This window comes from Antechinus flavipes, chromosome 5 (genome assembly GCF_016432865.1).
Source record: "Antechinus flavipes isolate AdamAnt ecotype Samford, QLD, Australia chromosome 5, AdamAnt_v2, whole genome shotgun sequence".
NCBI lineage: Eukaryota > Metazoa > Chordata > Mammalia > Dasyuromorphia > Dasyuridae > Antechinus > Antechinus flavipes.
Window position 1 is genome coordinate 92,864,398 of NC_067402.1, and position 123,111 is coordinate 92,987,508.

The 123,111-nt window shown below is 34.0% G+C and overlaps 1 protein-coding gene across 8 annotated transcripts; it reads left to right on the forward strand.

Annotated features, from left to right (window-relative positions):
* Positions 1–10,646: 10,646 nt before the first annotated feature.
* EZH2 (enhancer of zeste 2 polycomb repressive complex 2 subunit) lies at positions 10,647–119,651 on the forward strand. 8 transcript variants are annotated; one of them, XM_052001721.1, is made up of 23 exons: positions 10,651–10,915; positions 41,314–41,408; positions 47,072–47,266; positions 48,334–48,438; positions 64,496–64,618; positions 69,621–69,749; positions 92,493–92,609; positions 96,737–96,857; positions 98,326–98,466; positions 99,131–99,233; positions 103,730–103,908; positions 111,241–111,332; positions 112,326–112,566; positions 113,278–113,447; positions 113,762–113,856; positions 115,115–115,155; positions 115,682–115,807; positions 116,344–116,522; positions 117,548–117,643; positions 117,948–118,029; positions 118,511–118,591; positions 118,726–118,810; positions 119,334–119,651. In XM_052001721.1, the coding sequence occupies exons 5-23, from the start codon at positions 64,502–64,504 to the stop codon at positions 119,392–119,394; spliced, it is 2,256 nt and encodes a 751-aa protein (XP_051857681.1). In that variant the 5' UTR covers positions 10,651–10,915; positions 41,314–41,408; positions 47,072–47,266; positions 48,334–48,438; positions 64,496–64,501; the 3' UTR covers positions 119,395–119,651. The 8 variants fall into 8 exon arrangements, with proteins under 8 accessions (XP_051857685.1, XP_051857681.1, XP_051857679.1 ...); XM_052001719.1 differs by lacking the exon at positions 47,072–47,266; XM_052001723.1 differs by lacking the exon at positions 47,072–47,266 and having other exon boundaries at positions 10,652–10,915; positions 69,621–69,722.
* The last annotated feature ends 3,460 nt before the right edge of the window (positions 119,652–123,111 follow it).

Below are 123,111 nucleotides of genomic sequence, written 5' to 3' on the forward strand. Positions count from 1 at the left end.
CAAGCTTCTGAGCATATGAATTTATTAAGCAATATATGCCAATTGCCCAACTGATCAGGACTAGAACCCTCAGCTCTGGCATTCAACCCTGAGTACAGAGGAAGACAGATTTTTACATACTAAAAACAATCAAATAAGTCTTATTAATTGAAGAAAACAATTAATTGGGATACAAAATTTGATTTCTAATTGGAGGAAATATCAGGGACTTTCCCAGTTGTGGGGGAGGAACAATAGGAGTAATTCCCTGAAATTAGAAAAAAAGGTGTCCCCTCCCCTCAAGTGTCTATAAACAATTAAAGGAAACCTGGAAATAATAATGGACGGATGGGTCCAGTTTTCAGATAAGACCTATGGGTTGCTTGAGATGTCTAATTGTGAAAAAATTCTTTGCATCAATCTTCAGTTCTGACTTGGTTTCTGCTCAGCATAACCTAGTTCCTTGTTAACCCTAACCTAGTTAAGGGTCTCTAAGCAGCAGGTACAAGTGGTCCAGCTTCCCTGCCCCAGAGTTAGGTTCAAATAATGCAATAAAGTTTTCTCTCAATATTTACGATTGAATAGTTTTCTCATTAGACAGAAATATGACTAGATCCATCCTTGGATAAAAAGGGAACAGAACTAGTCCTAGAATTGAATCACAAGATAGAGACAATGTGGTTCATTCAATTTCTACTGCCACCTGTTCTAATCCCTTTGGTATTTTGTTATACTTAACCTTAATTCCAGTGTCTTCCTTAGTTTTCTGCATCTTAGACTGTGAGATCTTCTTGAAAGGAAGGACTATTTTTTGTCTTTCCTTGCATCCCTAGTATTTATCAACAGTTCCTGGCATCTAGTAATTATTTAATAATTTTTTGTTGTTGACTGTTTTCTATCATGTTATTTCTATTTCCTTTTATTCTCCATGTTATCTTTTTTCAGTGGTACAATATTCCATTACGTTAATATGCCATAATCAACACATCCATTATCGGATTGTGGAAGTTATAGGTTATTTCCAGCTTCTTGCCTTTATGAAAGAGTTATGGGTTTTTCCTACAGATGATTCCTTTTTGAAAAATTTGTTCATGCCTCTAAAGGTATGAAAGGGGTAAAAGTTTCAACAGTAGGATTTTTAAACATTATGAACAATTTTGTGATATTTTAATGTAAAGGAGAGATATTTACTAGGATGCCTTGCAAAGAACAGTACCTACAAAATGCCCTCCCTCCCCACCAAAACCCTAGATTGTGCTCTCTTACAAATATGCATAGCATCAATGGGAAGAAAATATGCTGTCAGGTATTTATGTAGGGGATACAAATGACCAAGGTATTTCTCTTGGGTGCATCAAAGCCTCACCTTTCTCTTCCTGTGTTTTCTTGCTGTTCCCCCATAGACACAGTATTACTACTCAGCAGGTCGATGAACTAGCTGACTTGGACTCAATTGCCAAGAATAGCTTTGAATTTATAGTCAGTTTTCTTTAATACCAGAGATCACAGTTCTGGAAGCTGCTTCCAGTCTCTAGCGGATGTAATATCTCTTACCAATCAAGCAACTCCAATGAGAGATACTAGTGGTAATGGGAGGGGCCAAGGGAAGATGGTGATATGAGAGAACATTTCCTCTTCTTATAGTTTCATTCTGCTAATGGCTAAACCTCTCATTTCATAGTTCCAAAGGGTTCATTCAAACAGCCCAGCTTTCTTTCTTTTTTTGTTTTAATGTATGTACTACTTTTCTATAAAAAAAAAAAAAGGAAAACACAAAAACATTTTTTATTATGAACCTAATATGATCATTTTCCACATATACATGTGTGGATACATACACATATATGTGTATATATACACAAAGATATATAGATATAGATATAGATATATATACATACACACACACACACACATACAGATTATAAAACTGTGAAACTTGATTTTGTAATTTTTTTGAAAGAAAAAAAAACAAATTCAACACAGTAGTTCTAGCTGTTCTGCTTTTGTGTTTCAACTTTTATTTTCTTTTGTATGGTTTATTGATTTTTTCTTTCTTTTTTTGCGGGGGGTGGGGGGGCACCACTATTACTTTTCCCTCCTTCCTTCTGTTGTAAATTCCCATCAAAGGGAGAAAATTATCTTCCCCTTGTGATAGTATAACTCAAAACAAATCCACCCATTGAATATATTGAAAAAAAAATTTTTTTTAGTTCATTGTCTCTGTTAAGAAGTGGGGAGCATGATTTAACATGGTCTTGAGGAACCATTCTTTGTCCATGTAATGATCAGAGTTCTTGTATTTAGAACTGTTTTCTTTTCAATATGTTTATCATTATATAAATTGCTTTCCTGGATCTAGTTATTTCACACTGCAACAGTGAGAAAAATGGAATTTCCTTGGTAGTAACAGCAACATAAAGAGAAACCATTAAATTCTAGTATTCCTTGAAGCCTAGGGATCAATTTTGTTTTTGCTATTATCTGGAAATATTTGGACAGTGTGAGTCCATTGTAAAGGGGTGTTTTCTAGTAATAGAGTCCACTTTTTTGGGATAGTACAATAAAGCCTGTATGAGTTTATGTAGTGAAATTCCTGGACAATTGAAAAGTTGTTCTTGCTAGTACGTTTTCTTTCTGAGAAGAATCTAAACCAAAGTATGATACTATGGTCCTGGGAGATGGCTTAAGTCCGTGTAGATAAAAGTTGATACACTGAAGAGAGAGCAGATTGACAACAATGTCAACAATGATTTAAAAATAGTATTTTAGTGTTTTTGCAATTTCTTTGCATGAGGAATATTCTGTTCCATATATATATTTTTTACCTTTTACTCTTATTTGAAGAGATCTAGCTACCAACTATATTCTGAGATTTTCAAGAGGCAATTCTTGGTAGAGGCAACATTAGAGAATAATGTTGAGGGGTAGCCCCTGAGATTAGATCCACTAGTTCATACACACCTAAACCCTGCCATGTTGATTTACTAGTTTGGTTTTTTGTTTTTTGTGCTTCATTACTTCATACAGTTTCTATTACATTCATATACATTCTCTAATAATGCATAAAGTATTTCCAGTTTTTATTGTTGCTATTATAGAGAAGTTATTTAAATTTGTGTGTAGACAGGTCCTTTTGATATTCTTAGGATTAAATCCAAAGCAATGGAAAACTTGGATCAAAAATATAATTACTTTTATGTACTTGTTAGCTATATGTTGGTTTGTCTCTAAATATTTGTACCAACCTAGTGCCACGTGTCAGGTTCCCATTTTCCATAATTTGGAATTCAATCATTTCAGTGTGCTGTTTAAAAATTTTTTTAATAGTAGTTTTTTTTTAATTTTCAAAATGCATGCAAAGATAGTTTTCAATATTTACCCATGCAAAACTTTGTATTCCAAAATTTTCTCCCTCCTTTCTCTCCCTGCCCTCCCCTACACAGCAAGTAATCCAAAATGGGTTAAAAACATGTGCAATTCTTCTAAACATATTTCTACATTTATCATGCTGCAAATAAAAATCAGATCAAAAAGAAAAAAAAATGAGAAGAAAAAAAAGCAAGCAAACAACAAAAAAGGTAAAAAAATACTATGTTGTGATTCACATTCAGTCCCCACAGTCCTCTTTCTGGATGCAGATGGCTCTCTCCATCAATGGTCTATTGGAATTGGCTTGAATCACCTCATTGTTGAAAAGAGCCACCTCCATCAGAATTGATCATTGCATAATCTTATTGCTGCTGTGTACAATAGTACAATATTCTCTTGGTTCAGGAGATCATTATATACTTCAACAACGATACTGTATGAAGATGTATTCTGACGGAAGTGGATATCTTTGACAAAGAGACCTAACTCAGTTTCAATTGATCAATGATGGACAGAAGCAGCTACACGCAAAGAAAGAACACTGGGAAACGAATGTGAACTGTTTGCATTTTTGTTTTTCTTCCCGGGTTATTTTTACCTTCTGAATCCAATTCCCCCTGTGCAACAAGAGAAACTGTTCGGTTCTGCACACATATATTGTATCTAGGATATACTGCAACATATTTAACATATATAGGACTGCTTGCCATCTAGGGGAGAGGGTGGAGGGAGGGAGGGGAAAAATCGGAACAGAAGTGAGTGCAAGGGATAATGTTGTAAAAAATTACCCTGGCATTGGTTCTGTCAATAAAAAGTTATTATAAAAAATATATATATATTCTCTTGGTTCTACTCACTTCACTTAGCATCAGTTCCTGTAAGTCTCTCCAGGCCTTTGTGAAATCATCCTGCTGATCATTTCTTAAAGAGCAATAATATTTTATTACCTTTATATACCACAACTTATTCAGTCATTCCCCAACTGATGGGCATCCATTCAGTTTCTAGTTCCTTGCCTCTACAAAAAATCCTTTATGATCTCTTTGGAATACAGGCCCAGGAGAGACACTGCTAGATCAAAGGGTATGTATAGTTTGATAAACCTTTGGGCATAGTTCCAAATTGCTCTCCAGAAGTGTTGGATCAATTCACATCTCCCCAACAATGCATTAGTGTACCAGTTTTCCCACATCCCCTCCAACATTTATCATTATCTTTTCCTGTCATCTTAGTCTGTGGGCTATTTGTGCCATATTTGGTATGTGGCAGTATAGTTTGTCTTTTTTTTTTTTTTCCACATTCTTCTTATTAGGAAAACTATTGCAAGTCCCTTGACCATTCTATTGGGAAGTACATATTATTAGCATTATAGATATCAGTTCTGTGTAGATTTTTTGAGGGGGAAGGCAGTTGGATTTGACTTGTTTATGGTCACACAGCTAATGAAGTGTCTGAAAATGTATTTGAACTCAGGTTCTCCTGACTTTAGTGTCAATGCTCTATCCACTGTCTAGCTCTATCTAGCTGTCCTTTGTTCTATGTTTTACCAGACGTGTTTGCCAAAATATTTTTTACTAATTTTCATTTGAGCTTATGAAATGTTTTACTGTGCAAAAATCCTTTTAATTATATAAACATACTCATTGTCTTCATTTAACTTCTATTTGATCAAAAAAACCTTTTCATAATTGTGGCTAACATTTTTTGTTCATGATTTTTAAAGAATTCAGACTAATGATTGGGCTAGTTAATTTTAGTATATTATATGAAGTATTCACTTAAATCCATTTTTTAATCATACAATTTAATATTTCTAGGAGTTTGCTTTTAATTGAATACTAATTTATGACAGTATATATAAAGAAGATCTATATTGGAGGTAATATGATTGTGTGGGAGTTGAGGAATTAATTTACAAGGCATCCTAAAAATATCAAAAATATGAAAAAAATTTGGACTTTAGTACCAAAAAATATTACTGAGATATCAATGATCACTGGTCTGTCTATACTCTCAATACAAAATTTTTATATATAAATCAAAAACATCCCTGTTAAGTAGGGAACAAGAAGAATTTTTGCAAGCAAAATTCTATAATGGACCACTTCTTTATCATTTTACAATTTACAGAAAGACTCAGAAAATATTCTATTGTTATCTGGTTACAAAAAAGGAAAAAAAAGATAACTATGAATTTGATAAAAACAAAATGCTTCCTTACAACCTCTGTTTTAGCAAAGTTTCTTACACATAAACAAAGGTCATTTAAGATTTCTTAGAAGACATAATAGTAGAAATAACTCTCTTTAAAGAGCTTCTGATAAGAAATTGCAGGTGAGGTATGAACCAGAGAAACATGAGAGCCAAATGTTATTTGCCATTGTGGTGGATGCTTTTCAATATAGATTCCAAGTTGAAGAGGAATTCTCTGGGGAAGGTGAAATCTTCTGGGTACTCCTGTCTGGATATGATGTTGTATTGATTTTAAATTCTAGAACATTTTAATGCATCCTAAAAGATTTCTATGATTCTTCAAAATGAGCTTGACCTCTCTAAAAAAGGAAAAAACAAGTGGATGATTACTTATTGCCCACATTTCAACATGAATTTAGGTGGAAACCCTAAAAAGTATGTACAAGAGACTACAGACAAATAATGCTGATGGACAAAACTTGGTTCAGAGTTGTATTTTAGGAGTTGCTTTTAGGAGTTAGAAAGCTCTTTTACTGACAACTTCCCATGAAAGCAAGGCTCATTTTTTTCTACACGAACAGTTTTATTAAAGCTTTTTATTTTCAAAACGTATGCATGGATAATTTTCAATATTTACTCTCGTAAACCTTGTGTTTCAATTTTTTCCCTTCTTTCCCCCCACCCTCTCTCCTAGACGGCAAGTAAAATCAGATCAAAAAAAGAAAAAAATGAGAATGAAAACAAAATGTAAGCAAAAAAACAACAAAAAGAGTGAAAATCTTATGTTGTGATTCTCACTTAGTTCCCACAGTCTTCTCTCTGAGTATAGATGGCTCTCATCACAAAATCATTGGAACTGGTCTGAATCATTTCATTGTTGTTACCAGTGTTGTTTTTAAAACTTCACTTTGAATCAGTTTATACTAGTATTTCCAGGTTTCTCTGAAACCATTTCTTTTATAATTTCTTACTGAACAATAGTAGTCTCATTCATTTGACCTAACTTGTTTAGTCATTCTCTAAATGGTAAGTACCTCTCTTAGTTTCCAGTTCTTTGCTACAACAAAGGAGCTGCTAAACTTTTGGACATGAGTCTATTTCCATTTTCTTTGATTTCTTTATGATATAGGCCTAGAAGGCGTGATCTTGCTAGATCACAGGGTAAGCAAAATATAGTATATTTTAGGCCTACTTTCTGGAATACCTGGACCAATTCATAACTCCACAACAGTGCGTTAAATATCCCTTGTTTCACAGCTCCATCATTTGTCGTTTTCCCTTTTTAAAATCCACTTTGCCAAACTGATGGGATCTAAGGTAGAACCTTAGGGTTGCCTTAATTTGCATTTCTCCAATTATTAATAATTTGGAGCCTTTTCATTATAGTATTGATATTTTTGGTTACTTATTGATTGGGGAAATAGCTTATATTCATATAAGTTGAATTCACTTCTTTATGTAGCTCAGAAATGAGTTCTTTATGAGTCCAAGCAACTTGACACCAAGATTTTTAATTTCAGCTCCATTAAAAAAAAAAAAAGTAAGCCCCTCACCTGATAAATGCTCATTCCTATATACTCTCATTTTCCCACCATGAGGAAGACTCTACTTCCCTTCCGCCAATCAAGCCATTTTTTATTTCCTTCAAGTATTTCTAAAAAAACCTAATTGTTATAAGGGATAGCTCTTTGGGAAAGGCTTGGGGGAGGGGAAGAAGTTTTGAGAAATAGAGATACAAAAACAAATGATATACACAAAAATTGAAACCCCTTCTGCTACATTTCAACCCCACAAAGATCTTATTCTATGTAAAATTTTAAGGGAAGAGATGCCTTCTCCTGTCTATTCACAGCACTAATATCCTACTCCATGTCCTCACCATTTCTTATTTGAACTGTTTATTCTAAAAGCCTAATTGGCCTCCTAGCTTTGGCTCCCCATTTCTCTCTACTCTCCAAACAGCTGCCAAATTGAATTCTAAAACACAAATCTGACCATGTCATTTCCAAGGCTTTAATGCAGCTGAAATTTAAAGCTCTTCCTAATGTGATTCTGCTCTATTTCACCTCTCACCTTTATGATTTTGTACAGGCTGACCCCCATGTTGGGGATGCTCTTCCTCTGAAAAACCTTTCTCTTGAAACATCTAGCTACTTTCAAGGTCTTTCTAGATACTCCCTTCCTTTACCCTGAGTATTGTGCCTATAATCTTAAATTTATCTGTGAACATGTTGTATCTCCCCAGGATAATACAAGCTCCTCGAAAAGACAATTTTACCATTGTCTCTTTATTCCCAGCATGGTAGCTGGCATAAAGAAGGTGCTTCATATGTGCTTGCTGACTGATGAATAGTTTTTGTTAACTTCCTAGCCAAGAAAGGAATTGTAAATTGCTGCCAGCAATAGAAAATAGAAATGTTTTGCTTTGGGAAATGAAAGAAAAATAATTAGGCCTCAGACACACTAGCTGTGTGATCCTAGGTAAATCACTTAACCTCTCAGTGCTCTAGCTAACAAAAACTTTTCAGTTTTAGAAGAGTTAGAAATAGAAGGAATTTCCAGATCAGGAGTGCTCTATATGAATATTACAAATCTTTTAAAGATAAATCACAAGGAGACTCATCATCTATGTTGACCTTATGTAGTCTTAAAAGTTATATCTCTGATGTGAGCAAAGCTTGATTACAACCCTCCTCCCATACTGTTGTCTTTGCAATACTGCTTTTTTGACTTTCCCTTTGTTTGGAGAGTTGGACAACGGAGGGGAAAAGATATCCTCCCAAAGTCCCCATTTGAAGAGGGCTCAGAAGTCCAGTCAACATTTCATTTCCTACCAGCTGCATTGCTTGGATCATCATTTCCATTCTTCTTCCCCTCCCCAACTGATCATGGAGATTGCATTAGTTTTGGTATTCATAACTCATATTCTTAAATTGCTTTTGCCACTCTGATTGAGGGCTAAGTACACAACACACACATTCCTTCTCTAAAGCCTAACTCTTCATTTTCCATCAGCTGCACTGCTTGAATTCTGCTTCACCATCATGTTCCCACACTGAACCTTCTCCCAATTTCCCCACAGCTTCCTTTTCTCAGATAAATTAAACTGTTAAGTTCCTTGAGGGAAGGGACTGTTTGGCACATGGTGGATGCTTAATATTTATTGATACTTGTTAACATTTACTGTATTTTATTGTTTGTATATTTCAATGATCTCACATTTTCAGATCTCCTGCATATAGGAGTCTATAAATGGGAATTACACCGACAAGTCCCATAGAAATTACAGAGAAAGTCACCAAAGGGTTCTGATTTTAATTTTCTAGTATTATCTTTGAACAAAGAGGCAATGGAAAAGATATTAGAAGCGTAAGACATGAAAAAGTCCACTAGAAAAGGTGGGCTGGTAATGACAAAAGAAGGATAACTGATGGGTAACCACTAACCCCTGCTGGCATCCAGATCATAAGATCTAGAGGAAGCCTATAACTTTGGGTGGAACCCTGTGTTGGCCATAGATTTATCTGTGATGCAAAGGACATATAACTGTTTCATTGGAGTGGGGTAGGTGGATATCCATATTCACGTTATCTTTACAAACTGAAAAATTATATATAATTCCTGTAGTTCTTTATCCCCCAATCTATTGATAATTGGAATTTACAGTATATAATTGTGTATTTGGACGAGGGAACAATTTGAAGTCCCAGTGCAAATGGGCAATTCCGATCGAGTTAAACGTATCCACATGTAATAAGTGTGTAATAAATGTGTATGTACATATATATGTATATGTGTTGTTTTTTTTTTTTTAATTAAATGCCTGTATCCCTTTAGGAATTTAATTCAAACTATTTCAAGGCAGATTAATGTTGGTTAAAAAAAATCCAACCAAACGCAAACCCCCCGAACCAAAACAAGTGGAAATTTATACTCTGAATCTCCACTCATGTTCCTGTGTCTGGAGCTGACTTTTAAGGTCACTCGCCTCGTGGAAGCCAACCTCTCCTTCCCTTCAATAAGGGGTTAGCGTGAGATCGCTAACCTCCGCCCGCCCTGCACATGAGGATGCTTCAGGAGCTGACACGTGCATTCAAGCTTGCAGCCCCGACACTGCTAAGGCTTTAAAAAAAGATTGAATAGAAATGCCACTAATGACAGCCTTTCACTTATTTTTTTTACACATAGCCCAGAAGCCAGGGCCACGTCTGGGGCGGGCGGAGGCCCGGACGATCCAGCCAAAATAACGGCGGCATCCTAGCTTCCCGTCTGGGCTGGCGGGAGGACTCCTGAGCTCCTCCCGGGCGCCTAACGGCCGAGCGCCCCAGCGCGACTCCCCGCCCAGAGCGAGCGCGCTGATTAGCCCGGGCAGCTCCCGCCAGGACTGGCGGGGAGCTGCGCGCCTCGCATGCAAATCAGCCGCGGAACCCCAGGCGTCGAGCCCCGCGCGCGCTGCGCCGCCCCTAGCGGCCGTCAAGGGCAGTCGTCAGCCCGACAGTCGGAGGCTACCCCGGCAGCCGCTGTGTGCTCTGGAGGCCCCGGGACACCGAGGTTCGCCCCCACCTTCGGGGTCTCCTGGGGTCACTTCCCCTTCCCTCCGCCCGCCCGGAGCCCCGCCTGGCCCAACCCACTATTCGGAAGAGAAAGAGCGCGGCCGTTAAAACCGTTACCACGCCTTGAGTTTCGAACTGATTCAAACTTGGCCGCCAAGGCCCCTTGAACTACCTCTCCTTCCGACGCCCCTCCTCCATTCCCCTCCCCAGCTTCGTCGGGACTCGTAGGTGGCTATTCCCGCCAAGATTAGAGCTACATCTTCGTCCTTCCCTACCCGCCACCCAGATCTTTCCCCTTTCCTCCCCTCCCCACATCCAGCCTGGCTCGTCCAGCCGCCCCTCCTCCCATCCAGCCGTGTTTGTCCAGCGGCCCACTAGCCTTCCCGATCCATACCCTGTGTGTAAAACGAGAGAACAAAGGGACGGCGGTGGTGGTTCCGCACGTAAAAACCCCCAGCGTCTCTATGTGTGTGTGTGTGTGTGTGTGTGTCTGCGAGCACGAGTACAAGAGAATATGTGTATGTGTGTGTACAGTCCGGAGATAAGTATATGCGTGGGGCTGTGGGTCTTCCCGGCGCTTGGGAGCTCGGCGGGCCCCTTGATTGGGTGGAAGCCTGTCTCTCGTCCCTCCAATCGGGGCGGCGCTTGATTGTAGTGGGGGGGCCAATGAGAGCGATGGCGATTGGGCTGTCAGGTTTGGCGCTCGGTCCGGTAGCATCCGACACCCACAGGGACAGAGAAAGCAGCGGAGAACCGGCGGCGGCGGCGGCGCGCGGGAGCAGCGCGCGGGGAGCGGCACGGGCTGGGGAGAGGGAAAGAAGGTAAAGCTACCAAGCCGGCCTGGGCTAGCGGGACGGGCTCAGGAACCCGTGGAGTTACGGGCGGCGGCGATATTGCCTGTCTCCGGGTATCGCCCCGGAGCGGGGTTCACCCGACGCCTTCTTTGTATGACCGGGGGGGAAGGGAGCCCGAAGCTGGGGGACGGGGGTCGGCGGCCCTCACTTGGGATGACCACTGACTGGGGGGATTGAGTGGCTGATGGGGGAGGAACGGCCCAGAGAGTGCTGGGTCGCTGTGGTCGGGGTGTTTTGTTTTGTTCCCGCCTCCTATCACCCGCTTTCCTTTTTCCTTTTCCGCCTGATCCAGCGGGTTCGGGGCTCGGAGCCCCTTCCCGGCCGCCCCAAGAGTGGCCTTTGTGTGCCGGGCGTCGGGAGAGCTCCGGGCGTGACGGGACAGACGGGACAGACACAACTTGGTGGGACCTTGCACTCAGACAAAGGAGAGACTGTGTCTGACGAAAAGAGCTCGGGCATGTGGGAGGGGGCTACACAACTTGTGTCCCCGGCTGCGGGCTGGGGGTGGGGGTCGGCGGCGCCGGCCTCTATTTAGGAGAAAGACCGCCCCTCCTCCCCTTCCCCTTTCCCTACTCCCGTCCCTACCCCGTCCCCCCCTCCCCTCCCCCCTTCAGAGCTTATAGACCATGCAGCTCTGACCGCACTTAGCGTGGGACAGCGTGCACGAGGGAAATCTTGAACTCCCGAGTCCCCCGAAATCAATCATTTCCCAGAAGAAACAACTTTAAATGCCGTTTCAGAAGTATTCTCCAGCTTTAGGATAGCCTTGGCCCTCCCTGAGACTGGAAAGAATTTGGGCCGTTTTTAGGTTTCTTTCCCCTGTTCTTTCTAGGCTTCAGGAAGCTGGTCTGTTCCTTATGCTTAGTTTGTAGAAGAGTTGAGTTTTTCCTTTTCTCTCTTTTGTTCTTGAGTGCTTGCGGTTGAAGTTCATTTCGTTTTGTTTCGGAAAATTGATTCCCTGGGGTAGACTTTTGCGACGGGACGGGGTGACTGAAGCTTTTGGAAACTCTGTAAACACCTAAGACTCTCAGAATTGAAAGCACCTTTTAATCCGTTTACAAATTTCTAGTCGTTTGTCCAATTTCACTATCTGATTTGAGAATGGAGACAGGTGCTATATATATATATATATATATACATACATATATACACATATACATATATATGTGTGTATATATATATATATGTATCCCATATGCCTAGTAGTTGAAGATAATAGTGTTGGCAAATTTATTTGAGCTCTTCGACTAGAATATGCCTCGGTAAATGTGACTTTAGAACATAGTAACATTCTTGTGTTAATTGAATTTGTTTGCCATGAAAAAATAATCTTTAGTGATTTAGAAATGATTGGGAATGAAAATGCCTCTATAATTGAATGAATAGTGATGCTTCATAGTTAAACTAAAAACTTCATTTGAGTAACTAGAATGAAACCTTGTGTGTTAAAGAGTTTGTTAATGAAACTAATGAAATAAACATTTTAATTATATTTTTGAATCGTTTACTTAACTGTGTTTTAAAGATTGTCCTCACTAATTTTTGTGTGTATGTCTAACGGTGAGTGGTTTAATACTTGAATGCATTATCCACCCTTAAGATGCCAACATTTAGTTCATAAAATTCACCTAATGTAACATTATTAATGTACAAACGAGGAAGTTGAGGCTAAGACAATTTGATTTAAGTCACACAAAATTAGTAAGTGGCTGAGTCAAATTCAGAACTTAGATCTTCTGACTACAAATTGAAAACCCTTTGCATTGTACCATACATACTTCCATATTCTGTAGCATTAAAATTTTCATTCCCTACAAGAATGGAAAGCAAATCCAAATCCTTTGTGTGTAGTCAGCAAGCATTAATACCTGCTGCCAGGAACTGTGCTAAGTTTGGAACAAATATGTAGCTTTTAGCCATTTTCATTGCTAATTTATTAACAAGTAAAGTATTTATTTTGATCTAAATACTCATTGCTCCTATAGCTTGATTTCTAGATACAGTTATCAGGATACTTCCCATCTGTGTGTGATGATGTGCTTTGGGATGTAATGTGAAAAAGTAATGTATCTGAAGGCATAGTATGCTCTTGAAACAAATTTCTGTGTCCAAGAAAAAGAAGTTAAATTAAAAGTAAGGGTTTTTAAACTATTCTGCAATATGATAGAAGTTTAAAAAAAAAGACGACAAATTACTCTCAAAATTGAGATAGATTTTAAATGAATACTGCTTACATTTGTGTAATAAAACATTTTAAATTAAAGTTTTTTTTTCCTTGAGAAAAAAATCCCCTAATACTTTTGGTAATAAATTTGCCCGGGTGAATCTGTTATTTTTAGAAAAATTCCAATTAACAAATAAACTCAAGCATTAAGGACTAGTGCCTGGTAATGTGGTAAGCTCTGGGGATATAAAGTCAAAAAGCATTATCCTTGTTCTCAAGGAAATCACATTTTAATGGGAAGACAACATGCAAACTGTACATACACTCATATACACTCATATACAGTGTAAATGGGAAGTAATTTTGCAAAGTACAAGCAATTGAATATGACTGGCAAGGGGACACTGGATAAGGCTTCTTGTAGAAGGTGGGATTTGAGTTAAGTCTTGAAGGAAGTCTGCAAAAATCACTTTACATATACTATCTCAATTGATATCATTTACTCTGAATAGATTCACACTTCTGGTTAGGTGGGATTTGAACTCAAATTTTCCTGGCTTCAAGATCTGTGCTATGGTAGCCAATGCACTGTTTAAAAGTCTGGCATTCATTTGGCAAAATTAGAAAAGTATTCCTAAGATTATTTTCATGGTTTCAGTATCAGTGAGTTAAAGGAAAAAACCCCCAAACCATTTGTTGATAGTACAAGTTTAAGTATTTATTAGGTTCCTACTGTGCAAAACTCTCAATATTGGGAATGTAAATGAAAAACCAACTTTTGTATGCTCAAGCAGCACATCCTAATAAAATGGGAGAACATGTTACATGTATATACATTAAATATAACATTTAGAATATGAGAGAAATTTGAGGGGGAGCAATCACTTTCATCTAGAGAGGCGTCCAAGGTGGCTTCATGAAGAAAGCTGAATTTAAGGTGAAGAGAGAGAACTTAAACATCTTGGGAGGATGGTAAAAGGAGCCTTTTGAGAATGAAGGACTAACAGTGTGAACAAATGAATGGAAATGGGAGAGGACAATATGAAAACAGTAGTCTGGTTTGACTAGACAACATAATCAGGATGGGGAATAAATGTGGCACGAGACAAATTGGGTTGGAGCCAGATTGTGGAGGGCTTTGAATTCCAGAGTTTTGAGTCCAAATTTTAAGGTCACAAAGACCTGGAAGGTATTTTAGCTCTTTCTAAACCCCTCATTTTACCCATCAGGAAATTCAAGCCATGGAGAGTTTTAAATAACTTGCCAATGTCACAAAGAGGCAGAAAGTCATTGAAGGTTTTTTAATGGTAGATTGACATGATAACATAATTACATTACTACATATTATAGAATATGTACATAATTATAAATTAATCTATAGCCAAGATAATAGGTAAGTTGGAGAGGGAATCAGACTGGAGAGAGAAGGAAGATCAGGACTAGTACAATTGCTTTAGACATGGAGGAGTCAGATGCTTTCCGACTTAGAAACAATAGGATAGGGTATATAGGGTAAGAGATAGGGAATAGTCAGAGATGACTCTGAAGTTAAGAACACTGATATATCACAATACATTTTACATTTAAATATGGATGTCAATTCTTGATTGACTTGGAACTAAATCAATAAAGACTAGTCTTAGACCAACTTTTTCTTACTGTCAGGGTACCTCATGCTACCTTTAGAAATGAATTGGTGTGCTTAGGGAATGCAAATTAATTTCAATACTATCTAAACAAAATAAATTTAGAGACCTAAATCTGTTGTTGATGTCCAGAAAAAACCCATTTCTAGTAATAGATGTGATATTCCAGAGTGAAATAGAAATGGTTTTTAGATTCTGTTGCAAAACTTGTAGGTATTGATGATGAAAAATTGACTAAATTATGTAGGATCTACTGTGACATGATGATTTGTTTTAACTTGTGAAAAGACAGACATTTTAAAAAAATTATGGCAAAATAGAAATTGAGTAGAAAGAATTTTATTGGATAGTGAAGTTTTTTTTTAATCTGAGATCATTTTCTTAAAAGCTAGTGAATTTTAAAGGTAGTGAAAGAATATATTTGACAAGTTCCTGGTATGAAGACAACTTCAATGAAACTATGAAGTCATATTTGCTATTTTAGCAAAGATGAGATGGTAATATATTTTCCCTTTTTTGGTGCTGGGAGAGGGGGGGGAGGCTGGGATATAAATTCACAACTTTGTAAAATGTTGGGCTCAGTGTTTGAGTGTTTGATGTAACTAAAAGATGGTATTAAGGAGAGAGTGCCTTGGCTGGTCAGTTAGGACTTTTAGTAGTAGCAAGTTTCTGGAGTCACTGAAGGCCAAGAGTTTGTTCCTTAACTGTTTGCTGTACTTCAGACTAAATAATCAAGACTTTTGGGGAGTCTCTGTAACTGACTCTTATCTCCTTTGATCCTCACATGTAGGTGCTATTATCTTACTTCAGAACAGATAAGGAAACTAGGATTCTCCTGAGTTAAAACAACTTGCCCAGGGTTTGGCTAGTTAAGTGTGAATCCAGGTCTTTTATACTTTAAAGTCCAGCCCTCAGTCTTCTGTGTCACACTGTCTTTGAGTTGAGTTTCATTAAGCTAAACAATTTCATGAGAAATTAAAAACCAATGCTTATTTTATTAATTTAGACTCAGATACATTTGGAAAGAACTGTTATTGTTCCTTTGCTCAGAAAATCAATTTATTAATTTATAATGGCAAGAGGACTAGTAATAGTCATCTGTACAGAAGATTCCTATTGAGAAGGTCAAAGTCCATTTAGAAGACCAAATTACAAAATAATCTGAAGATTGTAGTGAGCTTAGTGTCAGAAAAAAGGGGAAGAGTTAGATGTTAAAGGATATTCCTATAAAACTAAGACAATTTGGTAAATTTTTTTTAGTCATTCTAGGGATATTTCTATCTCTAAATGATTGTTTTGAGAATCAAGACACCCTTTCCACTAATGCTAAATTAACTTTGATAAATTATTTGGCTATCCTGAATCAATGCATTTGCTTCAAAGTGGTGAATACTTTGAATACTGTACCACCATAATAAGTTACATAGAGTTTTCCTTACAGCTGTTGTATTCTAGGTTTCCCATTCTGAAGTCCTAAGTGGTAACCTTTCTTGACTGGATTTTGGGAATTGGAATTACTAAACAAATAGATTCCAGGTTGTCAGTCATTCTAAACAATGTGATTTCATAATACAATACATTTGAGTAGATCACATCTTAATTTATTTTAGTTATTTAGGAAGTGGTGTAACCCTAGTTTTAAATTTTGAGTAACAGGCTTAGTAAAAGTTAGTAAGTAAAGGCTTACTAACATTCCTTAGTAAATCATCTTGATGATGATGATAATTGTTCCCATTTAAAAAAAATTTGTTAATACCTTTGTTTTTATGCCCCAATAATTTTTTGCTTTATGCTTGAAGTCCCATGAAACTCTTTTTAAAAAATTTGTAACAAAAATATTGAAACAAAACCACCTTGGCTGACAGTTTAATATTCTGCACTCAAGACTGCTTTCCCTTTGAGGGGAGGGCATTATTTTTTATCTTCTGTTTTCCTTCATGAAGATTGATCATTGCATTTAATCTTCATTACTCTGCTTTTTAAATGTTATTGTTTTCACTTATCCTCTTGGTTTTGTTTCTATTCTATCAGTCCATATAAGATTTTTAATGTTTCATCAAATTCCTTAATTTTGTTATTTCTTGTTGTGTAATGATATTCTGTTACATATGCCAAAATTTGTTCTGTCATTCTCCAATTGTTGGGCTTTTATTTTGTTTCCTGTTTTTTTTTTTTTCCTAATCACAAAAAGTTCTAGGAACATTTTTTTTTTTATTATAGCTTTTTATTTACCAGATATATACGTGAGTAATTTTTCAGCATTGACAATTGATTGCAAAACCTTTTGTTCCAATTTTCTTCTCCTTCCCACCCCCTCCCTCAGATGGCAGGTAGATTAATACATGTTAAATATGTTAAAGTATATATTAAATACAATATATGTATACATGTCCATACAGTTATTTTGCTGTACAAAAAGAATCGGACTTTGAAATAGTGTACAATTAACCTGTGAAGGAAATCAAAAATGCAGGCGGACAAAAATAGAGGAGTTGGGAATTCTATGTAGTGGTTCATACTCATTTCCCAGACTTCTTTCACTGGGTATATTGGAACTGATTTGATTCGTCACATTATTGAAGAGGAACATGTCCATCAGAATTGATCATCATATAGTATTGTTGTTGAAGTATATAATGATCTCCTGGTCCTGCTCATTTCACTCGGCATCAGTTCATCTAAGTCTCTCCAGGCTTTTCTGAAATCATCTCTAGGAATATTTTTATATGGAAGCTTTGTGACAGATTTTGACTTTTTTGAGGTAGTAGGATCAGAGACCGACTGAGTTAGTAATTTTTCTTACGTAATTTCAAATTTGTTTCCAGAATGGTTGGAATGATTTATAGTGTCACCAACAGAATGTTATTGTAACAGCTCACATTTACATGATATTTTTTGGCTTCAATTTCTTCACAATTTGGAAAAGGTTGGTAAAGCATATATCATTTTTACAGATGAAGGAAAATAAGTCCAAGAAGAAATAAAGTGACTTGTCCAGGTTCACAAAGCTTTTAGATATTGAAGCTACAGTGTGAACACAGAATTTAAATTTTGAGCTGTTTCCTGGGCTCATTGCAATATGCTGCCACTGAAGTTGGATTATTTTGGCAACTGACCAACATTATTTTATATCAATTATATTTGAGAGAGTGATGTTTTTTAGCTAGCCCTTATTTCTGAATTCTCTGAATTGGAGACTTACATTTTGGTAGCCCCAAATACATTGATAATGTTTATAATGATAATGGAATGGTGAAATAGTTTATATTTCCATTGAAAATGATCTGGGTGTTTTAGTGAACTGCATGCTCAGTATGAGTTAACAGTTAACATAGCTTGAAAAGCTAATGCTATTGTAGATTACATTATGGATGGATTTGAGGGAGGTAAGACTTCTACAATGATATTCACTGGTCAGATCCCTGTATTCAGTGCTTGTTATTTCATTGTAGGAAAGCCATCAGAAAGCTGGAGCATGTAATCCAGAGAATTTTCTAGTAAGAGTAGTAGAGAACAAGTCATATGCAGATTATTGGAAGAAAGTAATGATTAACTTGGAGAATGGAATAGTTGAGAAAGGCCCTGAAAGTCAATTAAGTATTTAGAAGATTGTCCTTGGAAGAGGGTTTAGATTTGTGATCCCACAGGGTAGAATGAGTAACGATATGGAAATATAAAAGGAGAATGATATAAAGAAAAGATTCCTAAAAATTAAAACATCTCCAAAGTGGAATGAGGTAGTAATTCTTCTATAGGTCTTCAAGCCAGAGCTTAGATGGTTACTTGTTGAGCTTGTCTTTGAAGGGATTCTTAATTAACTGTGGTTTAAACTAAATGAAATCTGAATACTTCAAGATAATGTGATCTTTGAACATGTGAAGATGAGGAATGAAACAATTGGATAGAATTAGAAGATTTAATAGTCAAAGGTTTCTTGTTATAATTAATGACTACCTTTTTGGGGTCATATAAATGAGTTTGGATATTAAAGAACAGAAATAATATGGGATGTATTTTTATTAGGAACTGATCAGAATAATATCCCACACAGAATTTTAAGAAGCATAGTCTAAAAATGAAAAAGGTAGACCATTGGATTGTTAGTCTATAGATCTGTATCTTTAGATCTCAGAAGCTGTGTTAGATCCACCCAGTATTTCAATAGATTTCAAAACTGATAGCTTGTGCTATCTCTCGTTCTTCTTTTCTTCATGATTTCTAGCTGGTACAACTCTATCCTGGATTTTCATTTTTGGGATTTTCTCCTTAATTGAGAGATGATTTCTTCATTCCTTTGAAAGGAATTGTAATAAAAATAATTAACATTTTATAATACCTACTAACATTATGCTATAGGTTTGCAAACAACCTTGTGATGCAGGTGCTTTTATTATTCCCATTTTAAGACATTAAGTGATTTTAAGCCTTTCTAGTTCCAAATTCAGTGCTCTATCCATTAGACTACTTAACTAGCTTTTCCTCACACAAAGTTGTTTTCATTTTATAGGTAAAATGATTTATAGTAACAATTAAGTTGTATGAGTTAATGGAGAAGACTTAGATGTTTTAGAAATATCTGCTCTAACAGAGAGATTGAACTAATTGGGATGTTACATTGACAAATTCAGGTACATTTTAAAAGATATCTACAATTTAAAAAACTAATTTAAAAATTAAGGATATGGAAAGCAACATGAAACAAATTGGACATAGACCAATATTTTATGTCATTTACCAAGATAAGATCAAGATGGATACATGTCTTAGCTATAAAGAGAGATAGTATAAAAAAATTAAGACTATGGAACATATTATCCAACTTCTGGATAGATGAACAATTTATCAATTAAAATAACATGTTGAGCAGAGTGAGGTATAAAGTGCATAATTTTGATAACATTAAATTAAAAATTAAAAAAAAATCATAGACAAAATTTAGCCATGATCAGAAATTTGGGGTAAGAAAGCAAAAAATTGAGGAAAATTTTTATAGACAGCTTCTTAGATGAAGATCTCATATCTTAAATATATAAAGCACTTTATAAAAATCTATAAGAATATAAATGGTCAAAAAATGTTTTTGATTTTTGGATTTCTGATGAAGAAATCAAATATAGTCAATAAAAAAGTTCCAAATCATTATTGATTAAAGAAATGAAAATCAAAACAACCTTGATATGTCATTTTTCACCTATCAGATTGACTAAAATGATTGAAGGAAAAAGCTACAAATGTTGAAGGGGATGTGGAAAAATTTGGATACTAATTCATTGTAGAATTCTGAACTGATCCAATCATTTTGGAAAGCAACCTGAAATTCTGTCCACAGGAATTTTTAAACTTCCCTATACCCTTTGACCCAAAGATGAGTAGAGAAAAAGGAAAAGAATCTATATGTTCTAAAATATTTATATCACCTATATGTTGACAAAGAACTGGAAATTATGAGGATTCCCATCAATTGAGAAATGGTTGAACAAATTTTGGTATGTAATTGTAATGGAATATTACTGTGCTCTAAAAATGAGGAGCAGGATGATCTTAGAAAACTATGGATAGACTTGCATGAAATAATGAGCAGAATCAAGGGAACATTGCATATATAATTACTGCATATTGTTTTAAGAATAACTTTGAGTGACTAAGTCATTTTGACCACCTAAATTTATTACAAAGGTCATATGATGGATGATGCTGTTTGCATCCAGAGCAAGAACTGATAAATAGAAGTATTTGTAAAATGATCTTTCATAGATATATGTGTGTGTGTGTTTGTTTCCATCCATTTATTAATAGATATACATATGCACATACATTTATGTCTAATGGCAACCATCTGTAAGGTGGGGACCTAAGAGGGGAAGGAAAAAAAGGAAAAAAAAATAACACAATAAATTATTGTCTATTTAAAAGGAATAGCAAGTAGTACATAATAGATCATGTACATTTTTCTTATTTTATTCTGTAAATTTAAAATAAATAAATAAAAGTTAAAAGAAACAAATTAGTTACTTTTGAAAATGAGGATTAATTGGAAAAACTTCAGTAACCCACAAAACTTTTATCTTTCCTTCCAATCTAGTTGGTTTTGCTTCTAATTTCCCTTTCTCTTATAATAGTACCCTGCAAAACATTTGGTGTTATCTTTGATTGTGAATTCACAAAGTTACAAAGTTGGAATCTTTACAAACTTTTGATATTCTTCCTGTCCTGTCCCCTAGTTACCCATAACAAAGTTAGTCATTAAATTCCATTTATTCCTCTCCCTTCCATATCTTTCTCCCATCTAAGAGTTCCTGTTAATTCCCCCTCCTATCATCTTTATAGATTTTTATGATCTCTCCCTGAACTCCTAACATTACTCTTCTCATTCATAGAATTACCTCACTGATATTTCTTAAATAGTAATAATTTGTTTCATACCACTAAAAAACCTATCTTGGCCACCTGTGACCTACTGAATTAAATTCATACTTGACTTTCTTTGAAATAATTTCATAATTTAGAATTGAGTACTATCCTGCCTTTCTAGACTGTTTTATTACTTTCCCAGGCAGTTTTTTCCTGATAACTACTACAGCAAACACCCTTGTATTTCTTTATCTTTTTACTTTTCTAAGTCTTATTTTCCTCATCTGTAAAAAAGGATATAATAGTATAACCTGCTTGAAGGGCTGTTGTGAGACTCTGCTGGGATAACGGATAGGGCTAGGTAGCTTTATGTATAGAGTGCCCAATCTGAAGTCAGGAAAACCCGAGTTAAAATGTTGCTTTACACACTTATTAGCTGAGTGACAACTGGGCAAGTCACTTAATTTTGCTTTGCATTAATTTCCTCATCTATAAAATGAGTTGGAGAAATGACAAACTAGTCTCTTTGCCACAGAAACCCTAAAAATGATTATGAAGAGTTGAACCCAACAAAAAAAGACTGAATATTTTTATTAGTCTTATATGTAAATATAGAGTTTAAATAACTTCTTTGGTGAGAAAAAGTGTGTAAATGTTTCTTATCAATTAACTTATTTTAAAAGTTTAATTTAACAGTATTTAATAAGTTTTTGCAATATCATGCTTGGGAAATTCTTAGTTTAAATTTGATGGCAGCCCAAGAGTTTATTATTATAATTATATTAATAATATTATTGCTGCTTGTTTTTGAATGTGGGGGGGGTTGAGGGGGAGTGGTGGGCTATGTTTTAACAGTAAGATAATTGAAAGTATTTAGAGATTCTTAGATACTTTGTTTTTATGGTTCACCAAGCTACAAGTTACTGACAATGGGCAATAACTTAATTCTTCAAAAGATACTTGGTAACCAGACATCCTATTATAGCTTAAAAGAAAACTATAACAAAAAGATTTCTAAGATTGGGTAACTTTTTTCAGATTTAATAGTTGAAGTCATTTAAATTTTATAGCATTTAATTAAATACACTCTACAATGTAAATTGTTTAACATAATTTACTCTTTTCTCTTAATTTTCTTAAGTCCCATTGAGAACCTGGACTTTGTTTAATTTTTCTTTTTTTTTTGGACTACTGTTTTCATTTATATTGGAAACTCCTCTCAATACAGGTTGCTATCTTCTCTGTAGTCTTAGTTGCCTACAGCAAAGAGAGGTTTAGTGACTTGCTGAAGGTTACGGAGCAAGTACATGTCAAAGTCAGGATCAGATTTTAAATTGAACTTTTCATCCACTGCTGCCTCTGTTGTGTCTGCTCTATCATCCAAAACATCTGAGATATAACAGGTACTCAGTATTTGTGATGGACTGACTAGAAATATATTAAGTTAGGAATGGAATAATTTGGCTGAAAGGATATCTAAAAGTAAAGATGCCTGCTAGTAAAGAAAAGGGACTTTCAAATTTCCAAAGACCTATCATGAGCCATATAGATTACTTCTAATAGAGTTCCAGATATAGGAACAAATGTTATTTATAGAAATGAAATGAATGTATGGCTATTAAAAAGGAGTGCTACATGCCTAATTTTCTTCAATAAACAATTGTACAGTCTCAAATTTACCCATTTAAATATTGACGTTTGACTTCCTCCCTGGATTTCCTTGTCCACTTCTCAGAGAGAACAATGTCTTAATAACATTTAGGGGAAGCTATGGTGCTATGTTTTTAAGATGTTTTAGCTTTTAAATTTTATGTATTTTAAATTTAGAGATGTTTTGATTTCCCTTATCATACATTAAGAGATTTAGCCAATAAATTTCATACAACCTAATATTTTAACATTTGGAAACTCTAAATCCAATCCTGTCCTGCCTCTTTTTGAAGACTTTTGAGGACAACTGCCTATTACTTCCTGAAGCAGTGTATTCTAGTTTTGCACTGCTCTATACCATACAAAATTTAAGCTGGTCTCTTTGTAATTTCTACCTTTAGCTCCTGGTCTTGTTTTTTAGGGCAAAGTAGAATAAATATGATCCCTCCTATATTGAAACCCCTTCAAATACTTGAAGACAGCTATTATATCCCTTGGAGTCTTCTCTTCTCGAGGCAAAGTTCGTTTAAATGATTCTTTAGTACGTGATCTGATCTCAAAGCCCTTTATGATCCTGGTTTTCCTTCTTTGCACACTTTTTAAATTATTAGTACCCTTAAACCAGAACTGAACATAAGACTCCACATGAAGTCTGAGAGTACAGTGGGACCATTACTTTTTGACTTATATATTATGCTTCTTCTCAATAAAGCCCCAAATCTATTTATCAATTATCTATTTTTGACTGCTGTATTACACCCACATTAGTTACTTACTGTCTGTCCATTGAAATAGCTAGACCAGAACAATTGCTAGGCCTAGCAGATAGTTGTTGTATTTAAGAAGTTGAGTTTACCTAAGTGTAGGACTGCATTTGTCCATATTGGATTTTATATCTTAATAGATTGAGTCCAGTGCTCTAAACTGGCAAGATCCTTTTGTTACGCAGCATGTTAGCTATCTCTCAGTTTTGTTTTATTTGTAGATTTGTTGCGCATACTCTGTATTTGTTCGATATAGTATATATTTTTCTCATTTAGGGAAAATGCTGTTCCATCCAATCCAGCAGACACTTTTTTAGCACCTACTGTCTACAGTATCTTCAGAGGCATTGTGCTCGATTCTGGGGATATTCTTTCTCTGCCTGCCATATGTGACATATAAACATAAAAACTATATACATGATTATTTGAGGAAAGAACACTAAAGAGGCCCTCCATATTTTGGGCTCTGACTTAACCTTTTTTTATCTCATCCCTATATTATTTCCTTAGTCACATTCCACACTCAATTAAAAGTAGATTTTTTAATTTTTATTTTTGTACAATGCACAAATCTATTTTTGTTTCTTGTGTACCTTTTTTTTAGTTTTTTCTCTTAGAATAGGTGTTTTAAATTCCATCTAATATCTCCCCCCTCTCCCGTGTTGTTTTATGTCTCTAATGTGAGTAAGGTTTTTTTGTTAATTGTGGTTGTCATTGTAGCTTGACATATTCACTAATTAGAATATATTCTTTGAGTGCATATCTTTTGTAAACTTTGTATCCAATAGTGTTTTACCCACAGTTAAGTGATAAATTTGAATTGTTATATTGGATTTAAGGAATACTGGATTGGCAGTTTTATTAGATTTCATGTTACACACACACACACACACACACTCACACACACACACATACACACACACATAGTATTTATTTCAATTTTTTCCCAATTACATGAAAACATTTTGACATTTGTTTTAAAAACAGTTGAACTCCCTATTCTTTCTATCTCACTTCATTGAGAAAATAAGCAGTTAGAAATAGGTTATACATGAGTAGTCATGCAAAACATTTCCATATTATGTTGTAAAATAAAACCCAGACTAAAAAATAAAAAGAAGCCTTAAGAAAAAGTTAAAAAAAAAAAGTGCTTGATTTGTAGTCGGATTTTATTCTTTTTCTGGAAGTGAATAGCATCATCACAGGTCCTTCAGAATTGTCTTAAGTTATTTTATTGCTGAGAATAGCTAAGTCATTCACATTTGAGCATCCTTATAGTATTGATGTTAGTGTGTACAGTGTTCTCCTGTTTCTGCTTATAAGTAAGTTTTGCATCAGTTTGTGTGAGTTTTTCTAAGAGCATTCTGCTCATCATTTCTTAAGGCATGAAAATATTGTATTGCAATTATAACCATAGCTTATTCATTCCTTCCCCAATTGATGAACATCCCATCAATTCTTTGCCACCAAAAAGAACTGCTATAAATATTTTTGTACAAATAGATCCTCTCCCCTTTTTTTTGCTCTCTGAGATACAGATCTAATAGTGGTATTGTTGGATCAGAGTGTGTCACTTTTATACCCCTTTTTGGGCATAGTTCTAAATTACTCTCTAGAATGTTTAGATCATTTTTTAACAGTGTATTAGTGTCCCAATTTTTCCCTATCTGCTCTAATATTTATCATTTTTCTTTTCTGTCATGTTGGCCAATTTGATAGCTGTGAGGTGGTACAGCAGGAATTTTAATTTGCAATTCTCTAATAATGATTTAGAACATTTTTAATGGATTTTAGATAGCTTTGATTTCTTCTGAAAACCTCCTGTTCATATCCTTTTATCATTTATCAATTGAGGGATAACTTGTATTCTTATAAATTTAACTCATTTTTCTGTATACTTGATAAATGAGATCTTTTCAGAGAAATTTTCTGGAAAAATTTCCCCCCAGTTTTCTGCTTTCTTTCTAACCTTAGCTAAATACATTTGTGCAAAATTTGTTTGATTTGATGTAATCAAAATGACCTGTTTTATATCTCAAAAGGCTTTTGTTTCTTGTGTGGGCATAAATTCTTACCTTATCCATAAATCTGACAGCAAAATATTCCATGATCTCCTAAGTATTTCATCTTTTATATCTAAATCATGCATCCATTTTGGCCTTATTGTGATAAATCCCTTTTAATTCCAAAGCGCTATTTTATTTATTTATTTATTTTTGTTGTTGTTGAGACAGTTAGGGTTAAGTAACTTGCCTAGGATCACACAGGTAGGCAGTGATAAGTGTTTGAGGCTGGCTTTAAACTCAGATCTTCCTAAATTCAGGGCTGGTGCTCTTATCTACTCTGCCATTTCACTGCTCCAGAGTTCTCATTCTTTAAGTTTCAGAAGTTAATAAATCATCCCCATCCTCTAATTTCTTCTTTATTTCCCATCATGGTGCTACAAATAGGACACCTTGAAGAAGAGATTTTTGGAGAGAGAAATCAATAGAAATCTGAGAATTCTAGGGAAGAGATGCCTAGTGCCATCTTATTTACATCGGCATTTTGGTATTATAAAAATAAAGGTAGTATTTTTTGAAATATATATGTATGTGTGTATATTATATATGTGCATATATATTACATGTGTGTGCGTTTCTCTTTTAATGATCATTTCTTTGATTTCGTTGATATAAGGGACCCTGTGAGAAAATTTCCTCTATCAAAGTAGATTTGTACTTACTTTGCAATTTATATATTAGAAATTGACTGGGACCCCTATAGATTGAATTACCTAGGGTTGTATAACCTAATATATTAGAGATAGGACTTGAATCCAGTTCTTTCCGAGTCAGAAATCTGTTTCTTTCCATTATGACAAACTGCTTTTATGTTTAATTAATTTACTTTGATAATGGTTGACATTTGGGAAAGTAATAAAGCAATTACCAGTTTAAAGGAGTTGGTAGTTATCTGTTATTTCCAGTTAACTTTAATTTTAATATAGTAGGGCAGTGGTTCTCAAAGTGTGGTGCAGTGAATCCTGGAAGGTCTCTGAAATTCTTTCAGAGGGTCTACAAATTCAAAATTAGTTTTTTTTCTATTTATGATAAATATCTATTATGTAACCCATATAAACAAAAACTCTTTGGACATATTCTCAATAGTTGTTAATACCGTAAAGATATTGAGAAAAAGAGTTTGAGAACTACTGTAGTAGGGCCTTCAACAGTCCTGCTATTTTGAGTAAGACAACAGCAGTCCAAACTTCTAGCCTCAACAAATGATCCCACCAAATGATGCACAGAAAATTGCATTTCCATTTTTTCTTCATATGCTCTGGTCTCTCTGTAGGAACCTACTAGTTGGGTCAGGGCAATAGTAAATCATTTTAATAATTTGGTTGTACAAGAATGCTATTATAGTTTGATAGTAGGGATTCATTCTACCTCTCCCACTCCTATCATTCTGTACTTTCCTTAGGAGAAGGGGATGATTTATATGTAGGGCCTGAAAATCTGTAATAGCATTTATAGGAGTAGATGTAGTATTACAAGAATCTCATTAACTTCAGTCTTATGAGTGGGAATGACATGGGGCAGTTCAAAATTTATATCTTACTTTAGTTTGAACATCATTTTTAAAAATTTATTTTCATTTCAATAGCTATCAAAATAGGATATATACCAAAGTATGAAGATATAGCTGAGATAGTTTGTAATATACCTTAGAAAGTCTATCTCTCCATTTAGAAATTAATTTTTGATTTGTGATTCTTTACTATCTCAAGGTACAGTGTCCTTTAAAACAAAATCCCAGCGAATTCAGCTATCTTATTGGTTCAAATTTATGCAAATATTTTATTTTCAAGGCGTGCCTCTGCATTCAGTACTGGTTTTCTAATAAAGAGTAGAATTGCTGTCTATGTTGAAAGTATTATGTGAGATTACTTTGTTGTGGTGCAGGAGGAAGATGATTTTACATTGATGGGAAAAAATGTTGTTGAGAATTTTGCTCATTTTTGGTGCATGGGCTGATGTTATTTACTTAACATCAAGGAGTTATTTTCTCTCATGAGGGCTATGTTTAATTTGTAAATTTTTATGAATTTATTATTGATGTTATTTGACACAGATTCCTAGAGCAGCAAATGTAATTCACTATTTCTGGCCTTATAATTATTCCATGATTTTCTTTCTCTTTCTTCATTTAAACTTTACCTTCTTCATTACTCACTTTTTAGTCACATATGCTTTCTTTAATGTAATATTTGTCATAGATTACTAATACATACTTTCTGCACACTGTTTTGGAGATATATATATATATATACATATATATATATATATATATAATTGAATATACAATTTCTCATTTGCAAAGACATATGTGTATTGCACATACACACACAGACACAGACACTCCCCCCCCCCCCAAAAAAAAAATACAGGTAGAGAAATATCAATTTTTTATACTTCTTTTGCTTCTCCCATAGGGTCTAGCACAGTTCTGGGCTCATACATACTACATGCTCAATAAATTATTTTTGTTTGATTGACACACAATACTTTTCTTCATGCCTGACCTATAATTCCTTCAGATCTAGTGGTTTTAGAGATTGTTTTCACCATTACCTCTTGCATTATTAAAGGGAGGAATGTTTGCATTCTTTACTTTTCTCCAAACTAGATGCTAAACTATGCTTTTCTGAAGTACATTAAATTCCTGAGATAAACTTAACTGGGATTTAAAAAAAAGAAAACTGTGTGTGTGTGTGTGTATTGAAAATGGAAGGAAAACAAATTTAAAAATTGAGAAGTTCTCCAAAGATTTCATTTTAACAAGCTGTTCATTAGTGACAGTGGAATTGTCACTGGATGTCATTGTCATTCGGATTTTTAATGTCACAACCTTCATGCATTATATGAAGGAATAGAAATATAAAGTATAAAGAAAATAATTGGGAAGAGCAGCTGCATTAGAACAGGTATTAAGTATTCATAAATGTTTGCTGGAAATGATACTATTGAGATTGATTCTTAAGGTATGGAACAATGGCAAATACTTGGAACTCAGGAACCTTATTACCAAAACAATGAGTGAGTGAGAATATCACTAATTACTGAATCATGTGCTGATTTTTCCATCTCTATGAATCTTCATGAGAATAATCTGTACATAAATTCAACCTATCCTTGATGAAGGATAGGCATCAAATGGTTTTTGTAGCAGATCACTTATTTGTTGTAAAAATAAGGTATAGAGATATAGAAAATAGAAGATCCCACTGTGCTTATTATTATTACTTTTTTTCTTTAAGGTTCCCCCCCTCCCTCCTCCAGGGTTTTTTTTTTTTTAATTAAAGCTATTTTATTTTCAAAATATATACATAGATAATTTTCAACATTCATCTTTATAAAACCTTGTGTTTTAATTTTTTCCCCTTCTTCCTCTTACCTCCTCCCCTAGACAGCAAATGATCCAATATATGTTAAAAATATGCAATTCTTCTATATATGTTCCCACAAATATCATGCTGCACAAGAAAAATCATATCAAAAAGGAAAAAAATGAGAAAGAAAAAATGTAAGTAAACAATAGCAAAAAGAGTGAAAATATTATGTTGTGGTCTACATTAAGTTCCTACTGTCCTTTCTCTGGGTGCAAATGACTTTCTTCATCACAAGGCCATTGGTATTGGCTTGAACCACCTCATTGTTTATGAGAGCCCTGTCTATCAGAATTGATCATCGTATAATCTTGCTGTTGCTGTGTATGGTGTTCTCCTGATTTTGCTAATTTTACTTAGCATCAGTTCATAGAAATCTCTCCAGGCCTCTCTGAAATCATTCTGTTGATCATTTCTTATAGAACAATAGTATTCCATAACATTCATATGCCACAACTTATTCAACCATTCTTCAACTGATGGACCTCCATTCAGTTTCCAGTTTCTTGCCACTACAAAAAATGGCTGTCACAAACATTTTTTATATTTAAAGAATTAAAATTTTAACTTACCTAAGAATTATGTTCTTAACTAATACCAAATAATATGAGCATTTCCACATAAAAAATTCAGTAAACAGTATTGTGTGTGAATTTGTGTTTCAGACCGTTTTTCTTTTCTTTTTTTATATAACAAATTCAGCATGTTATTTTCAAAGTTGTCTTGCTTATATTTCCTACTGATCTTCCTCATTTTTTCAGTGCATCTAAAGAAAGTGCTTCAATGACTTAAAAATATACATATTTAAAAAATTGGTAATTCTTTCTAGCCATTCCTCACTCAAAATCTCTCCTCAAAAGAAAAAAAAATCCTTTTATTAAATATATAGAGCTCAACAAAACAAATTTCCATCGTGACCATGTCTGAAAGTATAGTTCATTTTGCATCTTGAGTACATCATTTCTCTGTCAAGAATTTCATGTTTCATTGATAGATCTTTGGTTAGACATTGTATTAATCTCGTGGTTATTTTTTCCCCATAGTTTTTCTGTATGGTATTTTATAAACTTTTTTGAGTTCTCTTTACTTTGCATCAATTAGTTTTCATACAGGTCTCCCAGCTTTATCTGAAACCATACTTTCTTATGATATAATAACATTACATGAAATTAGCATACCATAATTTGTTCAATATATCTCATATTGATGTAAACTCCCTTAGATTCCATTTCTTTGCCATTATAACAGGAATTACTATTAATATTTTTGTATATATGAATCTTTTCCCTCTTTTTGGGGTGGTGGTGGTGATCAGTCCAATAATGGTATTATTAGGAGAAAGGTTATGCATAGTTTAGGTTTTTGTTTTTGCTTTTGTTTTTTTTTTTGCACGGCAAATATCTTTCCAGAATGGCTGGACCAAATGACATCTTCAGTAACAGTTTATTAGTATGCTTGTTTTCCTGTATTCCCTCTAAAAATAATCATTTTTCTTTTTCTTTTTTTTTTCAATCTAAGTGAAATTAGCTACTTTAACTTATATTTCTCTGATTATTAGTGATTTGCAGTATTTAAATATATATATATATATATATATATATATATATATATATATATATATATATTGATAGCTTGGATTTCTTTAAAAATTTGATATATTTAAATCCTTTGATCTTTACTTATTGGGTAATTTGCTGTTCTTATATAATTGAATCACATTTGTGTTAGTCTGAAAAGGGCCACATTGAAGTTCTTAACTTTTATAATTTTATGACTTTATCCTCTGTAAATGCCCTTGTATCTGTAGTGATTATAGTAATATATGTTACCACAATTCCACTTTTCAGTTCTGTATGTGAATCTTTGTTTCAAGTATATTTCTTGTAAAATGGCATATGGTTGGTGTCTGCTTTCTGATCTATTTTGCTATCCCCTTCCATTTTGGGCATGAGTTCATTGATTGGTGTACGTTGTTGTGATTCATAATTGTATATTTTACTGTCTCTCAACCTCTTATACTTTTTCTTTTCTTTGCCCAGCTGCTGATTGTCTCCTTTCCTCTTCCCCAATTTACTAAGAAAAAGGAAGTCCTAAGAAAAAAGGGATATGCTTAACACTTGAAGCACTTGGCTTTTGCTCTCTTGTAGTCTTCTCTTCCTTTTTCTCAAATCCAGATCACAGGTTCTTTTCTTTTGTTTATTTTTACATTTCCTTTCATGATTTTCCTCTGGAGGTTGGAATTTGTTTTGCTTATGACTAATCCCTATGTTCTCATTTCTTTCCTAGTTATCTTCTTTTCTTTAATGGGAGTTAAATGTATTTCTATATCTATACATATAGATGTAATTGTTAACATAAATAAATCATTTATTTCAGTTTTTAAAAATGGTATCTCAGAGATTCCCATACCAAAAAGATAGAGAACTTTCTTTGACCTTCTGATTAAGTCAGGGCTAAATTGGGTAGGAGATATGTTTCTCAGATGTGTTGACCATTGTCTTTGAGATATCAAGTTCAAATCCCTAAATGAAGAGAATTCCCTATAATTGATCAAGGTCATATAGATTAGAAGTGTTATGCCTAAAACTAATAAAAAATTAAAAATACAATAGACTACATATAATGCTAATATAGGTTTTTCTAAGTCATTATGCTGCCTGCAGGAATCCTTATGCAAAGTTTGGTAGCCCCTGTTCTATTTGAGTTTGAAACCATTGATTTAGATGTTCATTTTTGCATTTGATATCATGCTATTTGTATCAAGCCTACAAACAGTACAGACTCCTAAATGAGATACAACCCTGGCATTCTCAAACTCTTCTTGCTGTGTGATAATACTTTTACTCTTTCCTAATTGACTATGAATTCCTCACAATAACCATTCCAAATCTTTTTTTCCCTCAAACCTTCTACACTACTCCCTGCTTCCAAATCTTAACTCATATTTGGAAAAGATAGGCCATTTTCAGTGAGCTCTGTTTTCCCTTTTCTTTACTTCCCCTGTTACTATCTGTTATTATCTCTCCATTTTTTCTCCTTTAGTTTTTGATGAAGTGATAGCCTTTCCTTTCAGTAGATTTTTTCTAAACTTCTTTTTTTATCATCCCTTCTTTCTTTAATCTTTAGTCTTTTTCTACCCATCATCTCCTTCTCTTCTACAGATATGTCCAGGTCTTCCATCCTTCACAGCACAGCACCTCTCTTGGCACCCTGTCTCTTTAAAGTACCGGAATTTAAAGATAATAAAAGTCTTTTTCTCTTCCCTTTTACAGCCCAAATAACAGGAAACACTATATCAGTTGCCTTTTCCATCTTCTAAATCCTCCTTTTTGGCTTCTGATCCCATCACCTGATTGAAATTGTTGTCCACAATGATTTCTTAATTGCCAATTCTTAGTTTTCATCCTTATTGACCTCTCTACAACATTTTGATTTGAATAGTCTTTTGGATTTTTGTGATGTTGTACTCCCTTGGCTCCTCTTCTGTGTGTCTTTAGACTGTCTTCTTGATCTCATTTGCTAAATTTTCATTCAAGTATGTGGTCTGGAGAAAGCACAAGAATCTATCCTTTGTCGTTGTCGTCATTGTTGTCTTTTTCTTTTTCTTTTCTCTCTCATTTTCTCTCAATCTCATCAGCATCCAAGGAGGTAATTTTCCATCTCTAGAAGACTTCCAGATTCAGCTTAGTCTTTTTCTTGCACTAATATCACCGATTGCCTATTGGGCTTTTTGGACTGAGTTGTCTCATATTCATACTATTTAAAACAACTTGATATATTTCTTTATACCAAGATCTTTGTCAGATTTACCACCATCCTTTTTTAGTCCTTCAGGTTTTTGCAAGAGTCATTCCTGAATCTTCACTTTCCCTTACTCCATATATCCAATTTTGCATATCTTGTCAATTCTGCCTCCACAGTGTCTTTTAGTTACTAACTTCTTATTTCCATTCAGATAGTCACCATCCTTATTTTATCCCATTTTATCACTTCTCATTTTTGCTATTGCAATGGCCTAATTGGAATCCCTGCCTCAAATCTTAATTCCAATTCATACTATACACAGCTGGCAAGATGAAATTCCAAAGCATAGGTCTGACCATCTCATCCACATACTCAGGAAGCATCTATGGAATCCTGCTGCTTCTAGAATAAAATACAAACTCCTGTTCAATATCAAAACATTTTATGATCTGCCTCAAGGAATGATTTTATAGTAAGGAACAGTAGAAAATCATAAAATATTTTCAATATGATGAGGAGAAACAGGAGAAAGTAAGTCAGTTTTTATTTATATTTCATAGAGTTAGAGCTTCTTTCTTCCCTTCCTCCTTCCTTCCTTCCTTTTCACCTTTCTTCCCTCCTTTCTTCCCTCCTTCCTCCCTTCCTTCCTTTTCTCCCTCCTTCCCTCTTTCCCTCTCTCCCTCCCTTTCTTCTGTCCTTCCTTCCTTTTTTGTAGGACCTGTTGGCATTTGCATTGAGCAGTGATTCATGGTCATTTCCTAATGAGTCTTTAGTTGAGCTATCTTTTTTAAAAAGAAAATATCTTAAAATTTGGAACATTAGTTATGAATATATGTATATGTGTGTACTCTGTGTGTGTGTATATATATTAATGTTATATGGGAGATTGAATGATAAGCTATAAATCCAGAACATTAAAGATGAAGACAGAACATGTAATTCACTTCCTATCAGAGCACTAATAAATTTAACATTGAGAGAGTGAGGAAAAGATTTTTACCATGAGCAATAGGAATAGTTTCCTGGACTATGCACATATTATGATTATTTTTTTTCTTTTTTTTTCCTCCTCCTTTTTGTTTACTTGGGAGTGGGTAGTGGGAAAGACAGATTATAAATAAATGTAAGTCAAGTCAAGTAAATAAAGTTATTTTAGAGAACAAAATCTAAATGCACATTTTCTTGGATATGGAATAAGGAATATCCTAGATTTCTATGATGGAAAATAGAATTGTATCTATTTGGATAATGGTTAATATGAATTGTTTAACAATAATAACACATTTTGGAAAAATGAACTTTTTTTTGCTTCCTTCCAACTTATACAATAAATATGAAAAATATATAGGAATTTTGTAAGGTAAATAACTTACAGATAAGTTTTGGCTCTGCTACTATAGGGGATAGATCATATCTCTTCTTGGCATTAGTTTTCCTATCTGTAAAGTGATGGGAATTCAGAAAGACTTCTAAAGTCTATTTAAGGTATATAGTATGTTTATCTGTGTGCGGTATCTCTATACCTGAATTTCTGCTAACAAAGGCATCACTATTTTTCCTTTAATCAAACTTTGAAATTTTAGATTCTGCTTTGACCCTTTGCCTCTCATAGTCATTTAGTCACAAAGTCCTGTTGACTTTTACTTTAGTGTTTACCACATTCCTACATTAGTGTAGTACCTTCCTGTGTGATGACCTTGACTTCTTTCCTCACCGCTAGTCTGTCATAAATAGTGTATATTTATAAAAGATTTTGTGGTTGCTTAGTTATTTTTTTTAGTTTTCTCTATTTGCAACATCATTTGGGATTTCTTGGCAGAAGATATTGGAGTGTATTGCCAATTTCTTTTTCAGATGAAGAAACTGAGGCAAACAGGGTTAAGTCACTTGTCCAGGGTCACATGGTTAGTGTCTGAAGCCAGATTTGGACTCAGGAAGATCAGTCTTTACTCCAGGCCTGACAGGAGCTGATGTAAAAAAATAGTTTTTCTTAAATTCTTGTTTAAATACCTTTAATATCTTCTACAACTTTTAGTTTAAGTTCTTCTGAGTGTGCTCAGTTGCCTAATCCTATTTTATCTACTTTCTCATTAAATAGTTTTTGTCCTTCATGTTTGAAGAAGACCAACATTATATTATTGTGTTGGAATCAAGGTATGATGTATTTGACTGTTACTGATCAGAGACTCTATCACAGGTAGAGTACAAATTGTCCATGTGAACATTTGGAGTGGCAATGTCTTTAAATTTGTGCTTCTCACCTTTATTTTGAGCTACTGAGATTTTTTTTTTTTTTTTGCTTAAAGAGTGCTTTCTTTGATGTGGGCATACCCATGGTGGGCAGTTTTGTGCCTGTATCTCTTATGTCTCCCAATTGGTTCCAGAGTTCTTCATAGAGACCTTGAAAGTATCTTTGTATAGTTTCTTCTGATCTCTTTGTGAGTGCTTGCCTTGTGTGAATTTGTAAAATGGTCTTTTAGGCAAATGTAGATTTGGCATTTGAACTATGTGGCCAACCCATCAGAGTTGCATTCTCTGCAATAGAAGAAAGTACCTCATTATCATTATTCAATACCTATCTTGCCAAATGATTTTTCAGAATCTTCTAAGATAGTTCAAATGGAAACGATTCAATTTCCTGGCATGACACTAGTATACTTGTCCAGGTTTCACAGGCATATAACAATGAGGTTAACACAGTAGCTCTTGAAGTAGAACTTCATTTTGGTAGGCAGTTTAGTACCTGTTTTCTCTCACACTTTCCTTCAGAGCCTCCCAAACATCATTTTATATGCACATCACTCGAAAATATACTGTCAAGGTAAGTGAATTTATTCACAGCACTCAAAATTTCTCTATTTGATGTAATGGATGATTCCATCTATGGTTGATGTAGTGCTGACCAACTCTCCTTCTGCTTTACTCTTTGCTTGTAGCTTTTTCAAGTTAAATAATTCATTATTAGTGCGGTAGCTGAGCTTAATGCTATTTTTGTCCTGATTAGAATCATCTGACAAACATTGTTGTAACATCATGCTAAAAACACTGGAGCAAGCACTCAGCCTTGCTTTTACTTTATTGCTGACTGGGAAAATGCAAGCGTATTGTCCATCATCCTGAGCCTGTATGAAAAATTGGCATGCAATACTGATTGTGTGCAACCGAATTTTGCCACTAGCTCTCACAAATGACAGTATTAGAGGCCTTGGTCAAGTTGACAAACATTGTATGCAAACCTTTGATCTGCTTTTGGCATTTTCCTTGGAATTGGCAGCCAGAAAATATCATGTAGATTGTTCTTCACCCCTTTCTAAAGCCATAAGGGTTGTTGGATAGACTGCTTTCCAAGTGAAGGAAGACTGGCAAATATCTTACCACCAGTGACTTAGAGAGAGATACACAGCCACATACCCCCACTTTGTAATTCTCAAAGGAAGACATAATTTCCTTTTCCTTTATAGAGATGGACATTGGAGGAGCTCTTGCCATATAACCTGGAAAGATTCAGTTTTATATATGAGCAGTGGCCCTTTTGACTTGTAAATCTCAGCTGGAATAGAATAAGCACAATGTGCTTTGCAGTAGGAGAGGAACCTAATGATATTCAAAGACTCTTGGAAATTTGTCTAGAGAAGGATTAACTTTAACCTAAGGTATATTGTCAATAGCTTCAGCATTGATTGATGTTGGTCTTTGAAGAAGACTGTGGAATTGTTCAGCTCTTCTCTTTAGGATCATGTCCTTATCACTAATCAGTGTTTCCATCAGTACCGAGGAGTTGAGATACACCATATGTCTTTGACCCATAAATAGCCTTTAGGGCATTTTGTAGGTACTTTGGATTGTTACTATCAACATAAAACTGAAATTAAGAGCCCATCTCTCTAAGCTTCACTTGTACTTTAGTTTTGATGGAGTTAAACACTGATGGATGAATGATAATGCTGGCAAACCCTGTGGATTTCTTGTTTTTTCATTTAGCAGCTTCTGAATTTCACCATCATTTCATTAAACCAACCTTGAGGTTTGTGAGTATTTAAATATTATATAATTATAAGGAAAGACAGATGATAGAATGTGAGAATGATGAATGTCATGTGGGTTGTAGAATGCTGGGCAGGTTATAGAATTATCCTCTCCAAGCTAAATACTTGCATTCAATAAGAACCTAGACCTCAAGGCAAAATGACTACTAGGAGACTTAATGTCAGTAAATTTAGGGCACTTCTTCATGTGTGAACAGTTCATTGCTTACTTGGAGGGAATGTTGAACCAACACATGGTTGACAACAGTGGAGAAAAAAAGGGAGTGAGCAGCTTTTAGAGGTACATAGCATATATTTACTTATGCTGGGCCAGAACTTTACTCTCAAATATTCACATATTCTCCCTCTGTTTCTACTAAGCAAACACAACCTAGTAACCTCTTCCCCCCCCTTTTTTGGGGGGAGGGAGGTAATTAGGGTTAAGTGACTTGTCCAAGGTCATACAACTAGTAGGTGTTAAGTGTTTGAAGTCAATTTTGAACTTGAGCCCTCCTCACTTCAGGATCAGTGCTTTATTCACTGCCATATCTAGCTGTCTCTTAAGTATCTTCATTGTTCTGAGCCATGTTTTCCTTTTGATAGATAGGAATGTATCCTATACTCTCCCCAGTAGTGAACTTTACCTTGTGACAAAGAAAAGAAAAAAGACAAAGATAAAGACAAAAGAAAAAAATAGGTAAGCAAAAAGAAACTTTTGAGAAACATTCAGTGTATATACAACATTCCATACCTATCATCTAGTATCGTACCAACAAAAGGAGAGCTATATATTTCCTCATGTCTTTTCATTCCTGTATTGGTCATTATAATTGTACAATATTTGGCTTTGGTATATCCTTTTACTTATATTGTAGTGGTCACTGTGAATGCTTTTTTCTTAGTTAATTCATTTTGGATCAGTTGGATCAGTATTCTCATATTTATTTCTATGAATTCCTAGTTTTTGTTATATTATCTTATATTGTTACAGTATTCAAGTTCATTCATATGTTATCATTTGTTATCTATTAGCTAATAAGAGCCACCTACTTTGTTTCCAGTTTTTTGCTGCCACACAAAGTCTTACTATTTAATTTCAGTCTGTACAGGACTTTTCTGTCTTTGCCCTCCTCTGGATATATATACACATATACCTAGCAAGTGGGATGAAGGAGGAAAAATACAAAGTAACATTTTCTTGAATAATTTAGAATTATTTTTTGCATAGTTGGCCCAATCCATAGTTCCACCGGCAGGGACTTAGTATACCTCTATTTCTCCTAATTCTGATAATTTCTGTCTTTACTCATTTCATTTCTGCCAGTTTGCCTTATGTAAGATAAAACCTCCTAGTTGTTTTAAATTACATTTCTTTTATTAGTGATTTGGAGCTGAAAGTCATGAAGATTTTCATGAATACAATATCATTCCCAAAGAAATTTTCAGTGTTCCCTCATTGACTATTGAAAAAAAAAGAACCCAATGCTTGGCCAAGGGAGAGAAGGTGTATTCTTCTGAGTCAAGGAGGTATGGGTCTGAGTTTCCTTCTAGGGGCATAGATATGGGAGGCATTATTGATGTCCAATCTGAAGAGGAAAATGGGAAATGGACTCTCTGGAGCTGGGTAAGATCTAGGCAGTTGGGATACTATTTAGGCTACAGAAGGGAAAATAGAAGGTGGGAGCAGGGAGGATTGGTATAATTGCATGCCTTTTTTTTTTTTTTTTTTTTTTTTAAATAGCCACAACCAGTTTACTAGGTATAAGGTAATAATATTTTGGAAATTCTCTTACTGTGCATTTCTCTAATTATCACTGAATTAAACACTGGTTTGGTTATGTACCATTAGTATTTTTTTCTAGGACGCCTTGATCACTTTTCTAATTGAGAATAATTCTTATAACTGTATATGAATTTTGAATATATTATGGATCATGGGTATTTGCAAAATCTATTTACTTAGGTTTTTTAACTCTAGACTATTTCTTTTTATTCTAGGTCTATTGCTTTTTGTTGTACAAAAGAGCTTTTTAAAAAGAAGTTTAATTTATACTATCAATTTTATTTTCTATTTTGTCCTATTTATGGACTGTCTGTATATATTTGTTTATTTCCCTTCCTCTGCCTTTCTTGAGGATAGACATTGTCTTTCTCTCTCTCTCTCTCTCTCTCTCTCTCTTTCTTTCTTTCTTTCTTTCTTTCTTTTTTTCTTTCCTTTCTTTTCTTTCTTTCCTTTCTTTCTTTCTGCTTAATGCAATGCCTGGCCCTATAAAAGGCCTTTTTAATAAATGTTTATTAACTGACTTTACAACTTAATAGTTTTCTGCATCTACCTTGGAGACTGAATAACATAATGGAATTAATGTTATACATGAATTCTCGAGATTTGAGTTCCAGAACAAATTTAGCTATTGCCTAACTGTAATCTTAGGCAAAATACATTTTATCTTTCTTACTTGGGACTTTGATTTCTTAATTTTTAAATTCAGAGATTTAAAAATTTCTTTCTGATAATTTTGGGCTTTCTAGTTCTAGCTCATGCCTTTTTAAAGAAATCTTCATTGAGCAAAGATAGATGTAGGTGGTGATTTGCATCATAAAATAAGCAAAACCTTTACAAAAGTATTTCTCAAGAGTTTCATGCATATACATTTATTTTATAAAAGTTAAATACACAGCTTTTCCAAAATCTTTCCTTCCTGTAAAAACTACACTTTGAAATCTTTTAAATTGATCTTTGTGAATTCTAGTGGCCTTCCTAGGAATGGAGAGTTTGCTTGAAAGCTAAAATATCCTAATATAGACAGGTTTCTGGTGATAATCTTTCCTGTTAATCTAAAGTAGAACCACATCACCTTTAAATTGTAGTATTTATTTTCTTTTTCTTTTCCCTTTGCTCTAATTACTAGGTTAAGTAAATTTGTATGTATTCTATTATTTGAGCAACTCATCTGCTTTTTTCCATCTTTTATTTCCTTTCTTTTTTTTTTTTTTTTTTTTTTTGGATTTCCTTATTGGTTGTATTGTCATACAAAGATTTCTAACTTAACTTTATTACTGTCATTTACTTAAGATGAGCATATCAGGTAATTAACTAGAGTTTGCAGTCAAGATGAGACATCCATGATAAGCCCTGATTTTAACTGGTTAGTTCATGCTTTACCTATATCAACCATAGCTGGTGTTAAACGGCTAGTTTCCTGTTTTACTTGATATAGATCTTCCCTTTTTGCCATCTGTTCTTTGATGTGTAAATCTTTAACTTCCCCCTTTGCTTTCTTTAAAATACTTATTCTTCTTATAAAACTGATATAGGGTTACTGAAATTGATATTCAAGGCTCACTGATTGTTCAGTGATGCCTGCATTCTGAGCCTAATAAATTGCAGCTTTTTTAGGTCATTGATAGTATGACTGGCACTCCCCTCAGCATCGTGATATATTGCTCACAACTATTACACACCTTTTTCTTGCCTTTTGTAATATTCTTTTTCAAACTTTCTTGATAGAACCTGAGTGGTTTGGTCTGAATGTCTCCTCCTGGGCATTGGCTTCTGCTTGAAGGGTTCTAAACTTTTTGCAAAATTCTAGTAGTCTTTTTGTACAGTCTGGAGGGAAATGCTTATAAGTATTTCCTTTATTTTTCTTTATCATTTTTTTAAAAAAAGAACTTTTCTGTGTAGATTTAGCTTATCTTAGACTCTTCTAGGTTTTAACATACCACCATTTCCCCCTGGTTTTCCTTTTCCTGAAACTTTAAGAGATAGGAATTTGACTCTAAAAATATACCAAAAAATTGTTGCAAGTATTCAAGGGAAGCATTTATTCTGCCTTGGATAAGTCATTAAGGGATATGAAGGAGAGCTTATTTTTGAAAAAAAAATGGCTACATAAAAATGCTTTTCAAAAATGTTAAACCTCTTTAATAATCCGGACTATTATGCAAATTAAAGTAACCTGAAGATACTGCCTCATATTTAGAGGACTAGAAAAAGATAAGGCAATTTTTGAAGTACAGTGGTCAGATAAATGGATTATATGACTGCTTTGCTGATGGAATCGGTATACATTTTTAAGAGAATAGTTTGATAATATTATAGTGTTATAAATATGTATACTCGCATATAATTTAATTCTCTATCTCAGTGGGTGTGAACAATTTGAGATCAAGGGTCAAGTATAATGTTTAACATATAGTTGAGGGTTACAAAGATAAGAAACAGTTTATTCCAGGTGCTTATTTTGAGAGTTAAAATGGCATAATGCAAGGAGTGAACTTTGGGTACAGAGGGAGAGTTGGGTTAGGATCCTAAATCAGATTTGTTTGTTTTATTTCCATGAACAATTTACCTTCTATTTGTTTATTTGTAAGATGGGGACAACAGTACTTATGCTACTCATTTCAGAAGGTTGTTGTGAGGAAAGTACTTTGCATACTATTCAGTTCTATATACATGAGTTGTTATTACATTTAGTTGACCAAATAATTTCATTTTGAAAAATGTGCCATAAGAATATTATCAAAACTGAAAGACCTGCCTATTTAATAATGAAAAAGCATTTACTACATTTTCATCATGTTGCATTTCAGAATTTTGGGACACTAGTACAAATGAGAAGATGGTGCCTTCAAGAATCTAATCCATTATAAATTCTAATGCAGGAGAGAACACATAAAAGGGATTGGTAAGTAGGTAGGGAAGAGTATTTTGTTTTGGTAAGGTTGCTAGTGAGAAGATGGTCAGGGAATAAAATAACCATTCCCACATGAGATAGTTTGTATAGTGGTAGACTAGAGATGGGAGGAGCAGGGCAGGAATTAAGAATGGAAGGGGTTAAAAATCGTTTAGAGCATTGTCTCTGTCCTTGCAGCAGTGGGGCTCTATATATAGGAGATATCCCTGTAATGCTTATGTCATTGTGTGGAATACTGTAATGAAATTGACATAAATAAGAGTTCCAAAATAAAACATCATTCTTTAAAACCCATCTCTTCCTAAGTCCTTTCTTAACCATAAAGGATACCTATATCCTTTCAGTAATCAATCTTCACAAGTTTTCTAAAATTGACTTTTCTTTCATTGTAACTAGTCAGTTCACAAAAATCATCCTTTTTTTTTTTCCCTTGAGGCTGTTGGGGTTAAGTAATTTGCCCAGGGTCACACAGCTAGGAATTGTTAAGTATCTGAGGCCAAATCTGAACTCGGGGCCTCCTGATTTCAAGGTTATTTTTTTTTTTCCCCCTTATCATGCGGCTACCTTCTCAGTTCATGCATACATTTATGACCTCTTGTAGTAGTCCGTTAATTAATGTCTCTCCCCGCCCAAAGTTTCTTCCCTTCCCTCCCTGTAGCTGTCAATTGCCTCCTGGATAAAATACAAATACTTTGATTTGGAATTTAAAGCCCTTCCCAGATGGGCTTCACCTTACTTTTTTCAGGCTTATCTCAAGTTTCTCTTGCATATACATTCTATATTCCAGCTAAACTGACTTACCATTCTTAGGTATGAGACATTCTATCTCCCACCACCATGTTATTTCATAGGTATACCTCATGTTTGGAATGCTTTCTCTCTTGACCTGTTTCTGGGAATTTTTAATTCCATATAAGGCTCAGCTCAAGTGCCATCTCAAAGTGCCACCTCCTATCCTGACCTTGTCTCTGAGGCTTAATTTTTGTTTTGTTTTGTCTTGTTTGTTTGTTTCTCCTCTACTCCTTCCCATACTTATCTGCATGGAAGAGCTGAAAAGATTTTGCAGTTAAGGAATTGAGTCGCTTCTCATTCATAGAACCATAACGGTTTGTTGGGAAGATAGCCTTTTGAATGAAGATTTATTAGGTATAGTCTAGCCAGCAGAAAAAGGGATGTTTAGGGAATGCCCACCCTAAAATTAAGGGAGAACTTCAACTTCCTGAAGTACAAAATGTATACAAGTTGTACACATTTGTATCCTTCCATGAATATTTTTCCTATGTATGACCACTCTTTCAAAATGATTTTAATATATAATTGTGAGAGAGGTTGTTCTAAGTTTTTAGGGAAAGTATTTTATTGCTGGTTTTTTTAAATTAATTTTTTTTGGGGTAACATTTTAAGTTCCAAACTTTCTTCCTTCTCTCCCTACATCATATCAGAGGAGGCCACCATTTGACTTAGATGTGTGTTTGTTTCTGTGTGTCTGTGTATATCTGTAAAACCAAACTATACTTCTATTTATCAGTTATTTCTCTTGAAGCATTTTCCTTCATAGGTCTTTTGTAGATGATATAAGTATTTATAATACTCAGGATAACTTATTCATAGTTTTTCTTTGAGCAGTATTGGTTTTTACTGTATAGAATGTTCTTTTAGTTCTGGCTCATTTCACTCTTCAATATTTTATGGAAGACCTTTTTTTGCCTATTCCAAATAACTTATTTAATGTTGAAATTAGTTGATTTTTAAATGTTTAGTAGAATTGACTTGCAAATCCATCTGGTTGTGGTGCTTTTTTTCTTACGAAGCTCATTTATGTTCAATTTCTTTTTCTAAAATAGGTTTATTTAGGTATTCAGTTTCTTCTTTAATCTGTGCAGTTTATATTTTGATAAGTATTCTTCTATTGCACTTAAGTTAAATTTATTAATTTATTTTTGCAATTGGGATTAAATGACTTACCATATAACACAGCTAGGAAGTTTTAAGTTTCTGAGGTCAAATTTGAACTCAGTTCCTCCTCACTGCTTGGGCCAGTGATCCTATCCACTGTGCTGTATAGTTGCCCCCAAATTGTTAGATTTGGTAAAATATAATTGGGTAAAAATAGTTCCTAATAATTGCTTTGATTTCATCTTTATTAATGGTATAGTCACCCTTTTCAGTTTTGGTACTTGTGATTGGTTTTCTTTTTAGAAAATCATACTAACCAGTAGTTTATTGGTTTTTCATAAAACCATCTCCTAGCTTTATTTATTTATTTATTTAGTGGGTTTTCTTGCATCCAATTGTATTAGTCTCACTTAATTTTTTAGGATTTCAAATCTGGTGTTTAAATGGAAAATTTTGATTTGTTCTTTTTCTAATTTTTTTCGAATTGCACACCCATTTTATTGGTTTGTACTTTATTTTTGTTGTAACTTTTTAGAGAGATAAATTTTTTTTTTCTGATTATGTTTTGTTTCATCACATAGGTTTTGGCATGTTATCTTATTCTTTTTAATTATTGTTCCTGTGATTTAATTTTAATGTGTTTTTGTTGTCTTTTATTAAGTGTATTTTTCATGGCATTATAATTTGAAAAGGATGTATTTATTATTTCTGTTTTTCTGAATTTAACCATAAAGTTTTTATGCCTTAATATATAGTTGAGTTTTGTAAAGGTACCATGTACTGTTGAGAAAAAGGTATATTTCTTTCTATTCCCATTCAGTTCTCTCCAGATATCTAACATATGAAATTCATTTCCTTAATAACTTCTTCCTCATTTATTTATTTATTTTGGTTGGGTTTATCTAGTTCTGAGAGAGGAAAGTTCCTCCTCACTGCTTGGGCCAGTGATCCTATCCATTGTGCTGTATAATTGTCCCCAAATTGTTAGATTTGGTAAAATATAATTGGGTAAAAATAGTTCCCAATAATTGCTTTGATTTCATCTTTATTAATGGTATATTCACCCTTTTCAGTTTTGGTACTTGTGATTGGTTTTCTTTTTAGAAAATCATACTAACCAGTAGTTTATTGGTTTTTCATAAAACCATCTCCTAGCTTTATTTATTTATTTATTTAGTGGGTTTTCTTGCATCCAATTGTATTAGTCTCACTTTTAATTTTTTAGGATTTCAAATCTGGTGTTTAAATGGAAAATTTTGATTTATTCTTTTTCTAATTTTTTTCGAATTGCACACCCACTTTATTGGTTTGCACTTTATCTATTTTTGTTGTAACTTTTTAGAGAGATAAATTTTTTTTTTCTGATTATGTTTTGTTTTATTAAGTGTATTTTTCATGGCATTATAATTTGAAGAGGATGTATTTATTATTTCTGTTTTTCTGAATTTAACCATAAAGTTTTTATGCCTTAATATATAGTTGAGTTTTGTAAAGGTACCATGTACTGTTGAGAAAAAGGTATATTTCTTTCTATTCCCATTCAGTTCTCTCCAGATATCTATCATATGAAATTCATTTCCTTAATAACTTCTTCCTCATTTATTTATTTATTTTGGTTGGGTTTATCTAGTTCTGAGAGAGGAAAGTTCCTCCTCACTGCTTGGGCCAGTGATCCTATCCATTGTGCTGTATAATTGTCCCCAAATTGTTAGATTTGGTAAAATATAATTGGGTAAAAATAGTTCCCAATAATTGCTTTGATTTCATCTTTATTAATGGTATATTCACCCTTTTCAGTTTTGGTACTTGTGATTGGTTTTCTTTTTAGAAAATCATACTAACCAGTAGTTTATTGGTTTTTCATAAAACCATCTCCTAGCTTTATTTATTTATTTATTTAGTGGGTTTTCTTGCATCCAATTGTATTAGTCTCACTTTTAATTTTTTAGGATTTCAAATCTGGTGTTTAAATGGAAAATTTTGATTTATTCTTTTTCTAATTTTTTTCGAATTGCACACCCACTTTATTGGTTTGCACTTTATCTATTTTTGTTGTAACTTTTTAGAGAGATAAATTTTTTTTTTCTGATTATGTTTTGTTTTATTAAGTGTATTTTTCATGGCATTATAATTTGAAGAGGATGTATTTATTATTTCTGTTTTTCTGAATTTAACCATAAAGTTTTTATGCCTTAATATATAGTTGAGTTTTGTAAAGGTACCATGTACTGTTGAGAAAAAGGTATATTTCTTTCTATTCCCATTCAGTTCTCTCCAGATATCTATCATATGAAATTCATTTCCTTAATAACTTCTTCCTCATTTATTTATTTATTTTGGTTGGGTTTATCTAGTTCTGAGAGAGGAAAGATGTAAGTCCCCTACTATTAAAATTTTGCTCTCTATTTCTACCTAGCATTTAAAATTTGGATGCTATAGCATTTGGTACATTTAGGTTTAATATTGATCTTTCTTTATTATCTATGGTATCTTTTACCACAATGTAATCTTCCTGTTTATGTCCTTTAATTATATCTGTTTTAGTTTTAACTTTATCTGAGATCATGATTGCTATCCCTGCTTTTTTTTTTTTTTTTTTTTAAATCCTTTATTTTTAATCTATGTGTAGCATTTTAAATGTGGTCTGGTAAACAACAAATTGGTAGTGGTAAGATGTGAAAGTTTATTCAAAGGCTTTTAAAGTTTAATTGATTTGTAAATACAAGTTTAATTGGTGGGGTAACATTGTTTAAAATTAAGTTCATATTTTAAAAACCTGAGAACAAATCCAAAGAAATATTTAATAAGTTCAAAGAAAATTAGGTGGAAGAGATCTGAAGTAAGGGGAGCAATTATCAGTGCTTGGAATTAATGTTGGTAATACCTCAAAGAAGTGAATTTTGAACTGAAATATTGGATACAGAAACACTGGATACTAGACCAGATTGGAGGAAGATGTAGTGCAGAGGATAGTGTGGTAGGTCTTGTCTTCCTGTGTTATTGGCTTATTAAAATTAACTAGCTGTATGACCTTGGGCAAGTCACTCCATCCTGTTTGCCTCAGTTTCCTCATGTGTAAAATGAGCTAGAGAAGGAAATGGCAGACTCCAGAAAAAAATGGCAGAAACTCCAGAAAGTTTCAAATGGGGTCGTGAAGAATTGGACATGATTAAAATGACTGAACCAACAGTATTTCTGGTAATAGGAATGATATGGTAAAAGGCAAAAAAGTGGGAGCAAGTGAGATGTGTACATAGTATTGTGTATATATGTATGTATATGTGTAATATAAGGTCTTTATTAGTTAATATTGAGATGGATTTGGAAGGGTAAAAATCTTGGGAGGGGGGAGGGGTTGGTGGAGGGTTAGGAAACTGTGATATGCAGTAGGCAATTATTCACTGCCTTGTAGTTTGTGTGGTTGCTATGGAAGTTAATCAGAGTTAATGGGGTGACAGAAGTGGTAGATGCTGTCTAGGGGAAGGGAATTACAGGGAAGCTAAAAGGTGGGGTTTAGCTAAGGCCAGGCTTAAAAAGTTTTATTATCAAGTGCAGCAAATTATAATTTACTTGGTCAAGCGCAACCCATTCAGTACTGAATTTCAATTCCCAACTCTCATACTTGACTTGCTGCTTGTTCCTTGAGACTTGAGTATGTTTCTAGTTTTGCCCCAAGATCCTTTTTAGACTTAGCTAATTTATACTGTCCATTCAGCTTCATGACTGACAGTACTAACTATTCACTTTTTCTATTTTAGACATTTCCACTTCAAAATCCTTTTAGTGCCAAGACCTGGTGATGCTCCCTATGCTTCCAACCAATTTTTCTTCATTTATAGTGTGATTTTTGGCAGTACCTTGCCCCATGATTGTACCACACACCTAAGATCTTACATTGTTCTTAAGTACAAGTGTCGTACTCTATATCTGCATTGTGGCAGTGTCAGAATATGGTAAGTTGGAGTGGGAGGAGAGAGTAAGAAATAGTGGACGTGCCATTGGAAATTCTAGATCAGGGCATATGAAAATATTACTTGAATATTTGTTAACTAGGGGAAAGATTGATTAAAGTTGGGGTAGACCATTTTGTGAGAGAATAACTTTAGTGGGATATGGCTGTGAATTGATGATGACCTTAAATAGGGTAGTATCTTTAGAAGTGGAAAGGAAGGACATGAGTCAAAATGAAAGAATTTGGAAAAATGGGTTTGATAAAAAATGAAATTGGGGAATAAAAACAACTCAGGGATTAGCTCTAGAAGAAGGTTGATTTATGGAGTAGAGTTAAGAAATTTCATCATGTTAGATTTCCTTTAGATGAAGATGCTTTGTAGACTTCTAAAAATATGAGACTCTCAGAAATTTAGGAATCATTTGCGTACAGATGATAGTTAAAGCTTTAAGAATAGGTGATTTTTTTCCCAAGGGAGTAAACCCAAAGAAATGTAGTAGCGCAAGACTAATTAAACTTTTTCCTTTTGTGACCCATCCCCCTCCCACCTCCCAAGAAATTTTTATGTGAAGTATATGGGCATATAATATAAGTAAATCAGACATGTATTGTTAATCATCAATTTGTGACTCTCACATTCAGTTACAAGGCCTCATATGGGGTTATGAATTGCAGTTTAAGAAACTATAGTAGAGGACCTGGGATTGCTACAAGTAAAAGACAAAAAGTTTATCTCATATAACAATGATGCTTATATAGTTTAAAATGTGAACATTTGTTGATTCTGTCCTTACATCTAGCTATTGATAGTGTATTACCATTTCTGTTTTGCACATGGGGAAACTGATGTTCAGGGAGGTTAAATAACTTGCTTAGGTCCCACAGGTAAGAATTTCTGGTGGTGTCAGCACTTGAGTGCCGGTTGTTCTTATATTTTGCTATGTATGACCATAGAATCCTCCAATGTCAGAACAAAAGCAGTTATAGCCAAGACTGATTATGGCTGAATGTAGAACATGAGAACTCGAGACCTGAAAAACCATCTGATCCCAGCTCCTTGTTTTACAGATGAGGAAACTGAGGCCCAGAGAGGTGAAGTGACTGCCAAGGTCCCAAAGCAAGTCAGTAGTCGAGCTGGAACTGGAATCAGAGTCTTCTGATTCCTCTTGAGAGGTAAGTGTCAGTGATTCACGTTTAACAAATATTCAATATGAGGCTGCTCTTCAATAAGGCTCTCTGAGAACACAGTAGCACAAATGAAGTAGTTATTTTCCTCCATCAGTTTACATCCTATTGGGATTCTGTGCTCTTCAAATATACTCTCCTTAATTTTTTTCAGAATGATATAGAAAGCTGGACATAGCCTATGTATTTTATTCTTATTTGTTCAGTGGTTAAATGGCCTTTAATTATAGATTTGTCATGGTGAAAGGAGGAAATTTATAATCTTTTAATATTAAAATATTATTGAACACAGTTACATGTTCCTGATTTTTTTTTTTTTTTTTTTTTTTTTTTTGCTGAGGCAGTTGAGGTTAATTGGCTTGCCCAGGGTCACACATCTAGGAAGTGGTAAGTGTATGAAGCCAGATTTGAACTCAGATACTCCTGATTTCAGGGTTGGTGCTCTATCTACTGGACCACCTAGCAGCCTGCCCCACCACATGTTCCTGATTTAAAAAAAAAAAAAGTCTTGTATATAAGCATATAACTTTTTTTCTTTTTAATTTTTTGTATTAAAGCTTTTTAGTTTTGAAAAGACATGCATGGATAATTTTTCAACATTAATCCTTGCAAAACCTTTTGCTCCAATTTTTCCCCCTTCTCTCCATCCCCTCCCCTAGATAACAAGTAATGCAATATGTTAAACGAGGTAAAAATATATATTAAATCCAGTATGTGCATACATATTTATATAATTATCATGTTGCACAAGAAAAATCAAATCAAAAAGGGGAAAAATGAGAAAGAAAATAAAATGCAAGCAAACAGCAACAAAAATGTGAAAATTCTATGTTGTGATCCATACTCAATTCCCACAGTCCTCTCTCTGGATGTAGATGATGCTCCTCAATCACAAGACCACTAGAATTTGTTTGAATCATCTTACTGTTGAAAAGAGCCACATCTATCAGAATTGATCATGATATAATTTTGTTGTTGTGGTAGTACATAACTTTCTAGGCAAATACCACGGGAAAAAAGAGATTTAAAAACAATAATGAAATTCAGCATCATTGATAAAGGAAACAAATTTTAAAAGTTAAAAACATTTATGATAAATTGATCTGACTTTCCATTACGAAATGTAATTATTTTAGGGATAAGACCTAGGCCTGTATTTCTTCTCTTTATGGAGCTTCCGATAAAGAATATCATTTTACTAGAGTAATTTGGTGTCCCTTCCCCTACCCCCTCCTACAACTCTTAAAAGAGTTACCTAAGATACTATCAGGGTCATAGAGAGCCCATACCCATACATGTCAGATGTATGACTAGAACCTTGGTCTTGTAGATCCTAAGTCATCTATTTGTCCATTATACCATATTTGTGATTTAAATATAGTTAAAATCATGAGTTATAAAAGCTACATAAAATATTAAATATGATTTACTTGTGAATTAAATTTGATATACAAAGTATTTCATGAATTTAACCAGTAAAAGTATAAGAGAGGAATAATTTATGAGTTTTTTATTCCAAATTCAAGTTGCATACTTAAATTTATATTAGTTTTTGTTTCTCCTTAAAGATTTGTTTATGTATTTGTTTGAGCAAAGATATAAAGTGTTTTAAAATCTCAATTGTAGGATCATGAATTGAGAGCTGAAAAGTGATCTTTGGGGTCTTAGGGTACAGTTCCCTTCTTTTGCAAATAAGGAAGTCAAGACCCAAGAGTATGACTTGCTCAGTTATCCAGGTAGTAGATTTCTGAGTCAAGATTTGAACATACATCTTCTTAACTTCAAGCCTAGTACTCTTATCTACTATCCTTTGCGGTCTCATGGTGGCTTGGACTTATGAAAGAATTGCAAGGCCTGAGATAACTGGCAACTTGTCCTAGTGTAAAGATCCTAGAATTTGGAAACCATAGAGATTGTGATAATTTATTTAGCTTTGTAAAGTTTGTAAAATACTTGATGTATATATCTCAGTTGATTGTCACCACAACCCTGGGAGGTGTTTTCTAATTTACAGATGAGAAAACAGAAGAGTCTTCCAGCTAGCAGTATCTTAGGCAGGATTCAGACTTGAGTTTGTTAGAGTGGCACCACTCTTTCTATAGGACCACATTGATAGATTGGTGAAACTGATAGACATCTTATATTTTTAAGGCATAAAATAAAATGCATAGGATTACCAAAAAACCCAATTATATTGAAATACTTAAAGAAATCCAAGTTCAGAGAACTCAGGTTAAGAACTCCTACTATACATTTTCATTGACAATCTTTTCTTGAATACTTTCTTTAATGAGAAACTTGTTATTTAATAAAGTAACTTGTTCCATTTTTTGACTGGTTAGCAAATTCTTCATTTTATTTAATTGGAATCCTATTTTAAAAAAGTGACTAACTCATTAGGTCCTGGTTTTATCCTGGATTCTCTCTCTCTTTTGGGGGGAAGAGGGGCTCTAAGCAATTGGGGTTAAATGAGTTGCTCTAGGTCACACAGCTACTAAGTATTGAATGTGTTTAAGGCTAGATTTGAATTTAGGGCTTCCTGACTTCAGGGCTGATGCTCTGTTCACTGTGCCATCTACTGCCTCCTATGGAATTATTTAGAAAAAAATTAATTCTTCTTGTACATGGCTTATTTCTTCATTTTCCAAATTAGGAAATTGGCTCAAAGAGGTTCTAATTTACAAGATTACAAGATTGTATGTAACTATAGGATTTTATTTTGCTTTTAATTTTGCTTCTTTATCATCTCTAATTTTGTCATTCAGTATATTAGCTATCTTCTCATATTACACACAGGTTTGTTGAGCTTCTGATGTTTTCAATCTAATACAGGGTAAAAAATGTTGAAAAGGATAAGACCAAAGATGGAGCCTGATATCAGGCTCATTGAACTTTGTTTCCAAAATGTATTTCATTCTCTTCCCACCTTCTTTTTTAAAAATTGGGACGATTTGACTGTCTTTAGCCTTATGATTTCTCTCCTATTCTGTATAAGGTCTAATAAATTGCAAAAATGTGTTTTTGTGTTCAAAGCTGCAAGTACTTTACAAGTACTTTCAGTACTTGGAAATAAAAAGTCAACTTCATGTGAACTCATTTGAAGAATTAGATACTTTGTTACTGTATCTTCATCTGTCCCATCTTGATCTTTAATTGCAGCATAAAAATATTTTTAAATTTTATTTGTCAATTTGACAAACATTGACATGTGAACATTTCAGTAAACAAAGAACAGAAGAAGAGGGTTGTAATTGAAATTGATATTTTATTACCTTATAGTTTTTAAAGTTAAGAATTTGAGAAGCAGGATGATAGAGATCTGGTTTTGGAAGTAAGAAAGTTTATGTACAAGTCTGGTTTTCTTTTCTTTTTGTTTTCCTTAAGCACTTGGCAACTTTACCTCCACACCTCTGTTTCTTTAGTTCCTTCTCCTTAATGAGTATTTTATGCTTTCCAATTTTAGATGACTGTTAGAGAGGACAAAAATAGGAAATTTTATTTCAAAATAGGAATTGAATTGTTTTGCTTTGGCTCTCGTTTGTTAATATGCCAACTGACCAGGTGGGATGGCTGGTCCCTACGTTCCATTTTTCTTCCTTTGAATAGCATTTGACAACAAAATAAACCATTTTTTGGTCATTGAGTCCTCATTTTAGTTAAGTCCACCTTAAAATGTAAGCTGGTGAAACTTAAGGTAAAGTGCAGATTGCTATGTCTTTTTGCCATTGTTCGGGCATTGTGCTAGCACTTTACAAATAATCTGTTTTGGTCTTTATAACAACTCTGTGAGAGATAGGTATTATTGTTTCCATTTTACAGTTAAGGAAACAGGCAGAAAGAAGTTGAATAGCTTGCCCAGGATCACATATGACTAGGAAGTTTCTAACTCTGGATTTGAACTCAGGAATTCTTGGCTACAGGCCAGGAGGCAATCTAACCATTTTGCCTGCTTGGTTTCAGTTTTTAACTGTAGGGAACTAAAGCCACATCACTTAGCTTCCCAAACGTACAACCTATCTTAATTAAGACACTATTTAGGGGCAGCTAGGTCCAAGTGGATAGAGCACCAGTCCTGAAGTCAGGAGGACCAGAGTTCAAATTTGGCCTCAGACACTTAACACTTCCAACTGTGTGATCCTGGGCAAGTCATTTAACCCCAATTGTCTCAGGAAAAAAAAAAAGACACTATATAAATATGAGGAGAATTATGCAATGCAAAAGCTTTACATCTGTGTTAATTTTGTTGGTATCCTCATTTCTGACCTGATAGCACTGCTTTGGCACTGCTTTGGAACTTCTCTGACTGGCTTTTCCACCATGCGTAAGGACATATCATTCTGTAGGATCTCATCAGCCTTGGTTCTCCACCTCCTCTTTACCTCTGCTTCTTTTATGGGGGAGGAAGGGAATGGGACCAATGAACTGTAAACCTCTATTCAAGGAGAAAACTCAGTTCCGGCATCTCTTTTCTTTTGGATTTATCTCGTTGATTTCTTAGCCATTCTCTTTGGTACCTTCTCTTTCCCACTCACTTTCAGCTTTGTGTTGTCTTCCTCCCTTAGACTTTAGGGTTTTTGAAGGCAGGGACTGTCTTTCATTTTTCATACTTTTATCCTCATTGATTAGAAAGGTGGCACTTAATATATGTTTATTGTCTTCTTGTTGTGAATAACAAATTTTAGCTATAGAGAGATAAACAAGGGACTTCCTGCTACTATTGATTGTAATTCTACTTCAGTGAAACCTTTTTTCCCCCTTAATTGTAAGCCCAGCTGATGATGAGAAGGCTTTTATTACTGAAATTGACAAGGCTCATCAGAAGAGTTCAAGAAATGCTCAAATCTTAAAGTGTTAGGGAGTAATTCAGCCCAATTTATTTCATTGAAGAAATGCTCCTTTTTTTTTTAGATATTTATGAAACATCTTGATATTAATAATATAGTTCAGAATTTTGCCAGGAATAAAACTTAATTTCATTGGTCTGTAGTGTATAGAATTCATGTTCTGTCCATTTTTGAAATTTGCAACTTTTGCTGTCTCGACCTTGTGGAATCTTTCCCATTCTCCTTGGTTTTAAAGGTATTATTTTTTGTCAGTAGTCAGATTTGGCAGATTCTTTTTAGAGCCATAGGAAGATATGGTGTATCAGGACTCTTCAAGAGGGATTATTTGTCCTTTTGTTCATCCTCCTATTTATCTTGATCTTCAGCTTCTTGTTATTCTTATTTTGTTCTTTCCAGAATTAAGACCATTTTCTCCTTGCTAGACCATTTTGCCTTTTCGCTCTCTTCAGTTGTCAGTATCTTGTCTACCTCAGTTAGTAGTTTTATTACCTTGATCTTTTTCCTTGCAAAACAGCTGATATTGTCCTCTTCATTTTGTTGTCCTTGATATCACTTACCAAACTCGCCTCATTCTGAACTTCAGTTCTCTTAACTGTATTATAAGACCATCTCATGATTTTGTATTCATCTTTTATCACGTGCTCTTGCCTCCATTATCTATACTTAAAAGACTTAAGTTGGTTGATGTGTTAATCTATTGGATTTTTTTTTTTTTAATTTAAGAGATTTTTTTACACAAAAACCACAGTGTCATACTGCTGTTATTTGTTAATTGTTCTTTGGCATATTTTAACTTACAAAAGGGAAAGTCTTATGGCTTAACTTGAGACATTTGGGGTAAGAAGCAGGGGTAAGATATGTTGAGATTATAGTCTCCTGAGAAACAAGAAAGCAATTGTTTCTCCAGAAAAGTAGGAGACCTTTTTAGGAGAAAGGTTAGGAGGAATACTGAGAAGCCTTTCTAACATAGTTAGTATCCAGTCTATCATCTTGTGGATCCTCCTTGTTTGGTTTAGGATACCTGAATGGTCTCACAAAACTATACTCTTAAGGAATGAGGAAGGCAGCCAAGAGTTTTTTCCTAGTGAAGCACAATATCTTTATTGGGCTCTTGTGATTGGTTTCCTACTTGTGAGATTATGAACAGGGTGGTACCAATGCACTGGGAAGCTACAATTTCATAGCTTAGAAGGTTCCAACTATCTGTGTGGGTTTCCAGGAAAGAGGCAGGACAGGAGGGAAGGAGGAAGTACCAGGCAGGAGGAAGGGTATCCATAGCAGAGACAGCCTGTCACAAGGGAGCCTCTGTCCAGAATATGTCGTTTCACACCTCCCCCCCCTCCATCCCCCCCTTCCCCAACTATTGTACTCTAGCTCTCAAACAGACTGGCTTTGCCTTAAGACAGCTGGTCATGCAGATTCTCTTTGCCAACTGTTCAGCCTTGTGATATGACAGTAACAGAACACAAAGTAAATTCACTGAAACCAGTATCGTGGAGCATTGGTTTCAAGAATATAGCCTTTTTTTCCCTTTAACTAGTCACAGGTCTAATGGTGGTAGTAGAATTTCCCTTCCATGTACACCTGTTCTTTTCTTTTTTCCCTAAGGTGTTCACTTCAGTGGGTTGGTTTACCTCTTCTGAGGGATGTGTTTTTTTCCTGCTGCATCATCTTTTCTTTTTTTTCAAAGGGTAAAGTTGGAATAAGATATGAAATATACATCAAACAGATGGTTCTACTTTCTAAATCCCTAGCTGGGGTTTCTTTGAAATTAGTATTAAGTGAGCTAGGAATTCATATAAACCAGAGTTTCACTTAGGACCAGCCCTTTTTCTGTACTTGGCACCCAAACAATGAAGAGTAGCTAGTTCCCAGTTGAGATCTGGTCTAGTAGGGACAGCATTCTGAGAGGGGGAATAGAAAGAGAGAAAAACTTCAGAGGAACAATGGGGAAAAATTGGCAAATTATTTGCCTTTAGGTCATAAAGTTTTCTGAGGATTATTCTTATCCATTCTGTCCATTCTATAATTGTATATCTGAACTATCATTAAGAGATATCATCATAAAGAGGCCTCAAGTTTAATATATATCTAGTTTCTTGGAGGTTGAGTTTGCTATCCCTATAAAAAGGGACTTTCAGTTATTTTCCTAAATTATTCCTTTAGTAATTCATTCCATATTTCTATTAGTTTTATTGTCTGGAGTGGTAAAAGGAAATTAGAAAGACCAGTTATGCTATTTGAAGGCCTGTGCCTGAAGAAGAAGATAGGTATTTTGATTTTAGACAATATTGTCTGATAGGCTATGGGACTATAATATATACTTCATCAGTTCTTAATAGTGGAAGACACCTTAGTTTTATTTTTAAAAAGAGCAAAGTGAAATTCAAAATAGCATTAATCTCAAGCATAAAGTCATCTACCATGCAGAGAAAAGACGAGTATACTCTGGGACATCAAGTTGTGAGCTCTTGACCACAGAGTAAAGTAGCTAATATTTACATAATGCTTAAAGATTTGAAAAGTGCTTTACATATAATAGCTCCTTTTTGCAGATAATGAAATTGAATCTGGAGCCCCAGTGACTTGCTCAACATCATACAGCATTACTTCTGAGTGATGGAGAATTTGAACCTAGTTTTTCTCCACTATAAGTCTAGGATTCTATCCATATTGAGACAGCAGTTGTTAGGTTGGGTAATTTTCAATGACCTTCAACATTTCTCTCCTCATGACTGTGATGTTAAACTCTGGGGAAACTGTGGTATTATGAATTCAGTATCTTGTCGTCCATAACTGCCAGTTTTTTAGCTTAGATAATGACATGGAAACCTTCAAATTTAAGTGAAATAATAATTCTAGTGAAAAGGTTTACTTGATTGTTCATCTCATCGTTAGATAATGATTTATTACTTCATAAAGTAATAGCCTTTACTATTGTTGCCTAATCATTGGGAAACTCAAGGCCCAAAAAACCCCAACATATTATCTGGTCTTAGAAAATATTTACAAAGTAATTTCTAGGAGGAGAGGGTACCAGTAACTAATTGGAGATCAGAATAGGCTTTCTTTAGGAAATAAACTTGCCTAAGATCAGAAGAAAGCAAGAGATTCTAGAAAGTAGAGATGAGAGAGAGTGCAAAACTGGGGGGGTGGGGGGAGGGAACGGGCAGTCCTCAAAAAACCTGAGACAGAGGTGGAATGTTAAGCATAGCATATCTAACACCAGTGATGCCAGATTGAAAATAATGAAGAAGAGTAATGTATAACAAGTCAGATTGGACTTTTAAAACCAAATGTAGCAGTTCATATTTGATCCTAAAGTCCAGTCATGGAAACTTCCTGAAATAGTGAGTAAGTGACATAGACCTGCATTGTAGTAACATCGGTCTGACCACTTTGTGAATAAAGGTCATTTAAAACGAATTTTATTGATAGCTTTTATTTTTACATTGCCTAGATATCTCCTGAATCTCTTCTACCTCCTGTTAGAATCATCCCTTTATAATAAAGAATTTTTTTTAAAAAGAAAAGAAAAAGAGGAAAAAAGGTGTAGTAAAACTGACCAGTGTATTGAAGAAAATTTGATGATGTGTACTGTGTTGTATGTTTGTGGCTTCTGACATCGTTAAAGGGAATAGAGAGGGTTATCTTTTGTTTCTTAGGGGCCCAAGCTTTTTTTCTTTCTAAATTTTGCAATATAACAATTTTGTTTGTAGTGGTTGTTCTCACCATTTACATTGTTATATTCATTGTGTATTTTGTTTTCTTGACATTAAAACTTAATTTTGTATCAGTTCATGTAAGTTTTTTTAGTCTTTATAATTATCATATTCATTGTTTTTTATAGCACAATAATATTCAATTATATTCACTGCCACAATCTTCTTAGCATTTCCTGATCAAAAGGTATTTACTTGGTTTCCCTTTTTTTGGGGGGGAGTGATGGTGATAAAAAGTGCTACTTAGAAGTTGATTGCAGTAGTTCAGGCAAGAGGTGATAAGGGTCTGAACTAGAGTGATGGCTGTGTTAAGTGGAGAAAAGGGAACTGATACAAATGATGTTGGAGGAATGAAATTGGTAAGATTTGGCAACTTATTGGCTATTAGGCCAAAGGGAAGCAATTGAAATGACTACAAGATTTGTCAGTGAGGCTGTGACCAATTGTAGAAAACAGAAATAGGGAAGTAAAAAGGCAAGAGACTTGATTTTTGCTTTGAATTTCATTACTGATACTTGTATAATTTTATTGTACAAATGAAATTGTTCAGTGAGCTTAAACATTAACCCTGAAGCTCAACCCTGAGCATATAGATACATACACATAAATATAGATTTTTTTTTTTTATTAAAGCTTTTTATTTACAAAGCATATGCATGGGTAAATTTTCCAGCATTGACCCTTCATAACCTTTTGTTCCAAATTTTCCCCTCTTTCCTCCCACCCCCTCTCCTAGTCCAATACATGTTAAATATGTTGAAATGCGTGTTAATTCCAGTATATATATACATATTTATACAGTTATCTTGTTGCACAAGAAAAATCATATCAAGAAGGAAGAAAAGGAAAAACTGGGAAAGAAAACAAAACGTAAGCAAATGACAACAGAGAGAGTGAGAATGCTATGTTTTGTTCCACACTCGGTTCCCTTGGTTCTCTGGGTGTAAATGGCTCTCTTCATCACTGTACAAGTGGAACTGGTTTGATCATCTCAACGTTGAAGAGAGCCACATCCATCAGAATTGATTGTTGTATAGTCTTCTTGTTGCTGAGTATAATGATCTCCTGGTTCTGTTCATTTCACTTAGTATCAATTCATGTAGGTCTTTCCAGGCCTCTAAATCATCCTGCTGGTCATTTCTTATAGAACAATTGTAATGACCGCGTTAGCACCCAGGATACCTCAGAATCAGCCGGAGTCAGGATAAGCAAAAGTCCTTAATCTTTATTCTCAGTCCCCAGACACAGGATCGAACAGGATGAAAGCAGAATTGCCCCAACCACCTTCTCCCTCCTCTACTGCCAAGAGTGTGTCCCTCACTAGTCTTACTCCACCCCCTAGTCCCTCCTACAATCCTCCATACACCAATCATTGGGCCAGCAGGGATAAGCGAAAGGACCATTTTCCAAGCATATTCCCATAGAGTATTGCCTCAAGCGCTCAGCCGTCCCGACTTTGGTGCATCAACCCAGTAGTTTCAGTCCTCTACAAAGAATAGTATTTCATAGCATTCAAATACCATAATTTATTCAGCTATTCTCCAATTGATGGACATCCCTTCAGTTTCCAGTTTCTTGCCATTACAAAGACACCTGCCACAAACATTCTTGCACATACAGGTCTTTTTTCCTTCTTTAAGATCTCTTTGAGATATAATCCCAGTAGTACCACTGCTGGATCAAAGGATATATACAGTTTGATAACTTTTTAAGTGTAGTTCCAAATTGTTCTCCAGCATGGTTGGATCCGTTCATAATTCCATCAACAGTGTACCAGTGTCCCAGTTTTCCCACATCTCCTCCAACATTTAGCTGAGCATATATTTTGATTTTAATTTAATTTTATTTATTCTAAAAATTTTTTTTAATTATAGCTTTTTATATATAAAACATATGCATGGGTAATTTTTCAACATTGACCCTTGAAGAAAATTATGTTTCAACTTTTCTCCTCTCTACTCCCTCCTCTAGATGGCAGGTGGTCTCATACATGTTAAATATGTTAAAGTATATGTTACATACAGTGTATGTATAGTTATCTTGCTGTACAAGAAAAATCAGATTTTGAAAGAAGATAAAAATAACCTGAGAAGAAAAAAACAAAAATGCAAGCAAACAATAACAGAAAGAGTGGAAATGCTATGTTGTAGTCCATACTCATTTCCCAGTGTTCTTTCTCTGAGTATAGCTGGTTCTGTTCATTACTGATCACTTGGAACTGATTTGGATCCTCTTATTGTTGAAGGGAACCAGGTCTATCAGAATTGATCATCATGTACTATTGTTGTTGAAGTGTATAATGATCTCCTGGTTCTGTTCATTTCACTTAGCATTAGTTCATGTAAATCTCTCCAAGCCTCTCTGTATTCATCCTGCTGGTCATTTCTTAACAGAACAATAATATTCCATAACATTCATATGCCACAATTTATTCAGCCATTCTCCAACTGGTGGGCATCCATTCAATTTCCAGTTTCTAGCCACTACAAAAAGGGCTGCCACAAGCATTTTTGCATATATAGGTCTCTTTCCTTTCTTCAATATCTCTTTGGGACATAAACCCAGTAGTAATACTACTGGATCAAAGGGTATGCACAGTTTGATAACTTTTTGAGTATAGTTCCAAATTTGAGCATATATTTTTAAAAAAATTGTAATCTTTTATGCTATTTTGAGAAAAAGTGTTCTTTTAAATGAACAGAGAATTAAAATTAATAATTTAAAAATTCTCTCCCTTCTATTGGAAAATAATATGAAAATGAAATCATTTGCATTAAAAATATAAATGATTAGACAAAATAAATTACTTTTCTCCTTGTTCTCCTGACTTTGCTTCATGTTAGTTTATGTAAATCTCCTCATGTTTTACTGGCAGAATAGTATTCCATTACTTTTATAAACCATAGTATTTAGTCATTCAGTTGATGGGCACCCTTTAGTTTTCACTTCTTTGCTATAGATTAAAAGGGACTATTGTGTTTTTCTGTTCAATGCTATTAAAAAGAGGGACTATTATAAATATTTTGTACATATAGATCCTTTTCTTCTTTCTTTGGTCACCTACATTCCCAGTGCACAGGTAGGTCAAAATTACTGAGGGTAAGAAGAATGTGAAATTTAAGTTAGATAAATTATAAATCATTCTAGATTGTATATAATGAATCAGAATTCAATTGATAAAACTCAAGAGATACCATGTGGGTTAGAATATGCAATGGATAGTGGGCCCAACCTTCTTGCCATGTCAAAGTTCACATTTTGCCTTTGACACCTAGTGGTTTTGTCATGATCAGTATATATCGATTATAACTGCTCATCCCTCCACCCCGAAACTAGCTCTAATACTATAAATTACAAATTAATTTCTAAACTTTATCACTGGAAGGGTTTCTATACCAGAAGCTTCCTACCCTGTTGAAGCAATAAAAAAAAAAATGAAGAAAAGTTAGGAATGTAACAAGAGCTATAGATTCTTTAGTTCTAGTGAAAGTTAATAAAGGGTTTTAACATGCTTCTCCAAGGTCAATCTATACTTTTCTATAGAATTTCTCTATAGAATTTTTCTACTATATACTATATTACCAATAATTATGTTAATTTTTTTTTAAAAGCCTTTAACAAAATGGAAAAAAAGGAAGAATACTTCAGATGGAAACACTTGTCAGCACAAAAAAAGAAGAGGTTTGTCATTAGAACAAAAAATGATGTAATCTAACAGTATGATATGATCATAGTAACCCTAAGATATAGAACAAAGTGTTGGAATATCTGTATCTATGGTACAGAATATTATAAAACATAACAGGAGAAACAAAAGAAAGATAAAATTGCATCAGCTTTTGATGGTTTGCAAAAAGCTGTAAGAAATTAAAGTGGTAAGTAATAGAAATAGAGCATCCTTTAACTGTGTAGATGGCAATAAAAATGCATTCCTCTTTGCAGAATAGTCATTGAGACAAAAACTTCATACTTGCTTAAGATTGTGGAAAAAAAATAGAAGTGAATTGAATTCATTTTATTTATTTATTGCAAGGCACTTGGGGTTAAATGACTTGTCCAACGTCACACACTTAAGAAGTGGTAAGTGTGAGGCTGGATTTACACTGTACCATCCAGCTGCCCCCAGAAACTTGTACTATAAGCTAGGTTGGGTAATTGGATCCCTTTAAAAATTGAGTTGCATTGTGTAATATTAAACTTTCTGGAAAGGTGACCAGTGCTGATGAGATTGGAGCTGCTAATGATTTGGAAAAAAATAATCGAAGGAGGTGGATGCACTGGTCAAAATTTTTTTTTAATGTAGATGAAACAATCTTGTTCTAGGATTTATATTTCTATGAAAGGAAAAAAGAAAACCCAACACAACTTGGATTTGAAGTATCTAAGGATCACCTAACATTTTTATTGTGAAGCAATGCAGAAGGGAATTTTAAATAAAAACTAATGCTGTTAATCTGTCTCAGAATTCTAGTTTTCTTAGAGGCCACTACCTTTGAATACTTGTAGTTCTTTGATGGCCATATCAGAAAACATGGGTGACTACGGTGGTTTTTGAAAACTCGTTTTAATTTATTTCAGCTCAAGTATTGCAAAATATTGTAGGGGCAGAAATATCACAGTCGAGGAATTAGTGATTTTAGATCATGTCCTGATCATCCAACTACACTTTGTTCATTATATAAGAAGGTGAACAGGTAAACTTGCAGAGATATGGATACATTCTTTTCACCTTCCACCCACCATATGTATTCTTTCCTGTGTGATATCTCTAAAGGCTGGGATGGAAGTAAGAATGGTAGACTGGGAGTGAGAAGGATTAACAAGAGGAATGGTTACTGATACTTCCAGGACTCTTGTGCCTATCTGCCTGATGATAGCATTTGGTAAGCAATTATTACTAGTGGTGATGAGGAGCACAGTAATTTCTTCCATTGTTGGGGGCTGGGACAGAAAGAAGGTTCTGAACTGTTCTGCCTCTTGTCTCTCTCTTCTTACACATCATTTGTGTTTGATCTTAACTTATTACCAGAGTAAAGGAAATGACATGAATCCCAATGATTTTGTTATCTTATCAGAGATACAATCAAGTAGACATGGAAGCATATTGCACAGTATGAAATACTTCATGAGTATTGCTTCCTTCTTTCTCTAGGGGTTCTCTCAAATCATTCACAACTGTCCTGTTCGGCAGTATCACCCAAGCTGCTTCTTGCTTGATTTCAAAATTAAAAATACTCATTTACAAGGGCATAACTAAATCACCATCACTACCTTCTCTTTTATCAACAACAAACAAATTGAACCTAAAGATGAAGAGCCTCTTTGAGCCTCTTCTATGACTAGGTCTACTTTTTTTCTTTTAAGTGGTTCATTCTGAAAGGATTTGTTAATCAAGGTATCATACTTTCTTAGTTTGAGTATTACTTCATTCCATCCAAAGAAAATTGTAAGATAAACTGTATCACACTTTAAAGTGTGCAGAACTCTTTGAGTCTCACAGCAGCCTCATGAGTCAGTTTGAACATTATTGTTCCCACTTTATTGATAAAGGTAGTTGAGGCTCAGAGAGGTTAAATGACTTGCCCTAAGTCACACAACTAGTTAATATCCAGAGACAGGATTTAAATTCCAAATTTAACATTCTCTTCACTTGCCCTGCATATACTCTCTATCATTTGAAACCCAAATATTATGATCAACTTAGAATGATAACTGAATAGATGCTAAATAAAATTAAGACCAAACTCAACAAAATATAAATGATATAATATTTGTCTTTAATCCTCTACCTAACCAGTAAATAATCTGCTTGTTCTCCCTAACCCTTCCCCTGAAATTCCTGTTTTTTTCAAGAGTACCTACGTTTTACTAATCACCCAGGCCTGCAAAACCTCAGTATTATTTCCAATTTGTCTCATCCTACAAATCTAATCTCTTGTCAAATCTTGTTATTTCTTTCTCTGCAACATTTCTCCACAGTTATCATTCTAATTCAGTCCCTTATCACCATTTTGTTAGACTCTTGCAGTTGGACTTCTTGACTCCAGTCAGTTCCTATTCTAATCCATCCACTACTTAAGTTGCCAAGGTGATTTTCCTAAAGTGCAACACTCATAAAGCTCTAGTGGCACCCCCATGTTGTCTATCTCCAAGATAAAAAACCCTTTGACCTTTAAAGCTCTTCATAACCTGACCCCTTATTCTACTTTTCCAGTATTTTAACTTTGTATTCTCTTTCCTTGACTCCCTGTCTGTGATTCAGTTAATTATCCTAACTATTCTAAGTAATTTGTTCTTCACATACTTCATCTCCTTTTCGTGCATGTTTGTAAGTGCTCTTCTGTTGAAGTATTTTCTCTTTTAGAAGGCCTTTCCTGGTCCCCCAGCTGCATAACCAGGCCATCTAAGGTTACCCTCCTACTACCTTGCATTTATCTTATATATTCTAATTTATGTATATTGTTTTTCTCATTAAAATGTAGACTCTTTGAGGGCAGTAACTTTTTTTATGCCTGCCCCCATCAGCCCAATGCCTAGCAAATTGTATAGTCCTTAATAAAATTTCAGTTAACAATCATATGAAAGTTTGCTCCTTATTAGTAAGAGAACACAAAGCAAAACAAGTGAAGTTTTGCTTTACACTTGGCAAAGATGACAAAAATTGCCAAAGGGGTCTGTGGCACACATAAAAAGTTCAAGAGCCCCTGAAATAAGGGAATAATTGGATATGAAAGCCATTTTAGAAAGAAGGAGAAATTAATGCATTGTTAATGGAGCTGTAATTGAATAAATATGTTGGAAAGCAATTTGGAAATGTGCTAACAAAATGATTAAAATGGATAGGTGATCTAACATTCACTGATCCTTCATTTGAACAAAGTCTTAAGAGTTTAGTAAAGGTAAAGAAAAAGGAAGTTTATTAGGTAATGTCAAGTGGAAAAAAAGAACTGCCACTGTAATAAACTTTTGCTGTAATTTATATACTTTACATATATTGAACTTTATTTTTCCTGTTTTTGTTGCATGCAATCTTCCTGCTTTGCTTAATTTTTGTTTGATCTTTTTAAAGATTATACTGTTCATTTTATTTCCTACTTGGGTAATAACCAATTCAGTAACGAGATCTTTTAGGTGTATAAAAGGGGGCTTTAAAAAAATGGTCAAAGCTATTTTATGTATTATATATTTGGCCCTTATTATTGGTCACATTTTTAGTAAAATGATTTTAGAAGATCTAGAGCCCTTGTAAATGCAAAGTTTATTTATAGATACATTTAATGGTTTATCCTTGTTATGAAATCCTTTTTTTCCTCTGAAAATGTAAATGTTGTACATTTCTGCAAATGAGAGACTATGCATAATACTTTTTCCTTTATTGTTTTTTACTTACTCAGAATTGAAATAATGTTGAGTTAAAAATAACTGATCACGTTTAGGAAATATAGATTACTTATTTTAGTGTGAAATAATTTCTTTTAGATAATCATGGGCCAAACTGGAAAGAAATCCGAGAAGGGACCAGTTTGTTGGCGGAAGCGCGTAAAATCTGAATACATGAGATTGAGACAGCTCAAGAGGTTCAGACGAGCTGATGAAGTAAAGGTATGGATTTATCTTTTTTAAAAAAAACAAATTTATTTTTTAAAAATTTTGTACTTAACACAAAACATTTTTACAAACAGAACTGAATACAAAGAAGTTTGTTTATGAAAGCACAAAATCTCCATTTGATATCACTTTAAAAAAGAAAGGTAAACAATAGATTCCACATATTACTTTCAAAACTCTTTGTTTCCTTCTGAATTCCTTGGGTGTGTGTACATACGTATGTGTGAGTGTGTATGTATGTCTTATTTCAGTGACCTTTTTGGTGGTGTGTGAGGTGGGGCATCATATATTGCTAATCTACTCTTTCCATTTTAATCCACTGCAATTAAAAAACCAAGATGAAGAGGGGGAAAACCTATTGTTGTAAATGAACAAGCAAGTAAAATGAAAATTCCTGATGTTCACCGGGGTAACATCTCATGATAGGTTCTTTGGAGACATGGTTAGTCATGACTTTGATCATAATTCTCAAGTCTCTTAAGTTGTTTTTCTTTATAATATTGTTTTATTAGTATAAATTGTTTTCTTGATTTTGCTTATTTTACTCTAAAAATTTCTCATTTCTCTCAGCACAATATTATTTCATTACACACACACACACACACATACACACACACACATACACATTGTGCCATTCCTTAATTATGTAAGAGAAAATTTAAGGCACTCATTAATTTCTTGATTTCTTTTTTCTCTTTTAATCACTCTTCAGTGATTATTTTTCTTGTGCCTTTTCCCTCACCAATATTATTCTTCTTCTAAAAATCTGCACCTCGAATTCTTGCTTGTTTGCCCATTAAGAGAAATGTATTTTTACACCAAACTGTATATGCGTCTAATCCTCCTTTTTTATCTGACTTGTATCAGTGAGATTCTTCTGATGTCCACTTTCCTTCCATATTTATATACTCCCACACATCTCAATTATGAGATGTTTCTCTTCCCCATTTATTTTTGCTCTCTTTTGTCTTTCTCCTGTTAAAAACTTTATATCCTTTCAAATCCTTTAAACAAACTAGTTTCTCAAGGATTGTTTTTTTCTTCTCCATTATTATCATATTAGCACTATGCACCATTACAAAGCTCTATAGAACATAGACCAATTGCTCAAGTAAGTTTACCTTTCTAATTTTCTGTAGACTTTAACTTTTTTTATTTTAGAAAAGTTAAAAATCAGGAAGGATTGAAAGTCTTCTCTTTCATTACCAATCTTATTTTTATTTTTTACTTCTAAGATTACCCTCAATTTTGTTGGCTGATTTATTCTTAGTTATTAGCTATCCCATTTGCCTTTTGGAACTTAGTATTCCAAGATACTCAATTCAGAGTGTAGTTCCTTAGTCTTAAACTCACTTTTTTTCTTAATGTGACAGTTTGATATTGTTTTGGCTATGACATTCCTGGGACTTTTGAATATTCTTTCAGAAGGAATCAAAATATTTCTATCTTCAGGTTGCTCTGTTTTTTATAGATTTAGAAAGTTTTATTTATGATTTCTTGAAAAATACCATCTAGGCCCTTTTAAAAAAATTCATGTTTTTCAGGGAATTCAGTGATTCTCAAATTATTTCTTGTTGACTGGTTGTCCAGGTTATTACTTTTTAATATTTGATACCTTATTTTTTCTTTCTTTTCTACAAATCTTTTGACTTTGTTTTAATATTTCTTGATGTCTCATGGAATAAATGATTTCTGTTTAGTCTGTTGTTTGATCTATTCTATTTGGTCCCTATTTTTCAGGGAGTCCATTTTTTTGGCAAGGTTTACAAATTCTTTTGAGCTATTCTTCTGATTCCTTCCTTAAGTTTTTGTTTAATTTTAGATATTCCTGAAATCCTAGTGGGGAAAAAAAAATTTTTTTTGAGACTGTTTATATTTGATGTAGAGTTTCTTTTTTCTTTCAGAATTTATTTTTAAAAATGTATGCTTCTCAGTGCCTTCTTCAACTTTTTCAACTTTTTAGTTTTGGTTCCTGACTTGGAGATTTATGCCAAAACCAGATTCAAGCCTGAGCCTTACTTATGGGTGGTCTGATCAGCATTGCTTGGTCTCACTTGGATCCTTAGGGGCCCTTTGTGGTCTTTCAGGAAAGGGTGCCAGAGACCTCTGAGCCCATCTTTCTACTAGCTGAGAGATTGCTGACTTGTTTGCCTACTAGTATTGGTATTGCTGATGGGTCTGTTTTTTCCTGTTGCTTATGCATGGGCTTCTGACTTTTTCTTTCTTTTTTGGGGGGACAGTTTTGTGATAGAAGTTACATGCTGTATTTTCTCACCGTACTTCTTGATTATCATTCATTTTATTAGGACTATCAGGTGTTTGTTGGGATATGTAATCAGTCTGCTTTCATTTAAGCAGTCTTTTAGGCCATTTTCCTTACTTCCTCAATGCATTTGGTATCTGTTTTTATCTCTTTTCTCCAGTTCCTGCCTTCATATTAGGGGACTTAAATATAGAAATTGACTCTCACAACCAAAGTACTTAGTTCTTAAATTACTCACTTCTCATGAACTACAATTTGACCCATCTTCAACTATACACAAAGATGTTCACACCATTGGTCTTGCCATTATCCACCAATGTCACTATTATGTTTAAGAATTATAAAAACCCTTCATCTGACCATGTTCTATTTACTTTTCCCCTCTCCCTCTGCGTTTCCTTCCAAAACTCTATTCTCCATCCACACTATAACTTCTAATCCTGTACCCATTTCTCTCTTATGGTGGCTCCTGTACTCTAGCCATTCTCTCCTCTTTTCCCCAACTTGACCCCTTGGTGAACCAGTTTCACTTTCAAGTCCTAAGTTCCCTTATCTTTTTACTGATTGTGCCCTATCATGTCTCAACCTTGGATTACTCCCACAACTACTATATATGTTGATGAATAAAGATAGAAAAAATTTGTTACAAATTTACATTATTACAGCCTCAAGTGGGCCTTCATGGTCTCTAGGTAATCCTACTTTATCTTCTTTTTCAACTCACTATCCCAGTAATGTTTCCAAACTTATTAATCTCTCTTTTAATCTCATATGTCTTCCCCTCCTTCTACTCTCATAGTTGAGAATCTTAACTCGTGTTTTACAGAAGAAATTGGAGCTGTTGGCTGTGAACTTTTATTACTTCTCTTCATCATTGTGTTTTGACTATGTGCTTTCTGACACTAATTCCTCTTTTAGCTCTATCTTGCGTAAAGACTTCTTCATTGTTCCTTACCAGGTCTAACTTCTCTACTTGCAAAAGCATTACTATTCCATTTTCTCTCCTACAATTATCATTGATTCTTCTTTGTCTACTGATTCCATCTCTATTGCCTGCAGACATTCCCATGTCTCCTTATCCTCAAAAAACTCACTTGATCTTTCCATCCCTATTAGTCATTGATCTATATTTCTTCTACTCATTTTTATTTACTTAGCTCAATTCTCTGAAAAGATACTCTGCAAAGATACCTATATTTTTTTCTCTTTTTACTCTTTTAATTATCACTTACAGTCTGGCTTCTGACTTGGTTATGTTGCTGAAAATCTTCTCTCCAGAGGTACCAGTGATCTTTTTCTCAGTCCTCGTTCTTCTTGACCTCTGCAGTTTGAGCACTGTTGATCACTGTCTTCTCCTTGGTCCTCATTTCTTGCTGTTTTCTGGATACCACTCTCCTGGTTCTTCTATGTGTCAGTCTTCTTTGCTGGATCCTCCTTTACTTGATCCCTTTAGCCACAGATGTCCTTCAGGGTTCTATTCTAGGTCCTTTTCTCTTCTTCCTACTACTTCCCTTGATGATCTCATCAGCTCCTGTGGATTTAATTACCATCTCTGTGCTGATGATACTGAGATATATTCATTCTCCTCCAACTTCTGCTGATCTCTATTCTCATCTCCAACTGCCTTTTAGATATCTTCCATCTGGTGACACTTGACTTCCTTGCTGTTCCATAAATAGGATACTTCAATTCTTGACTCTAAATTTTTTCACTTGCTTTCTACCTCCTGTCTTCCCTTGGCTTCTTTTAAGTCCCAGCTAGAATCTTATCTTCTGCAGAAAAGCCTTTTCTAACCCCATTCTACTTTAGTCAGTTAATAATCAATAAGTGTTTATTAAGTGCCTTATAATGCCACACACTGTGCTAAGTACTAGGGATATTTAAAAAAAAAAAAGGCAAAAGACAATGTCTGCCCTTCACATTCTAATGGGAGAGACAAGCAGCAAAGAAGTATGTACAAACAAGCTGTATATACAGGATAAAGAAGAATGAGAAGGAATGCATCCTAGGACTTTCACTGTTAATTATTTCCTATTTAGATATTCATATATTTCCTGTTTATTTCATAGATACTTAATAAATATTTATTGATTGACTGATTTTCCAGATGTATTTTCCAAGTATATATAAGATTCTATTTATGTGTTGGTAGTTATTGTTTAAAGGAAATTTTTAATTCTTAAAGCACACATTTTACATGTGTAACTTTTTTGCTCACTTAAAAAATTAACAATTTTAACTTGTCTGAAATATGAAAACTTTGATTTCAAATGATACAATTTCAGCTAGTTATGTCATTGTAGTTAAATATATAAATTTTAATCATATATTTTAATAGTGATGGTTATATTTTAACTTAGAATCAAATTTGAAACAAATTATTTCTTTGTAATATAGTTTTACTGTGTAAGTATATACCAAGAATTTGTACTTCCTTATTTAAGTATAGAACATTTCCTTGTTTTTGTGCATTTCTAAAAATCAGTTTGTCTTTTTATGTAATAAAAAAATATAGGGAATATTTTTTCAGAAAATGTTCATTTTGTGTATTTTTTCCATTATGAAATAAATACTAGGTATATGATGTATATGTGTATGTATGTTATACACATAGAATGCCTTTTTGTAGAATCTATATGAGTTTCAATGAATAGTCCTGATGGCATTCTAGGAAAATTGCTTGATGACTTGAAATTAACAAATTCCCCTCCTCCCTTTTTTTTTTTTTTTAAGAGTATGTTTAATTCTAATCGGCAGAAGATTCTAGAAAGGACAGAAATCTTAAACCAGGAATGGAAACAGCGAAGGATACAGCCTGTACACATCATGACTTCTGTGAGCTCATTGCGCGGGACCAGGGAGGTTGGTTAACATGACATGTTGTAGTAATGTCAGCACATTTTGGTTTTACTAGTGGAAAATTGGTTGGGAGTTGTAAGGAAATCACTTGACTTTTTAGCATGCTCATCTTTTTGTTATTGGCTTTTTTATAAGAAATTTTTTATCAGCTACTATTTAAGTATTTTAAAAATTGAAATATTTAATAAGCTTTTGGCACTACCATTGAATTTTTCTTTATAAGCATAAGCAGAATTGACTGTTAGTTACCATGAATTGGTCTCATGCTAAGAATTTAGTATTCTTCTCTTCCTCCTTCCCGTATATGGCTTAAAAAATATTTTTGTTAGATACTCTTGTTGAAGGCTAATGTTTTTCTTTCTCTGTTAGAAGTAAGGGCTTTGACTTTGGGCTCTAGAGAATACCATGCTTAGCTTTCTCACAAATATTTAGGAAAAGGTAAGAGAAATTTAGATTTAATGTATAAGCAATAACAGTTCTTTCTTCTGAAGTAGGGAATTGTTTTGGATAAGAATATTTTTATAGTTAAAGAATTAGTCAGATTTATTCATTTGGATTGTATTCTATTGTTGAATTTTTTTTTAATGATGGAAGTTCTGAGTAATTCAGACTGTCTTCTAAGAGAAATGATATTTGTTTTCTAGTTCAGTCAGCAGTAACTCTCAAAAAGAAAGAAAACTATTCCTCTGCATAACTTATGTTATCATTCTCACTATATCTTTTTAAATTTCTGGATTTTTTTTTTTTTGCTGAGGCAATTTGGGGTTAAGTGACTTGCCCAAGGTCACATAACTAAGAAATGTTAAGTGCCAACCACTTAGCACACTGAACTCAGGTCCTCCTGACTTCGAGATTGGTGTTCTGTACACTGCATCACCTAGCTGCCCCTAATTTCTGGAAATTTAAAAATTAAGAATGTCTTTTCTTTCTTTCCATACCCCTTCCATGCCAAAATTGTGGAGGGGAAATTAAAATATGAACTCATTTGTTAGCTTTGAAATTATAAAAATTATACATGATTTAGATTATTTACATCATTTTTACCTTTGGTATATTACATTTAAAAGTTTTTTAAATGTAATATAAAAGTTTTTTGTAAAACAAATTTCGTTAGCTAATACTTATTTTTAAAAATTAGGAATAGAAAAAACTCAGTAAACATATATTTTTATTGTTTTGTTTTGTGTGTTTTTTTTTTTTTTTGCTTCCATTTTTAAGCAGATATAAAAAATTTGAAAGTAGTATAGTATATTATAGTATGGCATAGAAAAGAAATAAATCCCCGTTCACTAATTAAAACTTTTATTATATAAAACTGTTGAATCAGTCACATTGAACTGTCTCTAGTTTCTGCCTATTGATTTTTCCTTTTCTTCCCCTTCAATGACTTCTGTAAATTGGTTGTCTAGCTTAAGGCAGTATATCTGCCCTTTCACATTCTTGTTTTGTGATATTGTATGCTGTCTTTGAATGTATTCTAATTTCTTTCATATCCTTCAGAAGATGGAAAAAAATTTAGCAAACAAAAGACAAACCAGCCAAAGGCTGCTTTGTGGTGATCCTTGCTCCTTGCACATGCTTGGCAGACTCTTAGATTGTGTTCCTGAACCAACACACAGATATGTTCTTTAGTCACCAGAATTTGAAAAGACCTTTCTAACATCAAGTTTTGGGTGTATTTCTTGTTTAATAATCCATCAGTAGTAGTCATTATAGTGCTTTGCTCATTTTAATGTTAAGTCTTTCATCCTTGATGCATGAAATGGAAAGCAACAGAGGAGTTGGCAAAATAATTCCTGCTTTTTAAATAATTTCCACTTTATTTTTTTTCTAATTTTTAAATGAGGATACATGTACATTATCAAGAGACATTTAATTTTATTTGACCATTTGCTAAGTAATATCTGGAAAAGTTTCCCTTTCTAATTCAGGTGAAGTAATTTGACAAAGAAAATGACTTTAGAATATTGAGGTTGTTTTGCATTTGAATCCAAAAGGTATGTCTACCAAGAAATCCATTAGCTTTGGAGTACTTGAAGATCACTGATTGCTGCTTTAAAAAAATTTCTTTTTATTGACACATCTAGAAACAGGAATAAATGTTCCTTAATGTTTCCTTTTATGTACATGTAATTCCTTAATAAAAGTAATAGAAAAAGAAGACTGCGTATGAAGCAGTAGTGAATCTTCATGATTTTTTTCACATTGTGAAAAATTTGTTCACATCTTTTAAAAAGTATATTTGAAATTTAATTTGTTTTTTCTAATCCTGTATTCCTTTTCTTTGGCCTTTTCTAAATTTCCTGCTTTCTTCTCATATCTTAAAAAGTGATTGATTGATTGATATTGGAACAGTGAATAGAATGTTTTTCTTGCTATGGTGACATGCCTAATTGATATTAGATAGCATAAAATTATCAGCATAGTTTCTTGATTTTCCTCAAGTTCTGTTCAACAGCATGTGAATTGGAATGAAGAGGACTGTGAGGTTAATCCAGGGTTAGTGGTTTGCCAGGATGGGATCTCTGATAAGATAATGGAGAAGGGGATTCAAGGATTGGGCAGCCACTTGGCTCAGTGGATGTGATGAGGTCCTGAATGATGTTTTTGACAGAGAAACTAAAGAATTGATCTCTGAGGCAAGCTGGGAGAAAGCACTGATGGGAGAAGGCACTGATAGAGATCAGTTTAGCCCCACCTCTGGGGAGGTGGTCCAGTTTGAAATTCAGGTTATGTCTGTGTAGAACATGACCATCAGTTCAAGTAAATCAAAGAGATTTCTCAAGGCAAAATCAGAAAGGAATCTCCCTCCCCACAAGCAATTGGGCAAGGAGAGACAAGGTCCAGTTAACAGATTATGTAGGGGCCTGGGCTAACACTTCCTATTCACTGGATCTTTGCCCTGATTAGCCAGGACAAATGACCTCACATTCTAAATGTGATTCTAAATTTAATTTAATTTAGTTTAATTTAATTCTTAATTCATAAATGAGGAAAAACTTTCAACTCAACCACATCTTTAGGATTAACAAATTACCTTATATGGGAATTTCAGTGCCAAGGTGACCCCAACTTAGTCTCACAAAGAAAAGATCCCACTCCTTGTAAACCACATGATCTCTGGAGAAAGAAATCTGGGCCAGTTGACCTTCACTCAGTTTTTACAACACTGTCTCCATCTTTTGAGATAGTTTTCACAGTTCATGTCAAACCCCTGAGACTCCACCCTCTGTAGAGTCCTTAAGCAGTTTCATCTTGCTGTGCCCTGTCAGAAATCCCAGTTATATCTCTGAGGTTAAATTTTCTCTGTAAAATATACTGATCTCATGGCTGCTACCTTCCTTTGGATCAGCCTGCCATAACATTGCCTTGTGGTATCTTTCCCCTCTTCATTCCCCCATGCCACATGGTATCTCTGCTAACTCCACTATGCTTCCCAACCTCACTTCTCCTTACAGCTAACTGATTCTTTTAGGATGCCGAGTCCCCTTCAGGATTTAGCCTGCCAGCTAAGGGCATGCCCCAAATTCATAGTGTGCTCCCTTTCTACTGGGTAATTGCGAGTTCCACTGAGGAACTCTATTTCCTATGCTCTCCCATTCCATTTTACATTTACCATTCATTGTCTATTGTATCCCTTCATTTTGTCTGTAACCTCTTCCTTAAATAAATTTACCTTTCGCCAAAGAGAATGGCCATTGGGAATTCTTCACATGACTGAACCCCAACTCTTGTGCTGAACCTCACATCATAGAGCACATCAGATGGAATGCCACATCTGGAGTCGGAAAGACCTGAATTCAAATCAGGCACAAGCTTTGTGACCCAAAGTTACTTAACTCTCTTTACCTCAGGTAAAATGAATCTGTAAAATGAATTGGAGAAAGAAATGGCAATTATTCCAGTATCTTTGCCAAGAAAACCCTAAAAGGGGTTATGAAGAGTTGAACATAACTGAAAAATGACAGTAAAAAAAATTCTGGAATAGAGTTGTTTTACCGAGATGTTGGGTTAGGGAATAGAAGAGAATGTAGCCATAGAAGGGAATGAACAGAGGAGCAGAGGGAATGGAGGTCATAGTGATGATAAAAGGCTGTGTTATGGGCCATAAGAGAAAATATGAGTCATGAAGAAAAACAGAATAAAAGATTACACTTTATAAAGGAGTTTTAGTGGAATTTGAAGTGGAACAAGTTTGATAAAAGATATGGCCATCTCTATAGTTTAGGTGAAGTAACATTCCTTTTTTTTTTTTTTTTTTTTTTTGTGGGCAGGTGGTGAGATAATTGGTTAAGTAGCTTGTATAAGGTCATACAGCTAAATCTTAAGGGAGAAGTTGCTTAATGAATGTGGGAGGAGAGTCTGGAAGTGGTAATGGGGAAGAAGTAGCATTTCAACTCTTCTCTCCTCCTGCCTTCTCCCCCCCTCTCCCCCCCCCCCCCCCCCCACTACCACTGAGTTAGACTGCAGGAGAGGAAGTGTAGCAGGTCCTGAAACAGGTGACAAGCAAAGCATCATCAACTGAACAGAGCTGGATCTCCATAAGAACCAGAAGATGGAAGGAGTGAGAAAGGAAATCTATTAGTTATCTGGATTAAGATGAAAGGAAGTTTGTTAATTATATATGGACTCCAAATGGCATAGTTAAAACGGAGGGCAGTGAGTAAAGGAACAGTTAGTGGGGCATAGTAACTGGGGTTGTATGTTGCCAGCTGAGATTTCAGCATCACTGGGAAGGGGTGGTCAGTATGAGGGATGGGTGTATGCTAACCATTGAGGAGTTAATGATGTTATTTGAGAATGTTCCTTAATATCGAATCTGAGACAAGTCATAGGATCACAAATTTAGAGCTGGGAAGGATTCAGAGGTCATCTAATTCAATCTCATTTTATGGCTGAGGAAACTGATTTGCCCAGGTCACAGAGGCAGTACAAATCAGAGATTGAATTTGTAAACCAAGTTCTTCAGTAATATAGTATGTTTTGTGAAACCTCAGAGGGCCTCCTGCAGAGCAGTTAGGAAGGAATATGGACAGATGTAAGGAAACCTAGTCAAAAGGCTGGGGGTGAGTGGGTGGAGGTTGCCACCACCTACCAAGAAAGAACCCCTGTTGGGGCAGTAGGATACTTGGTTTACCACCTGTAACTTTGCTTGTGATGGCCCTGGAGATCACATTCATATATCATGATTTGTTTAGTTATTCCCCCAACTAATGGGCTCACATTTTGTTTCCTGTTGTTGCTCCATAATAAAAGTTGTTTCTCTTTGTCTGTCTTTCTCTGTTTCTCTTTATATACACATATCTCTATAGAGATGCTATGTTTATGTAAATAGATACATCTATCTATATATTTATTTGTAGTTACTGATTTAATTTTTAAAAACCACATAATTAGATTTATATAGAGCATTATTCGTTATATTGTGATACATCTTAAATTAATGCCTTTGATAACAGATAGCTTGTTATCATTGTGACTAAATGTCAACTAAAGTTCATGATAAAGAAAGGGAACATACATATAAACATAGGTTGGGGGTTGTCTTTTTTTCCTTTCAGTAAAAGAGGATTATTCATTCTTGATACAAAACCTCTGCCTGAACCATCTATGGCTTCTTAAAATATGGGTGATTTGATGCTTTTTTTTTTTTTCCCAGAAATTTCTTTGGCAAGATCATTGATTAAGATTCTAGTTTGTTTTTTGTTTGTAGTTGTTTTCAATCAATCAAATGTTTGATTTGTGGAATCAAGTTTCTGGGTTTCCACTCATGTAATATATTCTTATAATCCTACAGTTATTTGACTTCTGCCTCTATTTCATTATTAGAAGTTCTCAGAGCATTGAATCAATTGTTGAATCTCCATGGAAGAGTAGCTTCTTGGCTATTAATTCTTTAAATATTATACTCCCTTCCAGGTATCTTCAGGGTAGAATCTCTATCAGATACTAATATAACTCTGAGGGATTTATACTGCAGTTATGATGATATATATTTATAGGTATTCTAAAGAACTGTGCAAATGCATAGTCAGGTTAAATACTTCCTTATCTGTTAACTGATTTTGAGATTTCAAATCTCAATGAAGGACTCGTTTTGAATATTAAAAGACTGCTTATAAGATTTGGTAGGAGTAACTTTTAATAAATGAAGAACCCATTTGTTGACCAGGAAGGTTCTCTTTTTTTGTAGTCTTCCAGGATATTTTGGAGGCTCTTAGCAGAACTAAATGGGGAGGCTAGACTAGACTAGACTAGACTAGACTGTCTTGTATTGGATTTTTTTTTTTTTCTTTCGTTGATCTCTTTGAAATATAAACTTAGATGTTTGGTGCTATTGCTATAAAAATATATATCATATATATATATTTTTGGTAGATCTTTTTGCTTTAAACAGTACTATTATTTTGTCCCCTTTAAGTTTTACTATGTATTTTCACATATAATTTTGTTTTGTTTTGTTGAATACAGTATCTCTAATATTAAAAACTTTTACATGTTATTTTGCCCTTAGAACTTTTGGAGGATAACCAACTTTGTTGGGAGACAATTTTAGACTGTGCGATGTATACTTTATTATAGCAATGTATGGATATATTCAGTTTTATTTTCATTGCTGTTTTCATGTCATTTTCTTTGTTATTAAAGCAAACATTGCCCTGAATCTTCTTTAGAACTTCATGTCTTACTCTCGACATATTTTGTACTGTGTTCTATTTTTTTTTTTTTTTTGCTTAAATAACTTTTTTTTTGTGAAAAATCACTGAGGTTCTTCTTTTCAAAATTTGTTTTCTTCTGTTTGTTTTCTTCTCCATTTGTAAGGCAGTAGTAAATTTGCAAAGTATCTGCGAGCAATTCAAGTTCTTGAGACGTCAGCTTTCTCTATGAGTGATTTCTAAAAACTCTTTCAACCTTTTCAATTCATAAAGTCTGTGATCCTATGGTTTCTTATTACGAAGACACTATTATTAATTCAAAGTCACATCTTAAAAAGGTTTTGCTTTTTAAAAAAAAGTCTGCTGGAGCTATAACTGACATGAAGAATTTAGTCATTAAAAAAACTTCCCACTGATAGGGAATTTTAATTATTTACAGTAATATTCCACGTGACTATATTGTTCCTACAAGATTTTGATTATTTTTTAGATGTCCTTATGTTTACAAATGAAACCAAAAGATTTAAATATATGCATACATCCACACAAATACATATTTTGATTGATGAACTCCCCTTTGATGATGCTGACATTATAGAAGCAGTAATGTAAGAGGATTTTGCTGAAAAGAAAAAAAAAAGTATAGTTTAATAGCTAGCTTATTTAGAAACACTGGGAGATAAGATTACAAGATCATAGATTTAGTGATGGAGGATCGGAAAAGATTAATAAAAAACTATATGATTAACAAGGAAGGTGAATTGTGATCATGTATTGAGAATGAGAAGTAGAAAGCACATGAATGGTCCAAGTAGTAGGTGCCATTGAAAGATAACATGAACAAGAGGATTTATGGGACAAAATAGGGATCGAATAGGAAGACATTGCAATCTGAATAGAAAAAGGGATAGTGGCACTCTCTTGGGCTCATAAACAATTCTTCATTGTTCACTGTTCAGGTCTGGAGCTAAACCTGGCCTTATTCACCATCTCTGTTCTGTCAAGCCAAGGGATGTAACTGCCAGACTTCACTTTTGCTACTTTAGGGCTTTCTACAATTTGAAGATTCTTAATCTGTCATTTCTAATTTTTTTCACTTAATCAGACAATCAAAAAAAGAACTTTTCTACATGAAGTTGACATTCTTCTGCCTTATTTTCGATGGATGGTTCTTGTTTTACTTCTCCCTCATTTTCTACTGTATTATTCCATATGAGCTTTCTTGTGAGAAATAAAAATAAAAAAGAAACACAAAACAAACATTTGGGCAACTATTCAGTTCACCATTCTTTATTCACTATTCACAACTTTCAATTGTAGTTAACACAGTCTATGATATTTCACATTCAATTCCCCTACTTCTCTTAAGAATGGAAGGAGATACAAAAGGATTAATGTACAGCCTAAACCCAATGTAATCCTCCTAATATATGATTTATACAGCATAATACTTAATAAATTATGAGTAGTCCAATTGTGTAGAGAATTTCTTTGGATTTCAAGTATGTCATTTCTTTGAATGAATGAATAAAAAAAGAAAAAACATCATTTATTTATTTTAAATAATAGCTTTTTATTTTTATTTCTTTTTCAAAATACATTCAAAGATAATTTTCAGCATTTACCCCTACAAAATCCTTCAAATTTTTCTTCCCTCCACTAGACAGCAAGTAATGCAGTAAAAGCTAAGAATGTACATTTCTTCTAAACATATTTCTACATTTTTCATGTTACACAAGAAAAATCAAAAGAGAAAAGTGAGAAAAAAAAAACAAGCAAGCAAAGAACAACAAAAGTGAAAATTCAGCCCTCACAGTGCTCTCTCTGGATCCCAATGGCTTTATCACAAGTCTATTGGAATTGACTGGAATCACTTCATTGTTGAAAAGAGCCAAGTCCATCAGAATTGATCATCTCATAAACTTGTTGTTGCTGGGTACAATATTCTCTTGGTTCTACTCACTTCACTTGGCATAGTTCATGTAAATCTCCCCAGGTCTCTCTGAAATCATCCTACTGATCATTTCTTATAGAACAATAATATGCCATAACATTCATATAGCATAACTTTTTCAGCCATTCCCCAAATGATGAGCATCCACTCAGCTTCCACTTCTTTGTCACTACGAAAAGGACTGCTACAAACATTAAAAAATACTTTTTTCAAATCAGAATTTTAAAATTCACTTCTATTTTTCTCTGAACAACCCAAGAAATTTCTATCCGTGATAGAATGTGTTAGTATAGAGCAATAAAGTTAGATAAAACGTTTAAAATGATTATACATGTATAATTTATATCAGATTGCTGTTTTAGGGAGGGGAAAGGGAAGGAAGAGGGAGGGAAATTTGGAACTCAAAAATCTTATAAAAGTGAATGTTGAAAACTAACTTTACATGTAATTGGAAAAAAAATACTACCAAGTGAAAAAAAAATAAAGATAGATATCAAGAGAGAGTATTTTAGACATGGTATACAACTGAGCGGAAATGTAGATAAAAGATGAAATGTTTGAGGACAGGCAAGGCACGGTCTGACCATGTTACTCCCCTTCTCACTAAAGTTCAGTAGTTCTCAGCTCTAGGATTAGATGCAAACTGCACTGACATTTGAAGCCTTTCACAACCTGGTTCCAATCTAAAGGTTTATTTTTCCATTATAACAATAATAGTAATATTGGGTAACATTTACATGGCATGGACTGTATGCCAGGTACTATGTGAAGCACTGTGCTATTTTTTCATTTGATCCTCAAAAAAACAACCCTGTTGGAAACCACATTTAAGCCCAGGTCCTGAATTCAGGTCCAGCACTGTATTCATGGTGCCTCCTACATGTATACAATGATTTAACACCATTTGGCTGCCATTTTTGCTCAGTTGTCCACCAAGCTTGAAATGCTTTCTCTCCTTATGTCTACCTTTATTATTTTCCCCATTTCCAAGAGAGCAAACAATCTGACATAGGTTATATATGTACAATCATATTAATCATTATATCTATTTTTAAAAATCCCTTTTGTTGTTTAGTCATTATGAGTTGGACCCCCTTTTAGGGAGGAGGAACAGTTTCTTGGCAAAAAATACTGTTGTGGTTTATCATTTTCTTCAGCTCATTTTACAGATGAGGCACTGTGGCAGATTGCCACAATAAGTAGATTGCCTCAGGTCTCATAGCCAATAAGTGTCTGATGCTTTATTTGAACGTAAGTATTCCAGAGTCCAGGACTGGCATTCTATTCACTGTGCCACCTAGGTGTCCTTCATAATTTCTAGTTTTCACTAAAAATTGGCTCAATTCCCCCTCTAACATAAAGCCTTTAAAAATTCTCCCAGTTGCTAATGCTATACCCCTCTCCATTTCCATGTATATTTTTATATATGTGTTGTCTTCCTCAATGGGATGGAAGTTTTTTGAGGGTAGGATCTTTCACTTTTGTAGTCTTGGTACATTGTAGGTTCTTAATGTACTGGTTCTTAATGTTATATCATGTACTGAAATCACCTTTAATAAAATACAATTTTTATGTTTAAAATACTTAGAAATGTAGAATTGGAAATTCTTTAACATGAAAAATTGGAATTTTCTTTAATATGATAAAACAGTATTTATGTGAAACCAAGAGCTAGTATTATCTCTTATTTTAAAAAAAAAAAAAAAACCAACCACCACCCAGGAAATATTCCCAGTAAGGTGCGCTGCCTCTTGTCACAATTATTTTTTTAGGTGGTTTAGCAATAAAGCAAGTAACATAAATTAAGGGAACCACATTGGCAAAAATAAGTAGTTCTTTACAATTGACATATGTTGGAATATTTTAAAAATTTGAGAAAATCAACAAAAGTTGAGGTAATAAATGGCTTCAAAACAAAAGACCTGGTAAACCCAGGTAGAACACCAGCATTACTATCAGAAACAAATGCCTGGAGAAATTGATAAAAAAACAAACAAACAAACAAACAAACCTCTTTCTTGAAAATATATCAATTATTTGAGCATTAACATCGTATGGTTAATGAAATCTACATAGAGATAATTCTGAAACAATTTTAACAGAAAAGAAAAATTAGCTGAAGAGATCTCTAATGTACCTATCTAGCTTGAAACAGTATTGTCAAAATGATAATACTACCCAGATTAATATAGTTAATGCATTGCTAAAGAAAGTACAAATAGATACTTTACTGAATTAGGTAAAGGGATTATGGAAGAACAGACAAAATATCAAGGAGAATTATAAAATAATAAAGTGAGAAAAGAAAGTGTACTTCGAAGATTTAAAATTCTACAAAGTGATAATTATCAAACTTATCTGGTACTGGATAAAAGAAAAAGCAGATTAATGGAACAGCAATAGTAGTCTAGAATTAAAATCAAAGACCCACATTAGATGAGTGTTTAATAGATCCAAGGCTTTAAAATATTGGAAATAAGGACATTATTCAATAAATAGTATTGGAAAAATTGGATAGCATTATGGAAGCATATTTAAAATCTCCCTTTAGTTTCTTTAGAATCATTAAAGATATAATTTCTCCCTTAATTTTCAGACTTCTGAAAAAACTCCACCAGTAACCTCATGCTTTTGCCCCTTCGATTGTTTTTGTTCAGTACTTTTAACTGTGACTCTTCATGACCCCATTTGGGTTTTCTTGGCAAAGATAATGGAATGGTTTACCATTTATTTCTCCAGATCATTTGTAAACTGAGGGAAACGGGGTTAAGGGACTTGACCAACATCATACAACTAATGTCTAAGGCCAGATTTGAACTCAGGAAAATTGGTTTTCCTGACTCCAGACCTAGCACTCTTATCCACTATTGCTATCCCTCTGCCTTTTGCTTCCCTCACATAACTTTTCTTCGTAGAGGGCTAAAAGTCTCAGCCCTTTCTTCATTTGCCATCATGTATGGCAAAATATTGGTTTGATTCTAAGATCATGATAATGCTTTCCCCTTCTCCTTCTAACCTCCTCTCCCCCAGCTTCCTTATGTCTTCCCTCTTTAGGTTGCTGCCTTTTTGTCCCCTACCCCTTCACTCTCCTTTATTTATTTCTCTAACTTAATGCCTGGCAGGTAGCAGGCTGTAGGGGGATAGGCTTTTCTTAGGAAAATGATTTGAACGTGATAATCTAAATTAACTCTTATGCAGTAGTAACCACACTTCTTCTGGGAGAAAGGGTTAAAATGTTAGTAGAGAGGAGATGCCAGTCTTTTGAACCAGCATTTATCTATTAAGCAAATAATTTAAAAATAGTTCGGTGAAGAAATACAAATTTAAGGTTAGGGTTAGTATCTTAACATTTTCACATTCTTTAGCAATCAGAGCAATTTGATTTGAAATAATTGAATTTATACTCATTAATTTGTCAAATGTAGTAAAGATTATTTAATGTTGGTAAAGCTATGGGAACATTGGCAAACTGTTATGGGCTTTGAATCAGTTCAAACTTTTTTAAAACAGTAGAGTGATATGTGATAAAATTTAATCTGATCATGTCCTTTATCTTCCCGCCATTATATCATAAAGTTATTATTAAAAGGAAAAAAAAATATTTACTGAGGCATTATAAATAGCCTCAGTAAAGTGGAAACAGAACAATAACCTATCTGTGAAAATTGCCAAATAAATTGTTTTACATTAATGTAATGATATGTATATGACAAAAAAATGTGGATAGAATGGACAGTATAGAAAACAAAACTGTATTATTATGAAAGAACAATATAGTGAAATCCAACATAGAAGAGACATAAAATAGGGACATGTAGGCCAATAGGGACAGTTTTCAATTACTTGTTTTAATTTAATAATGCATTTTAAAAACATTTTAAATAATCTGGTATTTATTATTTATGTAAATTTTTATAAATTTGAGTTTTTTTTGGTTGGTGATGTATAGATTCAGAATAAAAAATGATCTTCCAAAAAGGATGTAAGAAATTTGTTAGTAAACTTACAGTTTTTAGTGGATCCTAAATTGACAGCTTAATTGTTTTTAAATCTATGATAGTAATTAGTGGTATCTTTGTTGCGTTGATCAAGTGTACCAAGTTAAGACTAAAAGGTCTGCATTATCTTTTCTTAATTAGAATGTTTTTTAATGGTCCTTAAATTAATGTTTTTGAAAGGGAGAATTAATGATGAAATAAAATTTCTGAGATGAGGATGAAACTATTTAATTTGTCTGCAGCTAACTAGTAAGAACACTTTTCTAAAGCTATGCTGTTGCTTATTTGTTTGTCGTGTCCTGCTTTTTATGATTCCATTTGGGGTTTTTGTGCCAAAGATAGTCGAATGGTTTGTCTTTTCCTTCTCCATTTTACAGATGAGAAAACTGAGGAAAAATGGGGTTAAGTACTTAGTTCCCACTCAGCTAGTAAGTGTCCAAAGTCACATTTCAACTCTCATCTTCCCGATTCCAGATTGGGCACTCTATCCATAGTTCTACTTACGTGCCCCAATTCATCTATCTGTATAGATATTTCTTTTCCAGCTACTCTTTTGAGTCATTGAAACTTTTAAAGAATTATGGCAATTATTTTGTGAATCATAAATTCTAATTTTCCAAGTTGGACAGATATTTTTCTTTCTCAGCTGGGAAATTCAAATATTTCTCTTAAAATGGTAGATCTACTTTTCCCTTTCTTATCTGATACTCATTTTCCATTGGTCCCTCAACCTAATTAGTCAGATGGTTAAGGGGGGAAATGCAGTATAACATGTATTTATGGAAATTATATGTATGCATTCTTGTTGATCTGTCAAATTGAATTTAATATAGTGATTACATTTTTAGTCATTTCCAGGTTCATTTCCTACATTTCCTCTTCTTTCAGTTCCTTATCATAAGTTAAAGCTCTTTATGATGAAGCGAGATCCTTTTCTCTCTTTCTCCCCAAAGTCCTGCTGCTCACAGTGACACACTGCCTTGCTTTCATTCTTAGCTTTGACTGTCTTCCTTTTGGTTAACATATTTCTTTCTCAGAGTCCCCCTGCACCCCTACTAGCCTTCATCAGATAATCTTGCTTTCAGGATGTTCACTTTCTTAGGCACTTTCCTTTTGTTTCTCTCCCTAGCCCTCACTTTTTTTTTTTTTTAAATAAATATGGGTCCCTCACTTGCATACTGATTGTATTCAGATTTTCTGGTTTCATAATTTCCTTCCCTGTCACTTCTGATAGCATTTTAAAAGCCTTTTTTGATATGACAATCAATCAAACATTTATTATTAAGTACCTCTTATAACTGTTAAGTATATAAATAAGCAAAAGACAGTCCCTGTTCTTAAGGAGCTTACAATCTGATGGAGAAAATGTGGAAATAAATAAACAAAAAGCAAGCTATAAGCAGGATAAAAAGGAAGTAATTAACAAGAGAGAAGGTACTAGAATTAAGAGGAATTGGGAAAGGCTTCTTGTAGAAGGTAGGATTTTAGAAAGGACTTAAAGAAAGCCAGGAAAAGTTAGCAATAGGAGTCAGGAGGAAAAGCATTTCAGGCATAAGGAACAGCCAGAGAAAATTCCTGCAGTCTATAGATGGAATGACTTGTTCATGGAACAGTCAGGCAGTGTCACTGGATTGAAAAATATATGGAGAGGACTAAGATGTAAGAAGAATGGAAAGATGGGAGAGGGATAGGTTATGAGGAGTTTGAATACCAAATAGAGCATTTTGTATTTGCTTCTGGAAGCCATAGGAAACCACTTGGAATTTGTTTAAAAAAATAGGATTGACACAATTAGACTTACATTTTAGAAAAATCACTTTTAATGGCTTACTAGACAATGGATTGAATGGAGTGGGGAGAGTTTTGAGGCAGACCAACCCATCAACAGGCTATTGTGGTAATCAAGGGAAGAGATGATGAGAGCCTGTATTAAAGCGGTGGCAGTGTCATGTACGGAATGGGGGGAGGGTCTTTGGGAGATGTTGCAAAAATGAAATCTATAGATCTTGGTTACAGTTTGGATATAAGTGAGAGGTAGTGAAGAATCCAAGATAATTCTTAGGTTGCAACTTCAAGGACTGGGAGAATGGTGGTATTAACTCTCTACTATAGTAGTAAAGGGTAGAAGGAAGAGATTTTCATCTTTTTCTTTTGGCCATACTGAGTTTAAGATGTCTACTGGACATCCAGTTTAAGATGCCTAAAAGGCAGTTGAAAATGAGAGAATAGATATCAGCAGAGACATTGGAGCAAGATGGGTAGATTTGAGAATCAGTATAGAAATGATAATTAAATCCATGAGAGCTAATAGGATCAAATAGTAGGAGGAAAAAAGGGCACAAGATAGAACCCTCAGGAACCTGTGGAGCTATGGTTAGGGTATGATTCAATAATGGAAAAAGAAGGGGTGGTCAGATAGGAGAAAAACCAGGATAGAGTGATATCCAGAAAACCTAGAGAAAAGAGAGTATCAGAGAGGAGACACAATGATCAGTAGGGTCAGAGCTTGCAGAGTTACAGGAGAATAATTGCCCTCCCCCCCCCTTTTTTTTAAAAGTCAAATAGAATACATGAATATTTGCACTTAGGAATGACTTTTTCCCCCTGAAAGTTACTGGTAACCCTACTGAACCAAGTTTCCCCTGTCAAGCCATCCTGACTTTTGATAGTTTACTTACTTATCTTCATTTTGGAAAGAACAGGTTTTTTTTTTTTTTTTTTTTTTTTTTTTTTTTTTTGATTTGTTTGATTTTTGGTCATTATTGTTGTTTTTAATTCTGGGAATAGAGTACTAGAATCAAGTATAGTTATAGAATCAAGATTTCATATCATTATTATTACTCCCATGGGTACATTGAGGGTTCAGGGCTTCCCTCTTACTTCTAAGAAAGGAAATTTTGTCAGAACACGATTGATTGCTTGGAAACTTAATGTATTTGTTACCTTGAAGGCTGGAATACCTTCTAGTGTCCTTATGTCCAAGGTTTGAGAGGTAATCTTCTGTCTTGCTTTATTTGATCTCTTTCCACTTTACTAACTTCAGCTTTCCATCCTTCCATTATCCTGTTTGCTGTTCTGGTAGAGCTCTTCCTTTGTCAGAAAATGCCTGCCTGTCCTAGGGGATTGATTATGGATGTTTAATGAGGCACTCTAGTTAACATGAGTTTCCTGTATTGATGCAGGTATTGATTAAAAGATCTTGCTCAGCAAATATAATAAAGATGACAATACTACCTAAACTAATCTATTTATTTAGTGCTATACCAATCAGACTCCCAAAAAACTATTTTAAAAGAATGAGATTATAAATAAATTAGAAGAACATAGGATAGTTTACCTCTTAGACCTGTGGAGGAGGAAGGAATTTGTGACCAAAGAAGAATTAGAGATCATTATTGATCACAAAATAGAAAATTTTGATTATATCAAATTAAAAAGCTTTTGTACAAACAAAACTAATGTAGACAAGATTAGAAGGTATACAATAAATTGAGGAAACATTTTTACAGTCAAAGGTTCTGATAAAGGCCTCATTTCCAAAATATGTAGAGAATTGACTCTAATTAATAAGAATTCAAGTCATTCTCTACTTGATAAATGGTCAAAGGATATGAACAGTCAATTTTCAGATAAAGAAATTGAAACTATTTCTAGCCATATGAAAAGATGCTCCATGTCATTATTAATCAGAGAAATGCAAATTGGACAACTCTGAGATACCACTACACACCTCTCAGATTGACTAGGATGACAGGAAAGATAATGCTGAATGTTGGGAGGATATGGGAAAACTGGGGCACTGATACATTGTTGGTGGAATTGTGAACACATCCAACCATTCTGGAGAGCAGTTTAGAACTATGCTCAAAAAGTTATCAAAATGTGCATACTCTTTGATCTGGCAGTGTTACCACTGGGCTTATATCCCAAAGTGATCTTAAAGAAGGGAAAAAGATCTGTATGTGCAGGAATGTTTGTGGCAGCCCTCTTTGTAGTGGCCAGAAACTGGAAATTGAATGGATGCCCATCAATTGGAGAATGGCTGAATAAATTGTTGTATATGAATGTTATGGAATATTATTTTTCTGTAAGAAATAACCAGCAGGATGATTTCAGAAAGGCCTGTAGAGACTTACATGAACTGATGCTAAGTGAAATGAGCAGGACCAAGAGATCATTATATTCTTCAACAACAATACTATATGATGATCAATTCTGATGAACGTGGCTGTCTTCAGCAACGAGATGAACCAAATCAGTTCCACTTGTTCAATAATGAAGAGAACCAGCTACACCCAGCTGAAGAACTCTGGGAAATGAGTGTGAACTACTACATAGCATTTCTAATCCCTTTGTTTTTGTCCGCTTACATTTTTGATTTCCTTCTCAGGTTAATTTTACCTTATTTCTAAGTCTGATTTTTCTTGTGCAGCAAAATAACTGTATGGATAGGTATACATATATTGTATTTAACATATACTTGAACATATTTAACATGTATTGGTCTACCTGCCATCTAGGGGAAGGAGGGAAGGGAACGAGGGGAAATTTTGGAACAGAAGGTTTTACAAGGGTCAATGCTGAAAAATTACCCATGCATATATCTTGTAAATAAAAAGCTATAATAATAATTAAAAAAAGATCTTGCTCAGAGGACTATATTCCTGGATTCAGTCCTTATTTTATTATTGGCCTATCAAAAGTAGTTCAGAATTTTTATTAACGATTTTAAAACATAGGTGAACGAATGTATGAATGAAAAGCAGTAAAGCACCTCATTCTAGGCACTATGCTAATTATTAGGGTTAACATTCAAAATTTATACAGTTGTTATTATAATGTAAGCTTCCTTACATTCTAATAAGAGAGAGAGAGGACAGTTAGGGGAAATGATAGCCACGGAAAGGATATGAGAAATTACTGAGAGTGAGTGGAGTTGTCTGGATAGTCAGTTGTGAGGCCTTTTCAAGTAACACTGGAATACTGAGTCAAATATAATTTCAGTAGCAAAAAGTGAAAAAACAGTTTTCAGGAACATAGAGTATTTAAATGGGAACAAGGTATATGTATGCCCTAGTTTCCAGAGTGTTTGTTGCTGGATGGATTTAAAACACTGGCAAAATGTAATGGGTTAAGTAACTACTTTCATTCACCAGAGCAATTTAGCTCTGGGTTGGAGAGCTCCAAAATTAAATGAGATATGAGATTTATCACATTTATAGATGATTGGTTCTAGGAAGATTAGTTGTTGTATTAAGATGGTAGAATCAGATTCCAGAAAGCTTTAGTTGGAGTTATGAGTGGAAACAAGATGAAATTGACAGGGATGAATGTACAGACTGACCTTCAGGCTAAAAAGCCAATTGTACAAGAATTTAATTTTAGTTTACTGCACTGGGGCAAGGCAGGGTAGCCGAATGTGAATAGTGTTATGAGTTTGCCAAAAAATCCTAATCTGACCTTACTTGCTATTAATAGAAGTATAGGATAATGAGGTTGACATCTGTACTGGTCAGACTACAACTGGGGTGTTTACTTATGAGCATCATCTGAAAAGGAGGAGGGCCACAATTGTCAAGGTACTTAGGAAGGATAATTAGCATGTGAGGGATTGCAAAACTATCATAAAAATAGTTTAAAAACTGAAGATCTTTAACTGGAGAAATGTCTTAGTGAAAACTCAAAAATTGTCACATATTTGAAGGTGGCCTAGAGGGCAGAACTAAGGACCATATTGGAAGATATTTGACCCCACATAAGGAAAGTCCAGTTATTAGGTGTCCAAAAATAGGATGGCTTACTTCATGAAATAATGAGTTCTCTCTCATTGGAAATTAAGCAAAAGATTAATATTTAGGGATAGGCAAAGGGTTCATTTATTGGGTGGCAGGGCTCTGAATTTCTTTTGTAATCTTAAAGGTTTTAAAAAGTTGATATCTTGAGAATGGATCAGGGATAGGGATTTTTTTAGTCTGCAGCAACTTATAAGGCCTTTGAGAAGACTGCTAGGCCATCTGATAAATGAGGGGACTAGACATTTTTTCTGATCCTCTTGATTTCTCCTACTTGTCCAAAACAGAAATTGTGAGCCAGAGATAAAGAAACTTCAGCTATCTACATGATTTTGGATATCCCGAATCCAAAAGAAAGTTATAAAACAAAACAAAATCAGAGACATAGAAAGTGAGTAATAGAGGGAAAATAAGGAGGAAAGAAAAAAAAAAAAGACTGAAATTACTAAAGATCTTAGGAAGAAGAGAAATCAAAGATCTTAAATATAATAAGCAGGTAAATCAATAAAGAAATCATTAATAGCAGAAAGAAATGTAACCTAGATCTAGTAAACAACTTAAGGCATTTATGAGTAAATGCTACAAAATAAAGGAAAGTTACTCAGGTAATGTTTTCCTAAGTTCATTAGAACAGTCTTCAGGCTAAGAAAATAAAAGCATTTTCTCCCCAATCTGAAATTTAGACTTGTTATTTAGTCTAGTTCTTTAATTTTGTAGATCAAGAAGCTGAAAGTAAGTGTCTTGCTCAAGGTCACATAGATAGTGATAGCATCAGGATTTCAACCTCCTTGTTGCTTAGCATCACCTTATTTGTTCTGGGCCCCTCCTGGAATAAGGGCAAGGAGCAGAAGGGGAAGTTTTAGAGTGACATAAGTAAATTTTATCTGTATAAAAAATTATAAATAGACTGTCTTAGGAGTTAGGAAAGTATCCCTACACTAGACATCTTCTAGCAATGACTGGTTAACAGTCTAGCAATTAGCAGCATCTGTTGAAGTTATGGGAGAAAGGATTTGTATTCAGGTATACAGTTTGTCCTAGTTTTCGTTGAACTAACAAATGGGCAGATAGTCTTTGATTAAAAGGCTATTGAGAATCTAGAGTTAGAAATCACAACACAGTTTGAAAGGAGAAAATGTAATTACCTGTAGCTTATACATTATATATATTGTGTGTACATAATTGTCTCTTCCATTCGAATGTAAGCTTCTTGAGAGCAGGGATCAGTTTTTACCTTTGTATCTTGATTACTTAGTACAATGCCTGGCACTTAGTAAATGCTTAATTATATGCTTGATGGTATTGATAACGATAAGTTGTCCCTGGACCAAAAGATGCTCTTTATCAAAGGTAGGTATTGCTTTTTCCTAGAACTGGACTTTACACTACCTTGTACTTCCTGAGAAAATTGTTGGACGGCCATTCCCTAGGATTTAACTTAGCCCAAATCAGTTACTCCTGTATGCTTTCCTTGCTTTACCTTCTTTATAGATACAAATTGGCAGAACAAAAGAGTAAGGGAGTATAATTTATTCTAATAGAACCTGTGTTTTTCGCCAACTTTGAGCCTATGGGTTTTCTTTAGTGTGGGCTAGACTTTCAACTTTTAATTCATGATCAAGAACACACTTTCCTTGAATTCAAAACTTAGAAAGCCAGGTCATACCATTGTGTGTAGCAGGTGATTCCTCGTTTCCTTAACTCCCCTTCCAATTTTTTAGGGGAAACCTTGAAAGTTTGAAAACCTTGAAAACTATAGAGATTACAGCTGTTTTCAATCTGAAAAATATTTTTTCTAGCTATAACAACTTTAGATTATTTACCATTCCTGGAAAGCTCTCTCTCATCTCAGTTTCCGATAATTTTTTTCCATACATTCCTCTCCTCTCCAGTCTATGTACTACTGCTTCCTCAGACAGTACTCCTGAAGAACATTCTTTCAGTCTTCCTAGTGGTTGTCATCCTGTTAACCCAAAAGATTGCTATTTAGTGACTTGTGGATAATGTGGTGTTTTTTTTTTTTTTTCTTTTTCTTTTCTTTTTTTAAGAAATGGAATTAGATTTGAGGTGATAGAAACCGTGGGAATGTGTAAACTAGGTTTAAAAAAAGCAGATTCTGCATGACTTCCTGCTGCCTTTTTCTTTTGTCTTGGTAGTTCTTTTTGTGTATAAAGACAGTCTAGCTATGGCTCTTAGGTATATTCCTTTGAGATCTGTTGGGCTCTGTCCTGATCTTCTCTTGAACTGCCATAAAACAATTTTGGCTTAGATTCTACTGCTTAGACTCTTTGCTTTTACAATTCCTATTTTCACTTTGGCTTTTCTGATTCCCAGTGTTTCAGCCACATAGTTATTTAATGGGCATGGAATAATTCTCTCTGTCTTTGGAGAAATCCTATTTAACTATCAGTAAGCTTTGTTTCTACTTCACTGTTAGTACCTCTAGCATTTACAGATTCCCTCACCACCCTAGGTCTGTATAAGTTCTCCAGCACAATTTTTCTTCTTCAGAAGGAACCTGGAAGTGGATAATTTTTCCATAATGCTTTCATAGAAACAGTAGGATCTGATTAAGTGATATTTTATGACGATTTATGGAATGAAAAATCTTCTTAGGTCTTTCTTTGAGTGAGGGTTTTTTTTTTTTTTTTTTTTTTTTTAATAAATCAGGGAAGCTATATTTTCAGAGGAAAAAATTGCTGGAAAATTTTAGATGTTTCCATATTAAGGGTGCTAGTTAAATTAAAGCAGATTTATACTTTAGTAAGTTCAGGTCAATTTAACAGACAATTATTAAGAGCCTGCTTATGTGGGAGGCACTGAAGTACAGACTGGAGATAGAAAGATGGAAACAAAGGAGCTTATGTTCTACTGGGGAGAATCAGCATGTACTTAGATAAGTAAATATACAAGATATGTACAAAATAAATACAAAGTAGGTTGGGGGGGGGAGGGGGACACTAAGCAAGGAGAGAAAGACTTCATGTAGGAGGAGATAGGTATTTGAAATTAGTGTTGCAGGATGTTGAGGATTCCAAGACTTATAGAGGGCAGTCTGTGTAAAGACTAAGGCAGGAGATGGGATATTGTGAATAAGGACTTGCTAATAGGTCAGTTTGTTTAGAAGACAGAGAATTGTGCCCCTAGCCTCTGAAGGGCGGAGATGAGAGCTAGAAGAGATTTATATAACAATTTGCAGTTTGTATTTTACCCTAGAGGCAACTGGGAGCCACTGACACATCTTGAGAAGAGGAATGACCTAATCACTCATGTTTTAGGAGTGAAATAAAAAGTTCCTGGTAACACTTCGTTGTTAACCTTATTCATGATCCTAAAATTACATATTTAAGTAGATGTAGAATTGGGTTGATAATCTAGGAGTGAGACATTTTTTTTTATCTCATTAAAAAAAATTGACAACAAAAAATGAAACTTACCTACTGTTTAAAAATAGGGAGCATAATCTTTTTCATGACTACAACAAAAACTTTAAAATTCCATCCTATTCTTCATTATTTCAGTAGGTCTGAAATTTCATTGGTATAGGTCACAACCAACCCACTTCCTCTTATCCTGGGTGAATCTTGTCTGTGCCTTTCTAAAAATCTTCTATGGAAGGCATATACTGAAACCTTTATTTTCATTCTTTTAAATAATTTGTGGAATTGGGGAATGGCTTAGGGATACATGAAGACATTAGAATATTACTACACTATAAAAAATGTTGTATTTAATGAATATAAATTCAAAAACAGTCTCTATGAACTGATGCTGAGTGAAGTAGAGCCAAGAAAACAATATATCTAATGACTACACAATGTAAATAGAAAGAACAACCATACAATAAAAACAAAAGTGAATGTTGCAAAATTATAAAGAACAAATAAGACATGAAAGAAGAGATGAGAGGATGCCAATCCTTTTGCAGAGATAAAAAGTCTTAAGTGTTATACATATTTTTGGAATATTCCGATATATTGATCAATTATGTTGATGATCCAAAAATATAGCCATGATATGATCTTTAGGTTTGAGCAAGAGTTGTTAATATAAAATGTAAAAAGGCTGTGATATTGGTAAGTATGGGAAAGATTGGTGAATATTTTGAAAGAAAATAGTTTTTTTTTTTCCTGAGGGCTTAGATTTTTAGATTTTCTTCATTTTATGTAAACAATTTTTAAAAATGCTTTTTGTTTCAAGAAGCTTACCAGTGATATAAATTTATTTTTCAAAATTATTTAATATAGCAGCATTTAAAAAATGATAGTTATAATGATAGATGGTTTGCTTTAATTTAGTTCTAACACATCTTTAAAAGAATAAATTTAATTTTTTTTCTCTTTTAGTGTTCTGTGACTAGTGATTTGGATTTTCCAAAACAAGTCATCCCCTTAAAGACTCTGAATGCTGTTGCTTCAGTACCTATAATGTATTCTTGGTCTCCTCTGCAGCAGAATTTTATGGCAAGTAAAATGTTATATCTCATCTATTTGGAATGTAAAGCTATCTTTATATGAACGTAAACTCTTTATAAGGTGAACTAGGCAAGTAAAAGACCCCAAAAAGTCATAGCACTACTGTGAATTGATCAGTATGTTTCACAGAAAAGTCCATCATGAATCTCCATTTCCTATTTTTTTCCTTTTGTTGTTACTCCTCTCTAATGGTGTTTCTTTGAGGGGTTTTCTTAACTTCTTTTTTTTTTTTTTTTTTTGCTGAGGCATTTGGGGTTAAGTGACTTGCCCAGGTCATACTGCTAGGAAGTGTTAAGTATCTGAGGCCGGATTTGAACTCAGGTCTTCCTGACTTCTGGGCTGGTGCTTTATCCACTGCGCCACCTAGCTGCCCCTTTTCTTAACTTCTTGATTTTATAATTTTCTTAATGAGGGCTTGGAAAAATATAGCTACCAAAAAAACCACAAACTTGATCTTAGAAAAAAGATAAAGCTAGTTATTTAAATCTACATACATCCTTAGCACACTATCATTATATTTCAGTCTTAACATAAAGTTGGTTATTATATCTGTTTGCATTAGGAATTTCTAATTTTAGTTAATAAATTAATTAATATTTAGATAGTATTTGAAGAATAGTATATAACAAGTTCTAGATTTGGAGTGAAGAAGACCTGAGTTCAAATCATGTATTAGATACTTGTTAGTGCCTGGTCATCTTTATAGTACTTTCTTTTAGTTTTGTACATTTTTACTAATTTTTTTTACCCCAAGTTAGCCTAAGATTAAAAACTTCCTCTTTTTTTTTTCAACTTAGTTCCATCAGTATAGAGCAGGAGTCCTCAAACTATGGCCCGTGGGCCAGATGCGGCAGCTGAGGATGATTATCCCCCTCACCCAGGGCTATGAAATTTCTTTATTTAAAGGCCCACAAAACAAAGTTTTTGTTTTTACTACAGTCTGGCCCTACAACAGTCTGAGGGACAGTGAACTGGCCCCCTATTTAAAAAGTTTGAGGATCCCTGGTATAGAGCATTTCCATTAAGGAAGATGAGTCAAACTATTCTACAATTTATTCAAGAGAATTGCAAGGAGGTACTGAGAAATTAAGTGACTAGCTCTGGGTCACCAAGCCTGAATCTGTCACAGAGAACTTGAAGCCATGTTGTTTTGACCCTAAAACTAGACTTTTGTTCCATAACTATAATGCCTATTATTTCCTTTAATATTTTAAATTTAAGACCCACTAACTTCTTTTTAAAGTAAAGTACAAGTAAATTTGATACATGGATACTCTTGTTAAATGAAAATAAAATCAGAAATGAAAAAAATTGAATTTTTTATGTATAGATACTAATGGGGAAATTTTTTGCTATACTAGAGCAAGACTATATAAGAAGGCCAACTTTCCCTATTATATAGAGTTGCTTCACTTGATTCAAGCAATATATTTTAAAGGTTATGTGTAAACTGAATCTCAGGGAAAAAATATGCAAAGCATATTTTTCTTGTGGACTTAATTTGTAATTTCAGGGCTGTTTTGTTTTTATTTTCATCAAGTGGTTGAAAATAGTTTTCCTGATATTTTACTTTTCTCTGTCCTCAAATTTTCTTTCAAATATTTCATCTATAAAACCAGCACTTAAGGAATATTCCAGGAAAGGAATTCCTGAAGATGAAATAACACATTTTCAATGAGATAATAAATTTAGCCTTTGATTTTTTTGGCTTATCATTTTTTTCTTAAATAGTAGTATGTCAGCATAAGCTAACTTTTCAACTTAAAACTATTAAATCAGTATTACATTAGTAATTAATAACTGATTGTTAAACTGTTTACTTAAAAGACTAGGCAAATAGGGCTTTATAAAAATATTGAATTATGACTTCACGTTCCTGTAAGTAGTTCATACAAATTTTTTTATTTGTACAAATCAGTTGTTACTTACTGACTTTCTGACAAAGTTAGCAACTTTTTTAGTTATTTTAATCAAAATTGTAGCAAGAGGCTATATTTATAGCTAAGTAGGACAAATAGCAAACCATAGAAGGAATACTTTAATTTAGATATATCTCTCAAATGGTAGTATCAAATAATTTAAGGTTTGGCATATTATAAAGCATTATGTGTTTATTATCAAATAGTTTTGTTTGTATAGTATGTGACTGTACATGTATTCCTTCTTTTTCTCATCTTTCAAGTTGTATTTTTCTTATAAACAGGTGGCAGAGTAAAGAAAGGTGTAGACATTTTCCCATTTTTTTCCTCAAGTTGAATTTGTGGTATTTAAATACATGAGGTTTTATTATTTGTTCTAGAAACAGTTTTTAGGATCTCAATCTGATTGTAGCAGAATCGGGTGAAGAGGAGGGGAAAAAAAGACGTAATATTTTCAGACATTCTATGAAATTAATTCTGAAAGACATAGCAGTTTCCAAGGTTGCAAGGAAATGTTATTTTAAGGCACATATATTTTCTGTCCCTTAACATAGTGAGGCTGCTTTTCCTTTACTGCAGAATAAAAGTTTTTGATATAAGGGTATCAAGATGCAAAGGTAATAACTGTCAAATGTTACAATCCTAATTTTCAACCAGAGAAATTAAATTTCTAAGAGAAAACAGATTAGTTAAAAGGAATGAATGAGAGAGAAAAAACTGATTTTTGATATAAATTTGAAAGTCCTTGTAAGGGGAATATAGCAAAAGCTTGATTTTTTTTATGTGTCAACATCAAAAACTACCCTCTTACCTCCTGTAAAAGATACCATTACATCATCCTTGTCAACTTTCAAACTTATAATCTTAGTATCTAGTCAATTTTCTTTACCAGGTCATGTTTTACAATTCCACCAATTCCGCCCCTTTTAAATTTTTTACACCTTCGCTGTAGATCCCAGATTCGTAGTTATCTCATGTTCATATGCCTTACTGTAGCTACCTAGTCTGCCTATTATCTGGTTTCCAACTTCTCTGTACTATACATACAGATGACCATAGTCTTAACTGTCTTCTGAAAGTGTGTTTTTAATTGTCAGTGTCATTTCCTATTTTCTCTCCATCAAGCCAGAATACTCAGACATGTGGAACTAGGACCTCCACCAATTGTTCTCTTCATCAAATTACCTTTATTTCTTGCTTTTCCCAGATAAGAACTTTCCTCTATCCATGAAAAGACTGTCTTCTGTCTTCTGCATGAGTTGCTTCTTATTGTGTTTTTTTTCTTCCCAAAGTGCCCTCTTCCTCCTTATCCCTGTGCTTATAATAAGTCTTGACCCTCTCCTTCTTCTAAACTTGGCTACAAAGTCACATTCCTCATTCAACCTTCCTTGAATAACTTCACTCAGTTGATACACACCTCTTATCCTAATACTAAAATGTTTATTTCTTCACTTTGAAGTAAGTAGTCTATAGTTTTATATATAGGTGATATCCCGGTTTCATAAACTTTTTTTTTTTTTTTAAATTTTATTTTATTTAATAATAACTTTGTATTGACAGAATCCATGCCAGGATAATTTTTACACGACATTATCCCTTGCAATCACTTATGTTTCGTTTTTTCCCCTCCCTCCCCCCCCCCCCCCAAGATGGCAAGCACTCCTATATATGTTAAATATGTTGCAGTATATCCTAGATACAATACATATTTGCAGACCGGTTTCATAAACTTTAAAGGACTGTCTGGGTTTTTTTTTTTTTTTGTTTGTTTTGTTTTGTTTTTGTTGCACTAATATTTTGTATCATATAAACTTGGAAAAAGTAGGTCATTAGTTAAAAGTAAGGAGATCTTTATTATGGAAATTTTTTAGAGATGATACTTCTGCCTTTGTGTGGATTTATATCTATGTATGTATTATCTGTTTTTCATTTACAGCTTCCTATGGAATCTACATGCGTGCTTTTCCCAAAATGGGCCACTCAGTAATTCTTGGTTGACAAGTGAAAAAATTCTTTTAGAATTTTGTCTTTGTGGCATAAAGATCTTTTGCCTTACCACTTAAGATTTGGATTATAACACTTGGATAAACCCCAGAACTGTGTTCATATAATGTCCTATAAGAAAGAAGCACTTAATGATTTTCTATTTTGCCACTTTGAATAAACTGGACTTTTAAATGTTTTAATCACTTTTAGGTGGAAGATGAGACAGTTTTACATAACATTCCTTATATGGGGGATGAGGTTCTTGATCAGGATGGAACTTTCATTGAAGAACTAATAAAAAATTATGATGGAAAAGTACATGGAGATAGAGGTGAGTTATGTACACTGATATATTTTACTCTTTTGAGAAATAGTAGAGCAGTTTGTACATTCAGCATATGGCAACTGTGGGTAAGAGGTTCTGAAGAAGTTATATAATTCATTCTTTGCTTGAAAAGCAAAAATACTGGGAAAATGCTGTGAGGCCTTATCACTTTGCTATGTCTAATTTTCTTCATTTATAAACATGGAGAATTATATTTTCAATTTAAATGATAGGAGTAGGATGGATATATATAAATTATATATAACTATATATAAATATATATGTTAAAAATTATTCAGGAGGGCAATACAATGTCAAATAGTATATGAATTAGCTACATATTTCTCAAATGCTTGTGGAATTTCGTAAAATCATTTAGTAAATTTATCCTAGGGTGATCCTTCAAATTCAGAGTTGGCACCTTCCTTCTTAATTGAGTGCAGAACACTCTCCTAGGTCCTAAATAGGGTAAGAAGTTTAGATAAGAAATGATCATTATTTATGAGGCCCATAGTCTATATGTTAGTTGAGTCAGCATTTGTCCATGTCACTGGTCTAGGCCTGAAATCCACTTGGATTTGTAAGTGTTTGGAAGAAAAGAAACTAACATTTATTAAGTGCTTACTATATGCTTGGCACTGTGCTAAGAGATGGCAATATAAATACAAATAAAGACAGGAACTTATTTCTTAAACCATAAGCAAAAGGAAACTAAAAAGTTAGGAGGGAGATGGAACAGTAGAAATGATGAAGAAGGCAATTGGGACCATAGTTTAGAAGTCCTAGAAGTCTGAAGAAGAACTTGGAGTGGAAGGAAACTTGGCAGACCTGAGTTCTTCCATAAAATGGAGGATGGGTCCAGGAGTAATTCACCAGTGAGAGAAGTGGAATGAGCTATTTGTCATTCAGGTGCTATCTTTTTTTCTTTAGAAAGGCCTTATTAATTGGAAAACAATACATGTAATAGGCATTTGGGAATCTTCTGTGGATTTCCTGAAAATTCTATGAGTTCTTCATGATTCTTGCATTTTTTGTGAAGTAAAACAAGGCTATTGTGTACTCAGGTTTAAAAAAAAAAAAAAAGGAAGAGAGGGATAGAGAAAGCTGGTTGTTTTAGAAAGGAAAAAAGAAATTGGTGTTTTTATGTTATTGTCTCTCCAGAAGGTTGTTAAAAATGTAGCATTGACTTGGGAGAAATAACGTTGTTAATGCTACCATTGAGTATAGGCTCTCTTCAGATGATCTACCTCTAGAATTTATTGTGATAGGTGACTTGTCCCAGATAGTCCATATGTGTACCATGTTTAACTCAGGGGTAATGGGAACAGGTCACAGAACATGAAGGTTTTACTGCAGGTTGCATTTGAAAATAATTATAAATGATTTTTTTGTAATTTTTATTTTAGTTTTAATTGACACACTTTTGTTTCAAAATAAATTTTCTCTCCTGACATTTCAATGTGATTAATTTCAGAATGTGGGTTTATAAATGATGAGATATTTGTGGAGCTAGTGAATGCTCTTGGTCAGTACAGTGATGATGAAGATGATGATGATGGAGATTATCCTGATGAGAGAGATGAAAAACAAAAAGATTTAGAGGATAACAGAGATGGTATGTTTATTACATTCTTCAAATATTTTTTATTGCAATATACTTACAAAATAATATAATCAGATGTAGTTATGTTCATTTATATCTTTATGTGCCTAATATCTGTAGTAATATTTTTGGGATCCTTCCTTATACTAGCCCCAAAACTTCCTTAACAATCTCCCTCTTGGGTCTCATTGACTTATTGTTGTTTTTTATTAGTTGGTTAAGCTTAAAGAATGCACTATCAGAGAATCCTAGAACTCCAGAATTTTGGATTATTGCCAGGTATCTTGTCTGTCATTTAGTTTCCACTCGTTTGTTTTACAGTTTCTTGGAATCTAAGCTTTAAAGTGCATGAAGTGCCTTGCCTTTGATTACAAAGCTGGTGGCAGAGGTGGGACTGGAAACTCAGATTCTGGAATTTAGAATGCAGGCTGCTTCTACCATACCTAATAGACAAATAATCTTTAAATGAAATTTCTTTTTACTTTTGCATATTCATTATTGCATTATATTCATTGTGAATTTATTATAGAAAAATGGGAATTATGTAGAATTGAAAGAAATTCTCTCCTGATGAATGTTTTTTGTCTAAGTTTTGATTTGGAGAATTTAAACCCTCTGGGAAGAAAATTCACTAGTTCAATTAAAATTTCTTTATGTGTCTTTCATTTTTGTTTAGATAAAGAAAGCCACCCACCTCGGAAATTTCCTTCTGACAAGATTTTTGAAGCCATTTCCTCAATGTTTCCTGATAAGGGAACAGCAGAAGAATTAAAGGAGAAGTAAGATTTTTCTTTAGAGGTGTTGCCTCCTTGCCTTGAATACAACATGTCACTCATCAAATAAGATATTATTTGTAAAGCACTTATTTAGTATAGTGTTTGGGATGTTTCTTGGCTTCTGAAAATGAAACTGACAGCTGACTAGCAATTCTGTTGCATTACTTTTTGTTTCATAAAACAAATATATGTATATGTATACATGTTAAAGATGGAAGGACCTTATCCTGGTTGTTTTTTTTTAGCATAAGTAATAAGCTTATGTGGGAATTTAAAAAAAGATTTTTATTATTGCCCCTAGTATTCTCTTTCTTAATTGAACAATTTGCCCCACAGGGTATGGTTTCTTGGGGATATCCAAATGGAAACTATCTAATTTTCCTTACTTTGTTTTAAGATTGTTAGCCTTGATGAAGTTGAAATGAGCTAAGTGTAATGGGGTACAGTGGAAGAAGTTTCTTTCTCTTCCACATCTCGGTCTAGCTTGGGATGAGACTTAAAAGTGTGATTTAATACCTTCTCAACTGTTTTGGGAACTTTGAAGCTCCACATTTCCCCTTCCTCCAACAGCCTTGATTTATGGATTAATGGGCTTCTCTAGAGTCTGGAAGATCTGAATTCTAATGCTGCCTCTCATACTCAATTGCTTTTCAATCCTGAAGAAGGCACCTGATCTCTTCTAGCCTCAGACAAGTCTCAAAGACAAATTATAGACATTTAGGATCTGAAAGAAGTTCCCAAATGAATACTCCTAAATCTTCAAAATTATAGGTCTTTGACATGTTATGGCATTTATATTTTAGTGGCTAGTTCTACTTCTCAAAATCTGTTCTCTAGGGCCTTTTTCAGAGTTGTTGTTCTTTAGATCAAAATAATCCTTTCCTTTTCTTATGGCTATTTCTTATTAAAGTGAGATTTTTTCCAGTTCTCTCAGATTTTTGATTGATTTCAGCCTTTTTGTCAGCTAATTTGTTTCTTGCCTCCTCCATCCCTACAATAGACACAAGTTAAAATAGATACAGTAGTAAAAATAGTGAGTTGTTGGCCTTTGTGGGGATTTAAGTGATGATAATCAGTGATCTGAACCATCCTTTACCTTCTCTAAGATTGGTTAAAAAAAGGGGGGGGGGGTAATCCTGTCTTCCCTTTGACTAATAGAACAAATATGTATATTAAAAGGGGATTGGAGCAAAGAAAGACCAAGGACATTATAGAGCATCTATCTATGGAACAGGGGACCCCATAAGGCAATAATATGTTTTCCATATATAGGTTTCTGTACTTGAATACACACACAGCCTCCTTGCATTTTGAACTTTCAGGTCTAGTACCTGAAGACTTCTGTTGTTCATCATTATATCAATAATCTTACAAGCTATTTTACAGGCTCATTCCCATTATTTGGATTTGAATTAGATATCTCAAATGAATCCATAAAACAAACCAAAAAAACCCATTTCCTTTCATTCTTAGGATCTATTCTTTCAAATCTTAGGACTATTTAGTTGCCTGTCTTTAGGCTTCTAGGAACACCTCATACAAAGGTATATTTTTCTCTCTAAGAAATTTTTCCTCTTAAAAAGGAGACTATAAATGCCATATCTGTCCTACTAATCACTTATCCAGGCTCAAAGCTTTGTATGATTATTATTTTAGTCCTTCCTTTTTTTTTTTTTTTTTTTTTTGGTCCAAGTTCACTTCATCTAATCAGGTGCTCTGTTTTGTTTTATTCTTATATCCCACATTAGTCTCTCTCTCTCTCTCCATCCCAATTGTACCTACCCTAGATCAGGCCCAACAGCTTTACACTGGTTTTCCTTATTCTGTTTTTTTCTCTTCTCTCATTCCTTCTTCCAACATCCTCTTATTAACTGGGGCTAACCTAATACTAATGTAATACTTATTTATTAAAAATCCTTTAGTGATTTCCCTTTTCTATTGAATTAAGTCTAAATTCCTTCATTTGACATTGAAAACTTTCTCTTATTTGGCATCTTTCCAACCTCATTGCCCAGTCTTTTTTTTTTTTAATTTTTTAATAACTTTTTATTGATAGAACGTATGCCAGGGTAATTTTTTACAGCATTATCCCTTGCATTCACTTCTGTTCCGATTTTTCCCCTCCCTCCCTCCACCCCCTTCCCCCAGATGGCAAGAGTCCTTTACATGTTGAATGGGTTGCAGTATATCCTAGATACAATATATGTGTGCAGAACTGAACAGTTTTCTTGTTGCACAGGGAGAATTGAATTCAGAAGGTAGAAATAACCCGGGAAGAAAAACAAAAATGCAAGCAGTTTATATTCATTTCCCAGTGTTCTTTCTCTGTTGCCCAGTCTTTATACTCTTATAGCTGGCATCATTTACTGTTCCCAGCAATTTTTTTTTTCCTTTGGCTTATTTATATTTTATATTTTTAATATTTTATTTTATTTCTTTTGGCTTATTTATATTTTTCTTTTACTTGGAATATCCATATTTACATATTGCAACTACACTTATTTTTCAAAATCCAGCTAAAGTATCAGTTCCTTTATAAAGCCTTGTCTTCATAGTTAACATGAATTCTTCTGAGCTAAATAATTATAGTGAATAGTACCTCTCTTTTTATATAATTTCACATATGACTTGTTGATTAGACTATGAGATACTATGGCTTCTTTCATCTCTTGTAATATTTAGAACATAGCCATGAATGTAGTAGTGCCCAATTAATTATTTGTTGAGTAAATGAATTCTGGATGTTAAGAGGTTTTTATAGACTTTCAGGCAATATGTTAATGTTAGCATGAATCATATTGAATAGCCAATTAGAATTAGAATTTCCAAGAAGTAGAAGACTATTTTTTCTGCCACTTATTTCTCTGTGCCCTCTCCCCACTCATTTAGCCACCTGAACTACTTCATACATTCTTCTATAATGCTATTGCTTAGAATTGGTCTCCCTCAAAGAATCTCAGCTTGGCCTGGGAATAACATGCAAAGGTATTTTTCATAAAACATTATTTATAGTGCTGTAGCAACGTAATCACCTGCCAGTAATGGTTGACAATGACCACATTTTTCATTTAAATTCTCTTTCTTTATCATCATAATTAAGGCCCTGTCCCTTCTGACCAGAGTATCAGAGGTATGTCTCTAGTCTGCACATTTTATAAATAAGGATGCTGAGGGAGATTAAATCATGTGGCCAGCGTTGCATAGGAAGTGTCAGAGGTTGGATTTTCATCCAGTTCCTCTAACACCCAAATTGTGTTCTTTTCAGTATACTACATCATCTTCTATCTTGTTTTTACTTCTGGTTCCATAAGAGGATTGAAAAAACTGGGTTGGCTTTAAGTGAAGATAAATAGGTGGAATGGTAGGACACCATAGTTGGCCCCATATGAATACTGAGTTTGGATAAATTGCCTAATGTAGCTTAATGTAGTTGTATTTCAGATCTTCAGAGAAACTTTCTTACTATATAAATGTTTCAAATATCAAAATATTCAAATATATAATATGCAAAAAATTATGAAGAAAATAATATATACATACATGAGCAGTATGTGTATATGTACAAAGAATAAAGAGCTGTGAAGTATTACATACATACATACATACATGTATATGAAGTATTACATACATACATACATACATACATACATACAAGAAAAAGATAGTTTAAGAGACAGAGAACTTCCCAGAAGTTGAAGCCCAGGAAAGGCTTTGTGTAGAAAGAAGGAAGTGCAGAAAGGACTCTGAGGTGAGCTTGTAACATTCCAGGTAAGGGCAAGAAGCAATGAATTTGGAGGTGAAGTGTGGTGTTCAAGGAACAGAGAACGCCAGTTTTGCTGGTTCCCATGATGTAGACGATTGAGTTTTGTTCCATGAGATTGTGGAACAAGATTGTGAAGGGCTTTACAAAAGTAAACAAGTTTGTAGTTCCAGAGAATTTAGGCCTTTGAAAACCACTGGAGTTTATTGAAGAGGGGAGTGATGGAGTCAGATTTACACTTGGGAAAAATAATTTTGTAGCAGTGTGGTAAATAAATTGAAGTGAGGAGAGATTTTAAACAAGAAGACCAATTAGGAGATTGTTGCAATAATCTAGCAGAGAGGTGATGACAACTTAATCTAAAAGTGGTAGCTCTGTGAATGGAGGGAAAAATTTAAATACATGTGATATTTGTATTTCACTTTAAAAAATGCATATTTGTTGTTTTTCACATTATATTCATTTGCCAATATTTATCCCCTCTTGTCATTCTCTTATCCAGTAATCCATTTCTCTTTAAAAAAAGTTTTTTTTTTTAAAAAATTAGTTTAGCTATAGTTACTTGTATGTAGCCCAGGGGACAGTCTTGATCATTGCAATTCAGGTTAATTTTCTCTTCATGTTTAAGTTGTAGTTGTGTGGTATGTGTGTGTGAAAGAAGTACTGAAATGACAACTGCAGTGACCAAATGATTTTAAGAATTTAGCTTCCAAAAATACTCTTTTGTTTTGATTACTAGGTATAAAGAACTAACAGAGCAGCAACTTCCTGGAGCCCTTCCTCCTGAATGTACACCAAACATAGATGGACCAAATGCTAAGTCTGTTCAGAGGGAGCAAAGCCTGCACTCATTTCATACACTCTTCTGCAGGCGCTGCTTTAAATATGATTGTTTCTTACATCGTAAGTTCAATTATTGTACGTTTTGGTTTACTTTTTTTTATTATGGAACTTTACATTTAATGCATATTGGAAAAAAATGGAGTACTAATTTCCAGTCAATCATAAATTAATCTTATTAAATTAATACATTATTAAATAAAATAATAAAATGCAATATTATATGACATGGTAAATTATTATTAAATTAATCTTATATTTATTATTTAAAATGTATTCTTAATTTGATGTAGTCTAGTTTTTCATTGGCCTACTGGAAAATGTAGTAATACTTTTATACCATGTTAATATGTTTTTATAGTTAGATTATTATTATAGTTTATATAGATTATTATAGTTAAATTATTAGATATATATTTATAAATTAAGACATAATATAAATATAAAGTACTATTTTATTATTGCTATGTCCTAGTTTAGCAGTCTTTGTTTATACCACTTTCTGATTTCCATGAAATGCATTATGTTCAATGAGAGATCCTATAAAACTGGTGTTTGGATACATTCTGTCCTTTTTAAATTGACATTGTTATCCTGAAAAATGTTAGATCTCCTTAGTAAAATGCACATGCATGCCTATCAGATATGGACAGCTGTATGTGCAAAAACAAGAAGGTGAGAGATGGAAGGTCATTTACTTATAGAGAACCTTTAGCAAACCAGAGTAATGGAAGAGAAAGCATATAAAGCAAAATATAGCTTTAAATGCAGAGGTGAGATGTGTTACATTTTGTAACCACTGAAGATTTATGAAAAAGAAAGGCCAATAAATAAAAGTCAGAAGCTGCATTTTAGAAATATCAGTTTTGCACTGCATAAGCTGAAATTGGAAGCAAGAAGACTATTTTAAATGCAGTAGTAGAGATGAAGATCTGAATTAGGATAACAGAATGGAGAGGTAGAACTGACCATACTTGCAACTTGATTACATGTTGTAGTTTGATGGAGGGAAGTGAAAAGGCAAAACTGTTCCAAAGTTATGAATCTCGATTGCTGGAAAAGCAGTACTAATGTCCTCAATATGGAATAATTAAAAAAATATGGAATTGGGATGGATTTCCTGGAAAATACACTGAGTTTTCTTTTACACATTGTGAATTTGAGATGTATATGGCATAAAGCATTGAAATTCAAAAGCTAGTTTAGGAAGGGCTAAATAGATATGGGAATCTTGGGCACTTAAAGAGGAAAAAAGGGCCTGTGACTCAGTGAGCTTTGAGAAATGTGGGGGAATTCCTACATTCAGTGAGGGGGAATAGGATGAAATACTGTGAATTCTAAATAGAATTGGTCAGAGCAGTGTAAGAACAAGCAAGTATCCAGGAGAAGTTGGTAGCTCTTAGTAAGAGTTTATGTAACAATTAAGAGATGTTGGAGAGAACAATTTGAATCAGAAGCTATATTGCAAGGGATTAAGAAAAGTTAGAACTGAGAATAATATAATTATGAAGTATATATGGACTTTTTAAAAGCATTTGACTGAAAGTGAGATTCAGAATCATAGTTTAAAGGATTGGTAGGATCAAAGTTTTTCTCTCCCCTTCTTGGTTTTACCCTTATTTCACATAGAAAATGGCCAAGATAAGAGGTCTGAATATCTTAAACAAGATTTAACTTTTACAGGGACCAAGTTTGAAGCAATTGAAATGTTGTCAGATGCTATGAGATCATGTTACAAATAGTTCCATTTGGTCTCCGTTCCTGAGACTATACGTATTTTAGGGAAGACCCAGGTATACTTTAGAAGGCAGAAAAAGAGCTAATGGTTAAAGAGAGGTCAAGAATGAAAAAAGAGAACATAGGAAGAGGTGAATATAAGTGGTATGGAGGATTGCCCACCTATAACAGATTTGAGAAAAGAATGGAAGGATGATGAAGAGAAGAAGAGTTTTGAGTTGTGTGAAATAGGGAAGAAAAAGGAGTTTGAAATTAATGACCTCTATTTTCTTTGAATATATAGTAGGAGGTGGACTCTTTGCTGTGAAGGAAAGGAAGTAGTCAGTGAGTCAAATAGAATTTAGAATAGTATTAGAGACTTAAGGATGATTAAAAAATTTGTTACAATGAAGGTCTGCTTGAGATTAAATAACATACATGTAAGTTAGTTTCCAGATAGTTGACATTTACTCAAGTTTTAACTATTTTTGTGTATATCTTGTCAAAGTTAAAAAAAAGTTACTTGAATAGCTAAACAGTATTTCTTAATGTTAAAATTATAGAAATAGATTTGTATTTACCTTTGAGATATATAAACAATTATATTATAAATATATATGTTATTGTACATAAAACATACTATCTATACAAATAGACACTTTTGATTTTTATACATGTAAAATTTCTCAGGTGAAAAGGGATCAAAAAAATTGAGAAGCCCTACATGAATACGTTTAGCCTCACACAAAATGCTTCCAGATTGCTCAGCTTTTTGAGTTCTCATGTCTGTTTGTAGTTTGTGAACAAACGATTGCATCAAATGTGTGCATCAGGCACACATGTTCCGGTTTTCATTTCACCTTTTGCCATATTCACCCTTTCCCTTTAAACTCTTTCCTCTTTCCCCCCTCAATCTGCTTTTAGCTGGAGAAATTTCTAGACTATTTATACCTGGCATGGTTAGTACTGTAAAATGATAGCATTCTATTAATATATTCAGGGCAGGAAAAATATGATCACTTTGTAGGTAGCTAAGCTAAACTAATAATTTAATAATAAAATAATTGAAAAAGCTGCATTGTTAAACATGATCATTTCAGCATTTTTCAATTTTTCAAAGTCTTTATAATGGCCCTTGATCACTTAGTCATGAAAACTTTTCAAATATATCTTCCCTACACCCTCAACATATTTAAAAGGCTAAATTTATATTGTAACAATTTAGTTATATTCAAATATAAAAAACAAGATAATAGGGCAATTGGAAAGGATCTCAGACCAGCTACTGGTGAGAAAGCTGAAGCTCACAAAGTTAAATACATAAAATTTGGTAAGCAGAAGTACTAATTCAGAATAATAGCAACATCATTAACTATGATGGGTTGCTTTAAGGGTTAAGGTACTTTTTTGCATATAGTATCTCATTTAATGGTAGGTAATTATATTTAATTTTTTGGTAAGGAAACTAAGGCTGAGAGGGTTGAGACTTGCCCAGAGGGTTTTCTCAGAGAATCACAAAGTATCATATCCAAACAGTATCTTTTTTTGTTTGAGGCAATTAGAATTAAGTGACTTGCCCAAGGTCAGACAACTATTAAGTATCTGAGACTAGATCTGAACTCTGTCCTCCTGACTCAGGGTTTGTGCCCTATCCACTCCAGGTAGCTTTTATAACAGCATATTCCAAATATTTAATTTTTGTAAATAAATCCTTTAAACAATAGATGTTAACCCTTTTATGTATTAGAACAGCAGTAGAGTTTAATTTTAAAGTTTATCACTAATTTTGATAGCCTTTTTAATTTATTAGTTGTGACACTAAAAAAGATGAAGTGAAATCCTGTTTTAAAATAATTTTTGGTATTGGTCAGCTGCTCATAAAAGGCACTTGAGAATGACGTTCTCAAGAAGGCTACTGTATTTATAACAAAGCTTACAATGTGCTGAACTTCTTAGCCTCAACTTAATTATGTTTGACTGACAAAATCATTATCTTTGGCTTATTTAGAAAGGATTGTCTTTCTGTTGTATGTGGTTCAATGTATCAATTTCTTTTTGTCCAATTTTATTTTTTTTCTCTTTTTAAACTTTTAAAACAAACTTTATGAGAAACATGCAAAACATTTGAGATTTGGGGAAGATTTTAATATATTATTTATTTCAAATAGTAATTATGGTGAAATTAGGAATTCTGTAAAAACAAAATAATTCAAAGTGAATGAAATTATTGGTGCCTCATTTTTTTGAAAGGTGGAGGTTAAAACTCTAATGCCTTTTGGAATGCAAATATGTCTTGCTACTTTTAAGGATAAAGTGGAGGGAAAAAAACAGCTTGAAAGATAAGACATTCTAGTTTATTATAAAAGTTTCAGCAGAGCCAGCTAGACTAAACACTGTTTAGTGAGCACTTCTCAATTAAAAGCACTGAATCTTTGAACTAATATTAATTGGAATCCTTTTCAGAATCTGACCTTGTGCAGTTTAACTTTATACATTAAATGTAATGATAATGTTAAAATTATCATTTATGTACAGCATCCATAGGATTCACGAGAAGTTTGCTTTTCTTTAGAAACTGTTGGGAAGAGATAGATGTTAAGAGATAGTGGGAAGTGAAAAGCAGAGGTGGAGAAACTTGGTAAAGCTAAACAGTTGAGTCATTTAAAATAGGACCTATATCTTGGTAGAAAGCACAACTTGCAGATATGGTGATTTTTTTTTTTTTTGCCTGTTTCTTACCAAGTATATTCATGATCTAAAATGAATTAGATTCATTTATCTTTTGCTATGTTGGTGTATGTTCAAAAGATTTTTGTAGGAACATATTGAACTCAAGGAGTATGTTTGATTTTGGTGTTATCCATGGACTAGCATGAACTTTCAGAGACTTGGAACCATAAATGTTAACATATTTGTAAGATGGCTTTATAGTTGTCTGATGCAGACAAGTAAATTATCATGTTTATTCTAAAATAATTATGCAATAGTAATTTGAAATATGACAGTCCATTTTGTGTACTACACAGAGCAGGTGAAATTAATTCAGACTTGTTCAATCATGAACTCTTTATGATCCCATTTGGAGTTTTATTGGCAAAGGTACTGGAGTAGTTTGTCATTTCCTCCTATTTATAGGGAGGAAATTGAGGCAAATGCGGTTTAGTCCCTTGCCAAAGGTTATGTAGTTATTAAGTAGTTTGAGACCAGATCAAAAGATGAATCTTCCTGACTGCAGGCCTGGTACTTGATCAATATAGCACCAGCTACATGCATTAGCGATTGAAGAAATTTGTTTTCATAATAGGAAGAAAGTCTTGCATCTGCCCCTAACTAGAGGTCCATTCTCTACGGTGTCTGTTTATCTGTAAAATGATTCTGGACTGGAGAAAAGTGTATCTAGTGGACTCACTTAAGGGACTTTTTATTGAAGTTGTTCTATATGATGTTTACTTGAACTATTTCTGGATTCTGAATGCCTAAAGCATTCAAATCTCAGAATCTGCAGTTTTAATCATCAGAATTTTTGACATTCACATTGATGCTGTAGTTACTTCTTATAAATAAAAATTTTTACCTTTTAAGTCCTTTAATATATGTTTTATTCTTTTCTTTTTCTAGTCATGTTAAAAGCATTTTTTCCATATTAAGCATTCTAAGTGGAAATACAGTGTTCAATAACTTTATTACTATTTGACTGGATGTTGTTTTAGGATGAAAAATCTATGTGAAAATGGCTTTAACTAAAGTATCAAGTTTAAATTTTCCTTATAGAAATAAACATTTTCCCAAAAGAATCATGATTTCAAAGTATTTAATCCTGCTAAGAGGGTAAGAATGGTTCTCTGTAATTTTAGGGAAAATAAAAAGAAATTTAAGAACAGTACCACACAAAATTTAAAAAGTTTTTTGATTAAGAATTCTATTAAAAAAAAAAAAAAAAAAGAGTACATCTATTCCTACTTTAGCCTAACTTTTTTTTTTTTTTGGGGGGGGGAGGAGGGGGAGATTTTCCTCCTTGTATGGAACTCCCTCTACCAGTTTTAGATTGGCACCTGCAATCCAAGTTGTCATCTTAGACAATTATTGGGATCTTGTGACCCCAAGTGACTTGCCATAAGGCTAGTATATTAGAAGTTTGACTGGACTCTAGCTGTTCCATGTGCTACACTGCCTCTTAGTGTGCTGTGTGACAGTGGGTAATGTCCAGAATTGGTTTCCAATTCTGAATAATGGAAATGTCGAAGCTGAGCTGATTTAATTATTCTTATGGTTCTTATTTATTAAGACAGTAATAGGTTTCCTAAGAATAAACCTTTAAATTAATTTGGTTCTGTGGAAACATATTAATATAGCAATTAATGTCTAACATCTTATGCATATACATATGTGTGTGTATATATGTATTATATATATATATATATATATAATTTATATAATAGAGAACAGAATATCCATTTTCCTAAAGCATTTTGTTTTTTAGAGTTACTGTAGAAAATGAAGACTCTTTAAGATCTGAAGATTGATTCCAATTATAGGTATACTTTCCTAAAATGCTGTGTGAGCTTTAACCTTCTGGATGCTAAAAGATTCCTACTTTGTCAAACTGCAATTAAATCCCAAATTAGTCATTTACTGTTGGTTTTTCATTTTGGGAAAGGATAGCTCACAGACTTGAGAGAAGTAAATATTTTTAGTAAAGAAAACATTGTCTCCATTTTTCCTTGTTTCTTTTCCTGTCTTCCTTCTTTTTGAGCTTTTTACATGAAGATTTCCATTTATCTTAAAAGGTGTAGTTTTCATAAACGTGAAGGTTTTCTCAACCTAAAATATTATAATCATCTTTTCTTTATTATTTAATGATATTTTCAAAACAGCAAGCACCTGAATTACTTGCCCTTTGGATATTAGAAAATGTCTTCAGAAACTCTCACTTTTTATGCAATGAAATTTTATATAACAAAAGTTGCTGCTTTTATACAAACCACGTTTTTGAACAATCTGAGTTGGGAAGAAAGCTTACCGTTACATATTCTTTCTTTAGTGGTAGACTTGTCTAATGAAATTCCAATTTCTATAAGAAATTCATGTTTAAAATCACATGAATTTCTTAGAGAAATTGGAATTTCGCTAAACTTTTTTTTTCCCTTTCTAATCTGGGACCCAGTTTATCATGCATTTGGCAGGCTTCACTTAGAAGTACTAATTTTTCTGCTCCAACTCCACACTTTTCTTTGCCTTTCATCATCTCCTCCCCGTCTTCCCCCATCTTCCCAACCTTAATATTACAGGCTTACTCATTGAAGTTCAAATTTACTAAGTATTAACTGAAACTTCTCTTAAAAATAAATAATTTCATTTAGCTGTACAGGGAACACTGTTCTACGAAGATATTAAGGACTTTGTTTAAACAAATGTTTACAGTCATGGCTTGAAGAATCTATCAGCTTCACCTGCCAAAAAAAAAAGAAATCACTAATTATCAGAATATCAGTCACTTCTTCTGGATGAGACTTATTTATTAAATGTGATGATCTTCAAAGGGTTAGAAGAGAAAATTTATTAAATAATGTAGATAAATAACAAGGTCTATTTTCCACTCAGTGGCTCTATAGAGCTACACTGATAAACTGGTTAGATAACTGACTTTGTTCCCAAGATATATTTGGGTAGTTTATGGTTTTGTCTCTTTCACAGCATTCCATGCAACACCCAACACTTATAAGCGGAAGAACACAGAAACAGCACTAGATAACAAACCTTGTGGACCACACTGTTACCAGCATTTGGTAAGATTTGTTGTTTTATTGTCCAGGAATTAATGAAGTCTTTATATTGGACTTCCGGTGAAGGTCTACAAGGTCAGAATCTTGCCCTCTGGAACATCGTTCTAACATAGACAGTTAACAACAGGCAGGATACTTAAGGCCTCATTGATCTCTCCCCTTTCTGACCATCCATTTAAAATTTTTTTTTTAAAATGCTTATCACATTTGATACTATTGTATTGTTCTGTTTGTAGAAATCTGGTCTTCTTCAAAGAATGTAAGCTCCTTAGGGGCAGGGATCTTTTTGTATGTTCTACAAAAACCAAGCAGGGCTTATAAACAAGTCAACTAAAAACTGAGAATTCCAAAATTCTCTACTCAGTCGCTTGTTTAAGTTTTACTAAGCCCACAAACCTTATTCTCTGGTCTCAGGCTGCTTTGGGGCCTAAGGGATAAAGTAGACCAAGGTGAAAATATTCTTGTGTGTTTTTATGAACTATCTACACATTCTGACATTCTACTAAAGGTACATACTGATTTAATACATGAAAATCTAAATTGTGAAGTTTAAATTATGATATTTATTTTTGTTATCCGAGGATTTGTCACTTAATCAAAAAATTTTACTATTTACTAGAAGACTCTCCCAAATTCATTTAAAATGTGGCTTATGAAAATTCCTTTTTTCTGGAACATCTTATATATATAGAAATGATCCCATTTCATAAATATATACTTATATTTAAATTATTGTTCCTGAAATTTCTTTCATCACTTTTTGGTATTAATGGCAGTTTCATCCTTCTATTTCATAGCCTGAAAATTTTGGAAACCCCTCAGAATATGTATATATAGGTATAGAGAAAATTATGATTAAATATGTAAGTTTGTATTATGAATTTAAACTGGTTCCACAGATCTAATTCCTTAATTTTTTGCCAAGCACGATCTAACTCCTCTCCCCCCTCCCCATCCAAACATTTCTTGAAGATAACTTTTTTTCTTTTCTTTTAGGAAGGGGCAAAGGAGTTTGCAGCTGCTCTTACTGCTGAACGGATCAAAACACCTCCAAAGCGCCCAGGAGGTCGCCGAAGAGGAAGGCTTCCAAATAACAGCAGTAGACCAAGCACACCAACCATTAATGTGCTGGAATCAAAGGATACAGACAGTGATAGGGAAGCTGGAACTGAAACAGGTGGAGAGAATAATGATAAAGAGGAAGAAGAAAAGAAAGATGAAACTTCTAGTTCTTCCGGTAAGATGCTTTAAAAGCTTTGGTTTGAGGAGTTTTTTTGTTTCTGAGGTTTTATTTTTCCTAGAAATATTAAATGTCTGAGGCTGAATTTGAATTGACTTCAGGACTGGTACTCTATCCACTATGCTACCTACCCCGCTCCTGGTTTGAGAATTTTTAAAAAAATTGTATAACCAAACTGACTTCAACATATTAATAATATCTTTGATACCATAGACAATGTTATTAAAATACACTGGATTATAGAATTAATTCATGACTTGAGTAGTTAATTAAGTTGTTCTGTGTTGATTTAACAGGGTTCCTGTGTGATTCTTTTGTTTATTTCACTGGAAAAGGAAGAAAAGACAATCACATTAATTTACTTAGGGACTTTTTAACAAATCTGATAAGAGGTTTTATGAAAGACATCCAGAAATATAGGGAAGATTCATCTTCCTGAATTTGATTCTGGAGAAGGAAAACCATTGTCTTTGCCAAGAAAATCTCAAATATGTTCATGAAGAGTTGAATACAACAGAAAATGAGTCAACAACAAATCTTCTGAGTTTATTAGAAGTATTGGCTAAATTAGGATTTTAAGTTTTAGTTCTATTGGCCACTGAGAACCATTACAACTGAGAACTAGTAAGTGGCTCCATATAACTTAGTTTTAGAGTAAACTTATCTTTAAAAACATAACATGTTTTATATTTTATCTTGGTTTTACAGAGGCAAACTCCAGGTGTCAAACACCAATAAAAATGAAGCCAAATATTGAACCTCCTGAGAATGTGGAATGGAGTGGTGCTGAAGCCTCAATGTTCAGAGTTCTTATTGGCACTTACTATGATAATTTTTGTGCCATTGCTAGGTTGATTGGGACCAAAACATGTAGACAGGTAAGAACATCAGATGAAAATCAGTAAGTGGGGCTAAACGTACAATTTCCCAAAGGAGATCATTTCTTTAACTTAAAAGAATGTTTACTGTTTATCTCAATTATTCTCACATCTACTAAATGGTTACTTTAAGCAGAAATTATCCTAAAAATTATAGATTATTATTATTATCATCATCATTTTGCATAGTTAAAGTCAGGAGCCATGAAAATGAAAGGTGTATGCAGAGGATTTAGATATTTAGAAGGCAGCATCACCACCACCAGTCCAGGAACAACCTGCCTCATGGCCATTTAACTACTATCTCTTGCCAGGTCTATGAATTTAGAGTAAAGGAATCTAGTATCATAGCTCCAGTTCCTGCTGAGGATGTTGATACGCCTCCAAGGAAGAAAAAAAGGAAACACCGGTAAGTGTTTTATAGTTCTAAAACTGTAGGAAATAGGTTTAGTATTCTATCTGCTTGAGGTGTGGTGGCTTTTTTTGAGCCAGCTGCTATGGTGTGCTTTTTGCTGCCACATGGTATATGGCTCTGTACTTAAGAGAAACTAATTCTTTTAATAAAATCAATAGATTTTATTAAGTCAATAGGCTACCATGAAATGATTTAGGATAGAGAAGCATGATAAATGACATTTCTCATTAGTACAAATAGTATATTGAAAAGGATGATAGCTTAATATGGTTTTTGGGTAAAAGTTTAGCTTTAGATATCTTTAAAGGCAGTTAGTTAGCAGTCATAATCTATTTAATATCTATCAGTCCTGGCTACACTAGTGACTTAATGAGGTTAAGCTCAATTTTATTTGAGGACTGCCTACCAAGAACTACTGATTGTTTCAGTTGGGTAATTTCCTTTAAAGTTGAGTTGTTGATGCTAACTTCTGAGATAAGACTATGTAGAATATGATAGCCGTGAAAAACTGAAATTTTAGCACAATTTAAGCATGATTATGAAAAAATGGCTTAAGTTATCTGCAGAATTAACTCCCCACACCCAAAAGCCTAATCAGAGCCAGCAGCCAGCCATCTTGCTATGGCTATACTAGTTTTGATTCCTCCCCAAAACAGGGCCAATGTAATTCGGTATTCAAGAATTTGAATTCAAAAGCTTTTGCCGGCAGGAATTTTGCCCAATGCAGCACGTTTTCTTGGAGAGGGTCTTCCTCATCTCCTTCTTGAGATTAATAGTGACCAACCAATCATGGTCTCTTAATGATATAATGAAGAGACATGATCAAACTAGGTGACTAGGCAATCCAGTGGAAAATGCATCCAAAAAAAAAAAAAAGGAAACTCTCATAGTAGGATTTTATAATAGGATGTTATAGAACAAGCCCAGGAAATGATCTGCTGGTTTTTTCTTTAAAGTTGCACATAGGAATGTGGGTTTAATTTTGTGTGTATATATATATGTATATGTATATGTATATATATATATTTTCAGTGGTCAGTTTGTCCTAGAGTTGTTTTGATTAGTTTGTAGATGAGCTAAGAACACTTTGATTTCATTTAAGTATTGCTAGTCTGGTCACATAGACATTTCCATTTAAGTAATTTTTTGTTGGGTTTGTAGTTGTAATTAACTCTCCAACTCTAGGAAAAGGAGGAGTCTCCTGTCAACTTTCTTGTGTTTGTGTTGTGTTTTTTTTTGTTTGTTTTTGCAGGTTGTGGGCTGCACATTGCAGAAAGATACAACTGAAAAAGGGTTAGCATCTTTCCATTTAACTTTATCTTTACTTTAAGCATTTCTACTTTGGTTTTTAATTGTTTTTAGGGCCTCACCATGGGGAGTCTGTTGTGCCACAACGAACTGACATGTTGTAACTGGATAGTCACATTATCAGGGTTTAGGATATTGATGTTTATTAAAGAAAACAAAAATTGAGGGAGCTAGATAATGATCCTTTAGATACTACCCTATTGTATTTCCCATAACCTAAACTAATGGGATGTAGAAAGGCAGTGTTTGTGTTAAAGGGAAATTGCTTTGGAAAAATGGCTGAGATGACAATTAATGCTTCTGAGCAGGTTCATGGGGGTTGGGAAATATTAACATTTCCTAATTTTTGCCATCACTTTGTAAACAGGAATACGTGTAACCTTGTAAATACAGTAAAGAAATCCAGCTAAGCTGCAGAGGATAGAGGGAAGATTTCCACTTGATAATTATACATATAATAGTCTTACAGTTCCCTGGCTCAATTGCTTTTCATACTAATATCTTTATTCAGATGGCTCCTCTAACCATGTTTACAACTATCAACCCTGTGATCATCCACGTCAGCCTTGTGACAGTTCTTGCCCATGCGTGATTGCTCAAAACTTTTGTGAGAAGTTTTGTCAGTGTAGCTCAGAATGTAAGTATTTGTTATCCTTGTGCACTGTCATGCCCATTGTAATAGGATGAGCATCAAATACATTTTTTAGTAAGAGAATTTGAAGCACTCATTCAACAAATATTTAAAAGTATGTATTTTTACACTTTTTAAAAAGTTACTCATGAGGTCATCTTCAGGAAAATCTCACTTAAGAAACATTGAGCTTCTAAAGCCATTTTGCATGCTGGGCAAACCTGTCTTGAAAGAAGGGGCCTTTCTTTTTTTCCCCTCCTCTCCTTTGACCATTAAAAACAGATTCATAATAAAGCTGGTACAGTGTTAGGGGCACCCAGAAGAAAAACAAACAAACATGCCACAAGATAATTGAACATTGAAAATGTGATTGTTAAGGAATGACTTTTATTTGTCTTTAGAATTTAAAAATTTTAATTTTATGGAGCCACATACATAAATAGTTCCTAATCAAGAAACTGTCTATGGAGCACTTAATAAATAGAGAAATAATCCTTGTCCTCTACTAACATAGTTTTCTCCTTTTCCCACCCTCTCTGAAGGCCAAAACCGATTCCCCGGGTGCCGTTGTAAAGCACAATGCAACACTAAACAGTGCCCTTGTTATTTGGCTGTCCGTGAGTGTGATCCAGACCTCTGTCTGACTTGTGGGGCTGCTGATCACTGGGATAGTAAAAATGTGTCTTGCAAGAACTGCAGCATTCAGAGAGGATCCAAAAAGGTAGGTGGGCAAATGTTATTTAGTAGCTCTCCAAAAGTTTAGGGAATTGTGAAGTAGAAGAAATTCATGTATATAATTGCCACTTTGTACCTTATTTAGGTTTTGAAAAAGAGGAATTTAGTCAGGGTGAATATTCTACTATTCAGGTAATTTGGGGGACTTTGAAGACTAAATCACATTCATCTTGACTCTGCTTTAGGTTTTAAGGTGGTTGTGGGGCCTTCAGAACATGTCAAATTTCCTATAGCTATGAACTCCTAGTTATGCACCTGCTATGTGTTCCAATTGCCGTAAAAGAGGTATCAACAGATGGCTCTCTCATGGAATTGAACCACAAAGAGATTAGAAGTCTAGGAAAATAGCTATTAGAAATGATTATCAACGGAAGAAATTTCTGTTTTAAATACCCAACACCTAATGTGTCACAATACTATGTGACCTTCTTGAATTAAAGAAATGCTGTTTTCTTACAGAAGGTACTGGGAGTGAGATTGGGAAATTCATGAGTAAAGACATTTTTGAGAAAGAGGATTTATTAAGTATAAGGAGCCCAAAATCCCGACTTGCTTTTTTAGGACTTGGTTTTTCTTGAGTAGAGTGACCATCTTGATATGTCTACCTTACAGAGCCTTTGTGGCAGTGTGTTTGTCTGTTTCTGAAATTCACTGGCTTGTCAAAGGCTGGGGTGGGTGGGTCAAGATATCCTTGACCAAACAAAGTTAAGATTATCTCATGGTAATGAGATGGTGAAAATTGTATATTTTTTGCACTTAACACTTGAAGACACCATACAAAAAAGTCTCTGGGTTCCATCTTTGTCCTTAGAGGTGAGAAGTAGAAAGGCCAAGTATCCTTATTCATTTAGGCATTAAAAAGTTTTAGCTAGCATAGGATCCCATTAGATGGGTTCATACTAACAAGCTGAATCATGTGCCTAGGTTACGCCTCCAAATTGTAGATCATGTCTTACTTTTTGAGCTTTCCTTGTAATTTTGATTATAAATAGGTTCTGGTTTCTTCTTTAGCATTTATTGCTGGCACCATCTGATGTGGCAGGTTGGGGAATTTTCATCAAAGATCCTGTGCAAAAGAATGAATTCATCTCTGAATACTGTGGCGAGGTAAGGCAAGGGATGAAGCAGCACACACCTTGCCTGTTGGCACTGAGAAAAATGTTCATGTTAAGAGCTCGTTATGTTTTAAACAGCAGCATACTGCTAGTTTACTATTATCTCAAACCAAAATAGATGGTCCAGGAGAAAGATGTTACCATTTTAGCATCCTACTAGTAAAGGCTAGAAAAGGAAAATTTGTGGAGTTACAAGGTGAATCACACCCACCATCTCAGGTGTGCTTTTGAGGGAGGCTACTCACACCCTGCTGAACAAGGATTCAGGGTGACCTTCTCCTTGTCTTTTCTTCTAGATTATTTCTCAGGATGAGGCAGACAGAAGAGGAAAGGTTTATGATAAGTACATGTGCAGCTTTCTCTTCAACTTGAATAATGGTATGTTTAGTACTATAATGTAACCCTTCTATTGGATTTTTCCTTAAGTTTGATTAGATACCAGCTCTATTTTTGGTTTTTTTTGGTTGGGGGCGGGGGGGAGGAATCAGAGCCCTTGAGAGTTTGGGGAAAGGCTGCCTGATAGACAAAAAGAAGCACAGGTTACTTTCCTGAGTTCTTTGCAAGGAAAAGAGTTCTCCTATGCTAAACTCAGCTGATTCAATACACTCCACAGACCAAGGTCCTGTGGCATCAAGGAAAATGGAAAATGGAAAATTTCAAACCTAACCCTTTCATTCCTTTTCTCAGAATTTAAAAATTTAAAAAATGCTGTTGTTTATTTGAAGTGAATGATTTGATGACTTGTCCTCACCAAAGCGTAAAAGGATACAGATAGGACAATTAAAGCTTTATTGGGGTGGGGAGACAGGTACAAGTACCAGAGCCTGGCACTTATTAAATTTATTTATTTTTCTAATAGATTTTGTGGTGGATGCAACCCGCAAGGGTAACAAAATTCGTTTTGCAAATCATTCAGTAAATCCCAACTGCTATGCAAAAGGTAGGTACCAACCAAATCATGTCCAGGAGTAGTTATCAATCAAATGTTTAATGCTTAGTAGGAGTCACATTAACCATCCTGTGGCTGTGCCATACTAACTGCTCGCTGACGTGGGTCTGTGTGTCTTTTTCCAGTTATGATGGTTAACGGTGATCACAGGATAGGTATTTTTGCTAAGAGAGCCATCCAGACTGGTGAAGAGCTGTTTTTTGACTACAGGTTGGTAAAATACCTATTTATAGTGTGAGCATTGGGTTTTTCCAAAGCTTTCTTTCATTTCTTCTTGTTCTGACTTGGGAGAGCTTGTCATTGGATGAGCAGTCATTGCATTTTTTTGAACCCCCAGTTCACAAACTATGAGCTGTGATGAGCAGGTGGGGTTAAATTCTGTTTGAATTGAATCTGAATTTTTTTGGGTCTTTAAGTAAGGTTCTAGAAATTGAGGGCAGATTACGCTCTCAATGTAGTTGGTGGGTTCATAAAAGAACTCAGTTCAGATCCAATAAGCAAGATATTTATTTAAATTTATCAAGGATTTTCACCATCGTAGTCCAGCAGTGATTATTTTACCTGTTTGTGGAATTTGTTGGAAAATATATTCAAGTCCCCCCAGCAATATTGTGGGTGCAACTAGTGTTGCACCTGCTTTCCATGTAAATGTGGCTCTGTTGTATATTCACACTGTTCTCCTATCTAGGACCATATGGAGCCAAGAGATAATTCTTTTCTAATTTTGTTTCAGATATAGCCAGGCTGATGCCCTGAAATATGTGGGCATTGAACGAGAAATGGAAATCCCTTGATATCATCAGCTACCTCCTCTTTAAAACAGCTGCCTTATTTTCAGGAATTTCTAGTACTGTGGGCAATTTTAGAAAAATAAAATGCAATTTGAAATTCTGAATTTGCAAAGTACTGTAAGAGTAATTTATAGTAATGAGTTTAAAAATCAACTTTTTATTGCCTTCTCACCAGCTGCAAAGTGTTTTGTACCAGTGAACTTTTGCAATAATGCAGTATGGTACATTTTTCAACCTTGAATAAAGGATACTTGAACTTCTTTGTTGCCCAATTATTATAATCGTACATTTTATCCAAGTGTCATGGATTTCTTTCAACAGTTTGTCTACTAAAGCTTCTCCCCTTTGAATCCTAAAATGGGTCCAATACTTTCTGGCTCTTTTTTCTTCTCTTTACTACTACTGTGGAGGGTAGAACCATCCCCCAAATTCCCCAGACTCATTCTTGACTCCTATCCTCAGCTAGGATTTAACTTCTCAAAACAGATCCTCTTTTCTTTGACCAAATACCACAAATAACAAGAAAAATTAATTTAAAATCTTTTGGGATCCACACCAGGCCTTCTAATATCTTTCTTACTCCTGAACTTGGAACTCTGGAACTTGGAAATGGAACAGCTGTCCATCTCTTGGCTCTCCCCTTTCTCAGAATGCTTTGAACCAATTTCTAGATCCTAGAAATTGGAGCAAATGAATTTCTCAATATGATTGGCAAGTTCACAAAAGAAGGCAGATCCAATAAGCAAGATCTTGTATCAGAAGTCTCTTATTAATTCCTAAATCTTATTTAACATATTTGTCTTCAATTATTTTCTTAGATTCTGAGCTTTTTAGTCTTTTACTCAGTGTTTGGCATAGAGGAAGTGCTGAATGATTGAAAACTTAAGTGTGGTTTTCTCACAGATGCAGCAAGTCCCATTAACAACGCATATGTTTAATTTGTTCTGTTCAACAAATAGCCAACTCCTTTCTCCTGAAAACAATTGAGAAAGTACTTCCTGTTGGGCAGGAATCAAAGCCTCATTTAATAAAAGAATCCAACTAAGTAAATTTTGCGAAACAATTTTGAGCACCATCTGGTGTATTCTGAATGCATAGCAAGTTAAGTCTGTACTCCCCTGGCCAGAAGCATCATCAGAATCCACTTGGGTCTCTTTTTTAAAATCTAATTCTGAATTGACATGTGAAAAAATGTCCTTTGCCCCCCTCTATGACTAACTTAGAATTTCTTGTAGTAATTTTAAATTTTGGGACCAAATTCTGGAAGCTGGCAATTCTGCCATCACACGATTTTGTCCACATGGAATATGGCAACAGTAGGTTCTTTTCAAGTTCCAAGGTCTGATATTTTGTTTGTTTTGTTGTGTCAGCAGCAGTGTTTGGGGTTTACTAAATAATTAAATCAATAAAGGAAAGAGGGCTTTAAGAATTAAAATTTAGCTCACATTGTTACCAATAAATAAAGCCAAAACCTAATTAACCCAAATGAATGTTATATGAAGACTCATTTAACAAATCATTTCAGTGTGAATTTCATGTACATATCTTTGGTCAAATCAAATCCATTTATCATACCTTCCATAAACAAACCAAACTCCTCCAGCAATTTTAACACATTATTTCTATGAGACTAGTCAAGTCTGCCTGCCTTTTAAAAATCACGGACAGTGATTGTTGTGACCTGCTCCAACTCTGGTTCCTTTCAAGGATATTCAATAATGTCTTGAGACGAGCCAATTTATACAATTCAAACTGCAGTAAAACAACCTTGGGGTAAAGGCCAGGATAGGAATTTTATAGGGAAAACTGCTATAATTAGCTCAATATTAATTTCATACTTTGCTACATAAACTAGAAATAAGTTTTAGTGATCAGCGTATATTAAGCAGAGAAACAGATGGATTGCTTTTCAAAATGGAAACATTATGAACACCTATTGAACATGAGGTCCATGGAAAATTTAGAATAGGAGGGAACTTAAAAACGTTCTACCTCTCTTTATGCACATTAAATTGAGGTTCCGAAGAGTTGAACAGGTATGCCCAAGACCACACACAAGGCTCCAAATTCAACTTTTTTTCCTTTTAAAAAGTATTATATTTAGAAGGCAACAAGTCAACAAGCAGGCTTCAGGATTCTCTTCAGTCCTCAACTAATAGGACCTGGGTCCTATTAATAGGACCAATCATGGAAAAACATTGCCTAGGGTTTCCTTCCCATCCTGACCCTTTTCTCCCAACCCTTCATTGTTCCTATCCCTAACATTATTTAGGGTTAATTTCTAAATTATTTTTACCTTTGTAGGTTTTTATTTTAAATCCAACCTTTTTCCTTATCTTCTTATTAGGGATAGATTCACTCCATAGCAAGGTTTAAGGCAAGCAGGACTCTTAGAGGCTTGTGATCCTTTTGGGGAGTGACCACTTGTGGGTGCTGCTTGATCCTTTTTTGCTTTATCTCCTCTGAAGAGAAATGAAAATTTGTTTAGATATCATCTACAATAAATGTTAAAAATGTGATTATGATAATGAAATCACTCAGCTTACCTGTCAATCTAATTCTGAACAGATTTATTTGGTTTTCTTATTGTGAATACACTTGTTCTGATTTACTTGGAGGCATAAAAAGAAAAAGGAAGGAATCCATAAAACAATTCATAAAACTTTTTTGCTGTGTTAAAAATGACAGTGGTATAGAGGTGCAAAATAATCTCCCATCCTTAAACTAATAAGTAAATAATTCACAATTGCAAACTTAAGACGAAATACAAAACTGTTATGATTCCCACTATTGAATTAAGTACATCATAGAATTGATAGTTACTTGAGGGTATTCATAGAACGGCATTAAGAAATCTTAAATAAGGGATGGAAAATTCCTATGGCTTTATGGAATTTGAAATTTTAAATGTAAAAAAAATTGGAATACAGTGTATTCCAATATTCACTAATATGGGTCTGGAGCTCTGCCTTGGCAGTTAGTTCTTTGCCTAGTAAGTATGGACTAAAAAGATTTCACCAACAGCTATATCTTTCTTGGAAGATGACGACTGAAACACCTGTAACAAATGTAGTTGATAATTATTGATGAAAAGAGGGCTTAAATCCCACAGCCTTTCTGGAACCACTCTGTACTTCTTACAGTGGAAAAGGGAAGAATTTAAAGTGACCTCATCAAATACTGACTCATGAAATATACTGAAAAAACTGAAAATTTTTCAACATACCTTGCTTCTGTGAGAATTCTGAATGACTTGGGTGCCGGATCGGTTGCCTTTTCCTTGCCACAAGTTTATTTGTTCATCCTTGCAATCCTAGCAAAAATTATTCCTCAAGGTAGTGGTAAGATTGATGGTATTACCATCATTTAGCTGTCCTTTGTATAGTGTTTCTCTTTTAAGTATGATCACAAGCTAGTTAATGCCACAGAATTAATTTGAGAGGGGCTGGGAATTACCCACCTTCTGCCTAACAAGGACTATAAAAAGGACACTTCAGGACAGAAGACAGGAAGTAAGTATGGTGGGAACTAGTCCAGCTCCTAGGTATACTTTCACCTCCTGGCTTAAAGGATAAAGTAACAGCAGTTTGTATTTTTAGACTTAGAAGGCTCCAGAGTTTCACATACATCATATAATCCTAACAACTTCCTAAGCTTTTCCACTTTAGAACTTAGATGAGGAGTGGACTTGTTAAATGGTTTGCATAAACCGATGACATC

Coding starts and splice junctions, on each gene's coding strand:
- EZH2 (XM_052001721.1), top strand. CDS start 64,502: ATGGGCCAAACTGGAAAGAAATCCGAGAAGGGACCAGTTTGTTGGCGG. Junction 113,448..113,761: donor GGACCAAAACATGTAGACAG/GTAAGAACATCA, acceptor ATCTCTTGCCAG/GTCTATGAATTTAGAGTAAA. Junction 115,156..115,681: donor AAAGATACAACTGAAAAAGG/GTTAGCATCTTT, acceptor ATCTTTATTCAG/ATGGCTCCTCTAACCATGTT.